Source organism: Malania oleifera, chromosome 4 (assembly GCF_029873635.1).
Source record: "Malania oleifera isolate guangnan ecotype guangnan chromosome 4, ASM2987363v1, whole genome shotgun sequence".
In the NCBI taxonomy this organism is placed as follows: domain Eukaryota; kingdom Viridiplantae; phylum Streptophyta; class Magnoliopsida; order Santalales; family Ximeniaceae; genus Malania; species Malania oleifera.
In genome coordinates, this window is record NC_080420.1 from 44,601,270 (window position 1) to 44,745,448 (window position 144,179).

Here is a 144,179-nt window from a genome sequence, read left to right on the forward strand (position 1 = left end):
GAAAGTGGATAATTATGGGGGATTTGATATTATTCAGTTGGAAATTGTTTCCTTGTTTAGATTAGGTAATCGTATTATATATTGGATTGTACATAAGAACAAATCAATGAAGAAAATATTTTTCAATCGTTTCTTCTTTCATGGTATCAGAGCTAGGGTTTCTTGAACCCAGCTAAACAATGGCTAACAGTGGAGGCTCTACCTGCTCTGCAAACATCACCGGTGACTCAGAGGTTACGTCCGGTGGGGGTAGAATGGACTGGATAACACAATCTTTCCACTCTCATTGGAAAAACTAAACGGAAAAAATTTCCGTGTGTGGGCACAGTCCATGAAACTGGTGATTGAGGGAAAAGGGAAGCTTGGTTATCTTATCGGTGAGCGGAGGAAACCAGACCCTTCTGATGCTGTAGCCTTGCAAAGATGGAGGTCCGAAAACTCCATGATCACGGCTTGGCTTGTCAACTCAATGCAACTAGCAATCGAAAAAATTTACTTGTTCTTGCCGACGGTAAAGGAAGTCTGGGAAGCTATACGTGAGACGTACTCTGATGTCGAAAGCTACTCACAAATCTTTGACATCAAGACCCGATTGTCGCAGATGAGGCAAGGTAAGAGAGGTGTTACCGAGTATTTCATGGAGATGACTCATCTCTGAGCATCGACGAGGGGTGGAAGTGCTCCGGCGACAGCACACGATACCGAAGGAGGCTCGAAAACGAGAGGGTCTTCGAGTTTCTTGTCGGCCTGAATCGAGAGCTCGACGACGTGAGGGGACGGATCCTTGGCCGGCGACCTCTCCCTTCAACCCGAGAAGTCTTCGCATAGGTCAAGAGGGAAGAAAACAGGAGGCGGGTGATGCTTCGGCCTCAAAATGAATCCGCTGGGCTGGACCCTTCTGTACATGTATCCGCCCAAAAATTAGACGGGCTACACGCTAGGCCGGATGCCTCAGCTCTTATATTAAAAGGCCCAAGGGGACCTAGTCAACGATCACAAAGAGGAAAAATATGGTGCGAACATTGCCGAAAAACAGGTCATTCAAAAAATACCTGCTGGGAGATTCATGGAAAACCGACAGATTGGAAACTGAGACAATACCAAAAAAATTGTGGGTACCAGGCCAACATTGACGGATCAACTGAAAAATCACAAGGAGAGAACAACAATACCCCGTCCAGCAGTGCATTCAGTCTTGAACAGTTGGATCAGTTATATAAGATGATTTCATCAATGCAAACATCAGGTCAGTCTTCCTCTAGTTCCCTGGCTCATTGAGGTAATCATCTGTCAGCTTTAAAAACCACATCTTGTTACAAGTGTCCTTGGATAATTGATTCGGGTGCATCCGATCATATGACTGGGTCTTATCAATATTTTTCATCCTACTCACCATATGCTGGGAATTTGAGGGTAAAAATTACAGATGGCACTCTCTCACCAGTTGCTAGAAAAGGAAGTATTCGCATATCTGATTCCTTAACTTTACAATCGGTCTTACATGTCCCCAAGTTATCGTGCAATTTGTTATCTATTAGTCAGTTAACAAAAGACTCGAATTGTTCCGCTAAATTTGTTTCCTCTCATTGTGTTTTTCAGGACCTATCATCGGGGAAGACGATTGGCACTATTAAAGCGTATGAGGGACTCTACTACTTTGAGGCAAGTTTGAGTGAACTATCTAATACTGCAATTTGTGATTCTGCATCTACTTCTAGAAATAGTGAACTTTTGTTATGGCATTCACATATGGGTCATCCCAATTTTCAATATTTAAAACGTTTGTTTCCTTCTCTTTGTTCAAATAAAATAGCTTCAGAGTTCCAATGTGAAGTATGTGAGTTAGCTAAGCATCATCGTACTTCTTTTCCATCATCCATATACAAATCATCTCGCCCATTTGCTATGTTTCACAGTGATGTATGGGATCCCTCACGTTCCCTAAATCACACCAATACAAAATGGTTTGTGACCTTTATCGATGACCATACTCGACTTTGTTGGGTCTACTTACTGAAAAACAAAACTGAAGTCCGCTCCATTTTTATCAATTTTCATACCATGATTCATACATAGTTCCAGACTCATATTCAGATCCTACGTACTGATAATGGTACGAAATATTTTAATACCGTCCTGGGAACTTATCTTCAAGATAATGGGATTGTTCATCAAAGTTCTTGTGTAGATACCCCTCAACAAAATGGGGTTGCTGAACGAAAAAATAGACATATACTTGAAGTAGCACGGGCATTAATGTTTACTACCCACATGAAACATTATTTTTGGGGCAATGCCATCTTAACAGCCACACATCTCATTAATCGAATGCCAAGTTGAGCACTCTCATTCGTCACCCCTCTTTAGAAATTTCAGGAACACTTTCCTTCCTCTCGACTCTCTTCCAGTTTCCCACTAAAAATTTTTGGTTGTACTACTTTTGTTCATGTCTATGCAAACCATCGCGATAAATTGGATCCTCGTGCCAATAAATGTGTCTTCCTTGGTTATTCACCTACCCAAAAGGCTACAAATGCTATGATCCGATCTCAAAACGACTATTCGTTAGTCTTGATGTCACTTTCTTTGAAACCACTCCTTATTTCCCAAAGCCCTCTCTTCAGGGGGAGAAATGGAGTGAAGATCGGTCCTTTGATCCTTTTACTACTGAATCTTTGGTTACTCCAGTTACTCCATTCCCCGACCCATCAATTGAGTCTTCCATTGCATTACTTCCCGACTTGCCAAACACGACTGAACACTTACCCTCAGGGAGAGATGCAGGAGAGCAAAACAACGCAAACATACTGGTTTACTCAAGAAAGCTGAAAACAAAGGAAAGGGAGAATCTCATACCTGAGGCATCAAGAGTGTTGGAACCGGTGATGGATCAGAATAATCATGAGCCCTTGCCTTATCCTGATCTGGTAATTGAGTCTTCCTCTTGATAATTTTGCACCTGATGATATCAATTTACCTATTGGAATCAAAAAACAAACCAGGTCATGTACTCAATACCCTTGATCGAAATACATGTCTTATAAGAGCTTGTCTACAGGTTATCGTGCATTTGTCTCTAATCTTGACAGGATGAAAATGTCAAAAAACATTCAGGAAGCTCAAGAAATACCATAATGGAGAGAGGCAGTCATGGAAGAAATATGAGCCCTAGAAAAAAAATGGAACTTGGGAGTTGACAGATCTACCGAAAGGGAAGAAGCCAGTGGGTTGCAAATGAGTCTTCACAGTGAAATGTAAATCTGATGGACCAGTTGAAAGATATAAAGCTAGACTTGTTGCAAAAGGCTTTACACAGACCTACGACATTGACTATACTGAGACATTTGCACCAGTGGCAAACTTAAATACAGTTCGGATTCTTTTGTCCCTGGCAGCCAATTTAGATTGGCTACTACAACAACTTGATATTAAAAATGCTTTCTTAAATGGAGAATTAGAAGAGGAAGTTTACATGACTATACCACCAGGATTCAGTAGAATAGGCGAAGAAAATAGTGAGTGTAAACCAAAGAAATCGTTATATGACCTCAAACAATCTCCTAGAGCGTGGTTTGACAGATTCGCAAAGGTACTAAAGAATCAAGGGTATTGACAAGGGCAATCAGACTATACACTATTCTTCCAACAGTCTGAAGGAGGTAAGAGAACAATTCTAATAGTGTATGTTGATAATATAATCCTTATTGGTGATGATACTGTAGAAATGGAGAAATTAAAGAAGGTTCTGGCTACTGAATTTAAAATTAAAGACTTGGGACAGATGCAGTATTTTTTGGGCACGGAAGTGGCAAGAATGAAAAAGGGAATTAGTGTTTCTCAACTAAAGTATGTTACCGACCTCCTAGTTGAAACTGGCATGCTAGGGTGCAAACCCAGCGAAACCCCAATAGAAACAGTAAAGAGGGTTGAAGATTGTGGAAAACCAGTAGAAAAGGAGAGGTATCAGAGATTGGTTGGCAAGCTGATCTACCTATCACATACTAGACCAGATATTGTATTTGCAGTCAGTGTAGTAAGTCAACGCATGCATCTACCAAAAGAAGTTCACTTAGATGCTGTATACAAGATCCTTAGATATCTCAAGGGATCACCAGAAAGAGGACTCTTTTTTAATAAAGGTGAAAGCAAGGAAGTGGAGATCTTTATAGATGCAGATTAGGCAGGATCAGTGGAAGATAGAAGGTCCACCATAGGATATTGTACATTCGTCTGGGGAAATCTCGTAACTTGGAGAAGCAAGAAACAGAATGTGGTGGCTCATAGTAGTGCTGAAGCTGAATTCAGAGCAATCGCTCAAGGGATTTATGAAGGATTGTGGTTACGAAAACTATTGGAGGAATTACGGGTACCAGTGAACCTTCCTATCAAACTCTACAATGACAATAAGGCAGCTATTAGCATCTCTCTTAATCTAGTTCAACATGACAGGACTAAACATGTGGAGGTAGACAGACACTTCATCAAAGAAAAAATTGAAAGAATTATATGTATGATTTATGTACCAACCAAGGAACAAACTACAGATATCCTCACTAAAGGGTTGGGACGACAAAACTTCAATGATCTTATTAGCAAGTTGGAGATGATTAATATTTATGATCCAACTTGAGGGGGAGTGTTAAAAAACCAATCCCAAATATCTTTGTAAATAAAATACAAATTAGGAAAGTGGATAATTATGGGGGATTTGATATTATTCAGTAGGAAATTGTTTCCTTGTTTAGAATAGGTAATCGTATTATATATTGGATTGTACATAAGAACAAATCAATGAAGAAAATATTTTTCAATCGTTTCTTCTTTCATATTTCATCTACTATATGTTCAACTACAAAATATTGATGACTTGGAAACAATAACTATGATACATGAAAAAAGATGTGTGATCAATTAAACCCACAAAGTAAAAAGAATTGTTAGCTCTTAGGAGATGGTAAATATTTTAAGGTATAGTCTATTCATTCCACATTTGAGACTTCGTCTTCATCTTCCTCTAAGATGTAGACCATCACACGCTTCCTTGCAGCAAAAACACAAGCCACACCTCTTGATGCTGCCAAAGTTCAAGTGTGAATATATATGCACAACACTCGAATATGGAAAAATAATGTGCTATAAACTTCCATGTGAATCTTGATTTCACTAGGTTGCAATTCTAAGACATTCTGCTAAGTGGAACAGCCAATGCATTCACTAATAGTGAATCATCGAGGCCAAACAACAAACATGTGAAGAGAAATGTAACTAATTATGCAAAACATGAGGGTCAATGCAAATGTTGAATGTTGTCTCTAATGGTAAATATGCAATATGTATCACACCTTTTTCTTCAACCCTATTTTACTGCTCTTAATATGAAGAGATATAAAGGCAATGCCATTTTCCAAACATCTTAATGAGCAAGTGGGGTAGATGCAAATGTCAAGAGAAATTGTTTTTGTTTCTTTCATTTTTTTCAAATGGACAAAAAAGACTCAAGGCACAAGGCCCATCCCACATGTTAGGTATAAAAGATCCCATAATAGTGCATAGCTAATTGGTTTTCACAAAACTACTGTTTAAAAATTAATGGCATGCATAACCTTAATCTGACTCCACTTGAATAACATAGACAATGATTCTCATTTTGTACACTAAAAGACTGAAAAATATCAACAGAATGTATTGTATCCCTGCCTCGAGTCATTAAAGCTTCTAGAACAGCTCTTAACAAACATAATAAATGTACTAAAAATTTCTTACAACAAAAGATTAAAAAAATAATCACTTGATGGGGATGGATGGAGAACAAAAATTCAATTTAAAGAATTTTCCAATGATTGGTCTACAAACACAGAGAGTAGTTAAGTAGTTTGCTGGGGTTCATTTGTCCTTGTCAAAATTTCACCATTTTCGTTGTGGATAGTGTAATAGAACTCGACATCATGCTCTTAAAATTTTAACTTGATAGAACTCGACATCACGCTCTTAAATTTCCAACAAATTGTTGAATTTTTATTGAAAATTTCTGTTTTCCACTACAGAAATTGAAATGGTTGTCAATTTTGTTTCACAAAATTTTGATGGAATTTCCAAGAATCACCCAAAATTTATCAAAAGATTGAAACTTCAGCGATGTTGGTGAAAATTTTGTTTACAAAATGAAATTTTCTGAAATTCAAAACCCAAATTGAGGTTTCTCTCATAATTTATCTCTTTTTTTTTTTTAAATTTTTTTACCAAAATCTGAGAATATTAGGAGGATATGAATTTTAAATTTTTTATTCTTGAAATTAAATGAAAAATTAAACTAAGGTGTTAGCTACAACTCTTTATTTGACAATTTATGCGTAAATTATCAACATTTGTATCATACATAATATTTAACAGATTTGCAATTTCATTTAGATTAATTTAATGTATTTAATATCACTATTATATTAAAATTATTGAACCTTAGTCACTACATACCTATCCTTGATGTAGTTTATTTTATAATATATTAGTTCTTAATCTTGCATTATTAATGTCTATTTATAGTCTCAAAAGTTGAATAAAAGAAGTCCTTGCTTTACTATTAATTCTCACCCTTCTAAAAATATTGAAATTGAAATTGACACAGACATCAAAATTTCCACTGAAATATCAACATTTTTTAAGCTTGGAAATTTTGGTTAAAAAATTTACAACCTTGCTCAACATAGACAATCTGAATAAGCACAATGGACCAAAGTAAACAGAAAGAATCTGAATAAGCACAATGAACTAGAATAGAGGGAGAAAACAGCCTTACCACTCACTGCCAAGGGAGCAATTACAGAGTGAGGTATACTTCGAATCTTTTCATTTTCCATCTGGAGGCACACAACAGAGTCCTAAAAATACATTTTCAAGGTAAGTATTTCACCAAAAGAAAAAATAACTCCTAGTAACATATGAGACATATTGAGGAAATAACTTCAAAATGATGATGTTAGTCTCCCAAAATATAAATTTGCTAGACCAATTTAAGCAGAATGTGAAAATGCAGAAGATTTGGAAAGAGTAGAGCAAGCATAAAGAAAAATTTGAAACAAACAAAAACAACAAAAGAAAAATCAATAGAAAACAAAACACATGTACAAATACAAAATCATTCTTGACATGGATGGAATTTCAAAGCCACATAAAATTAATGATTTTAAACAGTAATTTAAAGGAGTGGAATAAGACACATGAGTTGGCTGACATGTGAAAGAAGATGAAGGGTGGACTTCAAATAAACCTTAAGGCAACAAAGGTAATGCATCAAGGGAAATATTTAACTAGGAGAACTTTCAGTATGAAGTACTACTAATGAAATGCATATTGCATAAGGGGAAATGCATGGGATATATGTTGAGAAAAGAGATGAAAGTAAATGTTGGTTATCTAACTTAACATAACTTAGCATCTTAATAATGTGTAGTTAGGTCCTTTAATTTACTAAAATGACTATGATTTGTTTGTTTGTTTTCTGATAAGTTATGATGATTTATTTGTAATGTGATATAAGAATATCAAATACAAGCAAATTGCCTGCAAGGAATGAAGCTTTAAAAGGAGAAGTGCATTAAAAATTTCTCAAGTATGACAAAACCCCATATACAAACACAGTTTGAATAATTTGTCATAAAAGGGAGAAGAATAATAATAGATCGATAAACCTTTAGCTCATTCAACTTCCACTGGCGTAAATTAGTGGGTCTTGTAACAGATGTAAATTGAAGCTCACTTGCTCGTACAATCATCATACAAGCATTTCCAGAGCTTTCAGAAGAGTTGGCAGTTTCATTCAATAACAGAACAATTTGACCTTCCTGAATTCCAACAAAAAGATAAAAAGTTAACAACATCCCAAATATCAATTCTAAAAGTTCATGTGTAATTTGTTTACTTTATATAGCGACAGATCCACACAGGTGTAACTGCTAGGAATACATAACAATACAGCTTCCATTGAAGTACATCCCCTTTTTACACTGCTCAGGTCATGCATGAGCCCCCTCGCTATTCCAATACAATTTGCAATAGCTGAGATAGACTCGTCAGGTATTCTGAAAGAGATGTAATCCAAAAATCTACTTTGACGAGTCTGATAAAGTAAACCAGCCTGAGAGGCATCCTACAGGAGAAATGAAACCAAATGTAAGTTAGTTTGAAGCAGCAGAGACACAGAATCAAGGAAATATGACAGATGAAATTATAGGTAAGACACGTTTCTTGATGAAGTAATTTGCTGGATAATTAATAACTAAAAAAGAAGTGCACAGCTAAAGAGATGACAAATCATTACAGAACCTATTGCACAAGTGGATAGAAGCCAACAATGCATGCTATTATGTAATGTCAAAAGGTCATAATCAAGTTTGGCGACTGTATGCGCTGTTGTGAGAGAGTGAATGAACCCAAATTAAAATGACTAACTGAAGCAAAAAAGTGAAAATTTTCAATCCAGCATATCATTATCAACAAAAGGACAATCTTCCCCCAAATTGATCTATCGAGAAAACAGAAAATATAAGAGATCACATTCTCTAGATCTTCGGAAGCACACAAATCACCAGGTCATGTACTCAATACCCTTGGTCGAAATACATGTCTTATAAAAGTTTGTTTACAGGATATCATGCGTTTGTCTCTAACCTTGACAGGATGAAAATGCCAAAAAACATTCAGGAAGCTCTAGAAATACCGAAATGGAGAGAGGCAGTCATGGAAGAAATTTGAGCCCTAGAAAAAAATGGAACTTGGAAGTTGACAGATCTACCAAAAGGGAAGAAGCCAGTGGGTTGTAAATGGGTCTTCACAGTGAAATATAAATCTGATGGACAGTTGAAAGATATAAAGCTAGACTTGTTGCAAAAAGCTTTACGCAGACTTACGACATTGACTATACTGAAACATTTGCACCAGTGGCAAATTTAAATACAGTTCGGGTTCTCTTGTCCTTAGCAGCCAACTTAGATTGGCCACTACAACAACTGGATATTAAAAATGCTTTCTTAAATGGAGAATTAGAAGAGGAAGTATACATGACTATACCACCAGGATTCAGTAGAACAGGTGAAGAAAACAAAGTGTGTAAACTCAAGAAATCGTTATATGACCTCAAACAATCTCCTAGAGCGTGGTTTGACAGATTCGCAAAGGTACTAAAGAGTCAAGGGTATCGACAAGGGCAATCAGATCATACATTGTTCTTCCAACAGTCTGAAGGAGGTAAGAGAACAATTCTAATAGTGTATGTTGATGATATAATCATAACTGGCGATGATACTGTAGAAATGGAGAAATTAAAGAAGGTTCTGGCTACTGAATTTAAAATTAAAGACTTGGGACAGATGCAGTATTTTTTGGGCATGGAAGTGGCAAGAATGAAAAAGGGAATTAGTGTTTCTCAACGAAAGTATGTTACCGACCTCCTAGTTGAAACTGGCATGCTAGGGTGCAAACCCAGCGAAATCCCAATAGAAACACTAAAGAGGGTTGAAGATTGTGGAAAACCAGTAGAAAAGGAGAGGTATCAGAGATTGGTTGGCAAGCTGATCTACCTATCACATACTAGACCAGATATTGTATTTGCGGTCAATGTAGTAAGTCAACACAAGCATTCACCAAAAGAAGTTCACTAAGATGCTGTATACAAGATCCTTAGATATCTCAAGGGAACCCCGGGAAGAGGACTTTTCTTTAAGAAATGTGAAAGCAAGGGAGTAGAGATCTTTATAGATGCAGATTGGGCATGATCAATGAACGATAGAAGGTCTACCACAGGTTATTGTACATTCGTCTGGGGAAACCTCGTAACTTGGAGAAGCAAAAAACAGAATGTGGTGGCTCGTAGTAGTGCCGAAGCTGAATTCAGGGCAGTTGCTCAAGGGATATGTGAAGGATTATGGCTACGAAAACTCTTGGAGAAATTACGGGTCCCGATGAACCTTCCTATCAATCTCTACAGTGACAATAAGGCAGCTATCACTCTACAGTGACAATAAGGCAGCTATCACTATCTCTCTTAATCCAGTTCAACATGACAGGACTAAACATGTGGAAGTAGACAGACACTTCATCAAAGAGAAAATTGAAGAAGGAATTATATGTATGACGTATGTAACAACCAAGGAACAAACTGCGGATATTCTTACTAAAGGATTGGAACGACAGAGCTTTGATGATCTTATTAGCAAGTTGGAGATGATTAATATTTATGATCCAACTTGAGGGGGAGTGTTAAAATCTCAATCCCGAGTATCATTGTAAATAACATACAAATTAGGGAAGTGGGTAAATATGGGAGATTTGATATTATTCAGTAAGGAAATTGTTTCCTTGTTTAGAATAGGTAATCGTATTATATATTGTGATGTACATATGAACAAAGTAAGGAAGAAATTATTCAATCGTTTTCTTCTTTCACTCTCCCTCTCGCACACACAGACACATAAAACTTTCCCCGACACTACGGTCATGTTCTTTGGTTAATCAAATCAGTTTTTTAGGTCCACAGCATGGAATCAGAGGAAGCTTCTATCCTCCATGCTTGAAATTTCTGATTGTTCATACACTTTTCATCACTACTGCTTTGTCACAGTTCATTGCTACTGTTCAAAGTCACTGATCGTTGCTGTTTGTTAATTCATTCTCTTTCAGTCCATTGCAACTATTGATCCAAATTGGCTTTTCGTCAAATTTATCTTCCTCAATTGACTCTTAAATCAGATGCCTTCTCTTGTTCAAGAGTTTGGGGCCATTTATTTGTTGGTTGGGCTGTCTGCATCCATTATCGGATGCAATATGCAGTCATAAGGTGTAGATGATGTGAAAGCAGTTGAATCCTGTTCGTAGTAATTGCTGTTGCTGGTTGATGCATCCTTGAGTTGATTGTGGTTTGTTTGGTTGCATAAGTTCTGGAATGGTTATTGCTATTTCCTACTTGCACCTGTTTATCTATTGCCTTGAGGGTTTTGATAGGTGTCAACTTCCCTGTTTCCTTTTTATCCTTGCATCTATATTTGAATGATGTCAAGTTGTGTTTCGGTAAGCTTCATGGTTAATTTTGATGCCCTCTGCCATCTGTCTGATTGTGGCCGATCTTCTGAAGTTCCAGCATGGTTTCCTCCCTGCCTGCTAGCCTACTTAGGCCACTGTAGTTGCTTTATTGGGGTGATATGTTTAATTATGATCATTGCTCCTCGTTGAAGCTTTAGTGTGCCTCCAGAGCGTTGTTTTGTGCTGCTATGCACCGTCACTGATGTGTTCAGTGCTGTTTCCAACTTGGCATTTGTTGTTTTTGCTATGTTTAGGGCTGTTTTGATGGCTTCTTCCAAGTCCACATTTGGAACTCTAACTGTGGCAGGGTCGTAGTGGAGAATGAGGCAGAGATTTGGAGGGGAGCCATGGCAAAGGTGGTGTGAGAAGATGAGGTGTTTGGCAATTTCATATTTGCACGCACTGAGGCAAGGAAACCATAGTAAGTCTTTGTTCTCTCTTCTTCATTTTGATATTTGGGGTCCATGTAAAGTTAAGAACTTGAAAAATCATCAGTATTTTGTCTCTCTTGTAAATGATCATTCTCATATGACCTCGCTCTATTTGTTAAAATATAGCTATGAATTTCTGAATGTCTTGGTATTCAAAATTTTTTATCTCACAATGCACTTGAATTCGTTCAAAATCAACTGCAGCCAATTTGCATGGATAAAGGATTATTCACGAGACACAGTGTTCATATCCCTCAGCAAATATTTACTTGAGATAGCAGTTTCTCCTTTTTCATGTGTATGTTGGCAGAGGGGAGGCAGCAATCAGCCCGTCTGGCAAAAGCTTGGGGTGTGGGTCAAGTTATAGTCAAAATGTGGGGTTTGGGCTGTTGTAATTTTAAGGGATTTGAGCACCACTCTCACTATCAGCGGTGCAGCAGCAGGCGCTTGATCCTACAACTGTTATCAAAGCCAAGGTCATGGGTCGAACAGGCAGTTGCCGGGGGGGCGGGGGGGATTGCTGACCAAGCAATGGCAGTAATTAGCCGGAGCAGCAGAAGCCCAGGGTGTGGATCAAGTCAAAGTTGAAGCATGGAGCTTAGGCTGTTGTAATTTAAGGAATTTGAGTAGCAATCTCGCCATCGGCCATAGTTTTTGGTGCAAGTGCAGGCCCTCGATCCTACGTGATCCAAATAACCTTCTGCTGTGATGCTCTCCTTGCAAACTGTTTTCGATTAACAGGATGGCCTCCAATGTCTAAGGGCAAATCCCCCCTTCATCATCTACCCTAGAACCTCCATGTTCTCTTCTTTGCCTTGTGTCATTGGGTGCACATGCTTCGTTCATGTTCCAAATACTATTCAAGATAAACTATCTCCCTACACTGTTAAATGTGTGGCGTATTTGAGAACTCAAAAAAAGGTATAGATGTTATCATCCCCACACTTGCAGAAATTATGTCACTGATAATGTAACTTTTTTCTTAGGGGACACCTTATTTTGCTAGTTTTGGTTCCTTAGAGGAATCTATTCTGAGTCCAAGTATTTATGGTCCTATGCCTATTCAGCTAGTCACTCTTCTTTCCAATCCATCGTATCAAAGAAACAATTGAAGATCTATAAACACCGAAAGCCAGGTGCATATACATCATTGCCACCATGCAGCCACCTCTTCTGCCCTATGCTATCTCAACTTTGGTTCTTGAGATCCTTCCCAACCCGACTTGGCTTTGTCCATTGCTCACTGGAAAGGTACTAGAATAGTTTCTTATCCTCTTACTTGGCTTTGTCCATTGCTCACTGGAAAGGTACTAGAATAGTTTCTTATCCTCTTACTACTTATGTTTCAGTTCTTCACCTTCCTGTTCCTATGTGTTCTTCTGCCATGTTTAGGTGGAACCATGCAATGAATGTAGAAATGGATGCTTTGACTGTTCGAGGGACATGACTTGGTGGATCTTACCCTGACAAGGAGCTCGTTAATCCTTGATAGCAGAATTATGTCTCTCCAGGTCTGGTCATCACCCACTTTCTCCTCTTTACAAACCCTCTTTTTTCTGTCACAGTTCTACACTTTCCTTAAGCCTAGTGTTCTATTCTTTTAGTTAATAAAATTAGATTTTCAGGTTCACAGCAATAAATACTTATAAAAAAAAAACCATAATATATAAAATTATACATATTTTAGTAGAAGGAGATAAACATTGGATCCACCTTATGAACTACATGTTCATAGCTAAATTGTTAAAAGAAAAAGGTAAAATAGAAAAGAAAGTAGGCTACAAATAAAGCTCTCTAGGTAAATAGTTAATTGAATTTTATATGGATAACATTCAAAGCAAAATACAGGGTAGTTGAATAGCATGAGGACAAATAAAAGAAACAACAAATTGATGCAGTGCTGAACCAATCAAGTGCCAGTTAAAATTCTCTACAAGTCAGTCCTCTTTGCCTCATTATTTCTTATAATATTTGTTAGTTATTGTTATCTAAGTGTTGTTATTATGGTCTAGTCAAAATGTGCAATTTCCTAAGTCCAAGTTTATTTACAAAAGATCATTATGAGCATAGTTCCAAAGTGTATTCATGTATTTGCATTTATGCTGGTCCAGATAATGAAGGAGTACAGAATTTCTCCTTCCATTTTGCTTACCAATTCTAATTCATCCAGAATCTTCCTGAATATTGGAAGTGTGGATTGAGGATTCACCCAGTGGCACTTTCCATCCCCTCCACAACCACATTCCAGCTGCGAGAAGATCTCTTTCCCACTAAATGTCATTGCAGTCTATCTTAATCCGTTAGATTTCTAAACTGATGGATCCTACAGTTTATTTCCACTTTTTGCTGCATCAAATTGGTATAATAACAGATTTTCCTTCGGGTAATTATACGTAGCTGGTAAGGGAGAAGAGGATATTACTACCTAAGAGCCAGCACTTACAACTATTGAGATGTTGCATGCTCTACAAGAGCAATTTCAAAACCTTGCAGAGCTGGTTATTCGCACAAATAATCAAGGAAACGGAAGGAGAAGGAATCATGAACAAGTAAGAGAAGTTGAAGAACCTAATAAATTGATGGTTCCAGCAATAGAACTAGTTTTAAGTTATAAGGCATGTTCAGCACATGAAAGGCCTTTCTGACACACCTCTATGTGAGTTGTCATCCTGGCTGCCCGGCACGTGTCAGGGTCAATCTTCATGACTTCCTCTTGGCTGATCCATATATTCTCATAATCATGTCTGTTAGCCCACTTTACCAAGAATTTGAAATAAATGCCAGCCCTAGTCTTCACCACTCACACATGTATGACAGCCTCAATTTTTCCTGCCTTGCTAGAAGTGACTTTGGTGGAGTTCTTGCACTCAACACATTGTATATCATCATGGAATGGATACAAATCAGACAAATTAAAGATTGGTGACATATCCAAGCAATTAGTGAGTTCAATTTTATAGGAATTTTTCACCGAAATCTGCGCACCAATCTTTCAAACTTTGAACTCGTCGTAAGCATAGAAATCTCCCTTTTTGACGGAAACCATCACCACGTCACCTTGAACCGCCTATGTTGATTAGCAGCTTCCTAGTATAGTTGGTTCACATATCTTGGAATCGTTCAACATATGCTCCTATTTCTTATTTAGGACCATTGATGGTCAGGCCTCCCTTTCCACATGATTAGAATCTGAAGTGATTATCATTTTTTCTTTTAATTTCTTGCACCTGGATTGCCCTTTTCGCCACACCTTCTCCTTTGCAAGTCACCATTTTAGAAATTTTCTAGTTTGAAATTCATCTCCATTGTTGATTCAAATGCACGGCGGAAACACACAGCTCAAATTGGAACAAGTAATGCAAGCAATCAACAATGAATATAGGAAACAAGCAATCACAATGAAAAAAGAGGAAATCAATACAATCAATGATACAAGAAATTACGTGGTTCAGCAATGTGCCTATGTCCAAGAGAGCAAATGGCTGATTTTCACTATCAGATTGTAAATCTTACATCAAGGGTTACAAATATAGTTTATATACTAACCCTATGCGTACAAAAGACTACAAATACATCTAAAACACTTCTATAGCAATCCCCGGAGGAAAATCCTTCAAAATCTCCCAATCTACTGATCTCCTGATCCAAAATCCGTGATCTGCACTGAACAAAATCATCAACAGTTTCAGCGAACTGTCGACGATATGGATTGAAACCGTCAACGATTATCTACCAAGAGTTGTTCCTTTTGCAGACTGAAATCATCGACGGTTTCTTCCCATAGCTCAGCTACCTTGTTCTTTGCTTCACCATGCTTTCGCGCATGCGTTCCACTCAATATGAGCCAATCTCCAACAATCTCCACCTTGGCGAATATTCACCACTTAGGAGAAATATGAAAGCATAACATGCTGCTCCTCCTGGGATAGTAGATTGGGACCGCCTCTCGTCTCGCACCTAAAGGCGTTGATAAAGTCCAAGCAATGCTTGAAATTGTCCGTTGTGAGAAGCTTTGTCAACATATCAGCTGCATTGTTAGACATGTGAACCTTCTCAAGTAGAAGTTCATGTGAAGCAATCAGTTCCTTGATCCTGTGAAACCGCAAATCAACGTGCTTTGTCCTCGCATGATACACCTAATTTTTCGCCAAATAAATGGCACTCTGATTATCACACTGCAGCAGAACTCCACCTTGTTGGACACCCAGCTCCTTGACGTAAGCCACAACGTTTCCTTGGCAACCTCATCCGCTGTCATGTACTCCGATTCAGTAGTAGATAAGGCAACGAGCAACTGCACCATAGACCTCCAACAAATAGGTCCTCTCACAAGGGTGAATATGTACCCTGTGGTAGACCTTCTGTCATCCAAGTCTCCTGTGTAGTCAGCATCCACATAGCCTACCACTGATGGATCACTCTGTTGTCTACTAAACAGAATGTCATATCCGGTTGTACCCCTCAAGTATCTGAGAATCCACTTGACTGCATCCCAATGTTGTCATGCTGATAGCATGTGCCAGGTCCGGCCTTGTACACATCATGGCATGCATTAGACACCCCATTGCACTAGCATAGGGGACCTTCGAAATGTCATGAACCTCATCATTCGTCTTTGAGCACTGGGTGGTAGACAACCTAAAATGACTCACCAATGGTGTACTCACCGGTTTAGCATTAACCATGCTAAACCTTTCCAACACCTTCTCCACGTAGCCACCCTAAGATAACCACAATCTCCCTGTAGCTCTATCCCTGGGAATCTCCATGCCAAGAATCCTCTTGGCTGCACCCAAGTTTTTCATCTTGAACTCTTTACTCAACAGAGTCTTCAACTAATTCACCTCAATCATATCCTTCGTAGCAATCAGCATGTCGTCGACAGAAAGCAATAGAAACATGAGAAAACCGTCCTCAAGACTCCTCACATAACCGTCCTCACATATAAGCGTCAAACCGTTTGTACCACTGCCTCGGAGACTGCTTCAGCCCGTAAAGTGACTTCTTCAGTTTACAAACTAAATGCTCCTGTCCAGGTTGGCAAAACCCTTCTGGTTGTGTCATGTAAATCAGCTCCTCCAAATCACCATGGAGGAACGTCGTCTTTACGTCCATCTGCTCTAGATGCATGTCGTATTGCGCCACTAATCACAACACTACCTTGATGGAAGTGTGTTTGACCACGGCGGAGAAGATTTCATCATAATCAGTTCTTTTCCTCTGTATCTCTTTGCTACCAACCGAGCCTTGAACTTCTCTCTTTCTTTTTCTAAAACTGCTTCTTTTTTCCTGTACACCCACTTGCATTCAATCGCCCTCTTCCCAACTAGAAGCTCCACAAAGTCCCATGTTTAGTTCTTATGCAATGATTCCATGTCCTCCATCATAGCGTCCATCCAACTACCTTTCTCCTGGCTGTGCACGGCCTCCTAAAAGGTAGTAGGATCCCTACTGCTGGTGATAAGTGCATAAGACACCAAATTGTCAAATCTGTACCTGGGGAGTGGCCTAATGATGCGTTTGGGTCTGTCAACAGCTATACTGTGACGCTGCTGCTAGTCATCCGAGCTAAAACTCCATGTGTTCTGAACATCGTCATCTCCACCCAGAGTTTCTGACTCCACCTACACCGCCTACTGATTTCTCAAGCTAGAACTCCCTGCATTTTTGCCCTGAGTCCCCAACTCCACCTGCACAACATGCTTGTTGTTGCTACAATTTTCTGGCATCTATTTCTTTTCTTTTTTCCTGAGTATGCTGAAACATGGCTTTCTCATCGAAAACCATGTCCTTACTAATCACCTCCTTGTTTGCCACCGAATCCCACAATTTGAACCTTTCACACCATTCTGATACCCAAGAAAGATGCACTGTCAAGACTTTGCCTCAAGGTTTGATCTCTCCTCACCAGGAATGTGCGCATAGGCTGGACACTCAAATACTCTCAAGCCAAAGTAGTCTACTTCGTTACCTATCCACACCTCTTTCGCAACTTTCCCATCTTGTGATGCCCTTGGTGATCTGTTAACCAATAAAAAAGTCACACTCACCGCCTCGGCCTAGAAATTCATAGCGAGCCCAGCATTAAACTTGAGATACAGAGCCCTTTCAGCTAGGGTTCGGTTCATCCTTTCCGCTACATCATTGTGTTGTGGTGTCTTGCATACCGTAAAATGTCTACTTATGCCATGCTACTCGCAAAACTCTCTAAAACTCGAGTTTGTGTACTCAGTGTCGTTGTCTAACTTGAGGCACTTAATCTTTCTTCTGGTCTGGTTTTCCACCTCAGCTTTCCATAATTTAAACTTGGTAAACGTCTCCAACTTGTGTCGCATGAAGTACACCCCGAACTTTCGCGAGTAATCATCGATGAAACTCACGAAGTACACATGCCTCCCTCGTAATGCCACTCTCACCGACCCCCAAACATTTGAGTGAATGTAGTCAAGTATTCCCTCCATCTTGTGCATGGCCGCCATGAACTGAACTCTATTCTGCTTCCCAAGCACACAATATTTGCAAAAATCAAGCATACATGTTTTGACCCGCTTCAAAAGATTTCTCTTGTGAAGTTCCTTCATTCCACGGTCACCCATATACCCTAACCGCATATGCCACAAAACGGTACTATTAGACTCCGAATCTACGGCTGCAGCTCCACCTACAACCATACTCTCAACCCCTTCATCACGGTCAGAACACCCTGGCTCACCTTCCTTACCCCACCATCAGACTTGTAACTAAACCCCTTACAATTTAAGGTGCCTCACGAAATCAAATTCTTCCTCAACTCCGGTATGAGCTGAACATCACATAACGTCCTCACTACACCATCATACATCTTGATTTTGATATTCTCCATCCCGAAAACTTTGCAGGTAGCATTGTTTCCCATCAGAACGGAACCAGAACTCACCAATATGTAGGTGGTGAACCAGTCTTTGTTAGGCGTCATATGGTAAAAGCACACTGAGTCTAAGATCCAAGAATCCACGAACTCATCTGACCCGGATGAAACTGAGAGCATATCACCATCACTGCTCCCAAAGTCTCTTCTTCCATTACATTCGCCATGTTTGATGATCCTTCTTTGTTTTCAGCATTTCCCTTCTTCTTCTCCGGACAATCGGGTTTTATGTGCCCCTTTTTCCTGCACTTAAAACACCGCACATCCTTCCTCTTTCTGGAATTGGACCAAGCCCTATTGTTACTCGGTCCACCCCAGAACTTGCTCTTCCCACGATCCTGCTTCCCCTTCGCTATGAGCCCTTCACCCGGAGTATTTTCATTATTGACCTTCTTCCTTTGATGGAAACTCAATAGGACACTTGTGATATCCTCCAACTCTAGAGTCTCTTTTCCCCATGTCAAAGTCATAACCAGATTCTCATACGTAGATGTAAGTAGGGAATTCAGCAGCATCAACGCTTTGTCTTCATCCTCGAACTTCACATCAACCCACTTCAGACTGCTGATGATCTGATTTAATACGTTGATGTGTTGATTCAGGTCTGAACCCTCTGCCATCTTAAGCTCATAGAGTCTTTGCTTAAGATGCAACTTGTTCGATAAAGACTTGGACATGTATCGTCTCTCCAGTATCAGCCAAACTACCGTTAGCGATTCCTTATCCATGACGTGATACATCACGTCATCGGCCAGACAAAGTCTGATAGTAGTCACAGCTTTCACTTCCAACTCCATCCAACTTGTGACGTCCGTGCATTCCGGCTATTTTCCGTATAATGCTTTCACCATACCTTGTTGCACCAACACATCCTTAACCCTCTGCCAAAGTCCAAAATTTCTTGTTCCATCGAAATTACCAATATCAAACTTCGCCGAAGAAATCCCAGCCATTGCAACCAATAACTCTCATACCAATTGTTTATTCAAATGCGCAGCGGAAACACACACAACTCGAATCAGAACAAGTAATGCAAGCAACCAACGATGAATATAAGAAACAAGCAATCACAATGAGAATAAAGGAAAGCAATAAAAAAAATGAAACAAGAAATTACATGGTTCGGCAATGTGCCTACGTCCACGGGAGCAGACGACTAATTTTCACTATTAGATTGTAAAGCTTACATCAAGGGTTACAAATATAGTTTATATACTAACTCTATGTGTACAGAAGACTTAGAATACATCTAAAACACTTTTGTAGCAATCCCCGGAGGAAAATCCTCCAAAATCTCCCAATCTACTGATCTCCCAATTCAAAATTTGTGATTTGTGCCGAACAAAACCATTGATAGTTTTAGCAAACCGTTGACGATATGGACTGAAATCGTTGACGGTTATCTACCGAGAGCTATTCCTTCTGCAGATTGAAATCGTTGACCCAACCGTCGACGGTTTCTTCCTCCAGCTATCCCCGAAGGAAAATCCTCTGAAATCTCCCAATCTATTGATCTCCCAATTCAAAATCCGTGATCTGTGCCGAACAAAACCATTGACAGTTTTAGCAAACCGTTGACGATATGGACTGAAATCGTTGACGGTTATCTACCGAGAGCTATTCCTTTTGCAGACTAAAATCGTCGACCCAACCGTCGACGGTTTCTTCCTGCAGCTTAGCTACCTTGTTCTTTGCTTCACCATGCTTTCTCGGTGTATGCGTTCCACTCAATATGAGCCACATCTCCAACAATTATGACTGCAATTCATTGCCCAAGTCCTCAATTTATACTTTCTAAACTTGCAATGTTGATCAACAAATTCTTTTTGGCTCATGTGTGAAGATTTCCTTGAACTACATCCACCACATTTCCAGCATTCTTAGACTCCAAAACATGTTTTTGTTGCAGTCTTACTCTAGATTTGGCTTTGGTAGAGGCAACTACATTATCAGTTTCTTGCAGAATATGCTGATCGTCCATAGCCTCATTATTGCGGCAATCATTCATGGGAATGGGGCCAAGATTAGTGACACAATTTTCTTTTCTTGTAAGACCAATCATATCTTTAGGGAGAGTAAATGCACCAAGAGCTTCATGTGCTATAACTTGATTTTGAATTGAGGGGATGTTTAGAAATTCCAACATGCCCCTCTCATTTTGAGTGACAGGTTGAATTGTTTTATAAAAAAAATTGGCCTGCATTTCATCTTTCTCCTTTTTGACATAATATCTTTCATGTAATTTAAAATTAGCTTCTTCTTTGTCACCATTTTCATGAAAAATGATTAAGCATTCTTGATGTCATCATGGATTGGACCTCTGTCATACTGCAAAGGCCGCCCAAGAAAAATATGACATCATTCATGAAATATATTCTTGAAAGAAACCAATTGATAAATTAATGAGGCATCTTAAAGATACGATGACCTCATTTTCGTTGTTGAACCACAGAGTCTGGTATGGCTGAAGATGTCTTTTAGTTTTAAACTCCAGCTTGTCTACCACCTCTTGAGAAACCAGATTCTCATTGCTGTAATGATCTTTGAATGACTAAAGACTCAACAAGGACATCACCCTCATTCCCTTCTTCTGTCTCATCATTTTCCGCTTCTAGTTGCTGCTCTTCATCCTCAAGAATTGCAAGCTTTTCTTCATAGTTGGCTTCTTGATCCTCAGCAAGACTAACTTTTGCCTTTAGCCCTCTTCTAACATTCGTTGGACTTTGTGAGCAAACTCAATCATCCTGTAGCAGGTTTACTTGGGCTAGTTTTCCCACTATTGTTGCTATCAAACCTAGCTGGTCTAAAGCTGAGCTCGGGAGAAAAGTCTTCTGAAAGATAAATGCCAAAAAATCTTCCTGGAAAAGTGGCTGAAGACTCCTATTTGGCACATAACCCCTTCTAAAAGTCACTTATCTTCTAAAGCCCCACCAAAACTAAATCCCATCAAATGTTACCCCAAAAAAGAAAAAAAAAAAACAAAAACAAAAACAAAAAAAACAAAACGAATTTGACAAAAATGAACCCCAAATTTCAAAAATTACAGAAATACCTCTAGCAGCCATAAATAGCAACACTTGATATAAGCATAAAATTAAATAAAGGCTGCTGATTGCATCAGGGTGGGGGGGGTGCTGCAGTCAAGTAGCAGTTAAAATTCTCCAGAAGCCAGTCCACTCTTTGCCTTGTTAGTTGTTATAAATTTATCAGTAATTGTCATCTAGATGTCATTATTATGGTCTAGTCAAAGTGTGCCATTTCCTAAGCCAACTTTATTTACGAAATTCATTTATGAACCTAATTCTAAAGAATATTTATAAGGTTTTTTGAGACCTAGATAAGCCAAGAGAGCTGTAAGAATAGCCGTTTTCCTAGGCACATCTAAAGAGCATGGCTGTCACGTGCTTATCTTTTACATTTGTCCAGATGCTGAAGGAGTACATAATTTCTCCTTTCATTCTGCTTATCAATTCTGATTTGCTTAGAATTTTCCTGAGTTTTGGAAGTATCAGTTGAAAATTTCCCCACTGCCATTGTGTTTCTACATGAAAATATCACTCACTGCAGTTAATCCTAATTTGTCAGATTCTTAATCTTTGCTGCATCAGAGATGCACTACAAACAAAATATCACCCTATATGTAGATGAAACTGGGTTATGTTTTTAAAAGGCAGAGATAAGGATTTCTTTTAATTACTATAGGAAGTGAGAGCTAAGAGATAACACTGGCAATCAGAAAAATTAAAATATATGGAACATAAAATCAATTAGGGACATGTTGGAAGAAGGCATGCAAGTTCTTAAAAAGTTATACACAAGGGTAAAGTTATCAATGCAAGCAAGTTTGGAGATATTTCCTAAAAAATGTATAATTTATACAGGTACCTCAAAATATTTTAAAATTTAAGCAGGGACAGTTGACCCTACTAACCTCATATTAGATCCATACAGGTTGATTAACCTTTCCTCATTTGGTTTTGCACAATAAGAGCCTATTCACCCTGCCTTGCCTCTTTTCATCAAGTTGTCAATGCTCAAAATTCTTTCTCAAGTTTTTTTTTTTGGGAGGCGAGGGGTGGTTTGATAGGGTTCCTCATCTTCAGAATGGCTTTTCAAGGGAAAGAAGAATTACCTTGTACTGTTTGTGGCCAATTTAAAATTGTTGAGACAAGAATAATGGATATAATTCATCCGCTTATTACACAAGAAGACGAAGTATCCAGCAAACATGCATGCTATGACTACTTTGCAGAAAATCTCTTATCCACTGAAAGGCAAATACCTTGTAGTATGATATTGACATCGGAACATCAAATGATGTAGATGCTGATGTAGATGGGGAAGGAAACAACGGCAATAAATTTTCACAGAGTATCTTTCTTGAAATTGTCATAGATGGCACTAGGAAAGCCTCCTTGAAACTGCAATTATGGAGTCATTAAGTAAGACATGTGTAGTTTAAAGCAAAGCAGCAATGTAAGCAGAGGAGAATATTTTAATTTTTCAAGTTTTTCAAAACAATCTTTGTGCAGTTTTATATTAATTCAATCCTAACTGTTGGTAAACTCAAAAAAAGACTAATCGTAATTAACCCATTAACACCTTCAGTTGTGCTTCAACACTAATATACAATTCCTTTTCTCCAAATAATAGCTGTATATTTGTTAGAGTGGAAGGAATGCGATTGAATTTGTAACTTGATTTCTTCATGTTTTTTTATTAAAATTTTTATTCCACTCCATTTCCACCCTGTTCTATTATTGTGAACAACATGCAAGACATAATAGCAATAATATACGATTCTGCTGTTTCTCATGCAACTAGAAAGGATTTTTATGTGAACAAACTGCAGTGCACAGCAAGGATTGCTATCTCTACAAGTTATTTTCCAGTTATCAACCTAATTCAACCATCAATGGCTCAAAATGAATGCACTTTTCAGCTGCTTCATCTAATGAGAAAAATTTAAAGAATATAGTTCACATAAAGAAAAGGCACAATCTTCTGTAGAAGCCCTATAAGCATTCATCCCTCCACCAGTGAAATACAACAAAGAAGAAAAACAGGAAAAGCATGCAGAATGAATACCTAGATTCCATCAATTGAAATTCTTTAGCTAAGGACCTTCGCAAATATTCCGTATCCAAAAATCCTCCAAACTGAGCCAATTCTCGAACTCTTTGCATGGTTTCCCTGAAATTTTGTTAACACCGGATTGCTTAAAGAATCAACAATGACTGTGTGACACACAGGGATAGATTGAGAACAAATATTTTAAGGCTGCATAAAACTGAGTGAATAATTTGTATACAAGATATGCAAAGCCCACAAAAATGAGTAGGAACCAATGCGATAAACATGTTAGTTTACTATGAACATCAATATATGGGGAAAAAATAAATTGAAATATTCTGCCATCAAAATTCAGAATATGTTAGCTTAATGCCAAACATTTTCTAGAAAAACCAGCGTCCAATAAAAAGTGAATTATAACTCTTCCGTAAAGAAGCATTTTGCAGGACCTAGATGCACAACCATGAATACATGATCCCAATCATAATGTGTGATAGAATCTTCAAAGAATGAAATATTGTCAATAGAAGATAGAATGTCAATAAAAACAACCAAGAATGCACTGGGAATGAAGAGCGGGCAAAAGGATAGTGTTTGAGTGGTATTTATGTCCACTCCATTTATACTGTTTTATTATAAATAGAATGCAAGAGCTTCACAGGGGAGTGCTGCAATGTTAACTCTCTCTTTCCCTCTCATGCCAAACTTTTCTAGAAAAACCACAATTCAATAAAAAGCAAATTATAAACTCTTTCACAAAGAAGCATTTTGCAGAGCCTAGATTCACAATTGTGAATACATGATCCCAATCATTATGCGTTATACAATCTTCAAAGAAAGAACTACTGCCAATAGAAGCAAGAATGTCAATAAAAACAACCAAGAATGCGCTAGGAATGAAGAGCAGGCTAAAGGGTAATGCTTTGAGTGATATTTATGTCCACTCCATATATATTGTTCTATTATAAATAGAATGAAAGGCAATTTCACAGGGGAGTGCTGCAACGTTAACTCTCTCTCTCTCTCTCCCGCTCCCTTCCTGAAATCTTTGATCCTCCATGTTTGACTGGTTTCTGTTCACTGTTCAGAAACACTATTCATAGACACTGTTCATCACTACCGTTCATGTATCGTTCACCCATACTGTTCAGTTAGCTTTTTGACATATCACAACGGGCCCGCAGATCAGTGTCTTCTGCTGGGCAAGCAAAATCCTCAAGAAATAGTCATTTTCCTAGGCACATTTAAAACAGAAGGCTATATATATATATATATATATATATATTAGTCCAGAATCCAGACAATGAAGCAATACATAATTTTCTCTTTCCGCATGCTTATCTATTCAGATGTGTTCAGAATTTATCTGCGATCCTGGAACCATGGGTTGATGATTCACACAGTGGCACCTTCGATAGCCTCCACCACTGCGTCTCTGTGTAATAGGATCTCTTTTTGCCACAAAAATTTCCCAGCAATCAGCCCTAATCTGTTGGATTTCCAATTTGACAGATCCTACAGTTTATTTCCATCAAGCACACTGCATCAAATTGGTGTCAAAGCAGTTCTTTCTTTGCGTTTGTTCTTGTTACTGGCTGCTTGCTGTGTCATCTTGGATTTGTTTTTCTATCTCATCTTAGTTATTCTGCATGTTCTTAGACCAAGTCTGCCAGTTTGGTTTCTTGGATTTGCATGCTGGGGCTTTATTCAAGCAAGCTTCAAACATAATATGGATACCCATTTTAATTTCAAAAATAAATTATTCCAGCTGTCAATGAAACCCTTAATTATTGCTACTAGAAGGAAGATGCTGGTTGGTAAAAAGGGTAATAAGGCAGTAGGATCTCTAAAGAAGAGCGAAGGACAAGCTGTGAAAAATACTAAAATGAAGGATGACTGGTTTATTTAAAAACAAGATGGACAGCAGGAGGAAAGCATAGTAAACTAGTAATTGACAACAGCAGTTGCAAAAATCTGCTTGCTGAAATAGTGGGGGGGAAATTGAAGCTTAATGCTGTATCATATTCTGTGGCCCAATAAACATAAGGAAATATTCGCGACAAGAAGGTGCATGATCAATTTTTCAATTGGAATCTCTTATAAAGAATTTGTTTGGTGTGATGCAGTACTGATGGAGACATGCCATATAATAGGTCATCCTTGGCAAAATGACCAAAATGCGGTCCATGATGAGCATGACAATACCTATGCTTTCTATGTCAAAATTGAAGACAAGAAGAAGAAACTAGTTTCAAAGCCCAAGATGGATGTTGATGTGACAAACAAGAAAAAAGGGGAAACAAAGGCCAGTTGTTTTCATAAAAGCATGTTTCTGAAAACTAAAAGGGCTTAATGGAGCAACCAAGTACTCACTCAATTTCAAATAAAGTTATAGCACATGAAGCTCTTTGGTATATTTACTTACACTATAGATATGAGTGATGTTATAACAAAAGTAAGCTGCAGCACTAATGTTGACACTGTCCCATGAATGGTTGTGACAACAAGGCTCTCGATAATAAGCATATCGTATAAGAAATTGAAGAAGTTGCTGCTACTAAAGCCAAATCAAAAGTGGAACAGAAACAAAAATAAATTTTAGAGGACAAAAATCCTGGAAATGTACAGGAGGTTCAACAAGCTGAAGGGAAATCTGCAAAACATGAGCCAAAGGGAATATGATAATTACTATTGCAAGTTTAGAAATTGGGCAGTGAATTGCAGTCACAAAGATGAGTTCCTAATAGGGCAAATTCCCAGGCGGTTGCCTCCAAAGGTGAAGGTGTGACAAAAAATGCTGTCGGATGTAGGAAATTAAAGAAATAAATTATACTTTCTATTTCTAGTTGTCAAAGGAAAACCCAACAATGGGAACTTTAGGATAAGGAAACAAGAGCTTAGGTTGAGTGATGCCAAGATGTGTGAACCATTTACAAATTTCATTTATTAGTCTAGTTCCAAAGTTAACATTTGAGGTTTTTTAACAATGTAAAATGAAAGAGGACATGTCCTCAAGATACAATAAAACTAAAACCAGATATAATACATAAGAGCTGCCTTCCTATCTCTTTGAAGATCAGACGGTGATAAACCCCATCCCCACCCCCAAAAAAAAAAAATACCAAAAGCCTGAAATGAAGCCAAGAACACCACCACTCTACTCCATAAGAGACTAGGGCATGAGGTGCAGCCCTTAAAGATTCTTGTGTTCCCCTTGATTCAAAGGGTTCACCAGGTAGCGGGAACTGCTCCACTCCACAAGACAGCCCTTTTTACTTGAGCCAACACCCCTAAGCTTCAAGAGCAAGAAATCTCCCACATTCCAAGCTGCCATCTAAGATACATTTATGTAAGAGAAGAGAGGTGTGATAACACTTTACAATGCATGCAGAACAAGGAGTGCATTTGTTTCATTAGGCCGCTGGCACATCGAGTATGTGTGAGAGACATATAAGTCCTTTGTTACACATATCACGCATATTAATCCTATTCAGAATCACAGGCAAGATAAAGGTCTGTATTTTCCAAGGAACTTTAGCCTTCCAAATGATGTGGCTCAAAGAAAAAACATTGGGAAGGGGAATTTTTAATAGATGTGAAGTAAAAAAAGATCAGAAGAGAACAGCCTTGAAGAACAAATTGCCCTCCTGAACTCTCTAATCCTGGACAAAACGGTCCAATGCAGAAAGGAAAGTTGTGAGCTCATCAACCTCTCTTTTGTTGAGATTCCTGAAAACAATTCTCACGAAAGAGAGCACCCCCTCAGAAGAGATGAATGAGCTGATAGGTATGTTGTGGACAGAAGAAATCTTAAATAAATGAGGCACCTTCAGCTCCAAATAAACCTCACACACCCACACATCCTCCCAAGAGAGCACCCTATTTCCATTTCCTACTTTGAAGTGGGTGAGAGGGAAGAACTGACTCGCTATCTAGCACACAAATTTCCAAGGGCATGCATGAGAAATAATATTGCTTCCTCGTCTCCCACCAAGTTCAATGGAGCCTATATTTACTTCTAATCACCTTGCCATAGGAAGTTTACTTCTAGCAAAAACATCCACAACCAATTATCAACTAGGGAGATGTTTTTGGGGACCACATTGCCAAGACCTAATCCCCCTTCGAACTTGGGTCTGCTAACCACTTCCCAACTAACTAAATGCTCTTTTACCCTCCCTATGACCCGCCCAAAGAAAGTTGCGCATCAACCTCCCTAAAATTCAAGCGATTTCAAAGGCACTCTAGAAAGAGAAAGGAAATAAAAGAGAGTCACTAATGAGGGTGACACGAATTCCAAGAGAGAAATACGCCCTATTGATAGAGAAGTCAAACCAAATGTAATTTTTAAAGGAAGAAAAAAAAATTATTAACAAAAGAATAAAACAAGTTACAAAGAGAGGAGAATGAGATAGCCTCCTAGAAGGGATAAATTCAAACTACACTAGAGATCTCCCCCAATCCCTTTGAAGGCTGAAAATAGACAAACCCTAAAAAACCAATGAAATGAACTACTACGATGCTAGGAACACAAACATATCCCATAACAAGCTTGGAGTGGTTAAAGATCCTTAAAGGTTCTTGCATTCCTCTTGACCCAAAGGGCCCACAAAGCACCATTAAGCTCTTCAATTCCTCTTTTAAAAACCTCAATAGCAAAAATCCCGCACAATTTGGGGCGCCACCCAAGCTTCACCAAAGCAAGAGAAAAGAGCATTCCAAAGATGGTTGCCATCCAACAATGAAGGAAGAGGTGAGCATTGGTTTCATTGGACTCATGGGACATCGAGGAAATATAAGGATTGAGACACTTATAGGGTTTTCTAATCTATAAGAGATTGTAAGTCTTAATCCTATAGGTGCCTCTGCCTTCCAAATGATGTGGCTCCAAAGAAAAAAAAAATTACGGGAAGGAGTTTGCAAGAGGTGAAGGAAAAAATATTTGGAAGAGAAAGGGCCTAAAGAATATCAAATTTGACAAAATGCTCAAGGGCAATAAGCAAGGTGGTGAGCTCATCAACCTCTCTTTCATTGAGATTCCTAAAAAGGTGGAGATCCCAAGAAAGAGAACTTCCCTACCACCCTTAAAAAAAAAAACTTTTTAGCAAAAGAAAGAAAGAGCTGACGGGTGCATTGTGAAGAGAATAAAGCTTAAACAAATGAGGCACCATCAACTCCAACAAGTCCTTAACTACGCAAGCAAACTCCAAAAATAAAACCCTTCCCACAACTTAACTGAAGAAAGTCACGCATCACTTCTCAAGAACCCTAGCAACACTCATGGGCACTTGAAAGATAGATAGGAAGTAAATAAGGGCGTTAGAAGAGAATAGATTATTTCAGCAATTAGGTTGTGTGAGTGGGGGTATTTCTGTCCTTCATAATTTTATTATTATTATCACTAATATATAAGAGGGCAGACCTGGAGCTGTACGTAACTCACCAGGATACTGCCTCCTCCTCCTTTGCCTTACTTGTTCTTTTCTTCTCTTCTTTCTTCTTCTCGCCCCCATCTCTAACTTTACAACATGGTATCAAAGCATTAACCACCTCTAAATCTGATTTATCACAGCTGTTTTTTTAGATAGTATGTTTTTCATTTTTTCTCTTATCTTCCTCTAATTAATTCTCAAATCTGATTTTCTGGTTCGTTTGAGTCACTTAGGGACCCATTTTCATCATGATTTGGCTGTGCAGCATCCTTGATAGGATGATGTCTGTTTCTGGTGGTTTGGTGATGTGAAGCAGTTATGCCCTTTTTACTGCCAGTGCTGTTCTGCCATTCTGGCTAAGGTTGGCATGATGAACCTGTGTTAATTTTGCATGTCCCTGATTGCTTGCTTGCTCGCCATCTAGTTTCAGTTGCGAGTGGTTTCATTTGGTGTTCAATGGCTTTTGCACTTTCTTCTAGTTGCTGCCAGCAACAATTCCTGCAGCTGCTTTGTTACCATGTAGTTTATTAAGTGCCCATTGTGCTTGTGTGAGCTGCCTGATTCTCCATTGTTGCTGCATGATTCATTCTCAATTCTGGCGTGTGCCGATTGTAGTGTATAGGGGTCGTTTTGATGGCCTCTATAGAGAGTGGTTCAGCTGATACATATACAGATCACAGCCATAAAATTAGTTGGATCCTCCAACTACCTGCTGTGGTCTCAGGCGGTACGCATGCATATTAATGCGAAAGTGAAGTCCAAGTATTTGTTGCATTCTCCTCCGCCTCCAGACTCCAAAGATTATGAAGATTGGATGAAAGAGAATGATCTATTGCTTGTGTGGTTGTGGAATAGCATGGAGCCACGAATTGCTGTAAATGTGACGTTTCATAGAACAGCCAAGGCTGTATGGGATGATCTTTGTGAAAGCTTCTCTCAAGATAAATATCAAACTCGTGTTTTTGACCTATAAGAAATTTTTTTTCAAATATGACCAAGAAAGTAGGTCCATTAGGGAGTATTATAACACTCAAAAGGATATGTAAGAGGAACTAAGCATCTATCAACCAGCAATTTCCAACATTGAGATGATTAAGAGACAAAGGGCAGAATTTTTGACTGCCAAATTTTTATCTGGACTGAGTTCAAAGCTTCAACCCATCTGCAATTAGATTCTTGCTAGTGAGTCTATACCATCTATGAATGAAGCATATGCTAGAATCCAATGCATCCCCAAAGATGGCTTTCAATCTTCTCCTCAAGCTTCTTCCTGTGATAGTTCAGCCATGTTTAGCACCACTTCCACGGTTCCACCGTAGTAAGGTAAGTGTTGGAGGACAAGGATGAGGTTTGGAAGGTAGAGGTACAGCATCTAGACGAGAAGCCCACCGTGGCAATACTCGCATTTGCACACAGTGTGGCAAGCAGAACCATACTATTGATTGCTGCTGGGATCTCCACAAGGAAACCAACTTGGGCCAACATGTCTGTTACTGAGGGTGACTCCATTGTTAAAAGTTCAAGTGCACCTAGCGACTCCACTGAGGAGTTGAGTACATCTACCATATCTCGAGAGGAGTATAACAATCTAGTCCACATGGTTGAACAACTCTAGACTCACTCTTCTACGGCTAATAATACTATGGCCCATGTAGGTACAACTGGGCTTCCTACCTCTTCATCCTCTTCACCTTGGGTTATTGATTTTGGTGCCTCCTCCCATATGACAGAAAGTCCTAATTTATTTCAATCCTTAAAAAGCACTACTTTACACTAAGGTTACTCTTGCTGATGGTTCAGTGACACCAATTTCGATTGTGGCAATATTCTTTTGTTCCCTTCTATGCCTCTTTCCTCCATCTTAGATGCACGGTTGTTAGAATCTTACGACATGTGATTTGATTCATAGGATTTGTATCATATGCTCACTAAATCGATTCGAATCTTACTCCTGAATCTAAAACTACTAAGTTGCTGCTGAATCTATCGATTCACCTTGTGAATCTAACAAACCAATTTGAATATATCAATTCACATAATTCTAAACCTATCATATCTTGACAAACCCGATTAGATTTAAACCCCAAAGAAACATTTCTTTCTTTTTTATTGCTTTTATTTTTACACGATTACCTTCCATTCCTTGTCTACATTAGTTTTGTGCTAAAAAAACCAAAAATAAAAAAAATAAAAAAAGGAGAAAAATAGAACTTTAAGTCTTATGTTGCCTTTACAAAACCATTCTTCACTTTAGATGTACGGTTCTGACATTGAAAAGTAGGGGCAAAATACTCATCGCCTAAGGAGGTACTCATGTTTCACTGTGTTGTTAAGATTCAAAAGTTGGTCTTTTAATTAGTTTGTTCAGCTATTATCATTTTTTTAAGTAAATATTTTTTCTATTTAACTGTTGATAAACACCAAAGTTCAATTTTTATTATTCGTTTATTGACTCTTTCTATTAATTTTCATTTTCTTAGGGAAAACATACACCTGAAATATGGTTTTTTATTGTCAAAATTTAAATGTATTTACTAATTTGCTTCTTGTTTGTATATCAATACATGCATGTCATTTGGAATTGATTTTGGCAATTTGTACCAAATCTTACAATTTTATTCAGTTCTTGATTCTCAATTCCTAAAATTGGAATTTTGATTCACGATCCAAAACTTGACTTGACAACTATGTTTATATGTGCCTAAATTTCCCTTGAATCTATTATTAGTTAGCCAACCAACAAAATCTCGTAACTGTTTTGTGACCATCTTTCCTTATTATATTATTCAGGATCTCCAAACAAAGACGAGGATTGGTAGAGGGCTTGAGAAGGACAGCTTCAACTATTTTGATGGCAGTTGTGGTTGATAGAATTCTTGCCATACTGCTTCCTCAATTTACTCATGGGGTTTCTCTTGATTAGTGGCATCCTTGTTTGGGTCATCCATCACTCCAAAAACTACCAAGTTTTTCCCATGTTCAAGTTTGTTTCTCATTTTGAGTGTACTGTATGTCAGTTGGGAATGCATGTTAGGACATCTTTTCCATCTAGAATTATGTCTCATAGTAAATATTTGTTTTCTTTTATTCATTTTGATATTTGGGGTCCGTGTAGAGTCAATAATTTGACAGGTTATCAATAGTTTGTGTCTTTTTTGGATGATTTTCACATATGACTTAGATTTTTTGTTAAAAGATGGACCAGAAAATTTTATGAATGTATTTACTCAATTCTACCAAGAAATAAAAACTCAGTTAGGCATTGGTATTCAAATTTTCAATCTGATAACGCAATTGAATTTTTTCAAAATGAGCTTCACTATTTTTTTCTTGGCCAAAGGAATTATTCATCCAACACCATGTATACATAATCCTCAGCAGAATGGAGTTGCTGAAAGATAAACTTGACATAGGACGATCTCTCCTCCTTCATATGCATGTTCCTAAAACTTTATGGACTAATGCTCTTCTTACAACTTGTTTTTTGCTCAATAGGATCCCCTCTAGTGTTCCAAGAGGACAAAAACCCTTCTCCATCGCGTATCCAGAAACATCTATGTTCTCTATCGTGCCTCATGTGGTATCCTCATGCTGTTAAATGTGTCCTTGTCGATCACTTGAGAACTCAAAAAAAAGTTATAAATGTTATGATCCCCGCTACCATAGGGAATATGTTAATGTTGATGTCATCTTTTCTGAAGGAACACCTTATTTCTCTAGTGTCCACCTCGGATGAATCCATTTTGAGTTCATCAATGATTTTAAATTCACTGTAATGTGTTAATCCACTAGTTCCTTCCATTATCACTATCCAAAAATCTTCAGTTCCTTATCCAAATCCATTAGATACAGACAAAGATAAACAATTGAGGATTTATGAACGATGGAAAGCAAGCACAAGCATCAATACCACCATGCAACACCCTCTTCTACCCATCACTATTTCAAATTTGATTCTTGAGATCCATTCCAGTGTGATTTGGATTTTCCCATTGCTCACTAAAAAGGTACTCAAACAAATATGTGGTCCTTAGTTACTTATCATATTGCTCATTGTGTTTTAGTTCTTCGCCTTTTAATTCCTATGTAATCTTTTGCCTTCTATATTTCCTTTGTTTCTATTCCTTCCTTGCATGTTGAAGTGCTTGCCAACCCTAGGTGGAAGCATGCAATGTATGTGGAAATGGATGCTTTGACCACTCAAGCGACATGGGACTTGGTGGATCTTCCTCCCAATAAGGAGTTGTTAAGGTGTCATTGGGTCTACACTATTAAATATCTTCTTAACAGCTCTATTGAATGGCTTAAGGCTCAATTGGTTGCCAAGGGGTACACCCAAACATATGGCATTGATTATTTTGAGACCACCTCTCCTATTGCTCGACTGAACTCTATTCCTATGCTGATCTTGTTGGTAGTTAATTTTGATGTGCCCTTATACGGGTTGGATGTGAAGAATGCCTTTTTTTATGAAGATTTGCAAGAAGAGGTATACATGGAGCAACCTCCTGGGTATGTTGCTCAGGAGGAGGATGGTAAAGTATGTAGTTTACATAAGGCCACTTATGGTCTTAAGAAATCTCTTTGAGCATGGTTTGACAAATTTAGTGTGGTGGTCTCTACATTTGGCTTCATCCAGTGCTATTTTGACCATTTGGTGTTTGTTTGCAAAATAGAGGCAAGTGCGGTACTTCTAGTAGTTTATGTTGATGATATCATCATCATTAGCAGTGAATAGAGTGCGATTGCAAATGTTAAGCAGTGGCTTCAAGCTAAAATTGAAATCTAGGACTCTAGTACTCTACATTACTTTCTTAGTATTGAGATTGTACAGTGTAGAGAGTATCTCAATGAAAATATACCTTGGACTTGCTAAGTGAGACTACTTTGTTAGGAGCTAAACCAACTAATACTCCTACGGATCCTAACATGAAGTTGTCTAGGGATGTTGGACCAGAATTTAAGGACAAGCGTCAATATAGGCAGTTGGTTAGCAAGTTGTTCTACTAGCTGTCAATAGACCTGACATATATTTTGCAGTAGGTGTGGTGAGTTAGTTTATGGAAAATCCTAAACAACCACATTGGGATACTGTTTGTAGGATTTTGCAATATCTCAAAGGCTCTCTCGACAAAGCTTTGATATAAACTGTAATAAAAATAATGAGATCATAGGATACTCAGATGCAGATGAGGCTGGATTTTTAGATGGTCGAAAGCCTATTACTAGACATAGTACATTTGAGGGAAGTAATCTTGTTACCTGGCATAGCAAGAAATAAACTACTGTAGCCTGATCTAGTGCTGAAGCAGAATATTGGGCAATGGCTCATATTGTGAGTGAGGTTGACTAAAATCTCTTATGTTAGAGATGGGGTTTTCGGTAACGAAGCCAATGGATATGTTTTGCGATAATCAAGCTTCCATTTATATCACAGAAAATCCAATATTCCATGAGAGGAACAAGAATATCGAAGTTGATTATCATTTTTGTTAGGGATGTTGTATTGAAGAAGGCCATGAGGAATCCTTTTGGCAAATCTGTGGACTAGTTAGGCAATGTTTTCACAAAGCATTTATTTAAGCCTGCCTTGTCAACAAGTTGGGGTAGGGTGATATTTAAGCATCTCCAACTTGAGGGGGAGTGTTAGAAGAGAGTAGGTCATTTCATCAATTAGATTGTGTGGGTGGGGGTATTTTTGTTCTTAAGAATTTTATTGTTATTAATATGTAAAAGAGCATACCTGGAGCTGTATGTAACTCTCCAGGATATTGCTGCCTCCTCCTTTTTCGTACTTTCTTCTTCTCTTCCTCTCTTCTTCTCTTCTTCTCTCCTCCATTTGTAACTAAACAACAGGGAGGTTGGAGAGAGAACCACTAATAAGTGTAACATGACCCCCAAGCAAGGTCTTAAATTTCGATTTCAACTCAAATTTCGAAGCTCCAAAAGTACGGAAATTTCGATTTCGATATGAAAAAATAAAGGAAATTAGTAGTAAAGCATGGAATTCTTTGTGAAACTTTAGAAATGGTTAACAAACATAATAATATAAGTTTTAGAACTAATATATTACAAATTAAATACATCATTGTTTTGTATGAGGTGGAAAAGTTGTAAAATAGTATGTGTATCAAACATATTTGTAAGATAATGCACATTAAACATATTCAGTTAATACAAATGAAATTCATAAATAATTTAAATATTATTTCTTATACAAATAATGATAATGTAGACATGAATGGCCAAGTAAAATGTTACTGTAAGTTTATTTTTTCATATAATTTCAAAAGAACTTGTAATAATCTTTTGTTTCAATAAAATAAATTAAAAGAGAAATTTCACTTCACTCTTAAATCTCTCATTTGAATTCTGATAAAATTTCATTTTATAGTTAAAATTTCGACAAATTTTGAGATTTCGATAAATTTCGGATGATTCGTTGATATTTCGATGGAAATTATGCAAGGCCGAAATCTACTGTCATTTCGATTTCGAGGGTGACAGAAATCGAAAATTTCTACGGAAATTTCGACAATTTCGTGGAAATTTAAAACCATGCCCCCAAGTGATAAGTATGCTTTCTTCCACCCTCCAACCTCGTACCAACTCTCTCTACCATCGATCCCACAAAACCACAGAGTAAGGATTACCACCAGTTGGGAGGCCAAGATAGGAAATTGACAAGTCTAAGGAAATACAAGCTGCCAAAGCCTAAAAGCCCTCTAAAACCCTACCTTCCAAATAAGGACTAAATTTTTTATTTTGAAAAAAATTAATAGTAACGAATGGAATTATTTTATGAAGTTTTAGAAAATATTAATAGGCATAATAACGCATGATTCAGAACTAAAATACATCAAGGATAGGTATCTATGGTATACGGTGCAACAAAACTACAATATAATAACTGCATTAAACAATGTGCAATTAATGCAAATGAAATTCAAAAATCAGTAAAAGTTGTAGCTAATATTTAAGTTTATTTTTGTTCATAGATATTGATAATTTAGACATAAAAGGTCAAATAAAATGTTGTAGCTAATATTTAACATTAGTTTTTCATATAATTTCAAACGTTTGAAAGCCCCCATATCCTTCTTGTGATAATCTTTAGCTTAAAAAAATGAAAATTAAAAGAGATTTCTCAGATTTGAATTTCAAGGAAATTTCATTCTATATTATGAAATTGCAACAAATTTTACTGAAATTTCAGAGATTTCAAGAATTTTCGGATGACTCGTGAAAGAAAAATTGACGGAAATTTTCTGAAAAGGAGATTGACTGCCATTTCTATTTTGAGGTTTACGGAAAGCAACAATTTCAATGCAACATTTGACAATTTCAAGGCATATTAAGACCATGCCTCCAAATTAAAGTTTGCCACCTCACTCATGGACAAGTTGATTCTTAATCCCAAAGTCTTTTGAAAAGATATAACAAAGCAATAGCATTTTGCAAATTCACAATATTGTTCCAAGGGAACAAGAAGGTATCATTTGGAAATTAAGACAAGACACCTCAATCTCATCCCTCCCAACTAAAAGACCTCCAATCATCCTCAAATCGTGGGCTGCAGAAGTCTCCTGCTCAAAACATCCACCACCAAGGCAAACAAAAATGGAGAGAAAAGATCCCCAAATCTAAGCCCCTGGAAAGCCCTAAACCACTCTCTAGGTGACCATTGACAAAAACTGAAAAAGGTTTAAGAAAGCTCTAATTTACTTCGTCCACACAGCCCCAAAGGTCTTCCCAATCATCACTCCACCCAAAAAACTTTAGTTCACAATATCATATGCTTTGTCAAAATCAAGCTTAAAGATTAGGCCCCTCCTAACATCCTTTGCCACCTAACTACCTACCAGTAATTCATCTAAAATTTGCCAATCGTTAAAGAACATTGATTGAGCCATAGTCAATGTTTCCCCCGAAACTGCCTCTTTGATAAGAACTTTGAAAGAATCTTGTAAAGATTAATGATTAGGCTAATAGGCCTGAAGTTCCTTACCATCATGGAACAGTCCCATTATCACCATTATCAACAGCCCCATTACAATGAGAATTCCTAAAGAAAACCACAATCACCCCCCTACAAAACCCTTCAAGTTTCAAAAAGAAATGCCATCGTGAATCCTCCTATGAGTAGGCCTTCTCCCTACTCATCTCAAGCACAGTTTTTCTGATTTCTTCAGCTTTAAAAGGTTTCTCAAGGCACTCGGCCAAGCTCGTTCAAATGGGACTCCAATCAAGTCCCTCCAGCATGAATCTGTTCAGGTACTCCTCTGTATACAGTTACAGAATTTCATATATGAGTATGACTCCTTTTAAAGCTCCCTGAATCCAAATCCAACTCCTTGATTAAACCTTCCCTCCTCCTCCCACTAGCTATCCTATGAAAAAACCTCAAGTTGCAATCCCCTTTCCTAACCCACTTCATCCTCAATTTATGGAGCTGACTCATGTCCTCTCTCAATAACAACACCCCCAAATCATAGCAGAAAGTAGTTCTTCTAGCCTTACTCTTCTCTTTTAACAAACCACACTGCTCTAGCCTATCCAAAGCATCATGCATAACATTGAAATTAGGTTAAATGGACTTGCAAAGGCAGCTACACTTTGTCATTTGTTCAAAAATAGAAAGAGTAGAAAATTTTTAAAAAATAGTAAGCTCATCAGCCTCTCTTCTTATTGAGATTCAAACGAAAATCGCAAGAAAAAGCTGAGGAACCAACGAGTACAACAAACAACCAAATATCCTCCTAAAATTGAATGAGATCCACTAACAACATTGAAGTCGCTAAGAGGATGGAATAAACAAGCAATCTGCGAAATAAGCTTTCAACTGCTCATGCTGAACTCGTAACAATTAGGTCCAAACACTGAAGACATCTACCACTTTCCAAAAACCTTCAAGCAAACAGAAAGAATAAAAGATCCAGAAAGAATGTCCAATCTAGCAGCAGATCTAACATACCAAGGTACAATTTGCCTCCTGGAAGCACTAAAAGGAGAAAGACACACCCAAACGCACACAACAATCTCTTGGACAGCCCTACATTTATTCACATCCCCAAGAACCTTCACATTCCAACCAAGAACCCTCATTAAAAACTGTAACCCCCCCCCCCCCACCAAACTCCTTTTTTTTCCGCTACCCTTCCTAACCCCACAAACAATAGAAGAATTCAATTTTCGCAACTCCCTTACAAAATTTATTTTTTCTCTATCATAAGACCTAGGTGAGACCGTAAGCCTTAACTCTTGACCAAACACAGTGACTAATTTCAAACCCAAACCATCAAGGAGTTCTTGGGAATTTTCATTGTCCCTCTTCTCCCTGTAGAGGGTCAATAGACACAGCACCCCTCCTATCCAAAAATTCTCAATGGCAGTTGATTGAGTCAAAAGTATCATTAGCCCGCATAGGAAGAGGTAAAATGCCTCTTCAAGACCAGAGCTATTGCAGAAATTCCAAAAATCCAGAATCAGATACAGAATCCTTACTATAGGAGTCAAGGCGGAAATAAGAAGTGGGAGCAGGAGATGGCATACAAATGAGGGCTAATTCTTCCTTTGAATGTGAAACCCATGTTGAGTTTTCTTCTTTCTTCAAATAGCGGACATCAACCTCAGAAAATGCAAGAGACCCACATTATCATCCCCGATTTTCAGTCCCAGCCCCTTTATCTCTAAAATTATCCTTTTTCCAACTCAATACTAGTACACCCTCTAACTTGAGGCACAGATATGCCATCTATTTTTCTAAGCTGATCAACAAGTGATCTTCATCCTTCCCGGAAATGCTTTCCAAATCTTCATCATCAATACCCTGCTCTCAAGTACCGATGCATTGACCCAGCATCATGAGGCTCAATTTTACCGGAATTGAGCCTCCATCTTCTCTAATGAACTGCAATGCCATAAACTCAGATGCTTCCCTCAAGTTGGCCCAAATCTCTTTCAACACTATCACCCATACTTTGACTATCTTAAAACGCTTTAGAACCTGGATCAAAGCCCCTCTTGCACCCAGAAGTTTGTTAGAGCTTCTGTTTTCCCGCACCCCATTATCAAACTTATTTTGGATGGAAGAATGAATAGTGAGCTTATTAGAATCTAATTTCATGACCCAAACTATATCTTCCTGTAACCTTGGTTTCCTTGGAAACATAGGCCTAAGTGCCTAACAAGGGTTGTACAAAATTTACATGAAAACTGAATTGGAACTGAACCATTCCACATTTTGGTCCAGTTATTCAGTTATGGTTTTTGGTTTCAATTTTTCATTCTCCTTGCAATTTTCTGGTGCTTTTGGGAAGAAAGGAATAGGAGAGTGCTTAAAAATTCAACCACAGCACTCCAGAACAGCAAAAAACACTGGTTTACTGCGGTCAGTAGCGGCATAGTGACACTGTTGTTAATGACTATAATGTAATCTCTGATTTTTATGACACCCTTCCGAGTGCCTGACTTGCTGTACCACGGGCTGGCATCCCCTTTATGACTTCTCAATAAATTTTCCTTCACCAGTAGGGAAAAAAAAATGGTTTTTTGTTTCGCTGTTGGCTGTACAAGTACTTGAACTTAAAATATTAAATTATATTTTAATTATTTAAATTTTAAATATTAAAAGTTTAAATTTATTTTTAATGTTTAATTTTAAAAATATTAATACCTCAATTACTGTAATGCTATGGATTTATAAAAATTTTTAATTTAATATACAAATTTTAAAAGGGGAATGAAAGCATTTCATAGTTGAGGATGAGGGCCACCCTCTTCTCCCAAACTGATGTGGACAACTGACGAGTGGGAACAGGCCTTAGTTTGTTGTTTTGCCTTGTTCTGTGCATGTCACAATTGTCTCGTATCAACTCCATTCAAGATTGGGAAGCCCTCTCCCTACCATAAAATCCTACCGACATCACCTATCTAGGCCTCCATATCGGCCTATTTATACTAAAGTAGTTAATTAATAATCAACAAACTGATTGAAAACTAAACCAATCTGAAAAATTGGCTCTCATCTTTTAATTAATTGATCAGTTTTCGGTGTGGGACCAGTTCACAAAATATTAAAACCAAAGATATCGGTTCGTTCATCGGTTTTGGGTAAAACTGAACTGACTAGAGCCAATTATACCCCTAGGCCTAACAATTAAACCATCTGGACAAGATTTCCAGACTACTTTGAGCTCGGACCCAATATTATTTGGCTCAATAGCCCCATATTACCTTTGAGCCCACTCATATGAACCACTTGAGATTTCAAGAAAGATTCCATTCCCTGGGCTGAAAAATATTCTTTTTAAATCTTTCATTGCAAAATTTGTGTTGTCCTCTAACCTGCACTCTCCGGCGATGACCATTGGAAAACTGCCATATCCGGCGTTGAGAATTGGCAGACCATACTACTCTTGCATAACCAAAATTTTGAATTTTGATTTCAACCAAAATTCTGAAGCTTCAAAAAAGTACGGAAATTTCGATTTCGATGTCAATTTCAATTTCAATTTTAAAGAATGATAAAAAAAAATAGTAGTAAAGCATGAAATTCTTTTACAAAACTTTAGAGATGGTTAATAGACATAAGAATGCAAGTTTTAGAATTAATATATTACAAATTAAATACATCAATGACAGTAATGACAGTTATGTTGAGATGAGGTGCAGTAGATGTAATATAGTATTCGTATTAAACATAATTGTGTTAAATATATTAAGCTACTATAAATGAAATACATAATTCAGTAAATATTTTTTATATATAAATATAGATAATTTAAACATAAATGGTTAAATAAAATATTGCTGCTAATATCTAAGTTAATTTTTCATAAAATAGTTTCAGAAGCCAAAGTAATAACCTTTGGTTTTAATAAAAATATAAAGAAAATTAAGAAAGAAACTCAACCTTGTGATTGAATCTAACATTTGAATTCAACGAAATTTCATTCAGTAGCTAAAATTTTGAAAAGATTCCCTAAGATTTTGAGATTTCAATAAATTTCAGATGATCCATTGAAATTTCAATGGAAATTTCGTAAGACAGAAATCAACTGCCATTCAATTTTGAAGGTGATGAAAAGCAGAAATTTCGATGGAAATTTTGACAATTTCATGGAAGTTTATGACCATGTGCATAACTAGGCTTGTCATTCAGTGCATTAAAGACCAACTGCTACTCACCTATCTCCCTTGCTGAAATTTCTTAGCAATATTCTGAGATCCACAATCCCTACATACCTGCCTACTTTTAATCCACTTGCTCCAGTATTTTCTCCTCTTTTTTCACCTTCCTCTTTAAAAGTGATTCTTCCAATGATTTAAAAAGAAGCCTCAAACCAAACGCCTCCAATCCATTCTGAAATTCTTACAACTGCTCTGTAAGTTTTCAAAAATTATAAAACATTCCCATCTGTTCAGTAAGAATTTCAGCATAATTGAACTGTGATTTCAAAACATTTGAATCCATGGGCAATCAGTTCTTACAGACCAAACTCCCAAACCCACACATTCATTCCACAAAAGTCACAAAGCACCGTCTGTTCCAAGAAAAGTCTGAAAATCACACATTCCAAGCACTCATATTTTCAATTTTAATTCTTTTCCTATCAGCAAAGGAAGATTGAGAGTACTCCATTCCCAATTCATGTAAATGGTCCTGATTCACCCTTCACCATAAATCCACCATTTTTTTCATTGCTCTCAGGAGGTAAGACCACGAAAAAAAGGAATGCAAGTATTGTTGCTGTTGTATGGTCTCATAAATGAGAGATTCTTGATCGATGAGAAATGGCATTGGAAAGCTGTTGGAACCCCATTAGGCAAGCAGCGGTGGCACGAGCGATGTAATCTCTCTTTCAGAGCAGCGCAAGCAAAAATACTACGTAAATTGTGAAAAAAAATTATTATTGTATGGAAATTGTTTTCCCTCCCCTCTCATTCCTTTCCTAGGTATCCCAGAATATTTATATTAGGGAAAGGTATCCCAAAAAAGACAGAAGTAGCTGCAACAAATGCCTTCGGACAAGTTGGCTGTGGAAGAATGCCTTGCCCCCATTTGATGAGTAAGCTACATAAGCCAGCTCTTCTGCCTGTCCACACCAGTGACCAGAAGTGAAGACTCAGACATCCAAAGGCAAAGAGATGGAAGGTGAGAGCAGATAAACACTTCAAATTCAAATTGATCAAGCCAATTACAACATAGAGTCCACATCATACTTACCAGCCATGCCATGCATGGCTACTTAAATCATGATACCAATTGAAGGATCAAATGATCCTACAATCCAAATTTTCCTAATCAATCAAGAGCACATGGGGAATCAGAAACAGATGGGATCACACTGGGATTGATAAGGTAGGATTGTAATCCTCTCAGAATTTCACTAAGCCTACTTGTTCTAGAAAATAAGGCGTTAAAAAGATACCTGATTGACCTTTTCATTCTGCCACAGAAGGCGAATGAGACCCAATTGACCCAATAGCTTTGAAATTAGGATAAGAAGCAGGACATTAACATCATTCTTCTGAGAATCAAAAATGCAGAATAGAGAGCTGCCACGCTTCTTCAGGTACTTTGCTGCAGCACTGCAGGCTGCTTTTCCTTTGGCCAGGTACGTCTCCTCATTTCTTCGTCCTATCTTCTCCTAATTCCTCCCCATATATTTTTTTCCTCATGATCTGATGGCAGATAGTTGCTCATTCTTCTCATTTTGTTTGATTCTACTCGCTCATGTCTTCCCCTTCTCTCATGTGCCAAAATGTTACTCTTCTCCCTTCATACTCTCTCTCTCTCTCTCTCTCTCTCGGGGTTTTCAGGCTCAATGGCAGAGAGCAGTTTGTTCGTTCTCCAGATATGCTGTTCATTCTTGACCCTACAAAAATCTGCTTTGAAGAGCACAGTTAGTCGACTTTATCTGCAACTCACACTTCAGTTTGCCCCCTCCCCCTTCTGTTCTTCTAAGTTTCAATTTTCTTCTCCTTTTTTCTTCGTTTTCTTCTTCCTTTTTTTTCCATCACAATCGTTGAACAAACAAGCTAGCAGAGTATGCTCAGCAGAGCATTTTGTTTTTCAAATTTCTTTTTTTTTTTTTTTCTCTGTTGAAAATTGTTGAAGAAACAAACAGCTACCTAGCTAGCGGCAGATCACTTTGAGGAAGTTTTTTAATCTTTTTATTTTTCATTCTTCAGCTTTCAGCAGTAATAGGTATCCTGTTGGATGGGAACATGCCATAGAAGTAGATAATAATCTAATGAAGGTGAAATGCCTATATTGTGGGGTCTTTAATTTGGTAGTATATATAAGCTGAAATACTGTCTTGCTGAGACTAAGAAAAATGTTGAGACTTGTACCAAAGTTTGAAGCTTGATCTTCTCATCATATGGGGGTTCTACCATTTGAGTTGCATCCTTAAAGTTTGTTTTAATTTCACATGCATACTACCCAAGTTTGTAGGCTTATTTTGGTCCCATATATCCGAATATTCCAAATACATGAATCTTTAGTTTTTATTTTAAATATCAAGTATAATTTTACAATTCTTGATCAGACAAGGCAGACCCCCCAATGATCCTACTTAGGATCCAAATTCTGATAACCTAGCTGCCATGAAACCTCCATGCCACCATCTTTACTCCACCATCAAATTTGATGACAATTCCATCCTTGCTACAATTTTTACAAATTTATTAAAAAAATTTATTCTATTGTATCTAGATTTTTCTTTCATGATCACATAAATTCGCAAAAAAAGGATTCACATAGTGGACCCCACCTAGTGGGACTTAAGGCTTGGTTGTTTGTTGTTGTTGCGTCAACATTTTTCTGAAATTTTTGCATAGTTGTAGCCTCTCTGAAGGTGGAGATTATGGCTTGGTAAGACATATGGCATGCAAAAGCATGGTGGGCCAAAATCAAGAGCTGAAAAGAATGGGGCTCAGAGGTTGCTGGATAGCTTAGTCATTCTGAGATTGACTAATCGATTGGTAGCTTTGAGATTAAGAAATGATGGACTTAGAAACTTGGAGGTTGGAGATTTGAAGACAAGGAAATGTGATTTAGCTCAGAAGAAGAAGAAATTAAGGGGGGGGGGGGGGGAATGAAAATAAGAAAATAATGGTAATCAGAACTTTAAGGAACAAGAAGAAGAAAATGGGTGATGTGGCAGATATGATAATGATGGATACAGATATCGCTCTGTCTTAGATAACTGTCGCAGGGACATCATTTGTGGGGGCAATTCTCCACCCGCAATTGCAGCAGCTATGCCCAACCTCTCTCGCAAGTTTGTTGCCTGAAAAATGTTGTTTAACTTGGCTAAACATCATTTCTTTTACCATCTTATATGGTTTGTCCTAAAAACAATGTCAATAAGCTTTTTATTTTGCTCAAGGATAAAACTGTCAGACAAAATTCCAAGCTAAAGCTGTTTATTAAACGCCTCTAAAAAGGGGAGGTCAGCAGTATTTGTAAAAATCAAGGGAAGACCATGCCTAAAAAACCCTTGTGGGAGGTTGGTGTACTTCACAGTTAATAATAACTAGACTGATTGACACAGTTGCGTAAATGTGTCTCTAGGATGATCATCATGGTTGCCCAATAGCCAAGAATTATCCTACAAACATTATTTTTTTCATTTTTCACAGAATCTCCATGTCATGTTGCACGAAGGATAGGCAGAGCCACAGATGGATGTTACACTGGCTGTTTTCTAAGAACAAATATTCTCCCAGCACTCTAATCATCCTTTTCACAGGCCCAATAAGGCAGGAAGTTTCCATATTAAGAGTTTTCAATGTGCAAAAAAAATATTGAATGCATAACAATCTACTATGTCAACGTACTAGAAAGCATAAACAAGACAATTTAGCATGTTTAGATATGCTGCATGACTAGTCAAGAATGTCAGTACTATATGATAAGATTATTGTGGTTGAAAAGATTAACATACAGATCCATTTCGATACTGTAATCAACTTCAGATATTTCCAGCAACTGCCTGACAGGATCTTGATCATACAGAAACTTCAAGAATATAACAACAAGTTCACTGCAAAAGCAAATGAATAGAAAAAATATATATTTATATATAAACAAAGAAAATCAACAATCAGATGAAACATGAACACCTCAAAGTTGTACCTATTGAATGGTACCAGTTGGTCACTTGGTTCAGACATTAGTAGCTTATTGCATTTTTGAAGCCAATTGAAGAAATTTGAAAACTGAAAGACAAGACCAAGCAGGAACCAAAATGTAAGACAAGCAAATCCTTCAAATTTTTATAGTATCAACAGCTTTTCCCATATATGCTCCTATGCACATTCAAAGAATCAGGGAAAAAGGGGCGAAAGGGGGGGGGGGGGGAGGTGAACTTGAGTTTATAACTACTGCAAATGCTTCTAAAGAAAGACCATTTTAAAATGTGAATCTGCTGTAATATTTTTTAAAGTAGTTGGTCAACTGCATTCAACTTTCACACTCCATACCATCATGAATGACTTGAATCACAATTACCTAGGTTGCTCCATCCCCATCCCAGCACCCACTCACGTGTGTGCACAGGAACCGCAATCCAGATTGCACATACCAATTTGACAGCCGATAGCATCCCGCATCGATGGGGATCGGGAGGCAAATAACCAAAAGTAGCAATCATATTTGTTAACCATTATCAAAAAAAATTATACAAAAATATTCAGAAATTTCAAAACAAATAGTAAAAATAAAAATTGCAAACATTTGTTGAAGTTCAAGTTCAAGCTGTGCTTGAACCTTGAATGGCAGAACCATAGAATAGAGAGATGGTAGACGTGAATCACTGCTGCAAAGCCTGAAATGGTAAGAGAAGAAGGCTGCTGCTGCTGCTGCTGCTGCACTGGTGGATGAAGTTGAACAAGGAAGAGAGAGAGAGAGAGAGAGAGAGAGAGAGAGAGAAGGAGAGAGAATGTGTGTCTTTGAGTAACTGAGGAATGTACATTACTTGAGTATAGTACATAACTATATATTTTAATTTTTTTATGTTGAGTTATTTATTTAAAGAATCGAACATATTTTTTCACTAAGTAATACAATTCTATTATTAGAAAAAATTAATACATTAATTTACGTTAAATGAAATAAATTAATTTATCAATTAATAGTCGTTGTTCATTCATAATTTATATCATTTAATTAAGAATAATAGTGACAACTAGTTAACTAATCAATCAACCAAGTGGTTCAAGCATACCGCGACCTAAAATGGTGTACCGACTAAACCTAACTTCCAAGGAATGTGTACCTCTTAAGCACTGTACCCCGTTTCCATGCCTGAAACATGACCCATAATCAACTACATTCCAGGTAACTATGGGGCCCATTTTTCAATTAAAAACAACACCTTCAAGATTCATTATGAACTTATATTTTCAATGGCTAAAAATATGGGGCCAATTTTTCGATTAAAAAAAAAGAATTATTAAGAACGAAAAATATAAAAGGGAGGGCAAGGTACGCACCTAAAATAACATATGGTCAAAAGACCTCAAAATGAAAACAAAATTATATCATTGCAGCTTACTATCATCCAAAGAAATGCCAACAATGAACCAAAAGAAACGCTCCAAAGCAAAATAAAAGATGCCCGACGCACGGACAATACTCACATTGCTTGAAGTCCACAACACCCAAATAATGGCAAACCAAGCGTGCCTCCACCAAATCCTGTCTTTTGTACTCCTCCCACATTAGCGAGACATCAACACTTTGCCAACAACAAAAACATGTTCCCTCATAGAAGCTTTGCAACCTTACAATAAAGAAAAGGGGTGGCACTATCCTCCTATGAATATAAATCACTAAGGTTGAGCACTACTCCATTAAAACTGTATTAACAGGCCAAAAATTTTGGCTAATTCAGTTGTGTTAATCAATTAACTCAGTTTCATTGGGTAAAAAAATTTAAAAATTTCTTGTTATAGTTTGATTACAAAAAGATTTAAAACAAATTAAGCTATTTATAAGCAATTATTTATTTCATTAATTTTTAAAAATATCATTAATATATTTTTTATTTATTTTCAGGGGAGAAGTGCTTGAGTGAAGATTTATGGAGGGCCCTCCCTTATGAGGGTGGGGTAGGAGCACTGGAGCGGTGAGAGATTGTTTCCCTCTCTTTATAAATAATCCCTCCCTCTCTATTCACTCCATGTAATTTCAGACCCTCTTTAGACTCAACTATTGAGTCTGCAGTTTTTAGGGTTATTGTGAAGTTAAAATGATTAAAATTTAATTGACTTAATTATACTGATCCTCATCCCCACAATTCACAAATATGTACGGACTAAAAAAGCCTTAGTAATTTTCCTTACCTAAAACAAATCATTAGTATTGGTTTCAAACAATCGAAGTCCACACAATTCGCCTGATGTAGGGCAATATCCCAGTCTCTCTAATCCTTGCTCACTATCTTGGTCCAAGTTATTCTAGATCTTCCCTCTCTGTCCTACTGCCACTAACAAAAGTTAATTTATTCCCCTTAAGACGGGCGTTATTTGGAACCCATCCTTCAATTCCTAGTAGTTTTGGTGCTCTAAATTCTGGAGTATAGAGTTATGCAATCGTCGCTCAAGGCAATCAGCTTGGAAATAATAGTGGCTTCAGAGGTGGTCTGGGAAACAACAGTGGTAGGGATGGGCATGGCAGAGGTACACCATGCAAGTGTACTCATTGTGGAAACAAAGGTCACACAATTGACCAAACTAGAGATCTCCATGACAAGCCCCCTTGCATTGCTAATGCTGCAATGACAAATCTGCCCTACTTGCTGAGTTGTTGGAGAGCAGCCCATTATGTAATCTGTATTATACAAGCACCTCTTGCCATTGTACTGTGCAGATATGTGACTTGTTTTGTCATATAGTACCTCTTCTTCCAGAGTTTGGGTCATAGATTATGCTGCCACTTACCAAATGACAAGTATGTCTGGTCTTTTCTTTAAACTCCAGTATCTAACACCTTACCCTGTGTTACCCATGCAAATGGCACCACAACCACAATTAATGGAATGGGGACCATGAATCCTACTAATTATGTTCCTCTCCTATTTTGCATTTTTTTATGACGAGAAATTTATTAAGAAAGAGGAGAAAAAAAAAACAACTTGGGAAAAGATAAGGAATCATCATAATTAGAAAATAAAAAACAAAAAAAAAAACAAAAGAAAAGAAAAGGAAACAGAATAAGATTAACACTAAACCTAACAAAACTAAATAAGAAAACCCGTCTTCAGGCCCCTCCCATTATAATTGACACCCTTCACATCATAATTGACAGAACTCTGTTGCCAATTCACTCTGACCTTTCTTCATTTTTCTTTTAGCACCATCCAAGTGATGCCTCTAGGATCCATAGTTACTAGAATCTTATGATTCACTTCAATTCATATGATTCGTATCAATTCTAGACCTATCATATCCTGACAGACCTGGCTAGTTTAAAAACCCCAAAACAGCCATTTTTTTTATTGCTTTTGACAGTACACAATTAATGTCCATTTCTTGTCTTGAGTTTTGTACTAAAAGAAGGAGAAAATAGAACTTTAGGTCTTATGTTGCTTTCATAAAACCATTCTTCACTCTTGGAAGAGTGTAGTGTTTAACAATTGAGAAGAGCTGAACACTCATCGGATAATGTGGTATCATGTTTCATTGTGTTTTTAAGATTCAAAAATTGGTTTTATTAGAATTTTTCTTAATTATTATCATTTTTAGCTTAATTATTTTTTCCTTCTATTTTGAGAAAAACAATTCATGAAATAACTTTCTAATTGTTGATAAAGACCAAAAGTTCAGTTTTTCTTATTAGTTTTTCTTGATTCCTTCCCCTAAATAGCATAAAGTTCATTTCTTCGGTTAATATTTCTTGGCTCATTCCCTTACCTTTACATTTGTTTAGGGAAAGCATACACATGAATATGAACTCTTTTTGTTGTCAAAATTTAAACGAATTTAACTATTTTGCTGCTTGTTTATATCAACACACGCCTGTCACTTAGAATTGATTTTATAAATTTGCACCAAATCTTATGATTCAAATTGATTCACGATTCTCATTTCGTAAACTTGGAATTTCTTCTTCATGATTCAAATCTCGATTGAACAATTAATCTAGCATCAACCAAGCCCAAATTCATCTAATCCAAAAAATTTTGACCTTCTAGATCCTGCACACTAACCTCGTCCACAGATCTTACTCCCTATCAAATCATTACCCAACCCACCGTCAAATATATATATATTATGGAAAAAGAAAATTTTATTAAGAAGAAGTGCAACAAGGAGCATAAGTAATCCTCCACAGAAAATAAAAATAGTCAAAATAGCACAGTGAAAGAATCACGCTGTAAATCAGAAAACAAAAAACATTTAAAAAACCCAGCTGCAAAAACCCAGAGAGAGGCCAAATACTGAATCCTATCCCAAAGCATAACAAATGACATCTTCTTACCCATAAAAATTCGGGCATTCCTTTCCAACCAAATCCCTCACAGAACTGCAAAAATTGCACACCACCACAAGGCTGAAGCATCCTTACCCCTTCCAAAACCTGAGAAATGGATAGTAGACAAATCTCCTACCGACTCTAGACACACTCAATTCTCTCCAGATAAAACAAAAAGGTTGTCCCACACCATCCAAAAAAAGAGCAATGCAGGAAAAGGTGGTAAGCAAATTCAAGAATTTGAAAAGAAAGAGAACAAACATCTGGTGATAAAGTCTTCAAAGGCCTCACATTCTGCAACAGATTGTTATCGTTCACTCTATTAAGATCGATCAACCAAATAAAAGCCTTAATCATAGACGTGACTTTAGCCTTTCTAATGAATCTATGAAGCAGGAAAGAAAAGCTTTTAATGATCAAATAATCAAAAAAATAAAAAAAAATTACAAGAATACTCCCCAGAAGAGTCAAGAATCCAAGAACAATAGTCTCTCCTTTGCAAAAAGAGCCTAACATCCAACAAAACTTATAAGGAGGCAAGTTCCAAAACCTCCCTATCATTAAGATCCCTAAGAAAATGCAAATTCCAATGGAAACAAGGCCCATTAGAAATGAAGAAAGAAGAAATTGGTTCACTGTGCAAAGAGGACAATCAAAATAAACAGGGAAAACATGAACAAAGCGAAGAACCCCCAAACCCAAATTCTTCCCTAAACTGAACATGATACCCATTTCCCACAATTAAATTTGTACAAATGGCCAAAGAAGCATTATCACAATTAGCTGTTCATTTGATTTTTAAACTTTAATATATATATATATATATATATATAAAATAAAATAATAGATCTTGGTGAAGCTTCCTTTATTTCTTCTACTGCAAATTATATAGGCATGCTATTATTGGTTAATTATTTAATAATTTGGTCAATTATTAATTGCTAGTGGTTACATAAATTATTAGTTCAATACTGTTCTTCGTTATAAAAATTCAACACAATCGAAGTCGAAGACGAAGACGACAGCTGCAAGAGTTCGAAGACAAAACAAAGATTGTTGTGTAAAATCAAATTGCATAGCAGAATAACACGAACTTACAATGCAGCACTCAACGGTGAAAATACAGAACAATACAATCGGCAGTATTTTCTTACTATCTTGTATCAAAGACAACAACTCTATTACAAATACATCATAATCAATGTATATATAAAGTTCTTGGAGGTTTTCCCTCCAAACCCCAACCAACTTAACGTCCCTATTCAAACTTTAAAAATCTACGCTGGGTTCCAGAGCCAAACCGTCAATGGTATGGTTTGAAGACACACCGTCGACGATTTTAGATAGAGAGATTTAACTAGGCCAAATCGTCAATGGTTACAAGGCTACCAACGACGGTTTCCCCTGCTAACACCAGTATTTTGATTTCCACCATGTTTTCTCTTTGTGCATGCCTTCCACTCACAATATGAGTCATGTATCATAACAATCTCCACCTTGGCGAATATACGCCCCTTAGGATAAACTGAAAACATAAAACCCACTGCTCCACCTTGACCTTGGGACATTAGGTTGGGACCGTCTCCCTTCTAGCAACTAGAGACAAAAACCAAATCCATGCAAGGCTTGAACTTGCCCGCGGCAGCTTCGGCTTCTGCCAAAAACCCTGATTCAACTGTACATGTAACAAACTGAGACTGCACTCTGTACTTCCAACAAGGCCTACCCACAATAATAAACATATAACCCGTTGTAGACCTCCTATCATCGCAGCCCCTTGCATAGTTTGCATACACAAATCTCACAACTAATGGACCACTCTGTTGCCTGCCGAAACACCCCATTGCACCAACATAGGGGACCTTTGACATATCCTAAACATCACCTCCCGTCCTTGGGTACCGAGCCGTAGAAAAATTAAATTGATTCTCCACAAAACCACCCTAAGATGACGAACAAAATTTCCCTACAGTTCTGTCCACAAAGCCACCCTGAGATAACCTCAATATCCCTGCAACTCTATCCACAAAGCCATCCTGAGATAACCCCAATCTCCCAATAGCTCTGTCTTTGCGAATCTCCAAACCAAGATTCTCCTTGGTCGTACCCAAAACCTTCATGTCAAAACCTTTCAACAGATTTCCCAACTAATTAGCCTCAGTCAAAGCCTTCCCAGCAAATAACATGTCATCCACAAACAACGAAAACATCACCCCCTTGCATCCTATCACCCTCTTCCCTTCTGGAAGCTCCACCAACTCCCACATTTGATTCTTATGCAGTCACTTCATCTCCTCCACCATAGCACTCATCCATCTATTTATCCCTTTACTGTGCACTGCAACTTGAAAAATAGTAGGAACCTTACTGGTAGTGATGAATGCATAATACACCAGAACATCAAATTTATACCTAAGTGGTGGCCTGATAGTGCATTTGGACCCGTTTTTCTCTTGCTGGTCTCCCAAGTTAAAACTCCCCGCAATATGAACCATGTCATCTCTGCCCTGAGTTTCTAACTCCACCTGCATCACATGTTCATTGTTGTTACAATTTTCTAGCATCTGCTTCTCTTCCTTTACCTGAGTACGTTGCATCATGACTTTCTCACCAAAAATCATGTCTCCACTAATCACCACTTTGTTTGTCATTGGATCACCCAGCTTGAACCCACCTTTCTTATACCCCAAAAAGATGTACCAACCGGACATTACACCATGCCTAGATCTCACCTCACTAGAAACGTGCACCTGTGGACATCCACTCAAACTAGAGTAGTCTACTGCAAAACCTATCCACAACTCTCCTACACCTCTCCCATCTAGTGATACCCTTGGCGATCGATTAAACGAGAAATGCGTCCTACTCACTGACTTCACCAAGAAGTTCCTTGCAAGCCCTGCATACAACTTGTCATGCTCACAAAACTCCTTGAACAAAACTAGCGTACTCAATACCAATGTTTGACCTAAGGATCTCTTTCCCTATTTGGTTTTCCACCTCAGCCACAAGTTAAGCGTGGCCAACACCTATAACTTGTGCCGCATGAGATAGACCAATACTTTTTATGATAAACCCACGAAATACATATGTCCACCCCGTGATGCTATCATCACCAGTCCCCAAACATCTGAATACAGGTAGTCATCCAAATGCCCTAAATGCATATGCCACAGAACATCTAACTCAAATTCTACAGTTGCAACTCTACCTAAAACTGTGATACCCTATAGTGCATAGATATTTCCCGCTACCTTTTGTCCTTTCATCACCATCAAGTTGCCTTCACACACTTTCATTATCCCACTTTCAAACTTGTAACTATACCCATTACAATCTAAAGTGCCCAATGAAATCACATTCTTCCTTAGATCCAGTACAAGCCTTACATCACATAAATTTCTCACAACACTATCATACATCTTAATTCTGATATTTCATATTCAAACTATTTTGCATACAGCATCATTTCCCTTTAGAACATAACCAAAATTAACTGACCTGTAAGTGTTGAACCAATTTCTATTTGGTGTCATTTGATAAGAGCATCCAGAATCAAGGATCCAAGAATCCATGAAGCATTCTGAACCCGATGAAACATACAGCATATCACCATCACTGCTCCCTAAGTCTCCTTCCACTACATTTGTAGATTTTGACAAACCCTCTTCGTTTTCAGCATTCCCTTTCTTCCACTCCGAACACTCCAGTTTTATGTGCCCAATTTTCTCGCACTTACAACAACTTATGTTCTTCTTCTTCCCGAACTGCAACCGAGATCCGCCTCGGAACTTACCTCTCCCATATTCAAGGTCACCCTTCAACACAAGCTCTTCACCATGTGAAATTTCATTGCTGACCATCTTTCTTTGATGAAAACCCAGCAATGCACTTGTTACGTCTTCCAAATTCAAGATTTCTTTACCCCATGTTAGAGTCGTAACCAAGTTTTCATATGTGTGAAACGCAGGTAGGGAATTCAATAGCATCAGTGTCTTGTCATCTTCCTCAAATTTCATATCAACCCGCATTAAATCACTTAAGATTTGATTGAATGCGTTGATGTGTTGGTTCAAATCCGATCCTTCCACCATCTTAAGCCAATATAACCTTTGCTTAAGAAATAATTTACCCGTAAGAGACTTAGACATATACCAGTTTTCCATTTTTGACCAACTACTGTCGGAGAATCCTCATCCATGACATGATACAGCACGTCATCGGCCAAACATAATCTGATAGTAGCCACAACCTTTGCTTCCAATTCCTTCCAATTTGCCTCATTCATGCCTTCCACTTGAACTCTGTATAAGGCCTTCACCAAACCTTGCTGCACTTACAGATCCTTCATCCTTCTCTACCATAAACCGAAATTTCCGATTCCATCAAACTTGACAACATCGAACTTTGCGAAAGAAGTTCCAGAGGCCATTACAACAATGCTCTGATACCAATTTGTTGTGTAAAATCGAATTGCATAGTGGAATAACACAATCTTACAATGCAACACTCAATGGTGAAAATACAGAAAAACACAATCACGCAGATTATTTGAAAGCAATAACAAAAGACACAAAGAATTACGTGGTTCGGCAATGCCTACATCCACGGGAGCAATCGGCAGTATTTTCTTACTATCTTGTGTCAAAGACATCAACTCTATTACAAATACATCATAATCAATGTATATATAAAGTTCCCAGAGGTTTTCCCTCCAAACCCCAACCAACTTAATATCCTGATTCAAAATTTGAAAATCTACGCTGGGTTCCCGAGCCAAACCGTCGACAGTATGGTTTGAAAACAAATCGTTGACGATTTCAAACAGAGAGCAAAATCTCTCTGAAACTGGGCCAAACCGTTGACAGTAATAAGGCTACCGACGACGGTTTCCCCTGCTCACACCAGCATCTTGATTTCCACCATGTTTTCTCTTTGTGCATACCCTCCACTCACAATATGAGCCACATATCACAACAAAGACGACAACTGTGACAGCTGCAAGAGTCTCGAACAATGGTGAGATTACGACTCGAGCAAAATCAAAGTGGCTCCATAGAACCAAGAATCCAAGACATGATTTGATTAACTTTGGCATCCCAAGCTGCCTTGTCGGCCACACACCTTTCCGCAGTAGATCCTACTTTGCTGCTGCCATCTATATGTCACCATAGCTCTTTACCCTTTAGAAAGGTCTCCAATTGAAACTCCCAAGCAGCATAAATTTTTCCAGTGAATCTGACACAAACATTATTTGACTTCTCCATAAGTACTAAGGCTATGACTGAGAAAACTAGGACTAAGATTTCTTAGAGAATGGCTCTGATACCATAACAGAATAGTTTGAATTGTCCTCTCTTTTGAGAAGGTCTTTCATTAGATAGGCAAGACTACCAGTTATACAAGGAAACTAGATGGTTTAGGCATTTGAAATGAGCACCTAGTACAACACCTGTGAGGAGTAGTGAGTTAGTTATTATTTTTTGGCATGAAAACTGGCAGGGATAGGCCTAAAATAACTTGAAATAAGGTAATGAGGCAGGATTTAATAACCCTTATTCTAGTAGAGGAAAATTCTTTCAATTGGGTGAATTGGAAAAAAAAAACGAATTCTTGCAGCCAACCCCACTTGTCGGGACTTTGTTGTTGCTGTAGTTAATTTATTTTAATATTTTCTAGTTTTAAACGATCAAGTAGAAAATCTTTAAATTTGATACTTCTATATCTAATTATCTATTTCATATCTGAGACATTTAGACACATGCAATATATATTGTGGTCATTTAGTAAACAAATCTAGTTTGGTTGTTGTGGTAAAGGGGGGCCCTTCACAAAGGTATAGTAGTGCTAACTGCAACACTTTCTTTTAATGAAAACCTCGTCGACTAGCCAGGTTTGCTCGATTTGGATTGAGTTACTAAGTTTGACTGGGTCACACGAGTTACTGAGTCTAACTAGGTTCACACTGGTTTATCAAAATTTAAGTTCAAGTCCTTCACCTAGACCGGTGAGTGGTCCAGGTGAGTTGACCAGTAGTTGGACCAGCCTGTCCTATCCAATTTTCAAAACAATACTTACCACCTCTCTTTTTTAGCTTCACTAGAGAAAAAATAAAAAAGGCTTCCCCTTCCATCCCAACCCTATCTCTAAAAACTTCCCTATCTTTGTGACCTAATAGAAAATTAATACTTGATGCTTCCAATGCTTATGCTTCAAAAACTCTTCTCAATCCTCTAAAAACCTCTAGATTCCATTTGCCAAATGACAAAGACAGCCTAAGCTTTTGATTTCACTTATGGTTATGCTTGATCACGAATAGAAACTCACTCCTTCCCACTCTATCCAATCTCAAATAGACGATTTTCCCTTCATTCTAGACTGATCTTCTGCAGCCTATTTCCTTCATGATCTCCAAGCGGCATAACAAAAACTCTTATGAAGGTAGAGACTAGAGAGCGATATTATTCACAAGACATTATTCTTTGACCAGCACTAGTTGGTTTGTTACAATATCTTCCCTCTCCTGTTTGTGTATATTCCAAAATTTTCCTTTAGTCATCTCTCTTAGTAAAGTGACAAAATCCTTAAACTACTGAATTACATCTTTCCCTAATCCATTTTTTTCTTCAAGATTTGAAGATGACGAGGACAATTAGCAAATAACATAAAGCTAGGGCGCATGACTATTTTGATTTTCTACTTTCATTAGTCTAGTCACACCACTCAAGATTCATTGTCGCATTCATCATCCCTACTTTGACAAGTTAAAGAAGACAATTCCTAGTCTCAATCCTCTATTCAAATTGATTTTTTGTTCAAAAGTACTATGTGAAATCCTTTATTTAGACTATGAGTCTTGTCAGTTGAGAAAGCATCTTTGTGTCCTTTATGCTTCTCAAGTCAATAAATGGGCAATCAAACCTTTTGTGTTAGTCCATTTAGATGTGTGCAATCGCATTCTTTCTAAATTAGGCGTATGATTTTTATATCTTTAGTGAAATATCAATTTGAGCTATTAACAATCTTTTATGCCTTTTGTTTCGATATTAGAACTCAATTTAATATATCCACATAAATTTTTGTGGAGAGATTGCTATAGTTTGCTTCAGCCATTTTACCATATACGAGTCATGACTACCTAAGGGATGATTCACCAATCTTCATGTGTTTAAACCCCACGAAAAAAAAAAATGGAGTTCCTAAAAGGAAAAAATAGACGCATGTAGAAGTCGCTCATACCTTGCAATATCAAATGAATGTGCCCAAAATGCTTGAGTGACGCAATTCTTACTATGTTTTCTCTTATTAATAAAATGCTAATTTATTTTTAAAGGCAAAATTGCATATTCCATCTCACTCCCTAATGACCCTATGTTCTCATTACCTTGTCATATAATCAATTAAGTCTCCTTTGCTCATTAGATGCTAGGGTAGATAAATAGATCCACATGCTCTCAAATTCTCAAATGCATTTTCTTGATTCTCATTTACGAAAATTATATAGATGTCATTGATGTACCCTAAATTGTTTCTTTAATTGCTAATGTCACCTTCTTTAAGTATACTCCATACTGCTCAAAGTCTTTGAGCTCAGATATCAATGATGATTTCTTTCTAGTACATGTTATTCCTTCTCATTCATCGGCCTTTGCCTTCTTGGTCTCTGAAGCCCTTCCAACCGTCTCAATCATCCAAACATCCAAGCGTATGCATGATAACACCACAGAGCAAGTGAGATCCCTTGAGGCTAAAGTGATTCACCTTTGGCTTTTTTTAAAAAATTATAATGTATATATATATATATATATATATATATATATTAAAGAAAACAATCAAAAGTAGAATGAGAGAAGAACAAGGAATCCTCCAAAAAACAATGAAAAATTACAATAATGATGCCCTCCAATCCCTCTATAAGTTAGACATCGACATCCAAAAACTAAATAAACAAATAATTTAAAAAAAATAAAAACTAAAGAGATAAGCACAAAAAAGAGTCAAAAAACAATACCCTATCCAACAAGAAGAAGAGAGTTTGTACAAATATTTTTGAAGATTTTCATATTCCACTGAATTCAAAAGGACCAAAGAATAACAAAAACCGCACAATTTCATAATGCTCTTCCCCTTACTCTTTGCAAAGTTCAAATATCTAACCAAAAGAATTTGCCCACAACTCAAGGCGCCACCCTTCACCAAATATAGGAAAAAGAGAACTCCATAGATGGTTCATCTCACAATGAAGAAAAAGGTGTGCCCTAGTTTCATTACACTCAGAACACATCATGCACTTATCAAGATCGATGACCATATTGGTTCTTCTACCCTATGACGAATTATGTGTATTAATCCCCTCAAAAGTCACAATCCAAATGAAAGGCCAAAAATTAAAGAGCACATTTTCCTTCCAAATGATGTGGATATGAGGAAAATGATTGGGAAAAGGATTTTTAAAAATGAAGGAAAAATAATTTATAAAGAAAAGAACCTAAAGAATCCCCCACCCAATCTCTCTCATCAACCATTTGTATCCTCCGTCAATAGATCTTCTCCAAACATTGATCTTGCCATTTCTATTTAGAAAGAAAGTTGCACGTACCCAGCACCCTATTTCTAGTTTTGGACCTATGGTTCTTTGTCCCTTTGTTGTTACTGTATTGTTACCTCTTTGTCATCCATCTATATTCCCAAGAATGTGCTTGAAGCTTTATCTAACTCTAGGCCAAGTGCAACCATAGATTTAGGGATGCACTCCTTATGGGCCAATAATACTTGGGAACTTAGAGTCACCTCTTGCTGGTAAGTCCGTGGTTAGTTGTCGATAGGTGTTCACCACGAAACGAAAGTAAACCCATATGGTCTCATTGGTCACTTAAAGGCTAGACCAGTGGCAAAAGATTTCGCTCATGTATATGGTATGGATTATTCAAAATCATTCTCTCCTATGAAGAAAGCACCAAATTAACTTTTGTTTGTCTGCTCACTTCTTTAGCCACTACATTGCATTAGCCATTGCACCAATTGGATGTAAAGAAAGCTTTCTTCAAAGTGATCCTTAGGATGCTTACATGGAGCAACCTCCTAGTTTGTTGCTCAAGGAGAGTTAAGGTTGGTTTGTCATTTAAAAATGCCTTTGTTAAGCAAGTACCTCAAAGCATGGCTAGTTGATTAGTATTGTGGTGATTGATTTTGGCCTTCAGCAATATGCAATACATAGTTTTTTAACCACTAGCTGCAGGTAAGATACTTCGGACTGTTTATGTGGACAATATATTGTCAAGGTAAGATAATCAAGGAACACAACATTTGAAGCAATTCTTACAGACCAAGTTCCAAAATTTAAGATCATTAAGTACTTCAAAATTGAGGTATCAATATAGTGTGGGGACTGTCCTCTATCACAGAGAAAATACGTTTTTGATCTATTGAATGAGACAAAGGGTATTGGGATCCAAGCCAAACAGCCACAGAGACTAACATTAAGGTGAGGCTCGATTAGGGGGAATTGTTAGTTGATTCAGGAGGGTTTTAAAGACCTGTTGGAAAGCTAAGATATTTTAGAATCACTCAGCGAAATATCTACTTTGCGACCACAATTGTGAGTCAGTTCCTTGACTCTCCTCAAGCCAATAATTTGGATGCTATTATTCGTATTTTCAGATATCTCAAGAGTGCCTAGGAGAGGCCAACATACACATGTTTAAGGGATACATTGATGTGGATTGGGCTGAATCACCATCTAAAAGGAGGTCCACTATAGTGTGTTTCTTGGCAGCAACTTGGTGCCACGGACGAGTAAGAAGCATAATGTGAGTTGCAAGGCCAAGTGCATGTGCTAAGTATAAAGCACAGCAAGTGAATCGATTTGGCTCAGGTATATTGGAAAATCTTGTGTTCCAACAATCACAGCCCAGAGTTGATGTGTGATGATGAAGCAACTGCTCATATTGCTACCAATTCATTTTTGCATGTGATACAAAACATATTGAGGTTGTTTGTCATTTTTCTTGATAAAAAACTAACACAAAAGCTCATTACAACTACTCATGTGAAATCTGAATACAGTCAGCTGATTTCTTTTACTACATGTTTTTCTTCTTCCTTTTTCTAATTTGTTTTTCTTTAGGGGGTAGGGGGGTTGTTTCAGGTTAGCATGGTTAGTGTTTAATAAGAGTATTAACACTAGTTATTGTACATTGAGTTTATTTATAAATAGAAAAGGAGACCTACCCATTTGTTAGGTACCCTGGCTATTACAATATTTCAACAAATACAATCTAACAGAACTATGCAGTATGCACAATGAATCTGTAGCAGAAAGAAAAAGGTGAACTTAATTGTCTCAAGAACTTAAAAATATATTTATAAAACAAGCGAGTATTCAACAACACTTCCAACAAAAAAAAAAAAAAACAGAAAAAAAAAGGAGGGCAAGCTTACCTGCTGCACCACAGATGAAAGGACCATCATAAAACGCACAACATGTACAAGCAATATGCCTGCTTTTTCTGTTGCATTATTGATAAGCGTCTCATCAAGACCAATATCTTCATAGCGTGCGCGCCATTTTGAAAAGCCTCTTAGTTCCCCCACTCTAAAACCAATAATTTCTGCAGCAGGCTGGGAAATGGAGATTTCAAATTCTAGTTTTCCATTTAAGCCACTTGATATAAAGAATAGAAAAGGAAAATAATTTGAGTTACACAGTTAAATAAAAAAAGCAATATACATGGAGCAAACAGAAAAATGCACCAACATGTGATATTAAGGAAATGTGTGTCTGTATAACTCAAAAAAAGAAATTGAGTTAGCAAACAATATGACTAAGCCCTGCTGCAGCCATTTTCAATATGACTAAGCTAATGCAATCAATTCCGGTCATTAATTTGAAGCCTTCTGTTTCATGAAAACAGCTTCATATTTTAGCAAACAAGAATCGCTACAGACCTGGAAGTCTTTTTTGGATTATATTGACACTCAAATAGATTGATTCAGGTTTTATTCTTATATCCACACTCCAATAAAATGAATTATTACTTGATTGTTCAAATACTCATAATAAATAATCTATTAAAAAATGCAAATAAAAACACTGACAAGCAATTTATGCTTGCAAATGTATTGCGTCTTTTAATTTTTTTTTTGTTTATTTAAAATAGATATTTTTACAGAAAAAAAATTATTGAGAGAAAGGAGAGGACACGAACCAGCAGACAGCAAGAAGTCTTCAAAGCTAAAAAGAACAAGAAGACAAAAATAGTAATAATAAAAACGTATTTAATTTGACTTTTGATGTATTGAAATTTAAAAATGATAAGTTGAATTCTTGTGAAATAAAAACTGAAAATGGTGACTAAAATAATAAAATCTCAACATAGAATTAAAATTTGAACTTTAATTGAAATTTCCATAACAAATAAATTAATGTTATTCAAAAGAAAGAATAAAAATATATATATATATATATATATATAGAGAGAGAGAGAGAGAGAGAGAGAGAGAGAGAGAGAGAAAGAGAGAACAGATGGAACAGCAGGAGACTTTGAGGGAGTCCTCGGGTGCATAAGAACCAACAGGAGGCTGGCTTCAGCTTCGGGTTTGCTCTGGCAACAAGGTGGTAGTTAGTCTCGGCTTCAGGTTTGCTAAAGCAGCAACAGGCATGGCCTCTCAAGTAGGGGTAGTGGCTAGGGTCGTGGCTTCTCATGGGCTGGTAGCGATTGGCAAGAAGGAGGAGGAAATGGGGACTGGCTGGTTGTCTCGAGGCGGCTGGAAGAGTCGCAGTAGCTATAGCAGGCAGCAGTGGACAAGGGAAAGAGAAGGAGAGAGTAAGGGAGAGTAGGGAAGGATAATGAGAAGGAGGGAAGAGGGAGAAGAGAGAAGGGAGTAAGGGAGAAAGAGAGCCGAGAGGTTAGAGAGAGAGAAGAGAAAGAGGGGGCTCGGGGGCCAACTATGGCAGATAAGAAAAGGAGAAAAAGAAAGCAAGGGAGAGGGAGAATAAAGAGAAGGAGAGAGAGCCTAGGGGCCTATTCCAAAAGAGAGAAAAAAAAAAGAATAAATGGAGGGGGAGAGATGGGGATGCCCTACCTAGCAAGGATACTCAACCCAGCTGCATGGTCGGGTCATATCAAATATATGTATTTTTTTTCTTTTCCTTCTTTCTCCTTCTTTTTATTTCTTAGCAAACAAGCCCCATTTTGACACTTATGGAGCCCATTTCTCTCAAAACTTAAAACATGGAAATTGTATATAATCTTCTCATCTTTATCCAAGATTTTGAATCGTCTCAATCGGAATTCGAATGTGAAAATTATGCATAAATTACAAACTGGTGTGGGTTTTAGCTCCCTAAAATTTTCTTGCAATAAAAAATTGCCAAAAATTCATAAATTACTCAATAAAAACCAAATATTATAAATAGGACACCTTGTTAAATTATTGAGAGTAATTAGGCATTTTATTAACAATATAAGCCCTAATGCCTGAATTAAAACGCTTAATTACGCAGTTTACGCGTGTAATCAACGACATGCTGCCAAATTTTTTTAGAAATCCTCCCAATATACCTTTTGTATCTAAATGATGTCCTTTGCCTTTCTACTTCATTGCTTAGCCCTTTTTGTTGTTTCCAAAAGGGGGAAAAAAGGTAAAACTGGTACTTTGCTAAATCTAAATTTAATTACCCACTGATAAATCATTTAATTTGAACTTAAATTGTCTTTATACATAAAGTCACGGGGAGCCTTTTTAGGTTGTACCAACTTTTGCATAAAGTATTTGTCATCATCAAAAAGGGGGAGATTATTGACCTGATAGGTCACACCAAGTTTTGATCATGAGAAATACTCTTGGTACTGATGGTTGTACTAAGGCTTGCATGCAGGTTCACTTTGTGCTCGTACTCGAACTAAAAGACATATCATGATGGTGTGCGGTGTTTGTGCCGATGAATGAAGAAGTTTGTGTTGTATTTGTAATTATTTTTTACTTTCTTCATTTTGGGATATAATTTTATTATGGATTATACACTCATATAGCTTGTAATAATTTGTATCATGCATGATAGGTAGGTATGCTCATATTGACCCTAGTTGGACTTTAGGTACCTACACTTAGTGCTTATAGTCCCCAACATCACTTATTATATCAAGTAAATCAATTCAGGAAAAATGTACTTAAATTGAAAATCTTGAGAGAGTTTGGGCGATCAAACCCATTGCTTTTAAAATGCTTCGAGCGACCGAACTCTGGACAAGTCAACTTGTTGAATTTTGTTCGGGCACCCGAACCTTTTTGAACGTATCTTTTTCGGGCACCCGAACTAGTGTTAGAACGCTTTTCACCTACCCGAGCACCCGAACCTTCACATTCATTATAACCTCGGATGACCGAATTGGTCAGTTTGGTTAACCGAACTTAGCTTCGGGTACCCAAAACTTGGATAGAATGCTACTGACCTTGGTTCAGCCAACCGAACCTATTTTCGGGCACTTGGACCTTTAAAATTTGATTTTTTAGCTGAGTCTATTTGGGCGACTAAACTGAAGTTCAGCCACCTGAATCTCTCGAGTAAAATTATTTTTTACTGAAAATTGAATGGGTTAAATGGGGTTAATTTTTCTAAACATATTTTAAATTTTTCTAATTATTCCCATTGAGTCCCCAACGGTCAAAAATTCCTCCTTGCCTATATATACATGTTCATTTGCAATAATTAGCAAGGATTAACAAATTGATTAAGGCCAAAATTCTCTCAAATTCAAAAATCCTCTTTTAGCCTATACTACTCCCAAACACATATATACTTCATTCTTCTTGATCTTTCAAGTGTTGTAAGTATTTCTAAAATTTTTATGCTTTATATCACTAGCTTATACTCTCATTAGCTATATTTTTTGATTGATTTTATTTGAAAGTATAGCATTAAATTCTTCCACCGATTTTATTTGATAAATCTTGTGTGGGAAGACTTAGAAGGTTGTGGTTCTTGCATTGTCTGCATTCAAACACTCCTTGTGCTTAGTATATTGAGAACATCTTACTGAGTTTGTTTGAATCAACTTGCTAGCATATTTGAAACCTTCATCTGATATTGTGATATTCAAATATTGTGTTTCAAATCTTGCTTCGGTATACACGCTTGATCTAGATTGATTATCTATACTTATTTGAGTGTTTAGCACACATTAGAGTACTGAGCATATTTACATATCATACGTGCTTGTATTATTGCTTGAGCTATATTGGTGTACATATCTGCTTGTGAAGAAGCGTATTTCTGGGCACAAAAATTTTATATCATTTGTTGTATTCCAGGCGTGGGCCTGAAGAGGGATACTAGGCCTATGGAATAATCTCGAGCTGGCTTAGACCCAGTTAGGAAAGTTAGGTGTGCCACCCTGGTAAGGCGTGTTGTATTAGGTGCCGCTCCATCCGTTTAAGTGAGCCGTAGTGGAATTCTTTTGCTGGTGTAGCCAATGCGGGGATGTAGGCAATTTGTCCGAACCTTGTTAACATATCAAGTGTACTTTCTACCTTTCCGCACTTTTCTATTACTGCAGATGTATGTTTATTTATTGATTGCATAGATTGACCCTATGCTTATGTAATACTGATGTTAGTGGATTGACCTAGGGGATAAAATTTTTAAATACCAATTCAACCACCACACACCCCCCCCCCCCCGGCCCCCTTCTCTTGGGATTACACCAATCCAAACAATATTGATGAAAATTATTTACTATTACTTCTAAACTAAATCATACCTCTATATTTGATATTTCTTTTCTAGCCATTTATTACAGGTGTTCAACTAGGAAAGAGAATTTTTTTTTTCTTTTTAAAAAAAAAAACATAAGTCTTTTATTTCTGTTATAGGATTAAAATATAAATGGCTAATATATTAGAAAAATTAAAATTTAAATAGAATTATTGTATCATTAGAAATAAAAGCAATATATATATATATATATATATTCTTTATTTCTTAAAAAAGAAAACAAACTTTTGTACATCTCATTCTGGAAAAATCTTTTAGCCTCTCTGATCTTACATCAATCATATGTTATGGTATGCATGAATGGAATAAAATAAAATTCGTCTTTATAATTGTATATATTTATCATATATTTTTTTATTTCATTCTAGTACCAAACATTGGGCTAATATTTATTTAAGCAATGAAATCAATATAGTTAGTGTAGGCACTTAAAAATTGATTAAAAAAAACACACACACACACACACACACACACACACACAAAAACAAATTCTGAGCAATCCTAGAAACATACCTTGAAGGTTGGATCTGGCAGTTGATCTCCTAGGCGAAGGCGATGGACCCGGAGTGTCAACGGTGGCGATGAAGAGATCGAGAGACTGGTAGAGAGAGATCGAAGAGATTGAGGGATGGAGAGACAAAGAGAGAGACCGGAGAGACAAAGAGAGAAGGAAAGATTGAGAGATGGAGAGGAGAGAGAGAGAGAGAGAGAGAGAGAGAGAGAGAGAGAGAGAGAGAGATTAAGAGAGAGGGAGAGATTGAGAGATGGAGAGACTGAGAATAAGACTAGAGAGATGAAGAGATAGGGGGAGATTGAGAGATGGAGGGAAATGTTCAGGATTTGAAGGAAAGCAATTAGATTGGGGAATCCGCGTGCGGTTTTTCAGTGTCAGACTATTAGTGACGAATCTTAAATTCGTAACTAATAGTGATTAAAAAATTTTTATTTTTTTAAAATAAGGAAAGTATTAGTGAAGGTTCTCAAATTCATCACTAATAAGGGGTCAATATTAACGAATTTGTATATTCGTCACTCTTACTCTATAACAAAAAATTTTATTTTTTTGAAAATAAGGGAAGTATTAATGACGGTTCTCAAATCTGTCACTAATAAGGGGCCAATAGTGACGAATATACAAATTTGTCACTAATAGTTTGAAACAAAATATTTTTATTTTTATTTTTTAAAATAAGGGAATTATTAGTGACGGTTCTCAAAACCCATCACTAATAAGGGGGCTAATAGTGATGAATTTGTATATTCGTCACAAATACTCTGAAACAAAAATTTTTATTTTTTTAAAAAAATAAGGAAGTCATTCTGGAGGATCTAAAGGAGATGAGTGGCAAAATTTTGGCAAAGAGTTCTGTGCTCACGAAGGTGCTCCATCGTAGCGCTGATGGTAGGCAAAGGATATGAGTGAGATAATCATTAATCAAGCCAAGTTGTGTTGGCTCAGAAGTCAGAACAACGGTGCAGGTGTAAGGAGTCAACGACGAGAAATAGTTCCTGGAGTGATGTTTAGGGGGCAGAGAAGAAAATGTATAGTCCACATTGTGATGGGAAGATGCAAGTGAACAATCCTGGGCTTCCCTTGCCAGGAGACAATAATCTTCAACCAGAGACTAGGTCTCCTGCAGGCTGCAACCAAGAAGGCAAGGGTTTCAGCTGGGAATGCAAGGGTGAGAAAGGCAGCTAGGGCTTCTCTATGGGAGGAGAGAGCAATGGAGGTTGCGTGGAGTGATCCTGGATGTCTGATGATTGTTCTGGGTTTTGACCGGCTAGTGCAAAGGGAGGGAGGCTTGCTTCTTTCTCAAATGGACCAGTCAAATGAACAGGCCCAAAACAAGATTGAAGTGGGTTCAAACCTAAGGAGCAGTGCAGTTACCATTATGTTTCTAATGGTGGATGGCTTTCAACAGAAAAGAAAGGAGGTAAGAGTAAGCAGGTCATCTGGGTCTGCTACTTCTTCTTCTAATGGGTTGTTGAGTGAGCCTCCTGTGGCACATGCTAACTGTGGATGTACTCAGGGAGCAGAAGATTCAGTTTGTTGGAGGTTAGGGTGAGAAACGAATCAGCAGTGTCTTGTGTTCAGAGGTGGTTTATAGACTGCAGACAGCAAAGATGGCGAGCAATGTAATAAGGCTGAGGATATGAAGGTGTATAAGCATCATTCATTGAGACAGGAGGAACTAGGTATGAAGGGACCCCTCGTTAATATTCAAATGAACTCAAACCACCAGGCAAATTCATAAAAAAATAAAAATAAATAAAAAAAAAAAGAGATTCTGCAGGGTAACTTTTGTTTAAGAATCCCAGAATCATTCAAGTTCAGCCTTAGAGAAGGTTCTTATAGAAGGATAAAGGTGAAAATAATACTGAGAAGGAAAATAAACGGAGTGATATTTCGAGCAACAACAGTGAGTATAACAGTGAAATTGCCTATGATAGTGTTTCTCATTGTTGCATGAATTCCACAAACAATTTGGTCTTGCTTCTAAGTCCTGACTCTTCTAGATTACTTGGTGATTTTTTTCATGTGCCTCCTATTCCACTGGAAAGCTTGGAGGATATTTCTACTTTTAGAGGAAGGAAGTACAGGTGAAGACTTGGCAGGAAGTGAGCTATGCAGGATCAATATTCCACCAACCACCGTGCAGGAGGTTAGTGCCAATGATGCAGAAGCTTAAAAGTTATTGGCTAAGATGGTTGTATTTGGCTGACCCCAGAGGAAATGAAGTATGCTGGGATGATGCTAAAAGAAAAGTGAAGAAAGGGCAGCACAACAACAATAAAACCAAACAAAGCCAAGCATTAAGTGGGTCCCACTAGGAGGGTCAGCCGCATAATCCTTTCTCGAATTCATGCAATCAAAGACATTTCCCCAGATAGCTAAAGAGCTATTAAACCATTTTTCACTATGGCATTCCATGTTCTTTAGGTCTATCCTACCCCTTCTACTACTAGTAAAAGTAGCGACCTCACTCCTCCTCAATAGTACACTATTTGGCTTGCATTTTAGGTGCCTAGAGTCCTAGCCCATCTAAGCTACCCCTCCTATCTTATCTTCTATTGGTTCTAAGCCTAACTTATTGTGAATATGTTGGGGCCTGTTCAGTATCATTGTTGTTTTCTGTTTTCTGATTCTATTTCTCCACTTTGAAGAAATAGATTATACAAACGCATTTGTTTATATTGTCTGTTTTCTGTTTCTATTGTCGGTTTTCAGCTATTTGCCAAAAAAACAGAAAACTAAATTTTATGGCTTTCAATTGTTTTGGTAACCCACTGCCAGAAATTTTAGTACCTAGAAATAGTTTTTTTGAATTAAATTATTCATTTTATATAATTTTAAATTAAAATAAAAATTAAATGATGATATGAATTTAAATATAATTAAAATAACAATATACATAAATTTCAAAAAATAATAATAAAGTCAATTACAAAATACATTAACTATTTTCCAATTGTCATGTCCACTAAAATTTTTGTTGTAAAAAAAATTTTGAAAGTAGTAATCAAGTATAATAATTATAATAGACTTTATTTTTATTATCTTAATTTTTTTAATGTGTCTTGATTTTAATTTTATTTTGTTCTCATATTTTTATAATATTATTTTATTTAAAAATGAAAATGAGCATTTTTAAATTAAGTTTTTAATTTGTATCAGCTTTATAAATGTCAACCAAACTAGTTATTAGTTTCTAGTTTTTAGTTTCTATTTATGGTTTTTGGTTTTCATTTCTAGTTTCATTTCTCTAATTTTTTACAATGATACCAAACGGCCCCTTAATTTCTCAATTTATCCTTTAATGTGATACCACTCATCCACCTTAACATTCACATTTCGGAAACTTCTACTTTTTGAATAAGTTGTTTCTAGTTGCTCAACACTCTAATCCACATAGCATGGCTGGTCTTATAGGTGTTATTCAAAACTTTCCTTTTAATTTTAGGGGCATTCTACAATCACACATCATGCCCAAAGCACTCCTTTGCTTTACCCAACCTACAAACTCTATGTACTACATTTTCTTCAATTTCTCCTTCTGCATGCATGATAGATCCAACGTATCGAAATCTAGCAGTGTTATGAACTTCTTGACCACCAAGTTTGATCTTTTCTTCGATATTCCTCCTACAATGGCTTAAATCACATTTCGTATATTTTTTCTTATTTATACTTATCCTAGACTCTATAGCTTCTCTCCAAAATTCTAACAGATCCTACTTCACTCCTACTTTCATCAATCAAAACAATATTATCTGCAAACAACAAAAACCATCTAAACTCATTTTGGACTCCTAGTAAGTTCATCAATCACTAAAGTGAAAAGATAACGGCTCAAAGTAGATCCTTAATGTATACCTATTGTGATTGGAAATCCTCTAGACTCTCCACCTGCAATCCTAACACTAGTCATTGTTCTATCATACAAATCCTTAATGACATCAGTATGCCTACTGCATACTTTCAATTTTTTCAAAACTACAAAAGAACTTCCTTAAATACCCCATCATAGGCTCTCTCTAGGTTAATAAAAAACATATGCAACTCCCCCTTCTTCTCCATAAACGTTTCCATTAATCTTCTTGCAAGATAAATAGCTTTTGTACTCGAACTCCCAAACATAAAACCAAATTGATTATGTGAGACCCTTGTAACTAAACTTATTTTTGTCCAATTATCCTTTCCCACGGTTTCATGATATAACTTAAGATTAATTCCATTGTAGTTATTACAATTTTGAACATCATCTTTGTTTTTGTATATAGGTATTAACATGTTTTTCCTCCATTTATATGACATTTTCTTGGTTTTTATAATTATGCTAAATAAATCAATTAATCATATGCTTCCATTATCTGCTAGACATTTCAAAACTTCAATTGGGATGTTATCCGGTCCAACAAATTTCCCACTTTTCATTTTTTTTAAAGCAATCTTAACTTCAATGACTCTGATTTTATGAATAAATCTCCGATTTTTAGACTTTTGCTCATCTGTTACTAAGTTTAAGTTTTCTCAATTTAGCATTCCTTAACAATTTATTAAAGTAGCTTCGCCACCTCTTTTTTATGTCTTCTTCTTTGACCAAGACATTATCATCCTCATTCTTTATACATTTTACATCACCTAAATCTTTGCACTTTCTTTCTCTAGCTCTAACAAGCTTATACATGTATCTTTCCCCTTCTTTAGTATCTAGTCTAGCATACAAATTAATTATCATAAGCTTTATGTTTCGCTTCACTAATAGCCTTTTTCTCATTTTTCTTCCCTCTTATAATTTACAAAGTTTTCTATGTTTCTACAATTTTGCCATGTTTTGTGGGAAGTTCTCTGTCTTTTTGGCTTTTTTGACATCTTGATCCCACCACCTTCTTTTCTTGCCAAGAATCTTTCTTTAGATTCAGCTAAAATCTCTTTTGTCATTTTTTAATAGAGCTAACCATCCTACTTCATAGAGTGTTTGTATATATCGTATCCTCTATTGTCCAATTACCCTCCCCAATCATTTTATCAATATATATTTTACTCTATTTTCTCCCTTCGGATTCCACCACCTAGTTCTCTTGTACTAATTTATGTTATTCCTTCTCTTTCATTTTTTGGTACATGCATCTAACAGTAAAACTTTATGTTGTATAGTCAAACTTTCACCTAAGATACCCTTACAATTCTTACATGATAAACTATCTCACCCGCTACTTAAGAAAAGAACTATTTGGCTTTTATCTTGTCCACTCTTGAGGGTTATTAAGTGCTCCTCACTTCTAAGAAGGTTTATTATCACAAGATCGTATGACATGGTGAAATCAAATATCATATCACGGGCTCATTTTTATCTCCATATCCATACTCCCATGTATCCTCTCATAACCTTTATTATCTTTTCCAATGTACCCCATTCAAATCAGCTTCTATGAATGTTTCCTCAGACCCTGATATCCTTTGAATAATATTATCCATATCTTCCCAAAAATTTTCTTTTAGGTTTTTCTACAAATCCTAGTTATGGAGCATAAGCAGTAATGACATTTACTATCTCTTGGCCTAAAGCTATTGTGATTCAATCCTCAGCTCTTTTAACATCTATTACACTATCTTTTAGAAATTTGTTTGCAATGATTCCTACCCTATTTTTAGGTCTTTTCATTTCCTGTGTACCAAATCTTAAATCCTAAAGTTTCAATTTCTCTAACTTTCTCCCCTACCCACTTGGTCTCTAGGAGGCAGATTACAATTTTTTTTTTTTTTTTTTTCTTCTAATCATTGTCTAAACTATCTTCATGCTTTTACTCGTAAAAGTTCCTATTTTCTAAGTTCCTAATCTAGCATTAGTTTCTTGTCCTAACTTCTTAACCCTCTACCATAAAGAATGACGTGGCCTAGCCCACCCTTGCCCATTTTTCACTACACCTAGGTGGTATAAGTTCAACAAATCACTCGTAGGAGATGCCCCAGTGAATATTAGTGTTACATAGGCAGAGTGCATGTATCTATCAATTGTTTATTGTCAAATTTAGTACATTACTATTGTAACTTCATATTGAAATTAGAAAAGATCATATGCATAATACAAATCATGAGCATGCTAACTTGATTTGTAGACGAAATTTAGGACATTGCCTATAATCCATATTATTCAATCAGTCCTATAATCCATATTATTCAATCAGCTCAATAACAATCCTTCTTCTAGCTGTGCATGGTCCAACCCCTTACTTGCTTCTGCCTTCTTAATATTGGACCCCAAACCAAGGAGGCATTCAAATTGTTTCTGATATGTGCCACTATAAGAAAATGGACTGTAGCACTTCACCAGCTAAACCAAATCAATAAATACTTTTAAATAATCCCCTCCCTTTCCCAGCAGGCCCACATTCCAAGCAGGCCCACGAATCATTTCATACTTAGCCAAATGAAGGCTAGGTCTGATTTCAACAACTTTTGGCCATTTTGCATGCTGAACCACTGTGAGAACTGTGAACTGACACAACATATTTGATTCTATGGGTATCACTATCACAATAGTATTGCTTTGTAATAACTACACAGCATATAAAAGGATTTTACGAAATGATACCAATGTTCTCAGATTACCACTTTACCTAAAAGCTTAAGCTGTTAGGCTGTGGGCTGACAAACTCCCCCACGCATGCAGCCCGATTGCAAGTGGAGAGATAAACAAACAACAAATAATACCCATTTTTGGGAATTAATAATTTTTTAACTTACATTAAATGTGGACAAGAAAACTAGAACCCGGTATCTCCTGGCAACCATGGCTTTGATACCATGTTAGATTACCAGTTTACCTCAAAGCTTAAGCTGTTAGGTTGTGGGCCAACGATGTATGTCAAGCCTTAACAGATGTCAACACTGCTATTCATTTGTATTAATTCCATATCCATGTCTGGGAGGGTTGGAAGTATTGATAAAAATCATATATAATGAAGCTATCACAGTAGCACATGAAAGTACCAAATAATTAAGTGTTTTCAAAAAGCAGATAACACATCAGCTGCAGAGAAACATCCTAGTAAACCTGGAGATGATCAAGGACAATAAGTTGAAGCTCTTTCCCTGCACTACAAACAACCTTTGACACACGTTTGATGCCCTGTACAAAAACACTAAAGAAATCAAACAAATTGTCATTATTCCCTTTCATTATTTGCAAACTTCAATGAAGTTACACATACCACTTCACCAAGAGAGCTAACAAGAAACTGATGAACTGCTGGACTTGTCCGAGCACCACACAAGAGGCTTAAAAACTCCTCCTGGGGAGAAGAGTCAATTCCTAAGTGTGAATGAAAAAAAGCAATGAGAAGCAAAACAAGTAGAAATATCAGACAAAAATGTGATTTAATATTGTTATAAACATTTACCATTGTTAATAATCAGCGTAGATAAAGAATCAAATTTCTGGTGAAATGTATGCATCGCATCAGACCATTGCTTATGCATGACTGACAGTGATGTGCGGATAACCTCAGTTAAATCCTCAATGTTAGAGGCTTGTTGAGCCACCTGGTGGAGCTCGTGTTTCCTGCAAAAGATAGACAAAAGCAGGGAGGTGTTTAGCTTATACTCTGTCATTCTCTATTCCAGTAAAAAGTCCCCTGAATAATCACATATGATCATTAAAAGCTACAAACTTGCTGCAGTTATAAAACACCAATTCCATAACACAGAAAATGGTTTAATTGATATTGCATGTACTTAGTCTATACTTATGCTAATGACAAGGATTAACATCTGAACAATATTAATTAGAATTTTTCAAAGACTAAATGGTGGCAAGGGGCATAAAATTTGATTGTCGAACTTCGTAGATAAAAATAAAGAAGACCCGGGTGAAAGAAACTGAAAATATATTAGTTTATTTTGACAATGATTAAAAATTTAGTCCCATGCAGTTGATTATCTCATTAAATGGTGCTATAGGCACTTGTTCCCATGCATGCAACTTAAATTTCCACAAAATTGTCAAAACTTCCATCAAAATTTCCGCTTTTCATCACCCTCAAAATCGAAATGGCAGCTGATTTCCACCTCACAAAATTTCCATCAAAATTTTAATGAGTCAATCAAAATTTATTGAAATCTCGAAATTTTAGCAAAACTTTTCAAAATTTTAACTATTGAACAAAATTTCTTTGGAATTCAAATGTGAGATTTAAATGCAAAGTGAAATTTCTCCCTTAATTTTTCTTATTTTTTATTTGAAACCAAAGGTTATTACTCGGGCTTCTGAAATTAGATAAAAAAATTAACTTAGATATTAGCAAAAATATCTTATTTAACCATTTATGCTTAATTATCTTTACTTGTATATGAATAATATTAACTAAATTATGTAATTCATTTATAGTAACTAAATATGTTTAATACAAATAAATTTAATACGAATACTGTGTTACAGGTACTGCACCTCATACAGAACATAACTCTCAATAATTTCAATGATGTATTTAATTTATAATATATTAGTTCTAAGACTTGCATTATTATGCCTATTAACCATTTCTAAAGTTTCAAAAAAGAATTCCATGCTTTACTACTAATTTCCATCATTCTTTAGAATCGAAATTGAAATTGGCAATGAAATTGAATTTTACAAATTTTCCATACTTTTGAAGCTTTGGAATTTTTAGTTGATATTGAAATTTAAGACTCTATTCTTATGCTCTTAAATTTCTGAAAAAATTTCTGCTTTCCACCACCCTTGAAATCAAAATGAAAATCAATTTTTGTTTTACAAAATTTCAGTCCAAATCTCCACAAATCATCTAAAATTTATGGAAATCATGAAATTTCAGCGAAATTGGTCGAAATTTTAACTGGGGTGAAATTCCCTGGAAATTCAAATTTAAGATTAAAAAACAGAATTCATATTTCCCCCTTAATTTATCTTCTCTTATAGAAAAACTAAAGATTATTGTAAGAAGGATAGGCATTACACCTTTCAGACTTTTTAAATCATTTGAAATAACTAAGCTTAGAGAATAGCTACAACATTTTATTTGACTATTTATGCCCAAATTAGCTGACCCACCTAGTGGGACTTCAGGCTTCATTTTGTTGTTATTTTTGTTGTTATGCCTAAATTATGTATGCTTGTATACTAGATATATTTAACTGATTTATACATTTCTTTTATATTAATTGAATATGTTTAATATGATTATAATATTACAATTATTGCACCTTATAGGCTTCATAGCTGTACTTGACATATTGTGTTTTTAATATTTTAGTTATAAATAATGTATTCTCTTTTTTGATAATAAAAGAATTTCATTAATAGAATAAGAATATACAGCTAGGAGAATAAGACATCTCCTTAACAAAGTCTGGAAAATCCAGACAAAAACACAAAGAAACAACCTAAAGAATAAAAAACAAGAAAGAGAAAAACCAGCATGAACTAACACCCCAACACATACGCCAATCACACTAAATATCAGAAAATCTCACCCCCTTAATATTCCCTTGTCCCATGCGCCAAATAGAAGCCAAATTATGTATCTTTTCCCAAACCAGAAACTGAGACGACTTCTTCCCTATAAAAATGTGCATATAACGCTCCATCCACCACCCCCAAAAAACTGCAAAAAAATATATATATACATATTTGCAAAGCGTTGCCCTATCCTTTTTCCTGCCCAAGCCAGCAAAAGACACTGCCAAAAATCCTCCAGTGTCTTGAAACTCACCCAACATTCACCTAAAATGCCAAATAACTTATTTCAAACCCTCCAAGCATAGTCACAATGAATGAAAAAATGTGACGTTGATTCTGAATAATTAAAGCAGAGAACACAGATGTCTGGAGATGTAGCCTTCAAAGGTCTCCTGCAGCAAGTTATTCGTATTAATTCCATCAAGTGCAAACTGTTAGCTTTGGTGGCTACATGAGCTTAATTGTCTTGTTTTGATGATAACAATCCATTAGTGGTTCTAGGTGAACTTATCTTTGCATATCAAGTCATAGCAAGTATAAACACAAATGCAAAGATTAAGTAAATTCTTAATAGGTTAGACATCATCAAAAATGAGGAGATTGTTAGCCTTGGTGGTTACATAATCATGTTTTATTGTGTTTTGATGATATTAACCTATTTGTGGTTCCTAGTGTATTCCATCTTTAAAGATCATGTTTAGTATAGGTTCCAATGACGAATTCATGAAGTACTGGATCAAAGGCAAAGATCGGACCGAGTAGGCGTCAAGTAGGAAAGATCATACGGACACTCACTCGGAAAGAATTCAAGCACACCCAAGGAAGCTTAAACTCATAAAGGATTCAAGCACGCCCAAGGAAGCTTAATGTAGAATTGTTTATTTGTAATGGGGAGTGTTTAAGGTAGTTTATTTTGTAACTCTTGCGGTTTTTTTTTTTGCACGATTTCTGAGCAAGTGTTGAGCAAAATTGCATATGCATATTAGGACACTTGAGTTTATAAGTTTTCACTTAAGTCACAAACTCACATTTATAGTTTTCAAATATAAAACAAAGAGTTTGTCAAACGAATCCTAAACTCAATTCTGTTTTCCAAAGGGACAAGTTTTCAACATCTTGGTTTCATAATCATTTTCATACTTTGTCCCGATTTTATCAAAATGAGTCTAATGCCCTAAGGGTTCAAAGAAAGTATATTTTCAATAAAGGACATACAAGCATATAAGATATCAAAATGATTTTTCAAATGTGTTTTTATTGACAAGATATCTTATATTCAAGGGTAAACTCATTTGGACAAGTATAAAACTTTATTAGACTTAATATATTTCATATACTTTTGTCCAAGAATGTTTTAAGTCATCAAAAGTCTTTTTGACAAGGAAAAACCGAGCAATCGTCGTTTAACGTAGTGTAGCCTTGAGTCCTGAACACCTTTCGGTATTTGGGGCATAACTTTTTCTAGAAAAGTCCAAATAGGACGATCTTGGTATCTATGGAAAGTTAAGAAAAAATCCCACAACTTTCATGTTGATGACTTTTTCTGATTTGGGGAAATCGTCGACGTATGCAAGAAACCGTCGACGGTTTCAAAGAGCCCAGAAAAACCGTCGACGGTTTGGAACGGTGACAGAACACCAACGAGCGAAAAAGGCTAGTTTTCAAAATAGTTTTTTAATAAAAGCCCCCAACGGCCATAAAACAGCTAGTAGCCCATTTTTGCCTATAAATACAACTTCTTAAACTTGTTTAAGAATGGATTTGAGCATTGTTGATCATATTTGTGAAAATATCATTTTATCCAAAGCCTAAGCACTTTGCCCTTTGCATTTTAGTCATTCATCACAAGTGCTTAATCCTCTCTTGCTCATTTATCTTGTTTGAATCATTTCTTAAGAGAGTAGTGTAAGGATTTGTTTGTAATTGATTTCAGCTCATATAAGTAGCATTCCATTGTAATCATCTTCTTGGTTGTAAAGGTTCTTTATGAACCATTTGGTGAAGGTTCTTGGTGAACCGAAGGCTCTTTGTGAGCGGGTAGGGATTTGTTCCCGAGTGTAAGGTTTGGTACCCGAGTTGTAAGGCTTGCTCTGCTAGTGAAGGAGTATTCATAGTGGAATGTGGAATCTTTGGCTTGGTGCTAAGGCGTGGACGCACGCTTGGTGCTGAACCACATTAAATCTCTGGTGTTAAGCTTTCTCTCCCTTACACTCTTTCTTTTATATCTTGTGCATGATTTATATTTATATTGTGATATAATTTCTTGTATCTTGCCAAGTGTTTTATTTTGTAGAGAAAATTTTAAATACGTGAAAAGAGTCCATTCACCCCACTCTTGACTCTATTATATATACTCCCAGGGCCGGGACATTTAACACAAACAGTTAGTTAAAGTCTTAATTTTAAAGGGGACTTTGGCCTTCCAAATGGAAGGACCTATTCAAAAAACCATAAAAATATTTGCAAAAGTAAGCCCCTGAAGGATCTATCTTCCTAAAGAAAAACGATAGTTATTCAACAAGACTAGCAAATAGGATAGCTCTACCATCTCCCTATCATTTAATGATCTACGAAAGTGGAAATCCCAATAAAGCAAAGGACTACCTTGATCAACAAGAAAAAAAGAAAAAAAAGGACCCTTCTGCCCTAGCTTAGGCCAAAAAAGGCATAGAAAAGAGGTGGACAAAACTACATTCCCCAGCTAAGGATCTTTCAAAAAATGGATATTACTACCTCTTCCCACCAGGAACTTAATATGGGGAATGAAGAGGGGATAACTCTGAGAGATAGCTTCCCACTGACTCTCTGAAGAACATGTAAATCTCAAGTTAGTATCCCAACCATTCTCGTCTAATCTGTACTTACTTTTAACAACCAAATGCCACAGGGGAAGAATTCTCTAGCGGAAACCGCCAAAGGCAATTTAGTCAAAAGAGCTGTGTTTTTAGAAACCAGATTTCCAATACCCAAACAACCATCCTATTTAGACCTACCCACCACTCCCCAACTAACCAAAATGATCCTTAAATCCCCCTACCCCCAACCAAAAGAAATCCCTCATTATCTTCTCAATCTTATCAGCAACCCCCACCAAAATCTTGAAAATTGAAAGAAAATATAGAAGGATACTAGAAAGGCAAGCCTGGATAAGCATAATTCTACCATCAAAGGAGGGGAAAAAAATTATCCACAAAGAAACCCCAAGATAGGACAACATCCAATCCAAAAAACTACACCCCACCTCCGCAGATAACTCCCTTACACTCTCAACAGACATATTGATAGTCACAACATACCTTTAAATCAATGCATTATTATGTCTATTAATAGTTTCTCAAGGTTCATAAAAGAAATCCATGCTTCACTACTAATTTTCATTATTTTTTAAAATAAAAATAAAAATTGAAATCAACATCGAAATTTCCATGCTTTTGAAGCCTCCAAATTTTAGTCAAAATTCAAATTTAATACCTTGCTTCTTCCTCAAGATAACTAAGCAAATCTTAGACTAAATTGATAGGAGATATCCGCAATGGAGGACAAACTCGGCCATTTCATATGCAACAAGAACCTTCCCCACAACAGCAGAAGGAATACGACTAGTTGGTTACCATGATATTAAAAGGATAAAAGGAAAGTTTGTGTGCAGAGCATGGATGATGTAGAAGTTTTCATATATGAAAATTATTTCAGCTGACCCAGGCAGAATCCATATTCTTAAAAGTTTGCACCTTTAGTAGAGATTAGGGATGAACTCCCTTCTTTTAACTATGTATATCAGCGGCAGCGCCATAGGACAACATTTGTATAACCAAAAGAGGAAGCAATGATCACTAGCAAGGAGCTCAAAATGTTCCCCAGAAAATTAAAGAATTGTTTGGGACTGCAGACCAAACAAAAACTTGAATGTGAATGTAAAGGTAGATCAAGAGCATATTGAGCTCACAGATTGTCGCAGGCATGTTATGTTCCTCAATGGTAATGATTTAGACCAAGGTAGGTAGAATCAGAATTTTAGATTAGAATATCAATTCTAAAAAATCAATGTGTCATCAATCAATTACAATGTTAATATGCCTAGTCAAAAATTAACAATACAGCACCCATAAATTTAACTCTAAAGCAGCAACATCTAAGCCATGAGATGGTATACAAGAACAAGATAAGATGGAGATAATTGGTTACATGGGTAGAAATTGGCTTTACTTTGGGATTGTGCAGTTTAATATGTATAAATCTGTATTCTCTTATTCTTTCATTAAAAATTTCTCGCTATAAAAAAAAAAAAAAAAAAAACATTTCATAATTCTTATGTTAAAATTTCCAAAATAATATGCCAGTAATTGCAATTTATGAAGTCAGTCGCTTGCCTCTCCCAAAATATGGAAGTGTCGAGCACTAAGCAATGCAGGCCAGGCAAATTGTGTACAGGAATTTTTATATCTCTGGATTCAACCATGTCTTCAACCAGCTCTCCTGTGCACATAACAGTCATACGGCAAAGATCCTTTGACAACGCCACCTGATTACAAAAACGTGAAATAGATGGAAGGGTTGTCATTAGGACAGCACTATTCCCATTCCTTCAACACATATATTATTTTTTTGAGATAAAAAAAAGAAATATATAACAGGAGAGGAAAAAGAAATTGCAAGCTGTAGGAGGGCAAGAAGTCCTGAAAAGAGAAAGATCAAAACAAAATAAAAACCTAAACAAAATCTGACTAAGAAAACCCATTTGAAAACCCTTTCGATTTGCTGTTACCGTCATTTGGCCGAACTTCTAGGCCTCCAGAATCAGACAGCCACAAACCCATCTTGTTTTGTTGAGCTTTTAAATCTTTCCCGTTATGCTCCACTCAGGAAAGATTGCTAAGCAAAATGCCATCCCTAATCTGATCACTCACCTGCTGCTTTTTATCCTTTCCATTATCCTCAAAAGAAGGAATACCCTCCAAACCTTCAAGAAAAGTTGCGAACAAATGGAAAACTACTTCACGGACATCAAAGAAATCTGAACCATACCCATATTGTTAACAAGCCCCGTCCAATGGAAACCTGAGATCAAAAGCAAGCTCAATATCAAAGTAATTCTTGTTATCAAATACATTGCCCGAATTCATTTTTCCATTGAACCAATCTCCCTTAGTACCCTTCTTTCTTGAAAATTCCTTCAAGTCATTCAAGGCTTCCACAAATGCAATACACACCATACATACACCTTTTTAAAAATTTATTCACCTGATGAGCATAAACCTTGGTAGAGTCAACCTTTATACAGTCCTGACCAGCAACCAGAGGTATCTCCACCCTTATCTTTTGTATAGAAAAAGAAGAGAATCATTAACAAGGGAAGAATGTTCAAAAAGGAGCATAAAAAATTCTCCAAAGAGGAAAGAGAACAAAAGAGAAAAAAATCACAATCGAAATAACACAGCCATCCAGTCACTCTGTAAACCTGAAAAAACACAACCCTTCAAATCAAACCTACCACAAAATGACCATAACGAAGTAACATACTGAATCGTATCCCAAAGAAATGACCAAATAATCTTCACCATAAATTTACGAGCATTCTGTTCCAACCATATACCCCAGAAAACAGCCAAAAACCCACGGCTCAACAAAGCTGAACCAACAATACTACCAAACTCTGCAAAAAGAAATAGCCAACAAATCCTCCACTGATTCTGGACAAAACCAGCTCTCTCCAAAAACGCCAAAGAGCTTATTCCAAACCCTCCATGAAAAAGAATAAAGCAAGAAAAGATGAGAAACAGATTCTGAACAATAATTTTTTTTTTTTTTTGTAAAGAAAGAAAATTTATTAGAAAGATCAGAATGTACAAGGAAAAGAAAAATGAAAATGAAAACAAGGAGAATAAAACTCCTCCCTTCACATCAAAAGAAAATAATTACAAAACTTCCAGATTGAACCCAAACCAACTCAATGCAATAGAGCCAACCTGTCCCGCCACATGTCTTCCAAAGAGATACGGCAGAAGAATCCATTTGCCAACAACGACAACAACACAAGATACACCATTCTACTACAAAGAAAATTATTACACATAGCCTTAGCCACATCTTTGAATATTCCAGCATTCCTTTCCAACCAAACACACCAAATAATCACCATAACAGCGCATCGCCATGAAGCTATCCTGTCCTTTCCCTTACCAAAACCTCTAAATATGATTGTGCAAAACGCCTTCAATGTGGAAGGCCAAACCCAATTCTCACCAAATATACTGAATAATTTATTTCAAATAGGCATCATGAAAGGGCAATGAAGAAACAAATGTGCACAAGTATCTCAACTCCTCCAGCAAATGACAAAAATGTCCAGTGACAGAGCTTTATTAGGTCTTCTCTTTTGGAGCAAATCATTGGTGTTGATTCTTTCAAGTATCATGGTCCAAATGAAGGCTTTTATGTTTTAGGGAGCTTTGGGTTTCCAAATCATTGGATGCAAAAACAAATTTATCCGTAGTAGGGTCATGAGTCAAGTAAGAGAAAAAGGATTTACCAGAAAATTCCCCAAAAGTGTCTAAGCTCCAAACCCTCTTATCACCTCCCAATCCATGAGCAATTCTTCAAGATTGAGTCTGAAGTCAAACTAAAAGATCTTGCCCAGACGCTCTTTAAATGGGTTGTGGCAGTGCCAAGGATTGGTTTAAGTGGGTGCCCCAAGCCTCTCTAAGGAATGGCTCCAGTAGATTGTTAGGGAACTTCTTGCACATGGGGAAGGGAAGCACAACTGATCGGCAAATGGCAAGACATTGTTTTTGATAGAATAGGGACGAAGCCCTTCCCTTACAAACATTGGAGCATCACTTACTCGAGTTAAAACAGCAGCAGGGCATGTCCATGGATAAGTTTATCACCAGGTTTAGGCAAGTCAAGACTCAAGAGCAAATGTCAAACCTTTGTGTCTAAAAAGTAGAATGTGAGCTTGACCTTTAAGGGCCTAATTATGCATATGAAAATGTGCTTCAATGCAAGCGAATTTTTAGATCTTAATTAGCTAATAGCAAGAGTAGCAAGCTATGGCAGACTCCTCACTAGGGCTAAATAGAAAAATGCAACTTCCAAAAAGGGACATATCACAAGGATTTGTTTAATGTTGCCAAAGGAAGTTACGACACTAAGGAGGAGAGCTCCGATGATGAAATAAATATAGTTAAATTCAAACCTAGTAGCGGGTATGAGTGCTTGACCCTAGCTCATTCAAAGTCATCAAATGTTGGAAGAAAGGATAAGAAGGCAAGAACATCACCATTCAGTGTAAAACAGATCTACACCTTCAACATCACGAAAGCAGGTAAGATTTTAAAACATCTTCAAAGTGATAGACAAAGAAAGGCAGCTAAAGCTCATACTATACCGCCACTCGAAGAAATAAGAGACAAGAAGTACTGAAAGTGACACAACTCCTAGAGCCATGCAACTACTAACTGTGTGGTGTGTACGAAACATATACAAAAGGCTTTAACGAGGGTCACCTCAAGTTCCTAGAGAAAAATAAGGCAACCATGAAGATTGATGAGGACCCATTCCCCAAAATGGCGATGAATGTTGCCAGAGTGGTGGGGATTCCCCAGATGAGGGCAACAAGACGATTTGAAAGGCGAGGAGACTCATAGTAGATGGGCCCCAAGGAAAGCGAGGCGATTAATGAAACGAAGCAGATCAGAGCCTACCTCAACTCAATGAAGAACCAATTAGGCTAGACTGAAGAGAGACTTGCTAGTCTCCAGAAAGATGCAAGTGAAAGGTCACACAGCACACTGATGACCAAGGAATGATCATCATGAAAATAGAGGCTCACTAGAGGGATCCTCAAACCTCCCACCAACTTTCTATCAAGGATTCAAAGTGGCACCATCAGCTATCACACAAAAAAAAAAAATGATGTTCGAGCAATTTAGCTTACTTGGCCAAAGGAAAGGAAAATAACAAAACCGCAACTCACTAAAACTCAGTTATGAAGGCTTCAAAGGAAAAGAATGGCTAAGAGGCTTGCTTGGAGTAATGGCAAACAAGCTTTGCCCAATAAGCACTTCGACGGAAAAAATGCCACGAAGGCAAAAAGAAGCATATTTGAGACACAAAAGTGGCAACCCGTGGAGGATTGATCTAGGCTAAGGGAGCAATGCGAGTCAACAAGATCGAGTGAATGAAAGTGAATGTGATTTGACCACAACAAGAACAATCGAAGAGTGGTTTGAGACTCTACTGCTCATTTCCATCAACATGGTTTTTACCCTCCTTGCCACATTGGGACAACCCCTAGACAAAAGCCATTCTTAGATGGTGATGTGGTGGAGATAAAGAGATACACTCCCAAGATGGAACGCCGGGAAAAGGAACAAAGATAGGTTTACGAAGCAAACTCGGCTACAATCACCCTTCCCAAGCCAACAAAGGCGATGGCCAAACACCTAGGCCATTGTACATAGTCGCCTATTTTGAAAGGCAACCGATTCATCACGTGGTCATTAGACAATGGAACCATTGTAAACATCACGCTCAAATGGACCTCAAAAAAGTTGGGCAAGAAAACATATGAGTTACTCCCATCAAATAACATTATGGCTGATTTCATAGGACGAAAGACCAAAACACTAGGGATCGCCCCAATAGATTTAATAGTCAGAGCAACCACGCGAAGGAGTCATTCTTCGTGGTGAATTCAAGGAATGGAGTTAGAAATATAGAATGGCTCCTTTCACGTGGTCCTCCTAAACGTTAGATCTATTGGGGGGTAGCATTTTCGTCTCTTTTCTAATAAAATCAGTCAAAATAACATTTGACAAGAATAAAATCATCCATTTCTTGCACAACTTTTTCAAGGCCCACTTGGGCATGATGTTTACAACAATTCCATTGTCTATGAACACCCAATGAATCAGTCACCCTTCGAAATAGGAGACTATGTACAATGGCTTAAGGTTTTAGGTCGTCGCCTCTGCCACTCTGTGAAGGGTAACTAGAGTTGAGTCTACCTAGCAACACTACCTTTGTTCATCCTCCAAGCCATCCATCCTGAGGGTGTATCTCTTTGCCTACACCAAATCAACACCTACGAATGACTTCTGTCTAAGGGTCGGGAGAAATGTGGCATGCAAAGTAAAATTCATGTTGATTGAAATGGGCAGCACGGCAAAGTCCCAAATCACACTTTGATTGTTTCTGTTATGGTCGAATCACCTTCAACCTTTTTATTCACTCTATCTTGCTAACCCACATTGCGTCCGTAGCCTAGATTGATCCTCCTTCAACCGCCACTCCCATCGTCCATGAGTGGTTCTCTTCACCTTCAAAGCTTTTCTATCATCAAAGTGCTCACTAGACGAAGCCTATTCCACGTTATTCCAAGCAAGCCTTTTAGCATGTTTTTTTCCTTTGAAGCCTCTGCAATTGGGTTTTTAGTGAGCTATGGTTTTGCTTTCTTCCTTTCCTTTGGCCAAGTAAGGCTTAATCTCTTGAACACCGTTTTTTGACGGCACCTCACTATTGATGGTCCCACTCTAAATCCTTGACAAGAGGTGGCAAGAGGTCTAAGGATTGCTTGGCTGAAACTCTATTTTCATGGTGATCCCTCCTTGGTCAGCAATGTGTTCTGTTACCTTTCGCTTACGTTTTCCAAGGGATTAGAGAATCTCCCTTTGGTATCACCTAACTGGTTCTCCCTTGTGCCAAGACTGGCTCTATTCTGTTTCATTGGTCACCTCCATTTCCTTGGGGGACCATTTGTTGCAAGGCACCTCGCCTTTCACATCATCCTCTTCCCTTAGTCTGGGGATCACCATCCTCACGATATTCACCACCGTTTTTGGGAATTGATCTTCATCAACCTTCATGCTTCTCTTGTTTTTCTTTGGGAACTTAAGGCGGCCCTTATTCAACCACTTTTGTAAGTGTTCCTAAACACCACACTATTAGCAATTATGTGGCTCCAGAAGTTGTACCATTTGTTCTACTTCTTGTCTCTTATTTCTTCGGCCAGCGGCACAATATGGCCTTCAGCCATCTTTATTTGCCCATCTCTCAAAAAATGGTCAAAAATCTCGTATGCTTTCATGATGTCGAAGGTTTAGATCTGTCTTACACCGAAAGGGGATGTTCTCACCTACCTATCCTTTTTTCCAACATCTGCTAGTTATGAACAAATCTGGGTTGAGCATTAACACCCTCCACCAGGTTTGAATTAGTTATATTTATTTCGTCATTGGAGCTCTACTCATCATTGTTGTAACTTCCTTTGGCAACATAAAATGAATCCATGTAATGTGTCCCTTCGGAAGAGAACTTTTTTTGCTCAACCTCAACAATGAGTCTCTCATAACTGGCCACTCTTGTTGACAGTTGGCAAACGTCTAAAAAATCTCTTACATCGAAGCATATTTAATCTACACAACTAGGCCATTAAAAGTCAAGCTCAAGCATTACTTTTCAGACATAAAAGTTTGACATTATCGCCAAACTCGCTTGAACTTGGCAATAAACTTCTCCACGAACTCCTTTTGCTATTGTTCTACCTAGGCAAGATGGCCTAGTCTAACTTCAAGCCTAAAAAAGTGCTCATGGAATCTTCCATCTCTCTCCATGTCACGATGTAATGCAGATGCAAGTTCATAAGCTAAATAAAGGCAAAATTGATAAGTGAGGCTGGAAACAATCGTAATCTCAAGTAATTTTTTTCATTTAGCCTCTCCACTCCGCACCACAAACCGTGTTATATGCTTAACTCTGGACTTATTATCTTCTCCCAAGAATCAATCAAAGTCCAAAACCCTATACCCCCTTAGGAAAGGGTATAGGTAATCAATATCTTCTAGATATGACTTCTCGTAGTGATTTCTTCCTAGTGCTCGGAACCCCTCTTCATATTGAGGATTTGCCCATCTACATGAATTAGGGCAAATCCTATGCAAGCAACCTCACCTTAAGTGCTAGAGTGTGCTACATCACCTCTGTGTTGCAGGTGATAAAGGCGAGCCCCTAACGGCCAGTCTTTAGGGTCTAAGTCTTATTGTCCGCCAAGGTTGTAATTCAGCCTCACTTCCTCCTATTGCGAATTTTGTAGCCTTTTAGCGATTGATGCTCTCAAGAACATCCACTTTGGGCAAGCCGATGAGTGTTCAACTAGGGAATTCAAGTTTGCTACAAAGAATCCCCTAAACATGTTTTCCATCCAAGCCCTCATTTTAGCCTTAAAGTCTTCAAGGATGAACTTCATAACAGTCACCACCTCTTAAGAGGTCTGCGAGACCAAATACTAGTTCTTTTTGGCTAGTTGTTGCCTAATAGCCACTAGATCTATGTTTTTCAACCTAGTAGGTATTGGGAAAATAAGGGTTTTGAATTCACCTGATTCGTTCCCCCTTGAGATTGAATTTAGCCAACATTTTCTTGGCCTCCTTCTTTAGTTGATCCTTGCATATTGGTGACATTGGAGGCACCTTTCCCACCGCCTCTAGTAACTAGTGGCATAATATGGTCTAGTGCTAATGCGCCCAAAAGATGTTTCTCAATAGAATGCGCAAAGCACCTTTTGATGATGTGGAGGTTGGTGATTGATTGTGAGTGAGTTAGGATCATTATGCTAGCCCTCTCATCAAAGGTCTTTGGAAACATATATTTCACAAGGAATACCTTGTGAAATAAGGAATAGGAGAGTCATAGAAATTGTAGAAGGAAGTGAAAAGACCGAGATTAGAAGAGTGGGGAGATGTCAAAGGAGAAAGTAGATTAAGGGCAGCAAGATTGAGAGAGAGAGAGAGAAGGATAAAAGGCACTGAGGTCTATTTACCACTAAACTATTGAATTATGTCAATAAAAATTGAGTTCAAGGTTCTTAAAAAATCTATGCACACACTTATTTATCCACCCCTCCCCCCCAAAAAATATTCTCCAAGTCAACCTTGGAGTTACAAGAAATCCCTAAACACTAGCCCATTAATGGAGCTAAATATTAAATCATCCCATAACTGCCAAATATTCCTAACAAAAATGGAATCCTTGATTTTGGCTCTATATAGCAATTGACTTTTGATTATTTCTTTTTCTCTTCTATGAACTTTATTTGGTAGGTTTCTAGGTCAACTCAGCAAGCAACTCAAATGATGTATTAAACGTGGGAGGTTCATGACTTGCCCCAATCTATGGCTACTCCCATGCTCACCTTCATTTGGCTCATGAACCCTTGTAAACAAATAAGGTCCGAACAAAAGAACCTCGACTAATACAAGGATTCACAAAGATTCTTTATAGCTTGATCCATATTCACACTTGCTTGCTTGTTTAAGGAGACACTCGCCTAGGCGAACGAAGCTCAAGCGTGAGACTAACCCTTTCTCTTTGGCAATTTTCTAGGTAACCATGTCTCTGAAAGGGGGGTTCATAAATATGGCACAAACAACTATGTTGATTTATAGGTAGCCTAAAGATTACTTGATATGGAAGGAATTTGCTCCACAAAGAGAGAACGTATTCCTTCAAGCACAACTATCCTAATTTAACAAGAAAAACAATATAATTTAATCAAGAAGAATAATATATGCATTCGTAAACTAGAGAAGTGCACTTCCTGCACCAAATAGGAAATCCAAATATGTGACAAAACTCCACTCAACTGATCCTGAATGTATTAAGAACCTGTAGGAAGACCAACGTACTTATCATTTATAGAGTTCCCCTAAACGTATCAAGAAACTTATAGGAAAATCAGTGTGCTTATCTTTTATAGGCTTGTACTAGCTTATGCATGGGAATAATCTTTTTTTTATCAGCAAAGAGAAATTTCATTAAAAGGGCACCAATGGGGTGCCTCCCATCTACAAACAAGAAAAGAGAGGGAAAGATGGATCAACAATGTGACAGTGTATCCAAGAGATCAAAATTAAATGTGTCCAGCATGTACTGCTCACTGAAGCAGCTTGAAAAAGTCGTAAGCCATCTATCCTTGAGAATTATGGTAAGTGGATTTTCCTTGAAAATCTATAGCATCTCTTTCTCTCCACAAAATCCAGAAAGTAGTGAGAGGAAACAAAGATAAGGCTTTTTTTCACTTTCTCTATTCATAGAAATACCCTTCCGAACCCAGACTTCCTTTCCCACAGATTCAGCAATGTCCCAAAAGAGCAGTGGCCAGATCTAGTCCAAGGGCAGAGGAACAGTAAGTGGTCCACAGTTTCAGCATCTTTGCAAAGAAAGCACCTATTGACAAAGGTGACACTACTTCTCTGAAGGTTATTGAGAGTGAGAATCCTCCCCAAAGTTGCCTCCCAAGCAAATAAAAGCAACTTTGGTTGGAGCCAGAGTTCTTCAAATGGCTTTACAAGGAAATCAGATCTTCAGATCTGACTTTAGCAGGGCTTTCAAGCTGTTTGTAGAAGGAGCTGACAGTGAAGTAGCCACTTATATTGAGCTTCCATTGAGGTGCATCTGGATCGGTTTAATTGGGTGATTTCTATAAAGATAGCCATAATAATAAGCAGAAGATTCCACTTCCCAACATCTACAGCCTTCTCTTCAAAAAGGAACATCAACAAATATGGTTATATGAAGGGGGGGGCATATTTTTTGAAGACAACTCAATAATCAATTTTCAGATTTGAGATGCACAACTAGATTCACTACCCAAGTGAAGACAGCCTTGTGGGCATTGGATGGTGAAGTGGATAAAGAATAGAACGAAAATTTTTTGAAAAAAAACTAAAGTACAACAAAGTCAAGAAGAATTTTATGGTTTGGGAATCTGTACAGATGTAAGATTGCAGCTCTCTGATTAAAGCCGATGCAGAGATAGTAGTGATTTTTCAATTGACTTGTCAAGTGAAAATAAGTAGCTAAAAATCAAGTTAGAGCAAGAGGAGCGATACTCATTTGCCATTTGCCCTTAAGAAGGGATGTCATAAGATTAAGTGTGATTAGAAAGATTATAATCCATATTTGACCTACTCCAACTCAGGCAAGAAGAATTGATTATGCAGGGTACACTCCATTTTTTTTTTTTTTTTTTTTTTTTTTTGCGTGGGGGGGAGTGGGGAGGGAAGGGGAAGTGAGGGAGGAGGGGATAAAATAAAAAAAGAAGAGAATTCATTAAAGAAGAAAGAATGTACAAAATCCTCATATGAAGTAAAGATAAGAACAAAGGTAGAAGTACAATCAAAACAACATTGCCTGCCAATCTCACTGCTGTAGATTCTAAAAACAAAGTCCTTAAAAGCAGTTGCTGCTCTCCATCTTTTATTACTGTTCTCCTCCCAATCTAAACAACCTTGATGAGTTGATTTCACCCAAGCTCAATCAAAGAAACTTGGAAACAATCCAAAATACTAACAATGATACCATAGTAGCAAATAGAGATGAAAGAAAGAACCCAAAAAATTTGTTTTTTAACACATTCAATAGCTTCTAAAAGGCGATGAACATAAAGGTGAGCATACCTTACACATAGAAGCATTCCCGAACATAAAGGTGAGCATACCTTGCAAATAGAAGCATTCCGGAGCTGATAAACAGCTTGGTTGTCCATATTTGGAATACAAACCGAAAACTCGTGTATATTCTGGTTCATTACGCCAGAGACATGATAAAATTTGCATTGAAAGGAAAAGAGTTTTTAAGTAGCTTGTCGAATGTTGAAAAAAAATTTAACATTAACTGGTGAGTAAATATACTAAAAAATAAAAGGTCAGAGGCGCACAAAATATAATTACTGTGTTTAGGGAAAATAAAATTAAAGAGATACTTTCAAACAGGTATCTAAAGAATACACCTATTACAAACAAGTATTTATATCAGATCACAAGTGTCTAAGAAATAAAAAGTAACAGCTCTAGGGGTAAATAGTGTCAAGTCATAACACCACATGATGCACACATTGCACAAACATGACATGAGGCTATTATAGTGACTATCTGCAAGTATTTTTCCTCTCATTTTTCATTTTACATTTATTCCTTTAATCTCACTTTTTTCCTTTATTAATTAAGCCCCCAAAAATAATTTTATATGGTATGCAGGTACTTAATAACTTAACAGTTACAATCTCAAGAACTGAAATGACCCCAAAAAACTCTTATAATCATCATATCACCTTGAACTTATGTATCCTATAAAATATGGACAGCATTTAACCCAATTACACAAAATGGACTCACTCAAGATTTGTAACCAAAACCTAGAACATAACAAATTCATTTTAGATTTTGTATTGAATGACTTTGGTCAACTATTTGGAGCTTCCAGCCTTCCCCACTTTGGTTAATGTATTTTATTTCTACATTGGGCATTCATTATTCAGTCCTAGAGTTTGAAATTGGTGTCTTCAGCTATAACCTTAGTAGTGCTAACAGCCAATGAAGGTTTGACTGTTTGAGTTGCAGTTAGAGATTTTTTGAGCAATTTGTATTCCTATAAATGAGCAGCGAATAGTACTCCCAATAGTTACCCATGAATTGTATTTTCTCAAAAGTGATTCCTGACACTAAATTTTATTGGGTAGGGGCTACAATATTTGCTTTTGGAAAGAGCTACGAATGGGGAATGTTGTTTTGTCCACCTCTTTTCCTTACCTATTTCTCTTAAGCTCAGGACAGGATGGATTTATTTCTTCTTTCATTGTGGAGCCTGGCGGTCCTTTACCTTCTTGGGATTTTCACCTTAGGAGACCCTTAAATGACACGGAGATGGAGGAGCTATCCTCCTTGTTAGTCTTGCCGAATAATTGCTGTGTCTCATTGGAAGCTAATAGTCATTCTTGCTCCTTGGATCCCTTGGGGTTCTATTCCTGCAAATCTTTTTGTGAATTGTTGACTAGCTCTTATTTTTCTTTTCTTCTGTATAGAACCATCTGGAAGGCCAATGTTCCCTCTAAATCAAAGCTTTTATCTGGCTGGTTGTGCTTAATTGGATCAACATCAATAACTTGTTACAGATTAGAAGACTGTTAAAGGCTCTATCTCCAGACATATGTGTGCTTTGTTTGAATTGCTCTGAAACTGCTTCGCATCTTTTCTTACATTGTGATTTCGCCTGGAAGATTTGGAACAAGCTATTTAATTATTTTGCATAATTCTTGGTCGGTCCAAAGACCGTGGAAGAGTTTTTGGAAATTCATTTTGCTGGTTTTGGAAGGAAAAAGGAGGGTAAGGAGTCATGGAATGGTGCCTTATTTGCTGATTTATTGGGGTTTGTTGATGAACGAAACGCACGCATTTTTAGTGCGAAGAAGTTCTCTTTCACTGGTTTGGGAGAAGATTCAACATTTGGCTTTTCTCTAGTGTGTGGGTAATGGGAACTTCAGGGGGTTGCACTTTTCGGACGTTCAGCGCGATTGGCTTACCTCGTTGAAATGATAGGGCCCACTGATTTTTTCGGGTTGTTTCTAATGTTCTTTTTGGTTTGTCTTTTTTTTATTTTTCCTGGGAAACACAGAGTTTTGAGAGGAGATGCTTTACTCTCTCCTTCTTGTACATTCCTGTTCTATCAATGAAACTCTTTTATTATCAAAAGAAAAAAATCCTCTCTCCAGCACTGGTGCCACTAGGCTTCGTATCTGGCTTGTATATTTCCCATTCTCTTTCTGCTCCCTAGAACCTTTAGTAAGTCACTTTTCAAAGTTGCAAAAGTCATCTGTCATACAGCACATGCTCTCCATCACGATATGAAGAAATTTTAGCATTATGAATAATTCATTTATGAAAGAAAATAATTTATACATCTATTATAGCACATTTGAGTTCCTAACATTTCGTCTCTTGTCATTTCATAAAATCTACTTAAAGCCCAACGTAAAATTCTTTTAGATGATGGACATTATTCAATGAAATACTTCCCAAGCTCAAAATGCATTCTCAAGCTAACAAATTTGATCTATCCCTACAGAATCAAACCCATATTCGAGAACACCAGCAATTCTATACCATATAACCTCAGGCTTCAGTATTTCAAGGAGCAATTTGCAATCAGTTCAGTGTTCAGGTACAATTAGAAATTGGTTTAGTTTTCACTAAGTGGCCAATAAATCAAATAATGTGAACTTTGGGTTTGCTACCCCTCAGTGCCCCTTTTATATATACTACCTTACATATCAAAATAGAAAAAATAATTCACATCAATAGTCTTTCTGAAGTAATTGTACTTACTACTTTTGCAACTGGGAAAATCCCAAATATACTGAAACATACGCTACCATCTTTATCTCCACTACATAATATGTTAAAACGTTGGTGTGAAGAAGTTGAGAATTCTCGAAATGTATCTTCATTTTCATCTATAAATCCAGCATCACTAGACACAAATCCAGGCATTCGTGGAATTCTAGGTGCAGGAGGAAAGAAACGAGTGGTGCGGTCTTCATAAGTTGATATGTTACTGCAGCCATCCTGAAATCAATTAAAAAAGGATTGTAGGGTTTCATAAAGAAAATAATAATAATAACTTCATGATAAGAAAACTGCAACAAAATGCATTAAAGCTTAAAGCAGAAGGAAACTAGTTCTGAAGCAGCATCTAATAGAAGATAAGAAAAACGACAAAGCCATGAGATTATCCAAGGCGTGTTTGATAACATTAAATGTTAGGTATCAAATACAGAATAAAGTTCTGAATTCTTGAATCAAATTCAGAGCTTGATTGAAGAACTGAACATTTAACAATTCAAGTTTTTTTTATATAGTAAACAAATAATCAGTGTTTTAAAAGGTTCAATTGAGGCTCGCCTCAAGGCGTTGCCTCAACGCAAGGCATGCTTAAAACGCCTTGAGGCTCAATCTAAAATACTAAATTCGAAAAATGCTAATGCATTATATGCTGAGGATTACGCCTTTTGCGCCTTTTTAGTTGAGGCTTACACATTTTGAGTATGTGATTCTCAAGTTAAAATTGGTTAGAAAAGTTTAACCACATGTTTGTATAAAATAAATGTCATAATATGAGTTTATTTCTAAAACTCTTGAACCTCAACCCTTTCAAAATAACTAAGAGTTGTATCTTACATCATGAAAATAGTTTGAACTTTGTCATGGTACAGCTATCACTTGTCATGATTTATGTCATGTATTCAAGTTAGCAATTTTTGAATGGTCAACTAGTATTTTGCAAAGTATGTCTAGTTTTTATTTTTTACATTATATTTGTGATTTTCTTAATTTTTACTTTATTTTAAATATATGTAATTTATTTAAAATTTTTATCCTAAAAAACAAATTCTCAAAAGGCTTACGTCCCAATGCCTTAAGGCTTACACCTCGCCTTTTGAGGGTTAAAAGGCCTTGCTTTACGCCCTCGTGTTTTAAAACATTACGAATAATTTCATTAATAGATTAAGAATATACAGCCAGGAGAATAAGACATCTCCTTAACAAAGCCTGGAAAATCCAGATAAAAAACATAGAAAAAAAATGAAAACTAAAAGAAATAAAACCAGCACAAACTAACAATCCAACACATAACTCCAATCGCACTGAATATCAGAAAAGCTCGTCCTCCTAAAATTCCCCTGCCCCACACACCAAAGAGAAGCAAAATAATGTATCTTTTCCCAAACCAGCAAATGTGATGGCTTCTCCAGAAAAATATGTGCAATATGCTCCATCCATAACCCCCCAAAATACCCTAAAGAAAGCACATTTCCAGAGCACTGCCCATTCATTTTTCTAGCCAAAACCCACAAAAGAAACTGCCAAGAAGTCCTCCACTGCCTCTGAACTCACCCAACATTCCCCTAAAACACCAAATAACTTATTCCACACCCTCCAAGCATAATGTATAAGCAGATGAGATGCAGAACACAGACGTCTAGAAATAGAGCCTTTAAAGGTCTCCTGACCTTCAGTAAGCTATTGGTATTACTTCTATCAAGCACAACCAACCAGAAAAAAGCCTTGATTTCGAAGAGGAATTTAACCTTCTATAATGGATCTATAAAGAAGAAAAGATGAATTAGATCTATTCAAAAAATCACAAAAAGATTTGCAAGAATAAACCCCAAAGGATCCAAAAACCAAGACCAACTATCCTCCTATAAGAAAAACAATAGTTATTCAACAAGACAAGCAAAGAGGATAGCTCAACCATCTCCCTATTGTTCAATGACCTACGAAAATGAAAATCCCAAGAAGGCAAAGGACCACCTCAACAAAAGAATAAATGGAACCATCCTGCCCTAAGCTCAAGCGAACTAGGCATGGAAAATAGGTGGACAAAACTACACTCCCCAACCAAGGATCTTTCCAAAACTGGAGATTACTACCCCTTCCCACCAGGAATTTAAAGGAAGGTTGCATTAGATAGCTGACAGCCACCATAAAACTTGTCAAATCACTGTGATATGAATCCTTATAGATTATTCGCTCGGGTATCCCCTACGAGCAACACATTGCACTTATACGACCCGGGTGTAGTGAAAAGTGAGCAAGGGTTGGCTAGGTCGTCACCTCAAAGCGATGCACTATGTCAGCACCCGAATATGGTGTCAAATATGCGAGAGTTCCCGCATCATTCTGGATGTGGGCCAGTAAAAAAAAGTTAGTTCAAGAGGCTAGGAGTAGATTAGCAACTTGGAATATAAAGACACTTATAGGTAAAATCATGGAAATTGTGGACATAATGATTAAGAGAAAAATCTAATTTGCCTTCGAGAAAATAAGTGGGTGAGGGGAAAAGCTACAGAAATTGAAAAATCAAGATTCAAACTTTGGTGCACTAGAAAAGAAAAACATAAGAATGGAGTAGGAATTATTGTGGACAAAAAATTAAAAGATAGCGTAGCAGATGTCAAAAGAGTAGGGGATAGAATTATAAAAATCAAAATGGTCCTAGGCCAAGAGATAATAAATGTTGTTAGTGCCTATGCTCTTCAAAATAAGCCTCGTAGAAAACTTTTAAGAGACAATTTTTGGAAGATATGGATAGTATTATATAAGGGATATCAAGGCGTAATAAAATATTCATAGGAGTAGATCTGAATGGACACGTTGGAAGGGATAAAAAAAATTATGAGAGGATACATGGAGGATATGGATATGGAGATAAAAACGAGTCTAGGGATATGATCTTGGAATTCGTCATGTCATATGATTTTGTTACAATGAATACTTGGTTTAAGAAGATAGAAGAACACTTAATAACCTTCAAAAGTGGACAAAATAAAAGTCAAAGATTTTTTCTTCACTAGGAGGGTAGATCGTTTATCGTATAAAGAATGTAAAGTTATCCCAAGAGAAAGCTTAACCATACAACATAAAGTTTTACTATTAGATATATGTATTACAAAATGAAAGAGAGAATAAAATAAATTAGTGCAAGAGAACTAGTGGCGGAACCTAAAGGAAGAAAATATAATAAAATTTAAAAATAAAATTATCAAAGATGGTGAGTGGACTAGGGGTGAGCAAACGGTCGGTTCGGTTAAATTCGGGTAATTAACCGAATTAACCGAAAAATTCGGTTAAATAAAACCATTAACCGAACCGACCGAATTGACGATGGAAACTGAACCGACCCCGACCGAATTGCCCATTCGGGTAATTCGGTTAACCGATTTTAACCGAAATCATTTAAAATTAATTGTTAGAAATATAATACAATTATAAATTTTTTTTAAAACCAAATCTAACTTAATTAAATACCTTATTTATTAATTTTATTAATGAAAATAATATTTTACCGTAAAACAAAGAATCGAAATATGTTAATTAAACTCCTTCATGCACTTGCATAAGCAAAATTTATATTCATAAATTATATTTAAAATCTAATTAATTAGTAATTCGGTTAATTCGGTTAACCGAAATTTTTTTACCCTTAACCGAACCGAAACCGATTAACCGAAATTTTGTGGAATTATAACCGAACCGACCGAACCGGGATTTTTACCCGAACCGAACCGACCAATTTCGGCCGGTTAATTCGGTTAATTCGGTTTTCACCGAATTTTGCTCACCCCTAGAGTGGACTATAGAGGACGATGTAGACACAAACACTCTTTAAAGTAGGATAGTTAGCTCTATTAAAAAGATAGCAAAAGAGATTTGAGGTGAATCAAGAGGAAGATTCTCAAATGTCAAAGAAACTTTGTGGTTGATGGTGGGATCAAGATGTCCAAAAAATTGTAAAGACAAAAACAATTTGGTATAAAACATGACAAAAATGTAGAAATGTGGAATTGAAAAATATAAAGAGGTGAAAAAAGATGCAAAAAAAGGTCATTGCTGAAGCTAAACATAGATTATTTATTTATTTGTATGGTAGAATAAATACAAACGAAGGAAAAGAGACATTGAGGAATATGTTGTCTTGGTTAAGGAAGAAGACATAAAAGAAATATGACAAAGTTACTTTAGTAAGCTATTTAATAAAAACCAAGTGGAAGGCTTAAACTTAGAATTGACAAATGAGGAAAAGGCTAAAAATATGAGGTTCATTTGCAAAATTAGAATTAACAAAGTTAAGTTTGCACTAAAAAAATGAAAATGGAAAAGCTATAGGACTAGATAACATCCCAATTGAAATTTGAACATGCCTAGGTGACAATAGAATTATATGGTTAACAAAGTCATTTAACACAATTATAAAAACTAAGAAAATGTCAAACAAATAGAGAAAAACTATATACAAAAATAAAGGAGATATTCAAAATTGTAATAACTACCGTGAAATTAAACTTATAAGCATGGTCTTAAATTTCCACGAAACTGTCGAAATTTCCATCGAAATTTCCGATTTCCGTCACCTTCGAAATCGAAATGGCAGTCGATTTCTGTCTTGCATAATTTCCGTCGAAATCTCAACGAATCATTCGAAATTTATCAAAACAACCTCGAGAGTGAAGTGAAATTTCTCTTTTAATTTATTTTATTGAAACAAAAGGTTATCACAAGTGCTTTTGAAATTATATGAAAAAATAAACTTATAGCAATATTTTATTTAAGCATTCATGTCTAAATTATCAATATTTGTATAATAAATAATATTTAAATGATTTATGAATTTCATTTGCATTAACTGAATATGTTTAATGTACATTATCTTACAAACATATTTGATACACATACTATTTTACAACTTTTCCACCTCATACAAAACATAGATGTATTTAATTTGTAATATTTTAATTTTAAAACTTATATTTTTATGTTTGTTAACCATTTCTAAAGTTTCACAAAGAATTCCATGCTTTACTACTAGTTTCCATTATTTTTTCAAATCGAAATCGAAATTGACATCGAAATCGAAATTTCCGTTGAAATTTCCGTACTTTTGGAGCTTCGAAATTTGAGCCGAAATCGAAATTTAAGACCTTACTTATGAGGCATACAATGAAACTATGGGAAAGGGTATTTGAACATAGATTAAGGTTAGAAATGGTCTCAAAAAATCAATTTGGTTTTATGCTTGAGAGATTTACTACAGAATCTATATATATTTTAAGAAGATTAACAGAAAAGTTTAGAGAAAAGAAGAGGGACTTGCATATGGTATTTATTGACTCAGAGAAAGTATGATAGGGTACCTAGGGAAGTTCTATGGTGGATTTAGATAAAAAGGGTACATGTAGAAGGTATACGGATGTCATCAAGGATATGTCTGATGAAGTGAGGACTAGTATTAGGACTATAAGTGAAGCAATTAGAGAATTTCCAATCACAATAGATGTACTTTAAGGATCTACTTTGACCCCTTATCTTTTTGCTTTAGTGATGAATGAATTGACTAGGAGTGTCAAAAATGAGGTTCCATGGTGTATGGTAGGGAAGTTTCGGAGGACGAGGACAAGGTTTGGATGGCAATTGTGGCAGCAGTAGTGTATTAGGATGAGGATTTCATCATGGCAATCATCACATTTGCACATATTGTGGCAAGGATAATCATACTATTGATCGCTGTCAAAATCTCCTTAAGAAATCAACTTGGGCCAATAGGTCTCTTGTCAAGGGTGACACTTCAAGTGCACCTAGCCACTCCACTTAGGAGTTGATTACATCATCAACTATGTCTTCAGAGGAGTATAACAACCTTGTTTGCATGTTTCAACAACTCCAAATTTTTCCTTCTACTGTGGCTCATTCAAGTAGAGCCTATCTTTTTGCCTCTTCATCCTCCTCACCTTGGGTTATTGATTCTAATGCCTCCTCCCATATGACAAATAGTCCTAATTTGTTTCAATCCTCGAACCCCAGTACTTTACACCCTAAGGTTACTCTTGCGTATACTAGTTTCTGGTTGTGGCAATATTCTTTCATTTCCTTCTATTCCTCTTTCCTCTTGTGTTATATGTGCTTAAATTTCCCTTGAACCTGTTATTAGACTGTTTTGTGACATTATTTCCTTCCCATTCTGTTTTTTTTTATAGCAAAAGAAATTCATCGATAGATTAAGAATGAACAAACAGGAGAATAAGACATCTCCTTAACAAACTCTAGGTTAACCCAGAAGAAGCAAAAAGAAAAAGACTCAAAAGTACAAAAAACAACCCAGAAAAATCAGCACGCTCAACAAGGAATGTAAGTCACGCTGAATATCTGAAAAACACACCCCCTTGAAGCTCCCATTACCCATTTTGTTATTTAGGATGTTCATACAAAAAGAGAATTGGTGGAGTGCTTGAGAAAGAACTATGTTGATGGTGGTCGTAGTGTATCCAGTTCTTGTCATACGGCTTCCTCAGTTTCTACTCTCGGTGTTTTGGATAAGTGAGCCACTTATTTGAGTCATCAACCTCAAAAACATTAACAAGTTTTCCCCATCTTCAAGTCTACTTCTCATTTTGCATCTTTGTCACCTAGAGTTGAGTCTCATAGTAAATCATCATTTTCTCTAATTCATTCGGATATTTGGGGCCCACATAGAGTCAAGAATTTCACTTGCTATTCATATTTTGTGTCTGGATGATTTTTTTGCATATGACATGGATCTATTTGTTAAAAGACAAACCTGAAATTTTTTAATATATTTACTCAATTCTACTACAAAATAAAAATTTGGTTTCGCATTGGTATTCAAAATTGTCAATTTGATCATACAATTGAATTTGTTAAAAATAAGCTTCTATCTTTTTCTCTTAGACAATAAAAGAAGGTATATCAGATCAAGAGCGAGAAGTTACAAAATGATGGGAGAAGAAATCCACCTAAAAATAAAATAAAAAACAGAAAAAGCAAAAAAGAAAAGAAATAAAAAATAAAGCAAACAAACAATAACCAGAAAGAACAATTAACAAGGAAACCCCTTTTCAAACCCTTCCCACCGTAATTCACCGAGTATCTCAAATTTGCTAGCTCCCTCTAGCTCCCTTTGACCTTTCTTCGCTTTGAATTTACCCCTCATAAAATTCGCACTCGTTCCTCCAGCATCACTCATTCTCAAATCCAATTTATCCAATATCTCTTAGGCTTCTAAATCCTTCCTAGAAAGCACCACCTCTAGTGTAGGTAAAATACCATCATTGCACTACATTTTGTTCTCCAACCCCCTATTATCAAAAATAGGAACCCCACCCAATCCTTCCAACAGCGCTAGATAAACATTTGAAAGGTCCTCAAATTCATCATAGGATTCAGAAAAATAACCATATTGTTCTCAAATCTCATCCAACAACAAAGCCCCACCACTCTCAAACTCACTAATGTCATCACTGTCATTATTTGAAAAATCTCCCTGTTTCTTTGCCTCATTTTATTTTCTAGTTCTACTACTTCCTACATCTTTCATCTTAGCAAATGCATCTTCCACAATACTTAAATCGCCTACAAAATCTATCCTTAAAATCTTTCACCTTATCTCACCAAAACACCTCTCCTTTCGCATGATATATTTTCTTCATTTCTACACCCATAAGAGCAGCCTTCCAACGAGCATACACCTTTGGTCCCTTGAATTTTTCAGATTTAAAACCTAAAGAATCAAATTTTGTACTCAAACCGGCTTCTTTTTTCCAATTGTTCTTGGATATACGGTATACCAACCTCTAACCCTTCTACAAAAGCAAAATCAACAACCAAACTAACTCTTCTATATATATCATCATTTTCTTCCCAAACGATTTTCAGAACCAAGCTAAAGTCTTCCTAATAACACACTTCATATAATTGGTGAGAAGCCTTGGATTCTGTTAACAATTATCTGACTGCTCCCATCTCCCTTTTCTAGCTTCCTTGAATTTTGACTAGGGGAATGGACCTGATCACTAATGGTATCAGATATAAGATGAGCCTGGTCACCCATACCCTCACAATGGGCATTCTTAGAAGCAAAACCCGACTAAGAAAACCCTTGTTGAGAAGAACACTCTTTAGGACCCAAAGAAAAGGCCCAAAGAATTGTTAATTAAACCTTGAGTTTGTTCTATTAAATGGCCCAATTTTAATAAGAAAGAAGAAACACCTTTCTCACATACCTAGCCCAAGTCCAAGATAAGGACCAACAGACCTAGCCCAGCCTTCATGCCCCTGTCTTCCTCGACAGCAACAACCCTAGCCGACTGGTTCTACAACGCTCACAACAACCACCGAAGCCCTATGCATTTTCACCTTTTGGATGTTCTCCTTCAAGACATGATGTTAAGTTATCTAGAGTCGTTACTCCAAAACCCTTCAATTGCAGATCTCCCCCACACTGAAAACACAAATAATCTTTTTTCAAATGGCTTACATTGCCTTCTCCTGATTTACCTTCCAACACCACCTTACTCCACAACCTGGTATGTGACGAACTTGTTCCACTAGCTTCTTTAAGAACAAGAGGAAACTCCTTCATGAACTCAAAGAACTCATCTCAAATATTCGCCATCCATTACCTTTTACACCTCCAAGAATAAAAATCGAAAAGTTATTCCCTTTCTCCCTCAACCCTAGCTCCAAAAACCTCCCCACCCCCATCCACCTAATCGCCGACCAACACAGATGACTTCCCTCATAAGCATTTCTGGATCCCATACCCAACCGAATAAGGGTGGATATTGCATCAACAACCCAAAAAGCTATCTCCTTTGAGAGTCTAACCGATCAACTTCAAGAGATATTGTTCTCAACACGCACAAAAAAAGGATCCCCCCCCCCCCCCTCTTCCAAACCCATATCGAAGGATTTACCTTCGATCTACACCGAGCGCCTTAGCATCTGTTATTCGTGCAGCCATGGCTGATTTTGAGTGAGGATGAGAGAGTTGTTTCAGGAGAGACAGAGAGACCCATTCGCACGAGCCAATTTTATTGAGATTCTATCTTTTTGCTTGGCCAAAGGGATTATTCATCGAACATCATATGTGTATACCTGTCAACAAAACACAGCAGTTGAACAAAAAAAATAGACATTTATTTGACATAGCATGATCTCTACTCCTTTATATGCATGTTCATAAAATCTTTTGAGCTAATAGCCATTTCTACTAGGATTCCCTAAGGGGGCAAATTCCTTTCTCCATTGTGTACCCAGAATCATCAATGTTCTCTTTCATGCCTTATGTCTCTAGGTGCATAAGTTTGGTTCATGCTCCACATACTCATTAGGAAAAGTTCTCCACTCATTAAATTTGTTTTTGCCAAGTACTTGAGAACTTAGAGAGAATATAGATGTTATGACCCCTACACTCGCAGGAAATATGTTACTGTCGGTGTCGCGTTTTTAGGGACACATTATTTTTCTAGTGTCAGGTACTCCTTGGATGAATCTAATGAGTCCATTTAACGTTTATGCCCCCCCCTCCAATCTATTGAGTTCATTCAACGATTTATGCCCCCCCCTCCAATCTGCTGCTTATCCTGCTCCTTCCCTTATCCCTCTTGAGAAATTTTCTTCCAAATATGTCAATTACTAACCCAAAGAACTAATTTAAAGATTTATGAACGACAAAAAGCATGCACAAACACCCCAACCACCATGCAACTGCCTCTTCTACCCATCACTGTTTTGACTTCTGGTTCTAGAAATCCATCCAAGTATGACTTGGATTTGCCCATTGCTCAATAAAGAAGTACTAGGTGTGCTCAACATTCTTTCATTGCTTACCCAACTACTCATTGTATTCCATTCCTTCACCTTCCTAGTCCTATGTGTTTGCCTATTATATTTCCTTTGTTTATATCCCTACATCACATGTTCAAGCGCTTGCCAACCCAAGATGGAAGCATGGACTCATGGGGGCATGGATGCCTTGAACACTTAAGAGACATAATATTTGGCCAAACTTAGTAAGGAGTTGGTTAGGTGCCATCGATCTACACCATAGTTACCCAGAATGCAAGTTTCGGGTTGTGGCATCAATACAAGAATGGGGTGCACTACTTAAGAAGTAGGCCTGCAGACAAACCAAACCCCTCATGAGCAGCTCGAAAGCTCCGCTCAGTATGAGCTCATTCAAGTTTGTTCATTATATAAACAAGTGATTCCCAAGCCCAATTTTGTGGCTCATTTAATAAATGAGCTGAGCCTGAATACGAATGGCTAGACTCGTTTCAGCTTGTGAGCGGCTCAATTATGGCTTGGTTTGGGTTCCTTTGTTTATATCCCTACATCACATGTTCAAGCGCTTGCCAACCCAAGATGGAAGCATGGACCCATGTGGACATGGATGCCTTGAACACTTAAGAGACATAATATTTGGCCAAACTTAGTAAGGAGTTGATTAGGTGCCATCGATCTACACCATAGTTACCTAAAGTGCGAGTTTCGGGTTGTGGCATCAATACAAGAATGGGGTGCACTACTTAAGAAGTAGGCCTGCAAACAAACCAAACCCCTCATGAGCAGCTCGAAAGCTCCGCTCAGTACGAGCTCATTCAAGTTTGTTCATTATATAAACAAGTGATTCCCAAGCCCAATTTTGTGACTCATTTAATAAAATGAGCTGAGCCTGAATACGAATGGCTAGACTCATTTCAGCTTGTGAGCGACTCAATTATGGCTTGGTTTGGGTTCGTTTTATATGCTTGAATTAGAATCATTTATGGGCTTGTTTAATAAGGTCGAATTAAGCTTGATAGAACTGTAGTGGCCTTAAAAGTACACATTGTTTGTGCATAGGATTATTTATCTCAGACTCCATAACCTGAATTTAGTAATAAGACTAATGCTCAAAGCCAATAGGCTAATTAAATGGAGCAAAAAAACACTCTAAAGCAGTACTAGTAAGGAACATTTTTCACCTCTTTTGCCTAACAAAATGTCTCATCTCTCAAAATGAGAGGTTCCAAAGAACCAAACAATTAGTGATCATCTTAGTAGCTGGCTCCATAAGTGCTCATGAGCTCGTTCATTTGCATGATAAACAAGCTTGAGCAAGTATATTAAAGCTTGGTCTGAGGTCAGCGCAGCTTTTCTGCAGCCCAAGTATGCAGTTCTTGGGAGCAGAGGCCTAGGGGGTGTTGTTTGCACTTAATAGCTCTTAAATAGAGGCTAGGCTCTAAATGGTCCAATATTCAATCAACTATTAATGTTTTTTTAACCTCTGAATAGGCTCTAACCAAACTAGCACATCCACAAAAGCTGATTCAGCCATCACTGTCTTTTAACCCACATTTGGACACATTTACCCCCCCTAAAAAACACTAAATTACTCACAAAATCCTCATCTCCTCTCCTCTTTTCTCCATGCATAGCCACATCTCCACGCAAAGTCCCGTCCACAACCATCATTCTCCTCTCCTCTCTCTACATTTGTCTTGTTTATGTTTTTGTACCTTTTCTTGTTTTTTTTAGTATCCTTGGCTTTCTTGACAAATTGTGCTCTCCCTTCTTCTTTGATTCTGTAGAATAACGGTATGGTGATTTGGGTCCCAAAATCTAATGTCAGATTCTTTGATTCCCCCCTTCCAACCAAAAAAAAAAAAATCTGCCAATCACCCTACATGCTCCATCTAAAATATTTAATTAAAATAAAAGAGAAAAAATAAAAAATAAAATAAAAGAAGGAAGGCAAGTTCTATATGGATTTCCCTTTTAAAGAAATATCCATTAAAGCATCCCTATCATTATTTTTTATAAAATCTGTACTAAAAGAAAATATTTTTAACTAGTTTCATGTTTATTTATTTATTATTTTTCTGTAATAATTAAAAAACTATTTTGATTTCCAAAAATTCTCTTATTTACCAAACAGTTATGCTCTTAAACGACTAGCTCCAGTTATATCAAAAACCTAGTTCATAAATTCAGAATTGCATTCAACATTCAACAATGAATGCTAAATATCAAACGCCCCCTTAGTCCGTATGCCATTTCGGATTGTGGTACACATGAGCTACTAATATAGGTCGATTAGTCAATATGCTATGTCAGATCACAGTACATTTTGAATTGTTTACTTAGGATGGAAAAATTACCAATTATACTCCCATAAAATTCTCAGTCACTCAAAGAGCTCTCTCTCTCTCTCTCTCCCAGTCACTCAAACATCTCTCTCTCTCCTTGGTGGCTCAAATATCTTTCTCTATGCCCATTTGAATCCATTCACCATTGCAAGCTTCACAGCAGCAAGAAGCCCTATATTCTCCCTCATCTTACACTTTGCAGCAGCAGAAGCCTTCTTCCCTCTTATATCGCAGTCTTCATAGCCACAGGAAGCTCAGTTCTCTCACTCCATGGCAAGCTTCAAGCAACAGTAATATTTTCATATGATTATGAAATGTGTAAATGTTTTCATATGATTTTTAATTTAAAAATGGTTAACAACTCTGGGCAATACTTTTGGGAATTTGAATCCTAACCTTTACCGATCTGGGTCACTATTGACTCACGAATCAATACATATTCGCAGTTCAAGGAAGTGCAGTGCCTAGGTAACTATGGTCTACACTATCAATTATCTTTCGGCTCTATCGACGCAGGGTGTGCCCAAACATATGGTACTGATAATTTTAAAATCTTCTCTCCTGTTGCCCGACTAAATTTTGTTCATGTATTGATCTCAGTGGCAATTAATTTTGATTAGCCCTTATGCAGAAAGAAAGCATTCTTTGTACGGAGATTTACAGGATGAGGCATAAATGGAACAAGCTCCTAGCTCAGGGGAAGGATGGTAACGTATATAGGTTGCACAAGGCCATTTATGGTCTTAAGCAATCTCCTCGAGCCTGGTTTGACAAATTTAGTACAGCAGTCTCTAAATTTTGCTTTATCTGGAGCTACTATGATCATTCAGTCCTTGCCCACAAAAAGGAGATAAGTGTGGTACTTCTAGTTGCTTATGTTGATGATATTATCATCAATAACAGTGATAACAGTAGGATTGCAGATTTCAAGCAATGGCTTTAAGCAAATTTTCAAATCAAGGATGTGGGTGCTTTATGTTACTTTCTTGATATTGAAATTGTATGGTGCGAGAAAAAGTTGCATCCATACGAGCAAAATATACCTTAGAATCGCTAAGGAAAATGATATAAAGGGAGCTAAATGAGTTGACACTCATATGGATCCCAATGCAAAGTTGTCTAGGGATGTTGGGCCGGGTTATGAAGACAAACATTGATATAGTAATGGTAAATTGATCTACTTTACTGTCACTAGACATATCTTTTGTTGCTGGGGTGGTGAGTGAATTTATGGAAAATCCTAAACAACTACACTGGGATGCTGCTTGTAGGATTTTTCTGTATCTCAAAGGCTCTTGCAAAGGTTTGACATATAAATGTAATAGAAACTGTGAGATCATGAGATACACTAATGCAAATTGGACTAGCTCCACCTGGAAGAGCTAAAAAACTACTGTAGCAAGATCTAGCGCTGAAGCAGAAAAAACTCAGCTACGGTCATGCTATGAGTAAGCTTATGTGGACAAAGTATGTTATCTAGAGATGGGATTCTTGGTAACAAAGCCAATAGATATGTTTTGTCATAATCAAGTTGACATTTATACATAAGAGGACAAAGCATATTGAAGTTGATTGTTGTCAGGGATGCCATGCTGAAGAAGGTCGTGAGGACTCTCTTTTGTGAATTGGACCAGTTAGGCGATGTTTTCACGGAGCCTTTAAAAGCTCACCTTATCTAATTGTTGTAACAAGTAGCAATTAGGTGGTGATATTTGTAAACCTCTTGAGAGAGCGCATTGGAAGAGAATATGTTATTTTTAGTAATTAGGCTGTATGAATGGGGGTACTTTTGCCCTTTAGTTTTTTTTATTATTATTAATATGTAAGAGACAGACCCAAAGCTAAACATATACTCCACAAAACTACCGGCTAATTTTCCCTCTTTCTTTCTTCTTCTCCTTTTCTCTTCTTCTCTCCTCCAGTTCTAACTTTGCAAAAGAAACAACTTTCCGATGTTGTGAAGTTGTTGAAGCGACAAAAGCATTTTAAGAAAAAGAATTTTAGAACTGTGACTCCAAACATCATTTGGAAGGCTAAGGTTCCTTTCAAAGTTCGGACTTTCATCTAGACAGCGACATTGATCAAGATTAACACACATGATCTACTATAGATTAGAAGGCCTTCAAATTTGCATTTTTTTGCTTCCCAAAACCTCTGAAACAAATCAAATGAAGGCCTCCAAAGAATGAGGGCGAACTCTCCAAACAAACAAGAAAAGGTGGTTCCATGAACACCAAGCATCAAGCATCCTTTATCCCCCCCCCCCTCCTTTTTTCCAATTTCTGTACGGGTGGTGGAGGGAATATATGAAGAAAAACCTATTATATGATAAATATGGTTGTTATTTTGTATCGATGATAATTTAGAATATGGTTATTATTTTGATGCTTCAGACTAGATATTCAACTTTTGACTATATCTTTGGCCTTGATTGTGTTAATTAAATGGTCAAATATTATCTTCTTAGCTATGAGTTGCTTTCCTACCAATGTTTGAATACCTTGATTAAAGTTGTGATTGTTAAATTGAGGGAGAGCTTGCTTATTTATCTGTAAAAATTTTCTCCTCTTTTTTGTCATCTCAAAAAATGAGAAAACATTTAGAATGGTACCCCAAGGTTGATTTTGATGATTACAAAACCATTATTGTGCTCCGCCAATTATATGTGGTATCTCATTCAGTCAAGAGAAGTAGAATGATATCTCTCATTCTGGTTCTCATGAGGAGCAATATGAGATGTCTCATTCTGACCACTATTGGAAAGAGGATAGCCCTCCAACAACAACAACAAAGAATAAATCTCCTCCACCTCCCTATCATCCTAACGAAACTGTAAATCCCAAGAGAAGCTTTGCTCATGTGAAATTGAGAAAGAAGAAATGACACCAAATGCACCAAGGGAAGACAATAGAATCAAGGAAAAGATATGAAAAGCACCAAATCTCTCACCCAATTATCTTCCCAATAACAAATATGAGAACCATTCACTAAAACAAATAGAGAGTATATCTGTGAAATATACACCCAAGAACTCTAAAAAAGCTGATCCCCCAAATTTGCATCCCACCCATTAAACCTGCAAGCCATACTTACTCTTAATTACTTAAAGCCATACGGAGCCCACCTCCAAGCAAAACTACCAAAGCCATTTACCAATTAAAGCCTTGTTTTTAGACAACCACATAACAAGACCCAAAACAAGGTCCTTCCTCGCTCTATAAACAACCTCCCAACTGACAAGGTGATCCCTCATCCCTCCAACCCCCATCTCCCTCTTCTACCCAATCCTAAGCAAAGGAAATCTCTAAAGATCCTCTCAATTTTAATAGGTACCTCTATTGGAATTCTAAAATTAGACAAAAAATAAAGAGGGATAGCAAAAAGGCGAGCCTAAGTAACAGTGGTACGCCCACCCAAAGGAAATAAAGCTCCCTTACACAAATGTATATGCTTAGACACATTTGCCACTATTGGACCCCAAAACCTGACCAGCCCAAGGATTACCCACCATCCAAAAAAAAAAAATAAGGGAAACTCAAATGTGTCAAAAGCCACTTTTGCTTGTTTGTGTTGATATATAACTGATTGCTTGCTCATTTCACTGTTAACATGTTGCATGGCAAATTTTAATCACACCCAGTTCACCCAACCCCCAGTGTTATACCCAAACAAATACAAATTGAAAAAAAAAAAATTAAGAAGGGGATGACAGTGGGTACCAGGTAGGAAGCAGCAACACTTCAAAACCGCTTGGGTGTTGACATCCCCTGCGCATTTAACACCAATGCTCTAGGATTTTTATCTAGCTCTTGTCCAAAAATAAAAATAAAATAAAATAAAATAAAAAGTCTTATTTTTTAATGCTTCTTGGAAACAGTTAGATCCATTTTTGGACACATCTCAGACACATCAGAACAGTTCTCTAATAAATTTAACCACTCTATATTCGATCATGTTGATTTGGCTCCATAGAGCCTTATTCGAAGATCAACACCGTTTGAGTTCACAACATTTGGTTGCCCAAATGCCTCTGTGTTTATTATTGTTTGTACAAATGGAATCCCAGAAACCTCATAGACTTCCATGCTCTCATGGTAATTCCATCAAACTATGAATACGTAATATTAAATATAAGAGCACACAACTGAAATTTTATTTGTATAATGGGTATGAATTATATATTTATAGATATTTTATATAGAAAGTTAAGAATTAATAGATGTTGTGACATTACATCCAAAAGGAAAATGCTAGTATAATTACATGTTTTTAAATTAATTAATTGAGGTGTACTGCCATGTCATATCATAGTTTTTCTAAAGTTATTAATATCGTCAAATCTCTGTAATGTCTTGTTTGTGTCATGTGTCAGTGTCAGTGTCAGTGCTTCTTAAGATATCGGCAACCCCACAAGCACTAGCATTCATCCCAACCAGTGTTTCGATAGAGAGAAATTGCCAACAGAGAAGGAAACTTTCATAGCTGGAGAGAACGAAAATTATCAAGTCGAGTGAATGAAAATTGCCCATCCCCATCAGGATCACTGCAGTCAGCAGAAAAGAAATTGCCTTTTGCTTCGGGTTCTTATATCTCTATGGGAAACGAATCACATAGGAGGAGCCATTTGTAGCATAACAGCACATGGAAAGAGAAGAGTAGCAGGGAGGGAAAAGTAGAGCATGTAGTAGCTACTGATTCAGTATGCAATACGATAAAGTTAGAATTAATAAGAGGCTTCCAATTCAGTGATTTTCCCAAACAATGACCAGTTCACTTAATTTTCACCCAAACAGTGAACCAGTCCATTAAGAGGTTAATAGGAGCAAACAAACAATCCTTAACACAAGCATAAAGCATCTGCGAAAAATTATGTTTACTTTATTACCTGTCCATCCTCCTCCCAGTTAAGACACACTATAGCCACAATATGGGATTTCATGCTTCGCAACAACTTTCCATTCTGCATCATATAAAAGACATGGAAGACAAAGGGAGGAAAACAACAGAAACACAAAATAATTAGTTACTTTTAGTTTTGCTTCCATATGAATAGAATGAAGAAAGCAAATACACACAACTACACAAAAATAAATATGTTTACTTGCTGATCATCTGTAGGTCCATCATATAAATCATACATTTATACAGGTAATCGAAAGGAATCATGCCATATGGAGAAGCAAAACAAGAAAGTATTCCAACTTAATGGCAAGTCATATATTGATGCAAAAAGAGAACTAACAAACACAAAAATTTCAAATTGATACTACAACAGTACCCAACATTCATTAAAAATTATATTATATAATTATAAATATCAAAGCTATGAAGCTGACAACATGTTACCCATGCAATGTCCAGCTCATAAATAACCTAAAACATGGTATGTTTTGGTCATGGACCCATGGCATTGATACAAGACGGGTTATGCTGGTCAATTAGGTACAAGCACAAGGGGGCTACGCGGTAGGTATGCTATTTTGGGTCATGGCACGCTTTGAAACACTTAATTTGGTCACTTAGTCAATATACTATTTCAGATTGCAGTAACACATGAAGGAGCCATATTAAGGAAGCAACGAATGAATTAGAGTTTTTTTCTTTTCAGAATTTAATTTTTATGCTTTGTTATTATACTTTGATAAGTCATTATTCTTGTTAAATTAACTTGTCAGTAATATTTTTTTTCCTTCTCATCAAATCAAATATAATTTTGTTATACTCAAAACACTGACTATCAAGTCAAAAAAGAGTAAATCAGTTTTTTATATAAATAAATCATATTACATAGTTTTCAAAAATAACTCCAGCACTGATTGAGCCTTAAGGCCCTTAACTGAACCCAATGAAAACAACTAAACAAAGCAGCTACCAGATTTACTTCCCTAATGCATTACCAATTCTCAAAAAATATATATCAACAATCAGTAATCTGTATTCCCAAATCATTATTATCATTCTTCAAAATAACTTGTTAAAAACATTTTTCCTTTTTGTCAAATTAAAGTGTAATTCTTCACTCACAACATTGACTATTAAATCAAAAAAGCTGTTGAGTTTTTTATTTAGATAAATCAATCAACATATTAAATAGTTTATAAAAATAAAAATAAAAAACCTCAAGGAGTGATTGAGCTTAAACCAAACCCAAGGACAGCAACTAAACCAAGTAGGTACCAGACTTTTTCTCCAAGAGGCCAGAAAATAATGCAATCTTCAATAAATATACACAAATAATCTGTATTCTCCCATGGTTTTTTTTCCAGTCATTTTTTTTCTTTTTTTGCACCCCACTCCACCTTTTGCTCGCACAAAGTCACAACCTTAGTTTTTTTCCATCAGTTTCCATGGCATGTTATTCAATTCCCTACAGCAACAATGACTCCAAAAAGTTCACAATCAGATGTTGCATGCGACTCACAGAGAAACCAACACCCTCAGGCCAAGGGCACAAATTGCATGAATCATCCTTTCAAGACTTCCAAAACTCACTTTCCCCATCTTCTTTTTAGATATATATATATTTATTGTTTTCCATGCAAAAGCAAGAAATAAGGTCAAATTTATAACTTTGTTTCTTTTCACCTGATTTTACATTTGAAAGTTATGTAGATTTGGGTTGCCACTTTTGGTGAAATGATCCATATGGCAAACTTACCGTGAATGTACATGTGATCCGGATCATGAATTCAGGGGGGTGCAGAGATCATAGTAACTATGGTCCAGCTATCGAAATGAGAAAAACAATTCATCAAATATAAACATTTATAACTTCAAACGTGTAAATCTAGGTTATTTTTTAGGGAAAATTGTGAGTCTACAGTGATTTAACTGTCATCAATCTACAAGTATTAAAAAATTGTTCTTTTGATAATAACTCTCCTCAACTTGTTGGGATTTTGCATTAACAAGGAGGACCTTATCTTCTAACTGGAGCAATTTTTTTCTTTAACAATAGCTGTCAAAGCAAAGTGCCATTTCAACTCAAAAAATACCAGAAACTGCACATACACTCTGCATGTGGGTAGAGATCTTTAAGTGACAGGATACATTTTGCCATCTTAAAAGTAATAATAAATTCATATTGTTGGCTAAGAGACTAATGAAAGAACTGGCTGAAGTAAGTGTTGTGTTCAACTCCAGGAATTACTATTTGGAACAACTGCTTTTTGCTATTTGTTTTGTCCTTCTTTCTTTTCTCTCAGCAAAGCAGGCCACTAGGCTCAAGTCAAACATTTGGCTTGCTAAAAGTTGAGGACTGCAGTTACTTGTCTCCCCTGTAGTCATCAAAACAAGGAGGCAAAGACTCCATATTTGGTTTTGGTAAAGAGTGCAGGCAAAGGGAAAAAAGGTTCGGATTGTTAATGAATTGCATTAGACAATAATGAGCAATTGATTGAAGCCCAAGTACCTTGAGCAACCTTTCATATTGTACATGCAATTTTCAGTATTTTTTTAGCTGAAGGCTTAACCGCCCCAACATCTATTCTCAAGGAGGGTATTGCTCTAATTATAAGATGAGGTCCTTTCTACAAAATCTTAATAAGATAGGGGCCCTTATTGTTAGAGAACATAAAGAGGTTTATGTTAAAACCATGCATTCTCTACCTCAGAGACGTTAAACATTTAAATTCTTAAGGATAAAAAAAATGAAGTCAAAAGAGATTTAAACCTTATTAACTACCTCAACCTAGAATCTATCTCCGACCACAACTTGATCCTCTCTCTCTCTCTCTCTCTCTCTCTCTCTCTAAAGGGAAGAATCACCAATTTGCTAACTTTTTTTGCTCTGCTAAAACAATTAATTCAGTCCAATTTTTTTAATATTAGTTTGATAAAAATAACTCTGCTATTAATTTCAAATCACTTTACGTGTGTACAAACTACACCTGGTACTTTCAACAGCATAATTATAGCATTAACACTAAAAAAATGATTTAATAGCATAAAGGTTATGTAGCATGTATTATATCCGTTGATGACTAAACCATGCCCTGTGAAACATTTTTTATGACAAAATTATTTAAACTGCGAGTTTTTATTACTTGGAAAGGTGAAAGAAAAATTTAAAAAGGTAGGAAATTATGCACTAGATTAAAATATAAATTTTATATTTCCAGTCTTTCAACAACATTCCCACATAGTCTTGCTGAACTCAAGAAAAACAAATAAATATAGCTAAGAACTCTTAACAAAAGGCTACTAACTTCAACATCATGCAATGACACTGTCCCATCTTCAAGGCCAACTGCTAATGCTTTACCATCTGGGCGCCAGCATAATGACGTTATGCATCTCCCTGCAGAAAATCCAGAAATCCATGACAAAGGGTTCATACCCAAGTTTGAAATCCCTCAAAGAACTAACAAATCAAGAAATAAAAAATAATATGTGAACAGCACTTCATTTAAAATTTAGAGCTTACCCAGATTTAGCCAGTTTTTGAATTATAAATGTCTTCTTTCTCAATTAATTAGCAATATTTTTTGGTGTAATGATAGAAGTTCCAGTGTGTCAAGCATGCATGCAGCTTTAAGACTTCAGAACCACTTCATACAAAAATTTTAAAGGTTAAGACCATTCCCAAACCACACCTCTCAGAACCCAACTAAAGAGACTGGCATTGGGTTACTCAGTAATGGCATAGAAGATAAATTCAAAGCATCAAAAACGGCAAATGACCAATTCCAAGTTGGGAGGCCTCTGGCCCTCTGCGTATTTCCTGCCAGTTTGTAACGAGCATACATACAATAAAATCAACACTAAACTAAAAAAAAAAACACACAATTGTCGTCAACTTGTCAGAATTTACAACAAACGGAAATAAGAGGAAAACAGTGAAATAAATTTGAAAAAGATAACTGCAAACAGTTTAAAGTTTTCACAAATAAGTTGATTAAATTCTACAAATAGAGTTTGTAGCAGCCATCATGCAGTCAAAAACCTAGGGGACAGCACCAAACATGCCCAACTGGAATCGGTAGAAATGTTGATTTGTGATATAATATAATCCAAGAAACGAGTTGAACATTCTCAAACAAACAATCAAACGAACAAGAAAGAAAGAAGGGGAAGCACCAGGAGATATCGTCCATAGCCTCTGCCAATTGAATCGATGCAGCAGAATCTTCGAATCCTCCGTAACCATAGCCAACAAATCCTTCTCCGGATTCCACTCAGCAATCTTAATCTGCCAATAGAAATGATGAACGGATAGAAAAGAAAAGGATATAAACATCACGACTGTGTGTGGAAGTGTCTGTGTTGACGGGAGAGAGATAAGAGGGGCAGAGGAGCTGGAAGAAGAGAGGAGAACCTGTGAAGCGACTGGTTTGTCGAACTGAAGCTGAAACGGGAGCACTCGTTGGAACTCATCGGTTTCCATGGCTACGACTCTGAAAGCCTACAGTAGCGGACCAGTTACTACGTTAAGGTGTGGCGATGATGATGATGATGATGGTGACGAAGTGAACAACGTTCTGAAACCTAGCAAGCGATTACAATGAACAGCAAAATCTTTTGCAATGTAGAAGGTGGAGCGGCGGGAAGATGAGTGAAGTGAGGGAAGTGGCAGTGAAGAAATGTCAGGTCCTACGGTACGGAGCTTGCCGAGGATGAAGGCGGGATTTGGGTCTTACACAAAGGGATCCTTCACACTCTAAGTTAAAAATTGTGGGATAATAAGGTTACAATAGTAAAAAATAATGGATGAGAATGAGATGTTATTTTCTATTTGGATATCCCTTTTGTAGCTGGTGATAGCATGCATTATTAAATTTATTTATTTTTTTTTGCTAATTGTTTTGATGATCGGGAGTTTCATCTTAGTTTAATAGTAATAATTAGAAATTATTTGCAAAACCTTGGCTTTTACATTTCGTTAATTTATTTTTCCAATCTTATTTTTATATCTTTTGGCCCTATAGTCAAGTCTAGAGGGGGTGAATAGATACTTTTGGGTATTTTTACTTTTCTCTATAAAATATAAAATCTTTACAAGATTCAAATGATAATATCATAATATATAAAATATAAATAATGTACAAGATATAAATAAGAGAGAAGGAAATAAAAGCTTAACACTAATGTTAACGTTGTTTGGCCACTACATCCATGCCTTGAGTCACGCTCAAGGTTTCCACAATCCGTTAACACAACTTCTTCACCGGCAGAGAAGCTTTTACACTACGGAAACAAATCTCTTTCACTCACTAAGAGCCTTTCAGTAAGGTTCACCAAAAACCCCTGCAATTCGGTTCATCAAAAACTCTAGGTTCACCTAAAACCCTTTTACAACAAAATGAAAGAAAATAATTTACAAATACAATGTTCCTTGAATGAGCTGATATTTGATACAATGAAATCCTCACATAACTCTCTCAAAGTAATGTATCACACTAAGATTGAAGAGCAATAGAAAAGTTTAACACGGAAATAATGAACTAATTGAAGTGTGTTTGCAAATGATATATGATTACTATGATCAATTTGTAAATAAGCCTTTGGACTTGTATTTATAGGAAAAATGAGCTACTAGTTGTTTTATGGTTATTAGGCTAATTAAGTAATTGTTTACTTTGAAAACTAGTTATTTATCTTCGTTGGGTATAGAATCCTGACGCAATCCGTCGTCCCGTCGACGGATTCCCCCAAACCGCCGACAGTTTCCTCCAAGCCAAAATTCAATTAACTCTCTGCCTAAACCCGTCCATGCACCTGGGTCAAACGGTCGACAGTTTGCCCTATTCCTTCACGAACTCAATTCTAAGGTGCATGAAAAAGGTTTAAACCCAACCGGGACCAAGTCTATGAAAGTTTGTCAAACTAAGATTGTTTAAAACTAGTCCCTTATGAAAACATGACAAGTATAGGATATTTAATAAAACTCTTTGTTTTTATTCTTTGAAAATTCATTAAGTTTTGTTCTAAGAGTTTGGTGATATCCTATATACTTATATCCTAATATGAAATGTATTTGCTCAATTTTTACTTAATGATCTTGCGTGAAACAGTATCGCAAAAGTTATAGTAGTTCCTACCTCAAACACTCCCTATTACACTATGACTTTGTTGGATGTGCTTGAATTCTTCCGAGTGATTGTCTGCTTTAATCTTTCCTACTCAAATGTCCACTCGATCAAATCTTTGCTTTTGATTTAGTACCTTCGTGTATTTGTTGCACCTATAATAACTTGGTCTGCAAAGATAGGTTAAACTTAGAACTACAATTAGGTTGATATCATCAAAATACATCAAATATGATTATGTAGCCACCGAGGCTAACAATATCATATCAGTTGTTCCCCACTTTTACTCTCGAGTCAAAGAAATTTAGTTTGAAAACTCAAGAGTTTGCTTTATACCGTGGTTCAGTGTGTTATTTGATAAAATCAAGGCTTAGTCATATTTATAAGTTTTCACTTAAACCATGTGACTTATTTAGGTAGGCCAACCTTAAGGGCCTCAAACCCAATTCGAGCTATTGAGTTTGGCCCAATTTATGCTAATCGAAGGGTTCATGGCTCAATTTGAGTCGATTAAAGGAGCTTTGGCTCAGTCCGAGCCATTTGAGGGTTGATCAACTTTTCTAAGCCAAATTGATGAATTTTCGAGCTGCTTAATAAGGTTTTTGCTCAATAAAAGCCATGTGAGGGGAACCAGAAACCTTGTATAACCATGGAATTCAATGTAAGTCTTTTTCCTTTTCCTCAAGAGTTGGATCACTCTTTGGCTCACTTCGAGACGGTTCAATTTGATTTGGGCCAGTCGACCCAATTTTGGCTTAACTTGTGCAATTATTTTGTCTACCGAATAGCACTTTTTATCTATTGAGCAACTCTTTTGCTAAGTAGATTCTATATACTAAGCAGTTTTATCTGTTGAGCATCTATTTTATTTGCTAAGCAATTATTTTATCTATTGAACAAATCTTTTGTTGAATTGATTTTATCTACTGAGTAGCTCTTTTATTTGCTGAGCAATTCTTTTATCTACTAAACAACTTTTTTATTAAGAATATTCTATCTACTAAACAACACTTTTATTTGTTGAGCTATTTTATTTGCTGAGTAACTCTTTTATCTGCCGAGCAAATTTTATTTGCTGAGAAACTATTTTATTTGTTGAACAACTCTTCTATTAAGCAAATTCATCTACTAAACAACTCTTTTATCTATTAAGCAGTTTATATGTTGAGTAGCTCTTTTATTAGCCGAGCAAATTCTATTTTTGTTAAGCAACTCTTTTATCTGTTGAACAGTATTATCTCCAGAGTAGCTCTTTTATCTATTGAGCAACTTTTTTATCTGCCGAGCAACTCTTCTATCTGCTGAGCAATTCTTTTGTTTGCTTAGCATCTCTTTTATCTTCTAAACAACTCTTTTGTTGAGTAGGTTCTATCTTCTGAACAACTATTTATTTACTAAGCAATTTTATCTAATGAGTTGCTTTTTTATTTGCTAAACAACTTTTTCATCTGTTGTGAAGCTATTTTGCCAAACGGATTTTATTCATTGAGCAACTTTTTTATTTGCTTAACAACTTTTTGGCTAAGTAAATGATTCTATCTACTGAGTAGTTTTTATCAAGCATATATTTTTAGGCCTCATAAGCAATGCTTGTTGGATGGGTCATGCTTTGGTGAGTTGTGCTCTTTTGTTGCCTCATGAGTTGTGTTCATCAAATGGACATGTCTTCAGGCCTTATGAGTGGTGCTCATAAAATGGATCATTTATGGTGAGTCGTGCTCATTATACGGGTCATTCCTAATTAGTCGTGCTCACTTTTGGGTTGCGTCATGAGTTATGCGCATCAAATGGACATGTTTTCAAGCCTCATGAGTGTACTCATCAGATAGGACATTCTTGGTGAGTTGTGCTCACTCCTGAGTTGCCTAAAAAAATGTGCTTATCAAGTGGGCATGTCTTTAAGCCTCATGGGTAGTGCTCATGCTCATCAGATAGATCATTCCTGGTGAGCCATGCTCACTCATAAGTTGCCTCATGATTTGTGCTCATCAACTGGGCATGTCTTAAGGCCTTATGAGCAGTGTTCATTTGATGGGCAATTCCTGGTGAGTAATGCTTACTCATGGGTTGCCTCATGAGCGGTACTCATGAAGTGGGTCTGTCTTTAGGCCTTATAAGTAATTCTTATCAAATAGGTCATTCTTGGTGAGTCATACTCACTCCTGAGTTGCCTCATAAGTTGTGCTCATTATATGGACATGTCTTTGGGCCTCATAAGCGGTGCTCATTGGAAGGGCATTCTTAGTAAGTCGTGCTCACTTTTGGGTTGCCTTGTGAGCTATGCTCATCAAGTGTGCATGTCTTTGGAAGTTTGCTCAACGATGAAGTCGGCTAAGACCTAAGCCTTGATTGTGAGCCTTGACTTGTAATGGACATTAAATTCCCCCAATTCAACTGACCACTTCATCATCCTTCTTAATAACTTTGGATCACACTTTTACCACTAAACTATACCCGCTACAATGCAATTTTTGCATTATTATTATAATATAATTAATATTCTTAATATTTATTTGTATTTATATGTATTTATAAATACAATATAAAAATGAACATAACACATACAAACAAATAACAAATAAATAAAAAATAAGAAATAAAGCTTCTATATCATAAGGAAATGGTTATTCTTCTTATTGTTTATTGTTATTGTTGTTGCTTCAATAACAAGCATTTTTGTTTTCAAACCAGATAAATTATTTTATCTGTGATTTATTTATGATTCATTGGAACAAAAAGGGACCGCCTAGGTCAATACCTAGGTGGGCCGTAAGAGTGAAAAAGGTCCTTTAGGACGAAATAAAAGCTTTATTTCAAAGGCATGCTAGTCAACATGGTAACTCTGTGTGTTTGGAAGTAGGGTCTCAATTTCCTAGTTGTGGATAGGATTATGAAGGCAGATTTCTCTACTGGCGAGTAATTGACCTTTACTCTTCGTAAAACCTTTGCTAGTGCAATATATTGGTTGTGTTGTCTTCCTTCTTTTCAAACTAGGACAGATGTCACTACTTAAAGATGCCACCTTTCTAGTTAGGATTGACACTTCTTTATTTTCTATAAGGCATACATCTCTATTAGAGCATTGATTTTGTCAAGTTTTACCTCTATCCCTTTATGGGTCACCATAAACCCTATGAACTTTCCTATCAACACACCGAATGTGCACTTAGTGGGAATTTAATCTCATTACATACTTATGAAATAATTCAAGTGATCCCATCAAATCCCTCCTATAATCATCAAATTTTCAAATCTTTACCAACATGTCATCCACATAAGCCTCCATAGTAGTTCTCAATAGATCTTTGAAAATCTTATTCACCAATCGCTGGTAAGTCGCCCCATTCGACTTCTTCACTAACACCATAATGTTAAGCCATTCAGGGTAGTAAACCTACCTGATGAAATTAACTTTTAAAACTTTTTCATTTCCTTATCAATGACCTTGATTCGTTTAAGATCAAACTTTTTCTTATTTTGCTTCATCGGGTGATGGCAAGGACCCACTTGGAGTCTGTGTTCAATAACTAGGGGATTGATCCTAGGCATATTATCAGCAGACCAGGAAAAAATGTCTACATACTACCACAACAATATCTAAAGTTCTGTCTTCAATAAGTCTAATAACTAGGCACCTAATTGGACACACTTCTTTTGGTTGTCTTCCTCTAAGGGGATGTTAATTAAATCCTCAACTAGTGTACTGACTTGTGGGTTTGTGCTCCTTATGTCAAGTTCTTCTATAGTCAAAGCTCTTGTCCTTCTGTTCTACCTTTTAGGGTTATTACATAACAACAACAAGATGTCATTTGTGTGACGCCCCGAACCCGCCAAGTGGGGCCCATGTGCCACGTGTTCCATTTACCTGTATCTAATACTTTAACATCAATTACGCAATGGAAAAATAAACTAACATCCTTTATAACATACCAGAGTTTTATATATGCATATATATCCCAAAATAGTATTCTCCAATATCCAATATTCACAAATATACAACTCAAAAATCATAACTATAATACAGCCCAAAAATATATCCAAAGTTATACTCTCTCTCTCTCTCTCTCTCAATTGCTAAGCCAGCCCCGAGTTCACTGAGCTCGATCATGCAGAGGTCTTGAAAAAAATGAAATTCATATTGAGTGAGACACATCTCAGTGAGACAGAATAGATTAATACCTATGTGTGACCATCATGAGGTTTGTGTACAAAATATAATCATCATTTACAAATTAATCCATAATTATGAAATCATTCCCTGTCCCTACTCACACACATGCAGCGTATTTTATTAACGAGAGTTTCCTAAGGATTCGGGTGATTACTCGCCCATACAAATAGCACCCCTCTGCTCTGATACCTTATGCAACCGGACATGGTTACAACTGATGCTCATCAGGGCACTTACCTTACTTAGTAAGCCCTCGAGTGAATAGTTTATCTTGTATTCACACACATTCACACAATTATTTATCAGCAAAGGTTCCCCAAGAATTGGGAAGATTACCAGCCCATACAAGTAGTTTTCCTCTGCCCTAATACATTATATAGTCCGGTATGGCTACATCTGATACCTATCAGGGTACTTGCCTTTCTCAGCAAGCCCTTGGGCAGAAAGTTTACCTCGCCCCGAATAAATATAATACTATAATATATAATACATTTATACTTTACTATGTATTTGTTATCTCTATAATACTCATCTCTTCATGATCTCAGTTCCTACATTTCTTAGCACATAATTTCATTTCACATTTCTCATCTCCTCTCTTCACATACTCAGTATTCACAAATATTTCACATACGTTGTTCTCATGTTATACATTGGTTAAATTAACAATTATGCATTTTGAATTCACTATTAGATGGATAATCACTGTCATGTTTCCCCCCATCACGGGTTGTGCGGCCTGTAGGCTGGACTTAACCCTAGTCGGTCCACGAGAGTTAAATTAGTAACAATCTCTTCTGTCTGTATGCCAGATTGGTTGTTCCCATACTGGTTTAGACTCTAGGGGGAGTTTACCCTTCTCAGCCCAATTGACCATCTTGTCTCCTCACTCTCTCTAAGACGTTGGGTGCACTAAGCTCTTTAGAAATCATGCGCAACATTACTATGCATACAACGGTCCACCGGAGTTCTCAAACCATACATTGCAATTTAACATTCACATTCTACTCTAATTAAACAATCACACACAATATATATTCTCAACGCATTTCAATATTTCCAACATCTCATAAATATATCATAATTCAACACATTATATTCACTCTGCTCGTGCCACATGATTTAAATAATACACATAATTATATCATCGGAAATAATAAACCAACCCATATTCATTATATGTTTTACTGAAAATACACGACATTACTTTAATCATTCCATTTTTGCAAATAATAACTAATAACACAACCTAGGCTCAAAATTCTCAGTTTAATTGGTTGGCTTTCAATACTCGCATGATATTCATATAAACACACAAATACTTTCCATTTCAACCGGTGAAATTTACAAATCTACTAGTTTAATCTATTCCCCTTACTTGGTTTCCTGAACTACACTAGTAGGGACCCCAAAACGATGCCTGCGGTGCTCACCCGAACCCTGATTCAATAACCCTAGTTAATTAACTCAAACCTCAGACCAACAACTATTAAACATCCCCAAGCCCATACGCCCCATTTAAATAATTATATGCTAGACAAACAACTCATTTCTACCCTTACCTCAACTTTGGAGTGATGCTTGGAAAAGCCCCGTTCAAAAATCCACTTCGCTAGACTTGTAGAGAATTTCCGCCCGATCCTCGTGGTAACCTCTGATCATCGAATCAGGCAACGAATGGCGAGAAATTGTAGAGAAAGAGTGAGGGGCGTCGTTTTAGAGAGAGAGAAAGAGAGAAATTTAAGGTTTCTTAATGAGCAATAAAAGAGAAATCCTATTTATAGGCTGCTGACTCAGCCAACCTCGTCAACGGAATGAAGTCTTCGTTGATGAGTTGCAGAAGAACATTTGTCGATAAAAGAAGGACTTCGTTGATGAACCCTACGCCTTAAATTTTTTGTCATTCGGGATCTCTTCATCGACGATGCCTGAGCTTCGTCAACGAACCACGGAAGGGCATTTGTCGACAAAAATAGGGGATTCGTCGACGAAGCCTATTGTTTCCTTTTTTCTTTTCTTATTTACTTTTTTATTTTATGGGTTTGGGTTTCTACAATATCCCCCCTTTATAAAAATTTCATCCTTGAAATTTTTCTAATCGTTTATTTTCACATTTTTATAATTTATTAACTAACTATATCCTACACAATCCAGTATATTCCACCATCTGAATTTCTACATTATCTATAATTAAATAAAATCATCACTATCTTAAATATAAACTCGTAGCTATGCCCTTGGCAATATCTGCCTCGGTCAGGATCATCGTGTACACACGTGCTGGACCACCTCCACCTTGGGGTACATGCTGGTTTCCCCGGATTTGATTAGATGTAGGTGCATTAGGTAGTAGTTCATGACAATTCCTTGCAATGTGCCCTGATTTACCACACCTATAACAGCTAGGACCCCCAATTTGGCAGTCACCCCTATGCCTTCTGATACATCTACGGCATACAAGGTAGGACGAATCATACTAATAACAAGGATAACCCCCGATCCCTTATCTCCTACCACGGACCTTCTGCTTGTCCGTGCAGCCAAGTACTTCCATTATCTCCTCAATTTCCTGAACCCAGTTCCCTGCAGCCACTGGATCAGGTCCTCCCACAAAAGTCGAAGGGTTCAATCTAATGAACTCCTTGATGCTACAACCCAGGTCTACAAATGGGCAGTTATGCTCTCTAGGATCCCGCCTAATCTCTGCCCTGACCTAATGGGCTATACCCCTCAGCATCGTAGAGGTACCAAAATCCTCCTCACTTGAAGCCTCCGAGTCATCCTTCATTCAACCTCCACATTCTTCCCTCTAGGGTCCATCCTGAAAATAGGACAAAAAAGAGTTAAGAATTCTGTTATCATAACCTACTCAACACAATCATTGGACTAAAATCCATTGTACAGCCAAATCTCTAACTTAAGGACCAGTCCCACAACTCAAAAATGAAATAATCTAAGGTTTGCTGGGGTTTTTTTGAAACCATCGACTACTTCAGAAAAATCACAATAAGTTATTGACGTACTTCTGCCTCTAGGCTACAGAACAAAATCCTATAACTCTCAATACCTAACCTACCCATTTCCTATCCTCCCCATCATCTATTCTTATATTCTGGTATTCATCATCCCTAAGTCTGCATAACTTAAAACCTAATGCTATGAAACCACCTCGTGACACCCTGAACCCGCCAAGTGGGGCTCTGGTGCCATGTGTTCCATTTACTTGTATCTGATACTCTAACATCAATTACACAACGGAAAAATAAACTAACATCCTTTATAACATACCAGAGTTATATATATATATATACACACACACACACACACACATATCCCAAAATAGTATTCTCCAACATCCAGTATTCACAAATATACAACTCAAAAATCATAAATATAATACAACCCAAAAATATATCCAAAGTTATATCCTCTCTCTCTCTCTCTCTCTCTCTCTCTCTCTCTCTCTCTCTCTCTCTCTCTCGCTCTCTCGCTCTCTAAACTGCTAGGCCAGTCCCAAGCTCACTGAGCTCGATCATGCGGAGGTCTTGAAAAAGATGAAATTCATATCGGGTGAGACACATCTTAGTAAGATGGAATAGATTAATACCAATGTGTGGCCATCATGAGGTTTGTGTACAAAATATAATCATCATTTACAAATTAATCCACAATTATGAAATCATTCTCTGTCCCTACTCACACTCATGCAACGTATTTTATTAACAAGAGTTTTCCAAGGATTCGGGTGATTACCCACCCATACAAGTAACACCCCTCTACTTTGATACCTTATGCAACCGGACATGGCTACAACTGATGCTCATCAGGGCACTTATCTTACTCAGTAAACCCTCAGGTGGATAGTTTGTCTCACATTCACACACATTCACACAATTATTTATTAGTGAAAGTTCTCAAGAGGAAGATTATCCACCCATACAAGTAGTTGTCCTATACCCTAATACGTTATGCAGCCTGATATTGTTACATTCGATACCTATTAGGGCACTCGCCTTTCTCAGCAAGCCCTCAAGCGAAAAGTTTGCCTCGCCCCAAATAATTATAATACTGCAATATATAATACATTTATGCTTTACTCTGTATCTGTTATCTCCGTAATACTCATCTCTTCATGATCTTAGTTCCCACATTTCTTAGTATTTCACATCACATAATTTCATTTCACATTTCTCATCTCATGTCTTCACATACTCAGTATTCACAAATATTTCTCATACGTTGTTCTCATGTTATACATTGGTTAAATTAATAATTATGCATTTAGAACTCACTATTAGATGGATAATCACTATCATGCTTCCCCCCATGACAGGTTGTGCGACCCTTAGGCTAGACTTAACCCTGGTCGGCCCACGAGAGTTAAATCAGTAACAACCTCATCAATCTATAAGTCAGATTGGTTGTTCCCATACTGTTCTAAACTCTAAGGGGACTTTACCCTTCTCAGCCCAATCGACCATCCCGTCTCCACACTCTCTCTAAGACGTGTCGGTGCACTAAGCTTTTCAGAAATCACGCGCAATTGTGCATACAATGGTCCACCGGAGTTCTAAAACTATACGTTGCAATTTAACATTCATTTTGCTTTAATTAAACAATCACACACAATATATATTCTCAGCGCATTTCAATATTTCCAACATCTCATAAATATATCATAATTCAACACAGTATATTCACTTTTCTCATGTCACACAATTTATATAATATGCATAATTATATCATCTGAAATAATAAGCCAATCCATATTCATCATTTGTTTTACTGAACATACACGTCATTACTTTAATCATTCTATTTTTGCAAACAATAACTAATAACACAGCCCTAAGCTCAAAAATCTCAGTTTAAACGGCTGACTTTCAATACTCGCAGGATATTCATATAAATACACAAATACTTTCCATTTTAACCTGTGAAATTTACAAATCTACTGGTTTAATCTATTCCCCTTACTTGGTTTCCTGAACTACACTACTAGGGACCCCAAAACGATGTCCGCGGTGCTTACCCGAACCCTAATTCAATAACCCTAGTTTATTAACTAAAACCCCAAATCAACAACTGCATCCCCAAGCCCATACACCCCATTTAAATAATTTTATACTAGACAAAAAGCTAAGTTCTACCCTTACCTCAACTTTGGAGTGATGCCTGGAAAGACCCCGTTCAAAAATCCACTCCGCTAGACTTGAAGAGAATTTCCCTCAGATCCTCGTTGTAATTTCCTATCATTGAATCAGGCAATGAATGGCGACAAATCATAGAGAGAGAGTGAGGGGCATCATTTTAGAGAGAGAAAAAGGGAAATTTAAGGTTTCTTAATGAGGAAGAAAAGAGAAATGCTATTTATAGGCCATTGACTCGACCAACCTCGTCGACAAAATGAAGTCTTCATTGATGAGTTACAGAAGAACGTTCATCGACGAAAGAAGGACTTCGTTGACAAACCCTAAGCCTGAAATTTTCTATCATTCGGGATCTCTTTGTCAACGATGCCTGAACTTCATCGACGAACCACAGAAGGGCATTCGTCGATGAAAACAGGGGATTCGTTGACGAAGCCTATTGTTTCCCTTTTAAAAATTTTCCCTTTTTCCTTTCTTATTTATTTATTTTATTTTCTAGATTTGGGTTTCTATAGTCTGGTCCCCTTTTATCTCCCTTATTCCCTTCAGGGTTAGGGATTTAACCTTCAGGTGGTAAGTGGAAGTGACAACTTAAGCTGCATTAAGTGTGGGACACCCCAATATTACATTGTAGACAAAAAGACAATCCATCACCAGGAAGTTTGTCATGAGAGTGATATGCTACGATGGTGTCCCCATTGTTTGTGGGAGTGTGATTATGACTAAGGTGTGAACCACATGTCCTCCAAATCTAACTAAGGGTGTTGAAATGAGATTTAGGCATTCTACCCCCGATTTCCATTTCTTGTAAAACCAACCAAAAAATTATGTCGGTTGAATACCATTATCTATAAATATCATTCTTACCTGATAGTTGGCAATGAGTAATGACACTACTAGAGCATCGTCGTGTGGTTGTTGAATTCCTCTTATATCTTCTTTTGTGATAACCTCATTCTGCCGCAATTCTTTGTGACTTTGCACGTGATTATTTGCCAGAAAAACTTACTTTGCATACCTTTTCCTCACTCCTCCACTATCTCCGATAACCTCATTCTGCCGCAATTTTTTGTGACTCTGCACATGATTATTAGCCAGAAAAACTTACTTTGCATACCTTTTCCTCACTCCTCCACTATCTCCTCCATTAGTTGGTCCTTCAAAAATCATAGCAATCTCGCATACAATTTGCTCTTCTTTTTTAGCGGTTTCTAATTTTAATTTTTGACAAGTGTCCTTGCTGTATTAAAGCTTCGATTTCATCTTTCAGATGGACATGTTCCATGTATCATGCTCATGATCTTTATGGAACTTGTAGAACTTTGAGGTATTTCTTTTATATAATGAAGTACACATGGGTTCTCCTTTGAACTACTAGATGGTTTATTAATCTCCTATTTTTCACCTGACAATGTCTCTTGGGTTCTTCCTTTTCAAATAGGTCGTGCTCCTTCTTGTGGTGATAAAATCTTCTAAATTGATATACTATGGGTTTGTGTCATTAGCTCACCCATATAGTTCGAGGGCTTCTTTCCCAAAAAATTTAAGAAATCCCTTAATTGAAAAGCTGTTTGTCAAAGCTGCTACCACTACCCCTGCCCTATGATCTAAGTTTTGGATTTCTAAAGATGCATTGACAAAGCGGCATATGAACTCCTTCAATGTTTCTTTCTCCCTTTGAACAAGTCTCATTAAGTGGGATGAAGCTTTCACCATTTTTAAACAGTTGATGAAACTCTTTATAAACTACCGCTTCATCTCGGAAAAGGACCCAATTGAGCCATACTTTAGAGTTCGGTACCATGCCCTAACATTCCCCTTTGTAATTGCTACAAATGTTCGGCACATGATTGCATTGGGAGCACCTTCAATTGCATAAATATTGTAAAAATGTCAAGGCAGTCTAAAGGATCTAATATCCCATCGTACCCTTCAATGCTTGGTATATTAAACTTACTTGGCAAAGGAATCTCTATTACCTCTTTTGTAAAAGTGGGTTCAGAGGATTTGGTTGACGTCTCCTTTACAGAGGGATGGTTGTGCACCTCCTTCACTAGTTTTTCTAGCTTGCCAATTTTTCTGAACTTTTCCTCAAGCTCCTAGGATTGTTGCTCAATCTTTTTGGTTGGGTCTGATATCTTTACAGTGAATTCTTATGGTATCACCACCTTCCCACTGGGTGATGTCGTTATTTGGGAGGCTTCTGGAGCATGTTTCATATAATCCTCTCTTTTCTTTTTTATTTTTATGCAAGATCATACTAAACATGTCTTCCACCCTCTTTTGGAAAGCCGAAAATTCACTTAAGGGCACACTTGGTGATAGGTTGTTTGTCGGGGTGGAATGAATTAATTGGGGTGATTGATCCCCAACAACAAGTTCTAACTTGGAATTATGCAACGTGGTCATAAAAATAGGAATCCTCTTATTTCCCATAGACGACACCAACTGTTGTTGCCAAAAATTGGCTAGTTGATGACATGATGTAAACTAATCTTTGACTACGATCAACTGCAAGGAATCAAACAAGAAAGGTTTGGAGGACCCGGGATATACTCTTGGAGACCGCTCTGATGCCTAAGTCAAGAATTGTGGGGAATAAGATTGAAATAGTAAGAAAAAGTGTATGAGAATGAGATGGTTACCTTGTCTCTAGATGCCCTTTTAATAGTTGGGGATGACATGCCCCTATTAATTTTGACATTTATTTGCTAGTTATTTTGATGGTGTGGAGGGGGAGGGGAATTCATCTTGGCTTAATGGCAATAATTGGTAGTTAATTGCAACACCTCGATTTTTGCCTTTCATTAATTTGTTTTTCTAATCTTATTTTTATGTCATATCAGACATTATAGACCAATCAATTCTATTACGTAAGCTAAATCTTCTAATTTGATAACAAGGACAAAAAATAATTTAAATTGAATTAATTTATATGGTGTATGTAGCTTGGTCCATCCATCACATATGCATTTTGACCTCTAGACCTCAGGTTTCTTCCATGCAAACTATATACAATATAGATATATAGCTTGATTCATCTATCACACATGCATGTTTACTTTAATCTTTTCTTCGCTTACATTATATATGTACATGAATATATATATATTTGTGTGTGTTGGATTTTTTAAAAATGATATTGATTACTCTAACTTTTTGTAAGATAATATCAGTTTACATTAACTTGATAAATTTTTAGATATTTTTTAAAAAATAAATTTAAATAAAATTCTTTTTGTTGGTTTGCAAATATGCAGGGATGTTCCCTATCTTATTATCTTTTGAACAAATACTAATCCCAATGAATGATGGACATTATTTACACATGAAAACAACATAAGGAAATTGACATTTTGAATTTGACCGGTTCTGGTATTTTGAAATATAATTTTATTGCGGTTCAGACCCTTTCCTTTACAGGAAGTAGAGGATCATCACCCTCTACATCCTCTATCTCTTGGCACCTGTCAAATTCAAAGATCAAGGTTTAATTCAAATGTACAAAACACAATGTTTTATCTTCAAATCCCCCTTCGCATTGTTACAAATTCCATCAAAATATCTTTCTCTCTTCTTTCCTTCTTCCAGTACCAACCACTCCTCCTTTATGCTTTGCCCCATCTAAGTTGCTATTCAAAGGATGCTCTATTCTCCTAAAGGGAGCACCTAAAGCCTGATTCTTTATCCCTTGTTGCTGTTACTTTTGCTAATGCATGTTCCAAAACTCCTTTGCTATTATAAAACTCCTTTGTTACTATTGAAGGGTTGAAACTGAAACTCCTCTACTGTTGCTATTGCTACTACTGCTGAAAGTTTGAATTTGAATGTTATTGAATCCTTTTGTTCTGGATGTTGTTGATTCATGTTATTTTGTTTCTTCTAATTTTGTTGATTCCTATTATTTTTGTTAGGATGTTATTTGTCAACACATGCGGATTGAGGATTCGACACAACTACATGGATGGTGATCCAAAATGTGATTATTAACTCTCACTCATTATGGTTAAATGGAGTTGCTGCTAACCTTTTTTACTTAGGTGTGGTTAAGTTTCATTTAGTTACTCTCAATTAATTGATCTCTAGTTAAACCTAGGGTGTAAGGAATCGATAGTCCATAGTCATGAGGGGAAGGTACTAGCACTCCCTCCATACCCATTCTTTCAAATGACGTCATGATAAATTCGGAATGTTCAGACATCAATTATAAACAAAGACTTTGACTCTTCATTTTTAATTAGGTTACTTTCCATTAAGTATCGTTCCACTCTATGAAGATGAGGTATCCTATTAGGGTCATAAAACTTTCCTAACCTCAAGAATTCTTCTCAAAAGATATTATCACATCACTTTTGGGTTCCGTTGTCAAAACAATTAAATAGAGTTTTTATTATTATTTATAAATCCACATGATTGACTCACTCATATAAAAATGACTTCAAACTATAATACAAAGACCTGCCAAACACGGGTATCGACTAATGATGTGAAGATAAACCAAATTAAGTGCATGCTAGCAAACCAACCTCCTCTGTGACACAACATACTCAAAACATAAGATTTACATGGACAATCTCAAATCAATAAAAAGTTCTAATTTTTTTTTTTTTCTAAAAAAACAAAGTGAGGCCACAACTCTATGTACATTTGGGAAACACATTTTCTAATTTTTGGTTTTTGATTTTTCTTTTTTTTTTTTTTAAATTTTTTTTGCATAATCACAACTATATTCTTTGCAGAAATGCATCAAACTGGACAATAGAGACCCTAAAAACCTAGAAAAATTACTTTAAACATTTTAAGAATTTTTATGCAATTCCTTTGAATTTTAATGATTTTCAATGGGTTGAAAATAGTATCTTAGAATAAAATTTCTACTAGCAACAATGATTAAGGTTCTAAGCAAAGATAAATAAGTGAATAATTTTTTTTCCTAGTATTTTCCCCTATTTATATTATTTTAGAAAACATACTACGTGCAACAACAACAACAACAACAATAATAATAATAATAATTACCCAGTCAGGTTGGCTCAAGTGGTAAGGGCGACTTGTGACTTTGGTGATCCCAAGGTCACGAGTTCGATTCCCTCTTGAGAGTTTACCCCAGTGAATTATTAGGGGTGCATCAATGGGCAAACGACTTTCACCCACCTGAGTTTGGTGTTGCACCATAGTGTCCAAAGTGACGCGATGGTGGCTGGAGTCCTTGGGTTTTAAAAAAATTAACAATAATAATTACAAGATAAAAAGTCAAAAAGAAAGTTGAACTTTTAATATTTTCAAATAATTTGAAAGTTGAATTTTTTATATTTCCAAATAATTTCTATGATTCTTTAATGAATTTTAGATCAGTTAAAAACTCTCTGTGTGTGTGTGTGTGTGTGTAGAAAAAAATGACAAATGGTTGCATGGGGAAAGACCCCTCCCTCACACTATTCATAGTCTCTTAGGGTTTCCTATGTTTTGCTTTACAGTAGCAACAACTTTGTTGCCTTTCCACCATTGGCCTCCTCTGCCCCATTGGACATGCAAATCTTTGCCCACTATCCTCGTTGCCTAAAAAGCTTGCCAAAAGTTACTTGAAGCCAATCTCTAGTGACTATTCCTTCTCTTATGTGCAACACTCCATACCTTTGCCAATCCTTCGACCATCACTAGAAACTGACATTGACACATATAGATTAGATGGAGTTTCAAGAACCCTAGCATTAAGCTTACCCTAGTCGTTATGCTAACGCCTTCAAACTGTCCACATTTCATTGATGCACCATCGCCAACGAGACAGTTTACCTGCAACACCATGTTTTGTTCCCTTTTGATTGCATGCATGGGTGGTTGGCTATGGCTTCCGACCACCTTGAATATTGTTGAAATATTTTCTAAAAGAATCCATTTTATGAGTTTTTTCAAAGTCTTCCATTTATAAATTATCTAAAGCATTCATGAGGAGCATTTAATGCTATGTGAGTTTGTCTCACATTAGAAAGAGTGCAAAAAGGAAAATTCATTAATAAATAATAAGGTGGAATAATTTTTTAAAGTTGGTTAAGAGATAATGCTAGTGTGTACTTTAGTGCACTCTAGGACAGTGTTTTGCATTGTCTGCACACGCACACGCACGGCTGTAGGGCGCTAGTGGCGCATTTAGTTGGCGCACAAGTACTTAGCACTTTGCATGCTTGCATCATTGCAAGATCATGACCATTAATCATGATCAGATGACTTAAAATTAATCTTATATGTTTTTATAAGATCAAGTTGTGTGATCTGAACCGCATAAATAATCTAACGGTCAGAATAATTGATTTTCTAGAATGTCGTGACTAGGAGACCTTGGAAGTGCTACCAAGTCCACTGAACATGAAGAAAGAATTGAACATATTCTAGACTGTGTCGACCAAGGCTTGACCAGGGCACGACCAAGTCAATGCCTGGTGCGGCCAGGTTGACGCCTAGTCGATTTCAGAAATTTGCTTTGCAAATGACAGTTAATGAAACATATTTGAATAGATGTAACCTTTAGAAAAAGGCATACTTTAGTCTATTTAAAGCTAGAATTAACTCCGAGAATATATAGAAATATTCAATCATTCTCTCTCTCTCATAAGGTTTTCACAAATTATATTTTCTTTAACTCCGAATTCTATTCACAGAATCCAGGATTTAAGAAAATATAATTTGTGAAAGCTTTATAAAAGAAAGATAAAGAGAGAATGATTGAATATTTTTATATATTCTTGGAGTTAGTTCTGTCTTTAAATAGACAAAATTATGCCTTTTTTAGAAAGGTTACATCTATTCAAATTTGTTTCATTAACTGCCATTTGCAAAGCAAATTTCTGCACTCGACTAGGCGTCGACCTGGTCGCGCGTTGGTCGACACAGCCAAGAATATATTCAATTCTTTCTTCGTGTTCAGTAGACCTAGTCGCACTTCCAAGGTCTCCTAGTCGCGCCCTGGTCGAGACATTCTGGAAAATCAATTATTCTGACTATTATATTATTTATATGGTTCAGGTCACGCCATTTGATCTTATAAAAAAAATATAAGATTAATTTTAAGTCATCTGATCATGATTAATGGTTAAGATCTTGCAACGATGCAAGCATGCAAAGTGCTAAGTGCTTGTGCACCAACTAAATGCGCCATGCGTACGCGTGTGTGTGCGGCTGGTGCAAAACACCATCTTAGAGTGCACTAGAATACACACTAGCACTATCTCTTAATCAATTTTAAGAGATTATTCCTCCTTATTTATCATTTCTTAATTACTTTTCTTTTTTCACTCTTTCCAATATGGGATAAACCCACATAGCATTAAATGCTGCTTGTGAATGCTTTAGAGAATTCATAAATGGAAAACTTTGAAAAAACCCATAAAATCGATTATTTTAGAAAATGTTTCAACTTATTTAGATAAGAGAAAATTTATGCATAAATGAAGGTGTTTTTAGAACTTGAACTTTCACTTAGTGAATATGTAACGCCCCAAAAATTATGCTATATTTTTTTTCCACATAATAATAATAATAATAATAATAATAATAATAATAATAATAATAATAATAATAATAATAATAATAAGAACAACAACAACAACAACAACTCTGGTACCATAAAGCATAAACTAAATCAACCCAGACCCCAAAGGAAACCAGGGATATACCTGTCCAAACATACATGACAACTAAGTAGCGGAAACCATGATTTATTCAACCTTATATACAATGCCAAAGTTTTACTGTAACCAAGGTACACATATGCATCCCAAAAAGGACCATAAATACCTTGGAGTCATTCCCCCAAAATCCATCCTAATTCCAATCCAACTACTTACCCTTCAGTCAGGGTAGCACTATCAACCTCCTCTATCTTAGAGCTCGGTCCACTCATTTATATGGGTTTCTTGTAATATTTGTAATTCGATCTGGGGTGAGACACTTCTTAGTAAGGGAGATAGACTAATATCAGTATGTGGTAACATGAGTATTATTGTGTTATATACATATATTGTACATGATAAACTGTATCTTATAAATGAAGAAAATCTGTACATAGTTTAATTGCATTTGACAAGTCATGTAAGATTGTTCTATATAAATATGAATAAATCGTAAATCAACATAACATATTGTATCATACTAAGTTTCTGTATACATATAAATCATCTACTATATCTGTATATTACTGAAATTATATCCTAGATGGATAATTGTATATCATGAATTAACCCCGCATGATACAGGTTGTGCGGCTTGTGGGCTGGACTTAACTCCGGTTGGCCTACTAGGCAAAGTCAAACATGACATAACTACGCACGATTGCTCACCCAACCTAGTCAGCCCATCCTACTCTCCGCAACACTTCTTGGGTCGGCACATAGTGGGTATCCTACTCTTTGCAACACTTCAGGGCTAATCGGCTCCGACCCAACACTTTCTGAATAATGTGGTTACACTGTCGGCTAAGACCAACTTGGTCCTCCCATCCTACTCTCTGCAACACTTCTCGAGTCGGCACACGAGGTTACATTGTTAGCTAACACCAACCTGATCCTCCCATCCTACTCTCCGCAACACTTCTCGGGTTGGCACATAGGGGTTACACTATTTGATCTAGCTAGCTAGTTACGATGTTGTGCTCTGAACAAACTTAGTCCATCAAGGATTTTGATATCATATAGTACATTTCATATAATATATAACTGAAACATATCTTATTTCATATTTCTGCATAGAATCTGTTATATCATAATTTCTAAATAAACTGTTATATATATATATATATAAATCTGTTCACGGCATTTGGGTCAGCTGAATAATCACGGCATCTGCGCCGGATGAATATTATAATATACTAAAAATATAATTTCTATATTGTTTATATTTTTTCTAAAAAACTATTGTCAAATCATGCTTGTTCTGTGAAAATATAAAATATTCTAACATACCATTATTTACAATATAATTTATACTCATGCCACACACAAGTGAGTATTACTCTATAATATATTTTCTAGCCTGGGAAAAACATTTTGTTGATAAAATAATATTAACTCTATTTTCAAAGTTTCCTCAATTCAACATTAGTATTCCCAAAAATTATACTAAATCATATATATGAATTTTTGAATCAAATACTGTATATTCAATAATTAATTTTCTAAAAATACTTGATTTAATCTATCCCCCTACCTAGCTTACTAAGAGGCCTGCTAACAACCCTAAATCCACGCCCTATGGTGTTCAAAGTTCAAAACGTTGAAATTATATTTTCCCTAATTTAATCAACTCAACCCTCAGAATATTTCTCATTTAGCATTTCCTAGGTCCCACATACTCCAAATTAACAATTAAACCCTAAAATACCTTACTTACTCTGGTTTTGGAGTGGTGCCACGGAACCCCAAATAAATTATCCGCTTTGGTTAATTTGTAAAGAATCACCCCACGAACCTCGTGGTAGCTTCTGATCGTCAAAATGAGCTATAATCGGAGCAAAAATGAAGAGAGAAGGTGTGACACCCCAATTTTTCATGCCATTTTTATTAATATAAATAATACATACACCATATATCGGTCACGTTGACCACAGATACCATAATACATAACCTGACCCGAAAGTGGGTACTGGGTATACAATCATACTCAAATAGACAATCCTAATAGCGGAAGTCATTTCATATATATATATATACCTACAACGAATACACATACTAGAGTACTACCATCCATAAAAACAAGTCCAACACAAAAACTCTAGGGGAATCAAACCTCCCAAGCACAAAATACTCACCCTGTCTACCTAGGGTATCTGCTCCCCTCTACCTTAGAGTTCTATCACCAGATCTATCTCGGTTTCGTAAACTATTTAAATAATTGGGTGAGACACATCTCAGTAAGATGGAATAAATTATCTATAGTGTATGGCAGTATGAGATTCATTATATCATAACATATAAACATACTAGTGATAGTATTTTATGAGAAAATATACCATTTCCACTTTTACATTCATATAAATGGACAACACAAGCTTCATAAGCCTTTACTTTCATTTCCAAAATCTTTTGTTCATAACCCAAGTTTACCGGCGAAGTTCCTGAGAATAGGAAAGCTTACCCACCCATACAAGCAGCTTCCCTCTGCCCTGATATCATTTGCAGCCTAGCTCGATTAACTCAGATTCAACTACAACTGATACTTATCAGAGCACTCACCTTACTCAGTAAACCCTCAGGCAGTGTGTCTTACTTCGCTTTAATTACTTATTAACTCACGAAATTTTGTTTCTTATTTTCTTTTTTGTTTCCATTCTCATTTCATTTCCATTTCATTTCCACTTTCATTTCCATTTTCATTTCAAGCTTATGAGTGTCACTAGTTACCAATACATCTGTGTCTATACTCATGGCTGCCCTGAGGATATCTTTCCACATCGTGTTTCCCCCCCATGAATAGGGTTATGCAGCCTGAAGGTTGGACCTAACCGCGGTTGACCGACCCGGTTAGGTCAAATAACATCATATATTTCATATCTGTAGTACAATTGGCTAGCCAAAAGCCCTGATTCGGGCTCAGGGGGCACAACAACTCTACTATACAGCACAGTCTACTATCACGCCACATGCTCCACGAGCTCATGTGGTTGCACTAACTCCACTAACAATGGTACCGTGCTCTCAATATCACAACCCATCATTAGGGTTTCCATATCCATCTATCACGGTTATCACTGCCACATACCAATAATCATTATGTGGTATTGATGTTTCATCAATCACATGTTTGTATTCCCCTTTCGGAATTTCACATTTCATTTCTCACAATTTAATATTCATATTGCAGAATTAACAATGCAATATTCACATTTCATATATTCACATTTCCTATAATCATATTTCTCATCTTCATATTGCAGAATTAACATTGCAATATTTTCATTTCACATATTCACATTTCCCATACTCATATTTCTCATATTCACCTTGTAGAGACCCGACAAATTATAGTAGTTAAATAATAAAAAAAATTACAGGAAAAGGAATTTTTATAAGAGGGTGCAGTAGGGCCTCATCGACGAGTGTAGAAGGGCTCGTTGACGCGCAGACTCTTGGGCTCGTCAACGGGGACGTGCGTCTCATCGATGAGAATTTACCGAGAGGCCTATTCTAGGGTCTGAAACACGTCAATGAGGAGACCGTATTCGTTGATGAGATCCCTTCATTGCCTCGTCAATGAGACGATGTGTCTCGTCGACAAGTCCACATGGGCCAGTTTTCTATATAAAGCTAAAAATTATTTTTCTTGCGGGAATTTAAAATCCAATTCACTCTCTCTCTTTAGAAAAAGCATCCTCTGACTTCTCTCTAGGTTTCCAGCCTCGTATCTCCGCGGTTCGATGATCAGAAGCTACCACGGTGATCTTGGGAAGATTCTCTACACCATAGCCGGAGCGAAATGTTGATTTGAGAAGTTTGGGAACCATCTCAAAACCAGGGTAAGTGGATTATTTGAGTATTTCCAGTATTACCAAGTTCATTTGAGCCTAGATTTTGTATTTTATGAAAGTATACTGGAGTTTTGTGAGTTAAATTAGAATGTTATGATTTCAATACTAGGGTGCTTTTGGGACCCTGCAGGCATGGGCTGAGGACCTAGTAAATATTTTTAGGAGCCTAGGTAAATTATAATTCAGAAAATTTATAGGCATGAAGGTTCGGGAAAATATTGTTGATATGTTGGAAATATGTATATATGTATTATTTCAGGATTTTGGGGATAATACGCCATGAGCGTGAGGATTAAGTTAGAGGCCAGCCTCCTAGTTAATTAGGTAAGGGAAATATGCTATGCTAGTAAATTCAGAAATATTATTAGTAAATTATAGTAATTGGTTATTAAGGTACAGGGTATAAATTATACAGTTTTATAAATTTCAGAATATGAGTTTTATTAATTGTGTGTCCTAAGTAGATATTTGGTTAGTACAGAATTTATATAGCTTTTCAAAATATCATGGTTCACAGTGTATATATATAGTCAGATGTAATGACCTAGAAAATTAAATAATTAGGAAATATAATGAATAAAATGGATTAATGGGTAATAAAGGAAAAGAAGGATTTAAGAAGGAAAAGTAGGTCTCGTCGACGAATGTCCTGTCCTTGTCGACGAGTGTCCTTCTAAAGCTCGTCGACGAACTCCAGTTTCTCGTCGACGAAGGAATCCCAAGAGAGTATATTTTGGAACTCTAAATTTTGTCGATGAAGGTATCTTCTCATCAACGAAGTCTCTATAGCGCCTCGTCGACAAACCCACGTCTCTCGTCAATGAAGCCCTGCCTATAAATTGAAGTTTTCTTCATTTCAGCGAGGAAACTCGGGAAACTTGGAGCCTAGGAAGTAGTAAATAGGTTTTTTCTTAAGATTTGAGCTAATTAGAATTTATTTTAATTAAGTTAGGATTTTTTATTCAGGGTTCAAGTGAACGCTGCGGGTATCAATTTGGGGATCCTGCCAGCGTAGTTTGAAAGTTAGGTAAGGGGGAAATTTATGTATTAAATCAGGTTTTTCATGAATTAAAAAGAATTATGTGTTATTTATGTATATATGTTTATATGTGATTTTAATATGTATATTTTCTTCCCTTACTGAGATGTGTCTCACCCAAATATGAATGTTTATTTTTCAGGACATCCTCAAGGTCGGTCTTATGGTGCTCGAGGGTATTTAGCCTTTTTGTGGAATATAAAGAAACAGGGTATATGTTGATGATATTTGGATGTAAATATTTATGATTTATGTTTTATATCTTTATGTTTTAAGGATGTTGAGGGATGAATGATTGTGAAAATACTCGAATGTTTTAAATTATGTATTTATGGAAATGCAGGTGATGGATAAATTTTATGGATTCTAGTTAAGATATAACAAACTCTGGTATTATGGAATGTTGGTATTGTAGAACTATGTTATGGAGATTATGTTTATGTTTTTCGCAGCATACGTATGTAAGGATTATGATGTATTAGGATATTATCAGGTATAACGCACTAGACCCGGGTTTATGGGTTCGGGTCGTTACATTTTGGTATCAGAGTAATGATTTTGGGATTTTGAGGATTTAAGAATGATTTATACCAGAGTATAGGAATGAGATAAGATGAAAATATGAGATGAGTAGGTTAGGAGTTGAGAAATAGGTTTGGTGTAAGGAAGCATAGGATTTTGTTTTGTGATTTAGAGGCGAAAATATGTCGACGATTTCTTGTGATTTTTTTGAAGCAGTCGACGGCCTCAGAAAAGCCACGGTAAACCTTAGATGTTTTTATTTCTGAATTGTGAGATAGATTCTTATATGGAGATTTTGGATTTTTATTGAATTTAAGTTAATGATTATGATATTTGGAATTATGAAATGGAAATCTTATCTCTTCTCTGTTCTATTTACATTATGGATTTTGGAGATGATAATGTAGAGGTTGAAGGAAGGGAGGATTCAGTGAATTCTAGAGAGGAAGAAATAGATACATCTAAGGTACTGTGAGGTATCGTTCATCAACTTAAAGCAGAAATGAAGAAGGATCTAAAGGAACAGAATAATCCACTTGCAGTACAAGGCTGCAGCATAAAAGAATTAATGAGGATGAACCCTTTAGCCTTTATAGGAGGACTTGATCCAGTGGCAGCAGAGAATTGGGTACAGTAGATAGAGGAGATTATGGTTGTACTCGACTGCACGGACGAACAGAAGGTCCGATATGCCGCTTTCAAGATGACTAGAGAGGCGAAGCATTGGTGGCTTTCTACTAAGCTGCTAGAGGATCGGAGGGTTGTAAAGGTAGCTCTTACCTAGGAGAGATTCATGGAGCTATTCTTTGACAGGTTTTTTCCTTTGTTTACCAGAGAGGAAAATATTGAGGAGTTCACCAATCTGACCCAGGGGAATGTGACAGTTGCGGAGTATGCGGCTAAATTTGTGGAACTGTCACGTTTCGCTCCATTTCTGGTCCCAAATGAAGTAAGGAAGACCAAAAAATTTGAGAAATGCCTGAGGTGCAGGATCTACGAGCAGGTGGTTGGGTTTCAGGTCTAGAGTTTTTCAGAATTAGTTGACAAGGCCTCGGTGTTAGAGAAGAGTATCCAGGGCAGCACTAAGCCTTTAGAGTAGAAGAAGAAACCTGCACCATCTAATTATCAGTCTAAGGCCAGTCAGAGATCAGCGAAGAAAGGGAAAAAGCAATGAGCTTTGTATGCCCGAAGTGTGATAAGAAGCATAGGGTTGAATGCTAGTATGGCACTCCAAATTGCTATAGGTGCGGTAAGCCAAGGCACCATAGGAAAGATTGCCGAGAACCCTTGCCTATGGTAGCTGCTTAGAATCAGGACAAGGGAAAACAGCAGATACCACTTGGAAGACGTGGTCCGCCTCGACTGTATACACTTCGAGCTGAGGAGGATGCCATTAGAGAAGCAGGTATGATAATTTTAATTAATGTGAAATGATGGAATGATTTATATGATGATATGCATGTAGAGTTCTTATAATGGTAATTAGCAAATGAATATAAAATAATGTGAAAACATGATTAGTTGGTAAAATTTCGAGGATGAAATTTCTTAAGGAGAGGAGAATGTAATGACCTGAAAAATTAAATAATTAGGAAATATAACGACTAAAATGGATTAATGGGCAATAAAGGAAAAGAAGGATATAAGAAGAAAAAGTAGGTCTCGTCAACGAATGTCTTGTCCTCATCAACGAGTGTCCTCCTAAATCTCGTCGATGAACTCTAATTTCTTGTCAACGAAGGAATCCCAAGAGAGTATATTTTGGAACTCTGAATTTCATCGACGAAGGTATCTTCTCGTCGACGAAGTCTCTATAGCGCCTCGTCGATGAACCCACGTGTCTCATCGACGAAGCCCTGCCTATAAATTGAAGTTTTCTTCATTTCAGCAAGGAAACTCGGGAAACTTCTTGTTCTCTCTCTAAAATACGATTTTCCCAACCTTTTCTCTTCGATTTCGAGCTGAATTTAACTCGATTTGATGATTCAGAACCACCACAAGGTTCGTTGGATCATTCTCTACAAGGCTGTAGGAGCTGATCGTTGGATTGAGGGGTTTGGGAAACATCCCAAAATCAGGGTAAGTAAGTTATTTTGGGATTTTCTTAAGGAATAATATTATTTGGAGCCTTGGAAGTAGTAAATAGATGTTTTCTTAAGATTTGAGCTAATTGGAATTTATTTTAATTAAGTTAGGATTTTTTATTCAGAGTCCAAGTGAATGCTGCGGGTATCGGTTTGGGGATCCTGCCAGCGTAGTTTGAAAGTCAAGTAAGGGGGAAATTTATATATTAAATCAAGTTTTCATGAATTAAAAACAATTATGTGTTATTAATGTATATATGTTCATATGTGGTTTTAATATGTATATTTTCTTCCCTTACCGAGATGTGTCTCACCCGAATATGAATGTTTCTTTTTCAAGACATCCTCGAGGTCGGTCTTAGGGTGCTCGAGGGTATTTAGTCTTTTTGAGGAATATAAAGAAACAGGGTATATGTTGATGACATTTGGATGTAAATATTTATGATTTATGTTTTATGTCTTTATGTTTTAAGGATGTTGAGGGATGAATGATTGTGAAAATACTCGAATGTTTTGAAATTATGTATTTATGGAAATGCAGGTGATGGATAAATTTTATGGATTCTAGTTAGGATATAGCAAACTTAGGTATTATGGAATATTGGTATTGTAGAATTATGTTATGGAGATTATGATTATGTTTTCCGCTGCGTACGTATGTAAGGATTATGATATATTAGGATATTATCAGGTATAACGCACCAGACCTGGGTTTATGGGTTCGGGTCATTACATTAGATATATTTCATAGACAGATATATACTAGACTGATACATTTTACAAATGTTGTACAAACAAGTAGATTATAGTATTTACAGAATGCCATGTTTTCCAAAACTATAACATTCATACATTATAGATTAATCAGTCAGATGAGATAGTCGGATATTACAGTTATTTTAGTAAGATATTATAGTATTTTTATATCAGATTTATAGTGTTATGGTTATTTTGGAAACATGATTAAAATAGAAGGATGTCTATAGAAATAGTATATACAGTATCAAACCTTGATGAATCAAGTTATGTTAAGCTAGTAGAGCACGGTACCGTTGCTATTTTCATATCAGAGTGCGGCCACATATCTTAGATAGTATGTGGGTTCTGTCAACTGTGTCTATGGAGAGATTGCAGTTTCCCTAGTATTCTGGGTTAAGGAGGCCGGTTTGATAAGGTAGTTACCAGTTCCGAGCTTAGGAGAGGTTGCAGTTTGGCCGGACTAAGGATTGGTAAAGTACAGTTGACTTATCTGGTAGGCCAACCAGGATTAAGTCCCGCCTACGGGCTGCACAACCTTGTCATGAGGGGTTAAATCATGACGTACAATTTTATAGGGTAAACATCTCAGTTATGTATATGTATACAGATTTACAAAATTTATGCAAATATAGTATGATACTAGAAGTATAAAAAGTAAAAAACTCAGATATTACAGTTATACTTAAACTATGATAACTGCAAGCTATACTGTATATTGATTTACTAGCTTTTACAATTTCAGATATTGTCATTATAATATTTATGAAACTCAGTCGCCACACCCTAGTAATAGCATATTTCCTCTTATTGAGAGTTGTCTTATCCCAATGGTTCAACATTTTTCAGGTGATCCAGTTAGGTGAGCAGATTAGGTTCGCAGATAGAGAGATTTTTGTACTGCCCTATTTAGGGTAAGTGTTTTCAGGAAATGGTATTTTTTAGCAGATGGTACTGGGGTGATGTGTAAATATGTATGTATGGTTTGGAAACACTGAATTCTGGTATTGTAAATAAGGGTGTATGACTTTATGTTTTCCGCTGCATAGGTGTGTCAATTTGTGTACAGGGATACCTTAGTGCCCATCTGGGGCCTGAGATGTTATAGCAGGTGTCACAGGGGTATTAGAGTAATTTATATTAAAAAAAATAGTGAAATTTTTGGGTTGTTACACTCCTTTCTCATTTTCATATTGCAGAATTAACATTACAATATTTTCATTTCACATATTCACATTTCAATATCAGTATTGTCAACACATTTCATGATTTCAATGATATTTTCTCAGTTCATAATTCATCTCATCTCATACTATCATATACATATCTTATTTCAAAATTACTCAATATTTCTGAAAATACATTATCATATCTTAGAAGAGAGATATATATATATATACATATATATATATATATATATTCCAGTACATTCCACTTCCATAATTTTTCTTACATTCCAATTCTCATATCAAAAATACATTTCAGTATCACATATTTCATAGGGTAAATCATTTAACCCAGTTTACACATTTCTCAATATAAATCATATGCCAAACATATTTCATCTTATATTTATATCATAATAAGTTTTAGGTAAAATACATAATACCATTTTCACATATTTCTCAATCCATAATTTTCATAAATAAACTGTTATAATTTATTCCCCTTACTTGGCTTACTGAGAGGTCCACTAACACCCTAGATCTGTCACTCCTCGGCGTTCCCAACTCAAAAGCCTGAAAATCACATTTTTATCAAATTTAACATCCAAACTCCCATAAAAAATATCATTCAAAAATCCTTAAACTCCATATGCTTCAAATAAACTTTAAAACCCTTAAAGTATTTAACTTACCCTAGTTTTGGAATGGTGCCCCAGAACTCCAAACTGGAAATCTACTCCACCTATGTTGTAGAGAATCTTCCCAAGAACCTCGTGGCAGCTTTCGATCGTCAATTTGGGCCTTAACAAAGGCGGAAACGAAGAGAGAAGTGAGAGAGAGTCGTGGGTCTAAGGAGAGAGAGAAAGAGAGAGAATGGCGTTGAAATGAGGGTTTCCAACCTTTATAGGTCGGCATTCGTCGACGAATTCAAGTGGTTGGTCGACTAACCCATGAAGACACTTCATCGATGAGGGGTCTATTTCGTCAATGCACTTGAAATTCCCCAAACTCTTAGTAATCTTTCATCGACGAGACACATGTACCTCATCGCCGAAATCTAAGAGACATTCATCGATGAAGACCCTAAGTTCATTGACGAAGCCCTGTTTTTCTCCCTTTAAAAATTTTATTTTCCCTTCTCTTTCCTTTCTTTTATTATTTTATTTTTTCAGGTCTTTACATTCTCCCCTCCTTATAAAATTTTGTCCTTGAAATTTTCCATTCACCTCATTGCCTTTCTTAAAGAAAAACACCACCATTTTATTAATCACCCTCATTTATGGTGGAGGAATACTGCGATTACATAAGGGTTCTAGGAGATTACAACCATTGAAAGAAAAATTCTCCCTAAAACCATTAAACCAAAATACTACCTATACTATACAAATTAAAACACATACCTTAACACTGATTTCCACCAAACAGCTGTGGGTATCTCTGGTGCATTTGCTCCTCCAATTCCCATGAAGCTTCCTCTATTGCATGGTTGCACCACAAAACTTTTACCAGCAGCATGATTTTCGTACGCAGTTCCTATTATTTCCAATCCAATATCTGCACTGACGTTTCTTCATAAGACAAAGCATTACTGAGTTCTAGTGCCTCATATCTAATCACATGGGTGGGATTTGGGGCGTTTTCATCAACATGGAAACATGAAATACGTCATGAATTCTCTCCAAAATTGGTCGTAATGCCAACCTCTAGGCCACTTGACCCACTCTTTCAAGAATCTAGAATGGTCCAATATACCAAGGGCTTAGTTTACCTTTCCTCTCAAACCTTATAACTCCTTTCAATGATGTCACCCTCAGAAACACATGATCTCCAACGTCAAACTCTAACCCTCATCGGCGCATATCTGCATAACTCTTCTGCCGACTCTGTGCTGTTCTGATCCTGTCCCTGAAGAGTCTGACTTTATCCTAAGTCTGTTGTATTAACTCTGGCCCCAATATCTCTCTCTTCCCATTCTCATCCCAGTACAATGGGGATCGACATCTCCTACCATACAATGTCTCAAATGGTGCCATCCCAATGTTGGTATGATAGCTGTTATTATACGCAAACTCGACTAGTGGTATAAACTACATCCAACTGCCTCCAAAGTCTAGCACATATGCACGTAGCATATCCTCAAATATCTGTATCGTTCTCTCTGTCTACCCATCTGACTGAGAATGAAATGTTGTGCTGAATGACAACTGAGAACCCATGATCTCGTGCAAACTCCTCTAGAAACGGGATGTAAACTGTGGGTCTTGGTCTGAAACTATGGACACTAGCATGCCATGCATTTTCACTATCTCTTGAATGTATAATTCTGTCAATTTGTTTAAGGAGTAGTTCACTCTGATAGCAGAAAATGGGCAGTCTTTGTAAGATGATCCACAACTACCCAAATGGTGTTTTTTCCATGTAGTGTCGATGGTAACCTAGTGACAAAATCCATCGCTATATGCTCCCATTTCCACTCAGGAATATACAGTGGCTGCAATGACCCTGACGGTCTCTGATCCTCAACTTTCACCTGCTGAGATGTCAAACACTGTGCTACAAATTTAGCAATCTCATTTTCATTTCGGTCCGCCAAAAAAATTCTGGAAGATCCTTGTACATTTTAGTGCTACCAGGACGTACTATATATAAGGATCGATGTGCTTATTCCAGAATCACTTTCTTAATCTCAGGATTGGCAGGTACACATAACCTGGTATGGAATCTTAAGGCTCCATCATCTGAGACACTGAAGTCCTCCTCCAGACCATCCTGTACTTTCTTTATAAGCTTTACCAGCTCTACATTACTCCTCTATGCTGTTTTAATTCTTTCTTATAGAGTCGGTTGCAACATCAGGTTGGCAATAAATGCCCAATGTTCACCCTCTACGAGTTCTATCCCCAGTCTCTTCATATCCATCTGAACCGGATGTTGGGTCTCCACTACAGATATTGATGCACCCACTGATTTTCAGCTCAAGGCATCAGCCACCACATTAGCCTTTCCCGAATAGTAACTGATGGTGTAATTATAATCTTTTATCAGTTCCAACCACCTCTTCTACCTCATGTTCAATTATTTCTGCGTGAAAAAGTATTTCAAACTCTTGTAGTCAGTAAAAATCTCACACCTACCCCCATAAAGATAATATATCCAAATCTTTAGTGCGTATACCACTGCTGCTAACTCTAGATCATGGGTAAGGTAATTCTTCTCATATTCTTTTAACTATCATGAGGCATATGCTACAACTCTCTCCTGCTGCATCA

General features: G+C 36.7%; 1 protein-coding gene across 1 annotated transcript; it reads right to left on the bottom strand.

Annotated features, from left to right (window-relative positions):
• Positions 1-4,792: 4,792 nt before the first annotated feature.
• Positions 4,793-113,114, bottom strand: LOC131154374 (anaphase-promoting complex subunit 4). The gene is made up of 19 exons (XM_058107091.1): positions 112,797-113,114; positions 112,559-112,670; positions 111,688-111,779; positions 108,366-108,440; positions 91,320-91,559; positions 88,658-88,738; positions 78,531-78,682; positions 72,083-72,243; positions 71,894-71,994; positions 71,737-71,811; positions 59,842-60,021; positions 45,061-45,143; positions 44,870-44,968; positions 23,497-23,601; positions 22,691-22,829; positions 7,916-8,143; positions 7,686-7,838; positions 6,794-6,875; positions 4,793-5,074 (listed from the first exon to the last, which is right to left on the bottom strand). Exons 1-19 carry the CDS (start codon positions 112,863-112,865, stop codon positions 4,980-4,982), a joined length of 2,322 nt encoding a protein of 773 aa, XP_057963074.1. The 5' UTR covers positions 112,866-113,114; the 3' UTR covers positions 4,793-4,979.
• Between the last annotated feature and the right edge of the window lie 31,065 nt (positions 113,115-144,179).

Excerpts from the sequence above, each read along its gene's own strand:
- LOC131154374 (XM_058107091.1), bottom strand. The coding sequence starts at position 112,865 with ATGGAAACCGATGAGTTCCAACGAGTGCTCCCGTTTCAGCTTCAGTTC. Across the intron at positions 72,244-78,530 it reads ACTTCCATATTTTGGGAGAG|GAAACACGAGCTCCACCAGG; the intron begins GCAAGCGACTGA and ends TATCTTTTGCAG. Across the intron at positions 6,876-7,685 it reads GGAAGTTGAATGAGCTAAAG|GACTCTGTTGTGTGCCTCCA; the intron begins GTTTATCGATCT and ends ATGTATTTTTAG.